At 42.3% G+C, this 144,179-nt stretch overlaps 1 protein-coding gene across 1 annotated transcript; it reads left to right on the top strand.

Moving 5' to 3' along the window:
- The first annotated feature begins 39,462 nt into the window (after positions 1-39,462).
- LOC141110675 (paired box protein Pax-6-like) lies at positions 39,463-119,658 on the top strand. Its single transcript, XM_073602163.1, has 8 exons — positions 39,463-39,567; positions 48,490-48,686; positions 72,986-73,144; positions 80,623-80,705; positions 91,198-91,348; positions 105,911-106,008; positions 108,177-108,324; positions 110,492-119,658. Exons 2-8 carry the CDS (start codon positions 48,572-48,574, stop codon positions 110,575-110,577), a joined length of 840 nt encoding a protein of 279 aa, XP_073458264.1. The 5' UTR covers positions 39,463-39,567; positions 48,490-48,571; the 3' UTR covers positions 110,578-119,658.
- Positions 119,659-144,179: the final 24,521 nt, after the last annotated feature.

The following is a 144,179-nucleotide window of genomic DNA, read 5'->3' as shown; positions in this document are numbered from 1 at the left end:
GGAGGGGTGGACCTCAACGACCAGTTGTTGGCGCCGTACCTAGTTGCCCGTAAGGCCAGACGCTGGTACAAAAAAGTGTTTGTATACTTATTTCAATTGGATTTGCTGAACGCTCATGTGCTGTACAGAGCTTCAGGACAGACCTTCCTTAAATTCCAGGAAGAGATCGTCAGAGCCCTTCTGTATCCAGACGTTCCAGTTTGAAGACTGCTAACCTCCAGAACATGGACTCCTGCACAGGCTCTCATACCACTCCGCACTCGCGGGCCTCCTGTCTGCTCTACCAGGGGCCGCGAGTCGGATACGTAAGGGAGCCTACCCTCTGCCCAAGTGGACTCTCCGGTCTGGTAAGTGAGAGACCTGACAGTATCAGGCAGCCATGACCGAGTCCGGGCAGGGGGCCTCCCCCATGGATGAACTTTGTAGGCACCTTGCGGGCCGTACCCAAGCAGTCAAGAGCCTACAAGAAGGCTACACCAGATTAGAGGGTCAAGTCCAAGCCCTCTCAGCTGCTCCCCCCCCCAAGGGGCACCATCTGCTGGACTCTCCTCAGCACCCTCCGTAGTAATGCTCCCTCCGGAACCCAGGGTACCCACACCTGAGAAATTTACTGGAGATCGTCGCAAATACCGGGCCTTCCGTAACGCCTGCGAGCTTTACTTTGCGCTACAGCCTCGCACGTTCTCTCTGGACACCACTAAGGTGGGATTTGTTATTGCACTGCTGTCCGGCGAGCCCCAGACTTGGGCTCATCATTTACTGGAGCAGAAGTCCAGATCCTTAGATACCCTGGACGCTTTCTTCCTGGCAATGTCCCAATTGTACGAGGATGTATAAAAACGTGCAGCGCTACATATAATGGGAAAATACAATCGTAATATTGCATGCAGTATAACATTAAAGACACATAGAACAAGATATACACTGAAGCGGCCAAGGCAGCAAAGTGTAGCAAAAGAAGTGGGACTTTAATTGAAGTGAGTGGTTACTGAGACCGCAGACAGATATAGTGTGTCCCCCACATGGAAGCAGTGCAGGCTTACCGGATAAGTTGGACTCATGCAAACATACGCTTGATGAGTCAATAAGGCTTATATTGCCAACCGGCAATGGAATAGGTGGTTCAGCCAGATAATGATGTAATCCGGATAGCATCAAAGATTTTCACTAGGGACTCCCCAACTTTTAGATTTTAGACAATCCAGAATGTATAGTCCCTGAAGTTGCTGCTGGATAGTCTGTCCTCATAGGATTGGTAACTAAATACCTTTGAATATTAATCTTGCAAATATATTTATGGATATCTATAAAAGCATGAAACTTATTCAATTTATTTGGTGGAGCATATTTAAGTCCCTTATCCAACACTGATATTTCACTTTGAGTGAGTGTTTGGGTACTCAAATTAAATATGCCCTGTCCTATTGAACTCTTTTTCACTTTCCTCCTCTGTAATCTCCTCCCCCCTCGACACCCTCTCTTGGATCGGGGCCTCGTTTTTTGGCATGACGGTCCTCGCGAAAATCCTGATTTTCATAGACTTTGGAATTATATGTATATGGAGGTTCACCATAGCTATCTCTCCTATTTCTAGAGTTGTGTGTATCTCTGAGTGGTGAATATCTATTATGAGTAGGTAATAGAGAGGAGGGATAGCTATAATAAGGATCCTCCCCATAGTAGGGGTCACGAGGCATCTCATGTCTCGTTGGGGAGCAGTATTGGGGCGGATTCTCATAATCTCTATGGGACTGATTTTCATAATCACGATGCCTGTGTGTGTTGGAATATTGATTATTCCCTCTGAAGTTACCCCTATTACCACGTTTCCCCCTAAAATTACCTCTGCCCCTTGAGGGGCGTCTAGGGGTCTGTGGACTAAAGTGTCGAATTCTAGATTGTGAGGAATGTCGTGCCTCACTGTGTTTCTCTCTATTCCTTGGTGTCCGACCCCCATTAGGTTGAGAGGTCCGGGTTGTCGGAACTATCTGTACATTAGATGGTAAATTTACCTCCATATCGCTTGTTGAAGCTTCCATGGGGGGAATGACATTAAATAGTTTTTGCCAACCAAAAACTGTACTAGTTCTGTAGTCCCCCACATCTCTAGAATATTTTTTCTGTTTTTTGTATTTTTGTTCTTTATCCTCTTTCTCCAAATGATTAAGGAGATTAGAGGACAGAGAACTGTATTCTTGGGAGTTTTTATGCATCAATAGTTTATCTTTCAACTCTTTAATCTCCCTATCCAGAGAGAGGAGCCTATTAAGGAGTTCAATAGGACAGGGCATATTTAATTTGAGTACCCAAACACTCACTCAAAGTGAAATATCAGTGTTGGATAAGGGACTTAAATATGCTCCACCAAATAAATTGAATAAGTTTCATGCTTTTATAGATATCCATAAATATATTCGCAGGATTAATATTCAAAGGTATTTAGTTACCAATCCTATGAGGACAGACTATCCAGCAGCAACTTCAGGGACTATACATTCTGGATTGTCTAACCCCTCTCTATTTACCCCCCCTGTTCCCACAGCACCAGCAGTAAAAATTTTTAGGGATCTTGTATTAGAGGACCTTGCCAAGTTACCAGAAAAACGTACCCGGGGAGACTCCACTGCCTACCACAATTTTATTACAAGCGCTTTTTTATCTTGGAAAATGTAAGTGTTCTACTTTTTAATAAATTGGTTACACCAAACGTTATTATACTATATGGTCCCCTTCTCTTTTTTACGGGTCACTTTCATCGAGACAAAGTTAAAAGTTGGGGAGTCCCTAGTGAAAATCTTTGATGCTATCCGGATTACATCATTATCTGGCTGAACCACCTATTCCATTGCCGGTTGGCAATATAAGCCTTATTGACTCATCAAGCGTATGTTTGCATGAGTCCAACTTATCCGGTAAGCCTGCACTGCTTCCATGTGGGGGACACACTATATCTGTCTGCGGTCTCAGTAACCACTCACACGGGAAACGGAATTATTCTATTTACAACAAGTGACTTTTTTCTTTGCAACTTGTTTACACCCAACAGATATTTGCTGCAGCATTTTATACTACGGGTCACATGATATCTGCTGGAGCTTTTTATATTACGGTCACATGAAGTGTGTGGCATTTATATCTATGTGTCTTTAATGTTATACTGCATGCAATGTTATGATTGTATTTTCCCATTATATGTAGCGCTGCACGTTTTTATACATCCTTTCTTTACAAATTTTCTGTTTTGTTGTGTGAGCTGCTATCCTAATAGAGTAAGCGCAGAGTTTTTGGTTTTTGTAAGCACTGTTGTTACCAATTGTACGAGGACCCTCAACTTACTACTACTGCTAAGGCAGCCCTGCATTCCCTGCAGCAAGGCCGCAGAGCGGCCGAAGACTACGCAGTTGAGTTTCGTCGTTGGAGCTCTGATACAGAGTGGAACGACGCTGCCTTCCGTCATCAATTTCGGATGGGGTTATCTGATCCCCTTAAGGATGAACTGGCACGTGTTGGGATACCCCAGACTCTGGATGAACTTATTAACCTATCTATTCAAATTGACCGACGTCTGAGAGAAAGACGCTCTGAGAGGTCCTCCGGTCACCCTCGTCCTATTTGGATGCTCCCTAGAGTTCCCAGTTCCCCCAACTAATTGCCTCTCTCCTCTACTTCAGCCACGGAAGCACCCGAACCCATGCAGCTTGGTCTGCTCCGGCCATCCCTTACCCCGGAAGAGAAGATGCGCAGACGTACGCACAACCTATGCCTGTATTGCGGGGAGCAAGGACATTTTGTGAGGACCTGCCCTAACAAGATACGTAAGTGTCTGATGTCTTCTTCCGCTTGTGCATCTGTTTTGCCCAAACCTGGTAACCATTTGACTATCTCTGTTGTATTACAGCTTCCCGGAAAGAACATCCCGGTGTCGGTCATTATTGACTCTGGAGCATGCAGTGGCTTCATCGATCAAACCTTTGTCAATAATCATGGCATTCCTCTTCAACCTAAGACCCAGGGTCTTGCAGTATTCCTAGCTGATGGCTCTACCCTTAGTTCAGGTCCAGTCACCTGTGAGACTGTTCTGCTACTGGCCACCATAGGCCCGGAACATCAGGAACTCTTACGTTTGGATGTCATCTCCTCCCCTCTCTTCCCAATCATTCTCGGAATGCCCTGGCTACAGGCACATAACCCCAGCATTGACTGGTCCACAGGAAGAATCCAATTCTCATCTGACTACTGCAGGCAACATTGCTTACGTGGGACCCCCGTCTCACCGACTCAATGTCTTTATTTGGATTCGGATACCAAACTTTGCCTATCTCTTCCCGAGGCCTATCGGGACTTCCAGGATGTCTTCAGTAAGAAGGGGGCAGAGACTCTTCCAGTTCACAGGCCTTACGACTGCCCAATAGAACTTTTACCTGGAACCGAAGTTCCCTTTGGAAGGATTTTTCCACTAACTGAGCAGGAGCTGGGCACCTTAAAAAACTACATTGACGAGAACTTAAAGAAAGGGTTTATCCGCCCTTCCACGTCTCCGGCCGGTGCAGGCATTTTCTTCGTGGAGAAGAAGGACCACACCCTACGTCCCTGTATCGACTACCGGGAATTAAACAAAATTACTGTAAAGAACAGATACCCGTTACCCTTAGTACCCGAGTTATTCCAGAGACTGGGAACCGCAAGAGTTTTCACCAAGCTGGATCTCCGCGGGGCATACAACTTAATTCGCATAAGAGAAGGGGATGAGTGGAAAACAGCTTTTCGTACTCGATTCGGGCACTATGAGTACCTTGTCATGCCCTTTGGCCTGTGCAACGCACCAGCCACCTTCCAGCACTTTGTCAACGACGTATTCCGTGACTTCCTAGACCTCTATGTCATAGTCTATCTGGACGATATTTTGATTTTCTCCGCCTCTTTGACCGACCACCGCAGGCATGTGCGAAATGTTCTCACCCGACTTAGGCAACATGGGCTCTATGCAAAACTTGAGAAATGTGAGTTTGAGCTTCAATGCATTCAGTTTCTGGGCCTGATCATCTCCCCTGAGGGCATCAAGATGGATCCCCAAAAGGTATCTGCTATCCTGGACTGGCCTGCACCTATTGATAAGAAAGGGGTACAACGTTTTATTGGCTTTGCCAACTTCTATAGAAAATTCATAAAAGGGTTCTCTTTGATAATCGCTCCTATTACTGAACTTACCAAACAAGGAAGTCGGTTTTGCTGGACTCCTAAGGCGCAGTCGGCCTTCGAGGAACTCAAGGCTCTATTTACCTCAGCCACTATTTTAAAACACCCCAACCCAGCTCTACCATTTGTGTTGGAAGTTGACGCTTCCGAAATTGCAGTAGGGGCCGTACTCTCACAACGACAAGGCACCAAAGCTCCTCTGTACCCTGTGGGGTTTTTCTCACGAAAACTCTCACCTTCCGAGAGAAACTACGATGTGGGTGACCGTGAACTCCTAGCTATTAAGGCGGCCTTGGAGGAATGGCGTTACCTTCTGGAGGGTGCTGCTTATCCCATACTGGTCTACACGGACCATAAAAACCTGGAATACCTGAGAACGGCTAAGAGGTTAAGACCCCGGCAGGCCAGATGGGCACTTTTTTTTTCTCGATTCCAGTTCCATGTCACCTTCAGACCCGGATCCAAAAATATTAAATCTGATGCGCTCTCACGAATGTTCCATGATTCGGAAGAAACCGCACCTCCAGATACCATCCTTCCCCCTGGGAATTTCTTGCTTCTTCAGGAAGATCTAATCTCTCGAATCAGACGGGCTTCTATGGGGGCGACGCCGCCCGCTGGGGCCTGTACCAAGGATGGCCTATTTTGGCATGAAAACAAGATTGTGGTCCCCGAAGAACTAAGGGTACAGGTATTGGAACTGTGTCACGATCACAAATTAGCTGGACATTTCGGCTCACGAAAAACGAGTGATCTAGTATTACGTACCTTCTGGTGGCCTCATCTCATCAGGGATTGTAGAAGGTTCATTGATTCCTGCAATACTTGCGCTAGAAGCAAACCAGCCGGGCCAGAGCTTGGGGACTGTTAAAACCTCTTCCAGTCCCAGAGAGACCATGGAGCATGATCTCAATGGATTTTGTCTTTGAACTCCCCCCATCAGAAGGCTTCTCCTCCATCTTTGTCGTCGTAGACAGATTGTCTAAAATGGCTCATTTTCTCCCAATAAAGGGTACCCCATCGGCCACGGAGACGGCTGATATGTTTATTAAAGAAATTGTCAGGCTGCATGGAGTTCCGAAGAATATAGTTTGACCGTGGTGTCCAATTCACCTCCAGATTCTGGAAGGCCCTCTGTGGCTCCTTGGAAATTGAGTTGGCATACTCCTCGGCCTACCATCCCCAGTCCAATGGGCAAACTGAGAGGACGAATCAGACGCTGGAGCAGTATCTCCGCTGCTTCTCCACATTCTCCCAGGACGATTGGGCCCCCCTACTCCCTATTGCGGAGTTCTCTTATAATAATTCCTTGCATTCAGCCACCAACCAGACTCTATTCTATGCCAACTATGACCTTTTTACCTGGATCAATACCTGAATGTTCTGTTCCTGCAGTATCTGAGACCCTGAATTTCTTCTCGGTGAACAATAAGCTGTTACAAGATACCATGGCCAAGGCCCAAGAAGGTTATAAGAAGGTGTTTGACAAGAAGAGGCGTGGAGAACTCGTGTTGGAACCTGGTAACCCAGTATGGTTATCTACCGCCAATCTGAAACTGGCATGTCCATCCAAAAAACTAGGCCCTAAGTTCCTGGGTCCCTTCCTGGTAAGGAGGAAAATTAATGATGTTGCCTACGAGCTTGATCTTCCGAATTCCCTGAAGGTGCACCCGGTTTTCCATGTATCTCTCTTAAAGCCGGTTATCCCCAATTCTTTTGTTGGCCGTACTGTCGGTCCACCCAAACCCATCCTTGTAGACAACGAGGAGGAATTTGAAGTAGAGGCAATATTAGACTGCAGAAAAAGACGAAATCAAACCCAGTACCTCATAAAGTGGAAGGGATATGGCCCTGAAGACAATTCATGGGAACCAGAAGATAATTTGCATGCCGGGGAACTCCTGCAAGCTTTCAAGGACTCACATGCCTCCAAGTTGGCCCAATTGGGCATCCGGTGTCTTCCCTTGAGGAGGGGGCACTGTCAGAGGGCGTCGTCGCGCGCCAGGGCGCGTTGGTGCACGCTTTCCTGCGGGTGCTCGGGCACCTGCCTCTATGGGCACTGGTGTTGGCATGCCGGCTGGCCGTGGTGGACGCGGTGGTGCACGGGCGCGTATGCCTATGGGCGCTGCTATGCATTCGCCTGGTGGCGCTGGTGTGCATGCCGCTGTCCAGGGGCGCGCTCGGGCGCGTTCGGGTGCGCGGGCGCCTGTGCGTAACGATGCATGCACGAACGCGGCGTTTGGCGCCAATCAGCCTATTTAGGCTTGCTTCTCCCTCTGATCAGTGGTGCCTGATCAACAGCTCCGTGCCTAGTTCCTGTTTCCTGTTTCCTGTTCCTAGTTCCTGTGATTCCTGTGTTCCTGATCTGTTGACGACCCAGCTTGCCTTTTGGACTCTCCTGACCTCCACCTGCATTTGACCCCGGCCTGTTTTGACTTCGCTTCTGCCTGCTCCTTCTGTACCTCTGCTGCCCGCCTGTTGCCAAACCCAGCTTGTGCACTAACCTGTCTCCAGCTCCTGCTCAGCATCTGTTGTCTGACTATCATCTGCTGTTTGAAGACTGCTAACCTCCAGAACACGGACTCCTGCACAGGCTCTCATACCACTCCACACTCGTGGGCCTCCTGTCTGCTCTACCAGGGGCCGCGAGTCGGATACGTAAGGGAGCCTACCCTCTGCCCAAGTGGACTCTCCGGTCTGGTAAGTGAGAGACCTGACAAAACCCCTCTGTATCCACGAATATAACCAAAATATGGGAGGGGTGGACCTCAACGACCAGTTGTTGGCGCCGTACCTAGTTGCCCGTAAGGCCAGACGCTGGTACAAAAAAGTGTCTGTATACTTATTTCAATTGGATTTGCTGAACGCTCATGTGCTGTACAGAGCTTCAGGACAGACCTTCCTTAAATTCCAGGAAGAGATCGTCAGAGCCCTTCTGTATCCAGACGGTGCTCCACCTCACCTTCCCCAGATGCAGTAAGCCGGCTGCATGGGAGGCATTTTCCTTATGTCCTCCCGAGTACCCCTACCCAACGAGCCCCCCAAAGAAAATGTTGTGTCTGCAGAAAGCGCAGATATAGGCGAGACACCCGGTATTATTGTCCCTCCTGTCCTGGCAATCCTGGTCTTTGCATTGGTGAATGTTTTGAGCGCTACCATACACTAGTTGAGTATTAGCGTAGGGTACAGCATTGCACAGACTAGGACACACTTTCACAGGGTCTCCCAAGATGCCATTGCATTTTGAGAGACCCAAACCTGGAACTGTTATGCCCCGTACACACGGTCGGACATTGATCGGACATTCCGACAACAAAACCCTAGGATTTTTTCCGACGGATGTTGGCTCAAACTTGTCTTGCATACACATGGTCACACAAAGTTGTCGGAAAATCCGATCATTCTGAACGCGGTGACGTAAAACACGTACATCGGGACTATAAACGGGGCAGTAGCCAATAGCTTTCATCGCTTTATTTATTCTGAGCATGCGTGGCACTTTGTGCGTCGGATTTGTGTACACACGATCGGAAATTCCGACAACGGATTTTGTTGTCGTAAAATTTTATAGCCTGCTCTCAAACTTTGTGTGTCGGAAAATCCGATGGAAAATGTGTGATGGAGCCTACACACGGTCGGAATTTCCGACAACAAGGTCCTATCACACATTTTCCGTCGGAAAATCCGACCGTGTGTACGGGGCATTACAGGTATAAAAAAAAATGTAAAAAAAAAAAAAAAAAAAATACACAAAAAAAATATAAAATAAAAAAACAAAAATAGTTGTTGTTTTATTGTTCTCTCTCTCTCTCTCTCTTCTCTCTCTATTGTTCTGCTCTTTTTTATTGTATTCTATTCTGCAATGTTTTATTGTAAGTTATGTTTTATCATGTTTGCTTTTCAGGTATGTAATTTTTTTATAGTTTACTCTGTTTTAACCATTTTTTTGTTTTCAGGTATGCCATTCAGCTGCAGCGCGGATTTATTTATCTTGACAGCAACAGCGTTTGCTCCCACGATACATAAAGCCGTGACTCCAGCGCTGTCGGAGGTGATCTCACCACCACAGTTACATACTTCAGCATATATGCCGAAGCGTGGGGGCAGCAGTGGGTGGAGGAGCGATTTGCTCCTGCCTTTTGCGGGAGGATGCCCCCATGCTTCGGCATATATATATTTTAGGCACAAGTTGCGTTAAATGTTTTATTTTTTACTATGTTTTTCTTGTATTTGCTTTGCAGGTATGGTAAGTCTAATGCCCCGTACACACGGTCGGACTTTGTTCGGACATTCCGACAACAAAATCCTAGGATTTTTTCCGACGGATGTTGGCTCAAACTTGTCTTGCATACACACGGTCACACAAAGTTGTCGGAAAATCCGATCGTTCTAAACGCGATGACGTAAAACACGTACGTCGGGACTATAAACGGGGCAGTGGCCAATAGCTTTCATCTCTTTATTTATTCTGAGCATGCGTGGCACTTTGTCCGTCGGATTTGTGTACACACGATCGGAATTTCCGACAACGGATTTTGTTGTCAGAAAATTTTATATCCTGCTCTCAAACTTTGTGTGTCGGAAAATCCGATGGAAAATGTGTGATGGAGCCCACACACGGTTGGAATTTCCGACAACAAGGTCCTATCACACATTTTCCGTCGGAAAATCCGACCGTGTGTACGGGGCATTATACTGTAATGTTATTTTGTTTTATTGTTAACCATCATTTGCTTAGCAGGTACGCCATTCAGTTGCAGCGCGGATTTATTTATCTTGACAGCAACAGCGTTTGCTCCCACGATACATAAAGCCGTGACTCCAGCGCTGTCGGAGGTGATTTCACCACCACAGTTACATACTTCAGCATATATGCCGAAGCGTGGGGGCAGCAGAGGGTGGAGGAGTGCTTTGCTCCTACCTTTTGCGGGAGGATGCCCCCGATGTTCGGCATATATAAACGGTGCATATATGCCCATCATTAGAAGTGGGTGGATGAAGGGAGGTATTCTAATGGTGGGCATACCCACCGATCAATCTCTTTTTTTTGTTCAGCCCACAGGCTGCATGAAAAAAAAAAAGTTTACAATCTATGCCCAACAAGGACCAGCAAGGTACTGGTATGTTGCTGGAATTTAAGTGGTTATACAAGAATGGTGCCTGCAGGTTTAGGTATCATCTCGGTATCATTCTTTTAAGCCAGCGGTCGGCTTTCATGTAAAAGCAAACCCAGCTAATTAGCCTCTAGACTGCTTTTACAAGCAGTAGGAGGGAATGCCCCCCCCCCCACCATCTTCCATGTTTTTCTCTGGCTCTCCTGTCCCAATGGGGAACCTGAGAATGCAGCCGTTGATTCGGCCAGCTGACCATAGAGCTGATCAGAGACCAGAATGGATCCAATCATCTCTATGGCCTAAGAAACCTGAAGCTATGAGCATTTTATGACTTAGATTTCGCCGGATGTAAACAGCGCCATTAGGAAATTGGGAAAGCATTTTATCACACCGATCTTGGTGTGGTCAGATGCTTTGAGGGCAGAGGAGAGATCTAGGGTCTAATAGACTCCAATTTTTTCAAAAAAGAGTACCTGTCACTGCCTATTGCTACCATAGAGGATATTTACATTCCCTGAGATAACAATAAAAATGCTAAAAAAAAAAAAGCACCCCTGTCCCCCCCCCGCTCTCGCGCAAAGGCGAACACGAGCGTCGGTCTGGCGTCAAATGTAAACAGCAATTGCACCATGCATGTGAGGTATCACCACGAAGGTCAGATCGAGGGCAGTAATTTTAGCAGTAGACCTCCTCTGTAAATCTAAAGTGGTAACCTGTAAAGGCTTTTAAAGGCTTTTAAAAATGTATTTAGTTTGTCGTCACTGCACGTTTGTGTGCAATTTTAAAGCATGTCGTGTTTGGTATCCATGTACTCGACCTAAGATCATCTTTTTTATATCATCAAACATTTGGGAAATATAGTGTGTTTTAGTGCATTAAAATTTAAAAAAGTGTGTTTGAAAAATCGCTGCACAAATACTGTGTGAAAAAAAAAATGAAACACCCACCATTTTAATCTGTAGGGCCTTTGCTTTAAAAAAATATATAATGTTTGGGGGTTCAAAGTAATTTTCTTGCAAAAAAAAAATATTTTTTCATGTAAACAAAAAGTGTCAGAAAGGGCTTTGTCTTCAAGTGGTTAGATGTGTGACATAAGCTTCTAAATGTTGTGCATAAAATGCCAGTACAGTTCAAACACCCCCCCAAATGACCCCATTTTGGAAAGTAGACACCCCAAGCTATTTGCTGAGAGGCATGTCGAGTCCATGGAATATTTATTATGTGACACAAGTTGCGGGAAAAAGACAAAATGTATTTTTTTTTTTTTTTTTTTTGCACAAAGTTGTCACTAAATGATATATTGCCCAAACATGCCATGGGAATATGTGAAATTACACCCCAAAATACATTCTGTTGTTTCTCCTGAGTTTGGGGATACCACATGTGTGAGACTTTTTGGGAGCCTAGCTGCGTACGGGACCCCAAAAAACAAGCACCGCCTTCAGGCTTTCTAAGGGTGTAAATTTTTTATTTCACTCTTCACTGCCTATCACCGTTTCGGAGGCCATGGAATGCCCAGGTGGCACAAAACCCCCCCAAATGATCCCATTTTGGAAAGTAGACACCCCAAGCTATTTGCTGAGAGGTATGGCGAGTATTTTGCAGACCTCACTTTTTGTCACAAAGTTTTGAAAATTGAAAAAAGAAAAAAAAAAAAAAAATTTTCTTGTCTTTCTTCATTTTCGAAAATAAATGAGAGCTGCAAAATACTCACCATGCCTCTCAGCAAATAGCTTGGGGTATCTACTTTCCAAAATGGGGTCATTTGGGGGGGTTTGTGCTATCTTGGCATTTTATGGCCTACGAAACTGTGATAGGTAGTGAGGAGTGAATTCAAAAATTTACGCCCTTAAAAATCCTGAAGGCAGTGACTGGTCTTTGGGGCCCCGTATGCAGCTAGGCCCCCAAAAAGTCCCACACATGTGGTTTCCCCATACTCAGGAGAAGCAGCAGAATGTATTTTGGGGTGTAATTCCACATATGCCCATGGCATGTTTGAGAAATATATCATTTAGTGACAACTTTGTGCAAAAAAAAAGTTTGTCACTTTCCCGCGACTTGTGGCAAAATATAAAATATTTCCATGGACTCAACATGCCTCTCAGCAAATAGCTTGGGGTGTCTACTTTCCAAAATGGGGTAATTTAGGGGGGTTTTGTGCCATCTTGGCATTTTATGGCCTTCAAAACTGTGATAGGTTACGAGGAGTGAAATTAAAAATTTTCGCCCTTAGAAATCCTGAAGGCGGTGCTTGATTTTCGAAGCCCCGTACGCGGCTAGGCTCCCAAAAAGTCCCACACATGTGGTATCCCCGTACTCAGAAGAAGCAGCAGAATGTATTTTGGGGTGTAATTCTACATATGCTCATGGCATGTTTGAGCAATATATCATTTAGTGACAATTTTGTGCAAGAAAAGAAAAAAAAAAAAAGTTTGTAATTTTCCCGCAACTCTTGTCAAAATGTAAAATATTCCATGGACTCAACATGCCTCTCAGCAAATAGCTTGGGGTGTCTACTTTCCAAAATGGGGTCATTTGGGGGGGGTTTGTGCCATATTGGCATTTTATGGCCTTCAAAACTGTGATAGGTAGTGATGAGTGAAATCAAAAATTTACGCCCTTAGAAATCCTGAAGGCGGTGCTTGATTTTCGGGGGCCCCGTACATGGCTAGGCTCCCAAAAAGTCCCAGGAGAAGCAGCAGAATGTATTTTGGGGTGTAATTCCACATATACCCATGGCATGTTTGAGCAATATATCATTTAGTGACAACTTTTTGTAAAAAAAAATTTATTTTTATTTTTTTATCATTATTCAATCACCTGTGACAAAAAATTTTATATTCAATGGGCTTAACATGCCTCTCAGCAATTTCCTTGGGGTGTCTACTTTCCAAAATGGGGTCATTTGGGGGGGGGTTGTACTGCCCTGCCATTTTAGCACCTCAAGAAATGAGATAGGCAGTCATAAACTAAAAGCTGTGTAAATTCCAGAAAATGTACCCTAGTTTGTAAACGCTATAACTTTTGTGCAAACCAATAAATATACGCGTATTGACATTTTTTTTACCAAGGACATGTGGCTGAATACATTTTGGCCTAAATGTATGACTAAAATTGAGTTTATTGGATTTTTTTTATAATAAAAAGTTGAAAATATCATTTTTTCAAAATTTTCTATCTTTTTCCGTTTATAGCGCAAAAAAATAAAAACCGCAGAGGTGATCAAATACCATAAAAAGAAAGCTCTATTTGTGGGAAGAAAAGGACGCAAATTTTGTTCGGGTACAGCATTGCATGACTGCGCAATTAGCAGTTAAATCGACGCAGTGCCAAATTGTAAAAAGTGCTCTGGTCAGGAAGGGGGTAAATCCTCCTGGGGCTGAAGTGGTTAATAAAAATTTGGCTGCTGTGGCCATATAAAAGCCATGTCACGCAGTCCAAGTCTTTATTTTAATTGTAAGGACCAAGGTTGACGAATTGTTTAGTCATGTTACAGCAATGACCTTTTTTCTTTGGAAGAACAGATGTGGAATGTCAAGGAATGTAATTTTCTACTTGGTAAATCTTGGCTAAAACTTGGGTGAATTTCAACTAACTTGGCTTGATACATTCTTTGAATGTAAATCTTCCTTTTTGTCTGAATATTGGGCAAAATGGTCCAAATGTCATGCAGTTGGGGGTTTACAGTATGTCTACTTTAAGGTTTAATGTTCAATGTTGACTTGAGTGACCTTTAAAGACTATGAATTCTTCTTAAATAAATGTTGAATGTGTGTTTATATTCCAAAAGAATACAGCATTTTTACATTCATTTTTACATTCATTTAAATAAAACTTTGATATATACAGCAGAACTGGTTTTCAGCATCTCTTGAAATTAATGTTTACCTGTTGGTGACATCCCATTCTCCTTGACTTGTGCTAAAGTTCCACACGGCTCAGTGATCGAGCTTGTTAGCGCCTTCAGGTGACTAAATAAAATGGGATTTTCTCCCAGCCTCCAGATCGGGATAAAGCACTCACTGGTCTCATAGGTACACGACCGTTAATATTTTACATCCTGCATGTCAGATCCCTGTCCCAAAAGCTGTGTTTCAATTCATTTCAATTGGGGCATCCCGGGTGACTGGCGGGAAGCAAAGCTCTTCTACAGAGCTATGAGTAGGGGAACAGATTTGTGCTGACACAGATTGTGACCACCCAGCTGTAACTTGATTGCTCTATGCATTATGAATCAAGAACTACTCAAACAGCGAGCCAATGTACTTATTTATTAACAGAGCACGGTGCTACATCTGTAATATCAATCTGATACCACAAAGACAATGGACTAGAAAGAATACACCACTTTGAGGGTAACAGAGAGCCTCTGTCGGTGTTATCTCTTATAAACATATCTATTTTTAAAGGTCAAATCTATCTAAAAAGCAGGCCAGAGCTGGTGGTATGAAAATACCACGTCTGCTATTGTATCTAGTCTTGTATATATACTGTAAAATATGAATTGGTGTATGAGATAGAGATTCAGTGCACATGGTCTCTCTCTTGTGACTAAGAGGAATCAGAAGTCTTATTATTTTTTATATATATAAATTATTTTATTGTTTTCTGATAAGTGTAAAATAAAACAGATTTAAAGCCCAATTGCAGGAAATGTGAAAAACCTCTCTTGCAGTGGGGCTGCGCCCGCTCTGTGATCCTTAAGAGAGAAGCATGGAAATTTTTTTTTGATTCTCACTTACCTAGGTGGATACAACATCGCTCTGATGCTGCATCTGTCCCCCGCCGGCTCTAAGGCTGAGAACGGAGTGATCAAACACCTTTGTTCGCTCAGTTCTTAGAGCTCCCTGAGCAGAGAGCTGGTGACTGTCAGACTGTCAGTCACAGGCTGTCTGCTTTGCTCCCTCTGCACTCATTGGAGCACTGGGCTGTGGAGGGGGTGGGAGCGGCCGGATCAGGCTCTCAGCGACTCACTAAGAGGCTGAGCCGCGGGCTTGTCCAGGCATGTGGTTTGACCTGCTCTGTGACGTCAGCCGACAACTGGCGTGATTCTCTGGTATGTCCCAGTCTGAGTGTCCACCACCACAGACTTCCTGGTTCTGGCTACGTCACTTCCGGTGATGTCTACTTCCAGTGAACGTGGATCCAACCGCTTCCTTGCCGTGGCCGGCAAGAATGTTCCAAAACAGATCCTATGGTCCTCAATGATAATCTGGTTCCCCAGCATATCCTGCATGCTTGTGGTGTTCATCTAATTTGTTTTTTAACCATGTGTAGGAATAAACCAAGACTGTTTTAATGGATAAACTGTCCTCTGTGCTTTTGGGCTTTTGGTATCACTGCCAGTCAGCCCTTTGAGGTCTTGTCATATCATGCATTTATGACACCCACATGTCATTTCAGGAGCACCATGTCAGTGTTATGTTCTCGTGTTTCTCGCCACTATCCCAGTGGTCACTTTGAGGCAGCCCTTCTAAATGACTATTGATATCTGGATCAGTCATGGCGGTGGACTTTTCATCAGGGTGGAGTCAGTCTAGTGCCTTACAAGGCTGTTGTTTAGATCTTCTTTTCTATGCCCCCTAGGCCTAAGCAAGCAATTAACCCTTGTAGTGCAGGGGCAACCCCACCGAAAATGAAAATGTTTAAGGTTCCCAGGGTTGGGCTTGAAACATTTGTTACAGAAATAGGAAAGCAAATCTGACAATAATTACACTGAAATTAGTTAGCAGTGATTTTCTGTGAAGATATAACAAAGATTCAATCATAAACACACGTTCAGATTATTCAATAAAGCAGTTGCAACACTTTTTTGATGGAATGGCTGCATTACAAAGTCCTGAGTTTAATCCTTGCAACTGTTTTATTGCTGTGTCTGCTGCTAACAGGTTCTTCAGTGCAACTCAAATAGAATATTTACATTGCACATATTCCTGGAGATGGCTTGTAGCTAGTGGGTGCTGTATGAGCTCCCAACTGGGAACAGGTATCAACAAAGTCAAAGCATACTGTATATCACCAGTAGGGATGGGCAGAACACCCCCCCGGTTCGGTTCGCACCAGAACATGCGAACAGGCAAAAAATTCATTCGAACACGCGAACACCATTAAAGTCTATGGGACATGAACATGAAAAATCAAAACTGCTAATTTTAAAGGCTTAAATGCATGGTATTGTATTAAAAAGTGTTTGGGGACCCGGGTCCTGCCCCAGGGGACATGTATCAATGCAAAAAAAAAGTTTTAAAAAAGGCCGTTTTTTCGGGAGCAGTGATTTTAATAATGCTTAAAGTGAAACAATAAAACTGTAATATTCCTTTAAATTTCGTACCTGGGGGGGTGTCTATAATATGCCTGTAAAGGCGCATGTTTCCGTGTTTACAACAGTCCGAGAGCAAAATGACATTTATAAAGGAAAAAAAGTCATTTAAAAGTACTCACGGCTATAATGAATTGTCGGTCCCGACTCCCGGCAATACACATAAAAGTTCATTGATAAAAACAGCATGGGATTCCCCCACAGGGGAACCCTGAATCAAAATTTAAAAAAAAATGCGTGAGGGTCCCCCCAAATTCCATACCAGGCCCTTCAGGTCTGGTATGGATATTAAGGGGAACCCCGTGCCAAAATTAAAAGAAAAATGGCATGGGGGTCCCCCTCAAAATCCATACCAGACCCTTATCCGAGCACGCAACCTGACAGGCCGCAGGAAAAGAGGGGGGACGAGAGAGCGCCCCCCTCCTGAACCGTACCAGGCCAGATGCCCTCAACATTGGGAGGGTGCTTTGGGGTGGCCCCCCAAAGCACCTTGTCCCCATGTTGATGGGGAGAAGGGCCTCATCCCCACAACCCTTGCCCCGTGGTTGTGGGTCTCTATCAGAATCTGGAAGCCCCCTTTAACAAAGGGATCCCCAGATCCCGACTCCCCCCTGTGTGAAATGGTAACGGGGTACAAATGTACCCCTACCATTTCACAAAAATGTGTGAAAATGGTAAAAAAAACACAATACACGCCTTGGGACAAATCCTTTATTAAAAAATAAAACTGTCCCACGGAATCTTCTTTTTTCTTCTTCTCGTGCTCTGACGGACCAAAAAAAAACAAAAAAAGCCGCACGTCGCCTACAATCTGCCTCCATGGGAGGCACCCGCTGTAATGACCGGCCGCTCTCAGGTGACAGCTCTTTTATAACTGAGGACGGGGCCACACGATGACGTTGCCGGGTGGCCCTGCCCCCCTCTGGCGCTACAGGGAAGCCATAGGGATGTCCCCATGCATCAGAGGGGGCGGACTGGGTGGCCCCTCTACTGAGATACCGATGCTATGCTGCATCATTCTTCTCCAGTCAGCAGGGGGAGAGCTAACACCAAGCAAGCCCATAGACTTCTATGCAGAGCGCTTAGAATCCTGGGCGTAGTAGTTTGAGATGGCAGCCATATAATGGGATGAATAGACTCCTTACACTACAGATCCCAATATGCACTCTGCAGTAGGAGGAATGGAGAGATGATTTTTATTAAACGCTATTACTTTCTGTTGGCACCGAGGGAGTTAGAGGGAGAGCACCTCTATCTGCATATTCATCTGCCAGCAGGAGACCATACCAGCAGAGATCCAAACCTGAGAATGGAAGTGAGGGCACCTAAGGGCAGTGCAGCACCGTCCACATCACAGCACCTGAACCACTGCCTCAGGGAGAGTGGAGCATCCAATCACTCCTTGCTTCCCACTGCTGATCACTGGAGGCTTCAGGGAGGGACAGAGGAGGCCTCACGCTTATACAACGATAGGTCACCGCAGCATCCCAGGGACTGTTGATAGGGAAATTCGCCCATTGCTGACCCATACTGCACTATATACTGCATTTATTCCATACCTGGACCATACCTTTACCAACCCTATACCGCATTATAGTGAAACCTTTACTGCATCTGAACCACTTCTACCTTGCTCCTGTGCTGAGACTATTCCATACCTATTCTGCATGCAGGTTAACTCGGGACTGTCATTAAATGCACCAACGCTCTTAACCACTTCAGCCCCAGAAGAATTTACTCCCTTCTTGGCCAGAGCACTTTTTGCGATTTGGCACTGCGCCGCTTTACCTGCCAATTGCGCAGTCGTGTGACGTTGTAACCAAACAAAATTGACGTCCTTTTTTTCCCACAAATAGAGCTTTCTTTTGGTGGTACTGTATTTGATCGCCTCTGCGGTTTTTATTTTTTGCGCTATAAACAAAAAAAGAGCGACAATTTTGAAAAAAAGCAATATTTTTTACTTTTTGCTAAAATAAATATCCCCCAAAAATATATAAAAATTGTTTTTTTCCTCAGTTTAGGCCGATATGTATTCTTCTACATATTTTTGGTTAAAAAAAATTGCAATAAGCGTATATTGATTGGTTTGCACAAAATTTATACCGTCTACAAAATAGGGGATAGCTTTATGGCATTTTTGTTATTAATTTTATTTTTATTATTAATGGCGGTGATCTGTGATTTTTATCGGGACTGCGACATTATGGCGGACACATCGGACATTTTTGACACTATTTTGGGACCATTGACATTTATACAGCAATCAGTGCTGCATTGATTACTGTGTAAATGACACTGGCAGTGAAGGGGTTAAGTGTGTCCTAGGGAGTGATTCTAACTGTGAGGGGGCTGGACTTCAACATACAGGACAGTGATCACAGCTCTCAATGACAGAGAGCTGTGATCACTGTCCTTTCACTAGGCAGAACGGGAAAATGCTTTGTTTAAAAAAGCATCTCCCCGTTCTTCCTCTCGATGACACGATTGCGGGCACCCGGCGGACGTTGAGTCCGTGGGACCCGCGGTCACGATCATGGAGATCGTGGTGGGCACGCGTCTCCGGCGGCACGCACGCGCTCGCGACACCACTTCTTAAAGGGGACCTACCTGTACGCCCCTTTGCCTGCCAGTGCCATTCTGCCGACGTACATCGGCGTGCACTGGTCAACAAGGGGTTAAAGGGCCCCAACAATAGCCAGCAGAAGAACATCTGAAATAGGTTCCCAATAATTCTGCAAGCCCTCTTTGTTTCCCTGCCCCCTCCACGACCATCCTCCTTTTCTTTTGGACAGCGCATACCCAGTCGGTCTAGGACTAGCATCGCCACCAGAAATGTGCTCTGGCAGTATCATTCCAGCACTCAGTAGATTAAACTTTACTACTGCTCACTGTTGCACTTGAGGTGGACTTGCTACTATTTATGCAGATCTGTAGGAGATGTATTCTAAATTGTGTTATTACCTTTGTTAATCCATTTTATGCTTGCCTAGTTATCAACCTTACTGGGTGACAATGTCATAGGTTTGCCTTTACTACCTGGTTTGATGACTGTTTTCTTTAATATAGAGCTACTACTGGGTACTAAGGATTACTTTCAGTGAATTCCTGTGATATTCTATGTTTCTACACTCAGCCTGGTGTGTCAGGAGCTGAGGTTCTTTAGAAGGACGAGGCAAAGAACAGAGGATCCATCCTATCTAGCGGCTCCTATATGGGTAGTGCTAAAAATAGTTTTGACAAATGTAAAGGAGATTTGTGTAGAGATCATACAATCAGTTTGTAATGTGTATAGCCAGCTCTTTGCACCCAAGAGGCTGTAGCACAGACAGACTTTTCACAACTTATCTGTTACAACTATTCCTCATCATAAAGGGCACTGCATTTTCAGGTGTATGGGACAAAAAAATTCTCTACAGATCATAAATGACATACAGAAAAGCATTAGCTGATCCTCTGACAACCTCTACATCTACCATCCTGTAAGGCTCTGCTCACACTCTGCAGGTGTGACTGACCATGCTCCACACATTGGGTAGCCTATTCATTTCAATTGGCTGCCCTACACGTGCTAAACAAGGAAACAAAATCCTTGACCTTTTTGGTAAATTGTGCTGCAATGAATCGCATGGTACTGCGACACCAAGCATTTTGCATGCATGTTAGCAGATGCATGAGTGTGCCATTAACAATTAATCGCACCGCTGTGCATCTAACAAAGGGCAGTGCACAAAGTGTGAACCCAGCCTAGGTGTCATTCACTAATACAACTAGGTCCTTTGCACAGTGTCATTAACACACAAATTGGCTGGCCCAGGGAACTAGACCTACTCTAGTTTCAAGTAGCTTCAGTCACTTAAATCCAAACTTTGGACAACATTTTTTTAAAATTAACAAGGCAAGCAAGAAGATGGACTTGTAGGGTGCCAACACAGACATACAGATAAAATTTACATATTTTATTGTATTCAAATACATAAAAACATTAATTCATATAAAACAAGGCCAATAAAATGGACCTTCTTCAGAGACCTCCTAATTTAATAAAGCAGCTCACACAGCAATACTCACCTTAAATCTGGAGCTATCCAAGACAGTACTTCTTTTTCACCACAAGATGTCCTCAGTCTGCCCAGACTGAGGACATACTATGGATTCAAGGTATCTTGAAAACACAATGCAAAAAAAAACAGATAAATATGTTGTGAGGTCCTCCTCAAAATGTAAACCAGACCCATATCTTAGAAGAAGACTAGCATGGATTTTGAGGGGGATCCCAGTCCCACACAAAAAAGAAACATGCCGTGGATTCCCCCCAAAATCCATACAGCCTGGCTGACCAGGAAAAGGGGTGTGCACCCCTCCACCCTGAACCATACTAGCCCACATGTCGTCAACATTAGGAAGGTACCTTGTCAGTTGGGGTCCCCTCTGGCAAGGCACTTTATCCCCATGTTGATGGGAACAAGAGTCCTATTCCCAAATCCCTGGTCTGGTGGATATGGGGGTCTGCAGGGGGGAATCTGGAAGCCCCTCTTATAATAAGGGGCCCTTAGTCACACCCCCCTCCCCCATGTAAATTAGTATGGAGTACATAGTAAAAAAAATGTCCTACGCTGTAAATCCAATGTCAATCACATCGTCCAGCGATGAACAATGCACCAAACTCATGGTTGACCCCAATTTGAAGCTAATCCCTAGTGTGTAAAATATATATAAACCTCTGTTTTTTTCTAAAGGCTCAGGAGAATTAAGCAAACAAATGTACATATTTATTGCAAAGTCCATATCCATATTCTGTGGTGTCTGATTGTCCCAGATGAAATTCCCTATTATGCTGCCTTTCTGCTAAATTTATTAAGCTGAGCATGATTTGCACACCTTGTCTGCTATACTTCCAATGGGCAGAGTGCAAAAGCCTGGTTATAACTTGCAGCTCATACATCCCTTTACTGGGACATGGCTTCATGCATCTCCTGGGAGAGTCCAAAGTGAGATAATGTTGCTCAAGGGCTCCTCTAATTATATATTTCTATTACAACCCCCAATGGAGCTTCCAAGGCAACATCTGTATTATATACCCAAATGACCACAACTGGCATCTCCAATGTTGTACACATCTTTGTCTAGGTTAATCCTCAAAGCCAGGGCATGAAAATATTCAACTTTGTAAGCAGTTTTTTTTTTTACCCATTGTAAAGAACAAATACCAGTAGGGAGACACAGGAGGTGTTGGTTGTGTACAGGGACAAGCTTTACCTGTATATAGCTTCAGTTGCTTATATCTCTCAATCTGTTGATCATTTTCAGTTTTCAATCCACCTTTCTGACAAAGTCCCATGTTTTCTACTTACACCCACATGGTCAGAATTCACTGCCTTGACTGATCAATTTGCCCCCCCATCACTTACCTGTATCACTGGATTTTCTCCCTGCAAGATCCTGTCATTTTTTTAATTTGAAGAGATCTGTGAATGAAGAGGCTCCAATCTGCCACCATCCCATATGCCACCAAGGGACTTCATTCTTAATGGAGATGAGACGCCGGGATCCCGTGCTAACCACCCAGTGTGCATGAGGACTTAGAGTTCAATGCATACCTCGCCCCCTACCCTAACCTTCTTTTATATACTCCTCCCAATCGTAATAAAAAATGTAATAAACAAGTCTAGAATATTAAAATATAACTAAAGGCAAAACTTTTTTTCTTGGTTTGGATAGAGTTGAGAGGGATTAAAACACCTGGCAGTTTATATAGCTGTCTGTGCCCCTGTTAAGGAGATCCACTCTCTCTAGTTTTCCTGTTTACCATCATTGAAAGTGAAAGTAAAAAAAAATCTAAATTTTAATTTGTCCCCAGAAAAGGAATAAAGGGCAAATCCTCCAATGGGGACACTAGTTTTGGAGACCTGGGGGTCCCCAAGGAATTCCCTTAATTTGCAGGGGTTTTCTCTCGCTTCCTATTTGGCTATGGGACCAGAAGTGAAGGAAGATTTTCCCAATGGGGCACAGATGGGAAAAAAAATCTGACAGGATAGACCTTTAACTATTGAATTTGAAAAAAAAAATTGTTGTCTAAAGTTCTTCTTTAATTTCTACGGTGGAATCCTTGCAATTCTTCACTGCCACAAAAAGAAGCAATGAGGTATTAGCAGAGCCAATCACTGGACAGGTGAAGGATTGTAAACGTTTCAGAAGATATAAGTATTTCAAATAGGGGCAGGATACATACAAATGATAGTTAGGAATAGGATAAATGTATAGTCCTACTTGACATTAAATTATAGACTCTGAGAAAAAAATCATGTGAAATTAAAGCCCCCCCCCCAACCCCCTAAAATCTTACACGTCACAGCAATCGTGAAAATTATGCTACTTTCTCATTCATGTAAGTAGCGGATCACTCACATGGTTAATAAGGGTCAGCTGTTATGCTGGGTCATGGCAGCAGATGGTGAAATTCACAAGATTCTCCTATTATTTTAATGCTTATTCAAGGGTAAGTAAGATTTTGAGGTAATTAAAAAAAACTGGGTCAGGGGTGAGAATCCTCTTCAGACATAATGAAGTACAACAGGAAATGTTTAAGGTAAACCTCAAGTCATGATAGAAACAAGGAAGCTTCCATTATTGTACTCTTCTTCTGAAAATGTAAGTTGTCTGGCTGTCATGCTTGTTTTTGCTCCGTAAGAACTCTAGGCAATTATAAAAATCCACCTTTTAATCTACTTATATAGTTATTAAAATAATTAGAGGTACCTGATATATTAACACTACTTACAAGGAACATCACTTTGCCAATTCAAGTAAAGTAACAGTAACAGTAAAGTGACAGGTTCTCTTACAACACATTCCTATATTCGCTTAGACTCACCTGCTAGTGCTCTCTTTGTGTTCTGTTCGTCTATTAGAGGTCTTAGAAATATCCAGTCATTCAGGATATAAGGAAGCATGTGACCATTCCCAATTATTCAGGATGCAGTGCTCTGCGCCTGAGTGACCAATTGCTAGGATCAAACATTTTGAGGAAGGGGTGAAGGTTATTAAAGTCCAATTGTGGGCTAAATTAATTTTCTTTCTTAAACGTGTCTTCCTACATGTGTAGAAAAGCAGCTAAGGCTACAATACTCACTTTCAATCTGGAGCTGTTCTTCACAGTTTTACCACTAGATGCTCTCATTTATATTGGTTAAATTACCCCAAGGGTGGTAAAAAGTGCAGGGAAGGTATTCTTGGATAAAGAGGCCACTTATCATAACCTAAAAAAAAGACATATAAAGGAGGCTCTGGGACTTGCACACTTGTTCAATTGAGGAAAACCTTTAACTAGCTACGACTTAATACAGCAAGGCTTCCCTCAATGGGAGCCTGACAGTAGCTCAAACCATCGGAATACAGAAAGGAGCATCAAACTAAAAGGATAAATCCAAAATCATTTTAATCGTTCATAAATTGTTCATATAAAGACAGCCAATGCCTTTCGGCAGACAAACCACCCCCTTCTTCGCCAGAAAATACTTTAATGGGCTCAGAACAATCAGTGGTCGCACAGATCTGTATTAGGCCTGAAATTAAGATCTCCTCTTGGAGTAATAGTATACTGGTTACTGAGTGGCAATTGGCCCTCAGCAACTGGTGCCCTTACTCCAATGAAATGTGTTAGCATTTTTTTATATGACTAATTTAAGCAAAATTAAAATGATCTTGGTCCTTTTCATCTTTTTGGTCTGGCACTCCTTTCTGTACCCCAATGGTTTATTAAGAGAACCTGCCGCTTGACCCTGAATGGGCAAAGCCACTTGCTGGAATTTGTGGTGTGGCAGGATTGTGTTTATCACTAAACTGGCTGAATTCTATTAACCAAATGTCCTTAACACTGTACTTATAGCAACCTCCAATCTAACGGAATGTTTCATACATTTGTCTTAGTTTACTTAAAGCCCATTTGGACCTATCCCCCCTATTGGGCACAGGACTTGGGAGAGATTGCTGAGCAATGTAAATTTATCTTACAAACCATTCCTACTATTTCTTTATCTAACTCAGAGATGAACCTAACTTTACATTCTTCATAGGACATATCGTACGCCCATTTGGCTACACAAATATTGCCATAGAAACTTTTTGCTATGTCCAATATGTCTTAGAGATGAGGGGGTACTACACATGCTTTGGCATTGCCCTATGGTATTTGAGTACTGGCATGGTATAATAGACATAGTCAATTTGGTGTTCGATTCCCAGATCTCCTTTACTCCCCTCAATGCCTTGGATGGCTAGAGCTTCTGGAAGAGAACATCCTGAAGACTGTTGCCATTAACCGTGTTATTTATAGACAGGAAATTAATAGCCATGAAGTGGATGTTACACTCTCCCCAAACAGTGGACTCTCGGATTAAAGAGTTTAATTCCTCTCTTCATTTAGAAAAACAGACTTATCAGCAAAGTAAAATCAACTGCTCAAGCCCTAAAGAAGAAGGAGGCCTTTCCCCTAAAATGTGATGGCTGTATTTCATGCTCTTAACCAATATATTTTTCAAAAAGACATTTAAGTCACATGAGCTTTTGTAATGGGCGCTCCTCAGTGCCTACTGCAGAGTTTATTGCCTGAAGAATGCTCCTTGTGATGTGATCAAAGTGGTAGCAGTCTAGGATCATAAAAAGATCTACATGCATTGTACCTTCATCACGGATCAGCTTGTAGGCAGGGGCAAAAAGAATGTTGGATAACATTTCATTCCTGGGTACCACTAACAGGCCTCTTGCCTTATTCTCTGTGTTAGAGTTCCCCACTCCCGGAGGAAGCATATTACACGATCAGTTCAACACCACATATACGTTACCATGTCACAAATACTTCAACCCGCATTTGCCAGGTACCAGATCAGAATAGGCCAAACTCAAGGAAGAGCCCAGTTCAGTAGGTTTTCCAGCAACTGTTGAAAGTCCCTTCCCTAGGGTGGGCATAATATGTCCTGCCCGTATCACTACTCCCAACTAGGGTAACAGGACCTTTCCAGATATTGCCCAGTCAGGGAGCTGCTCACGCTTCCAGGGCTACATAATAATGAATAGGGACCCAACCAGTCCCATGGAGCTCTAACTGACTCTATGTTTACTCTGCACTGAATTAATAAGAGTGCGCCACCTAGTGGCCAAACTGAGAATTGTGCTAACACCCTCTTACAAGCTTCTTTGAGAGGAAGATGTACTTTATTGTACATTTGTCAGAACCTAGTCTCACTTCTATCAGTCCATCGCTATCATATACACACATACATTTTTTTTGAGAACCTTAAATGTCATCATAAAAATGTTCCAGCTTGCACCACACACTGTTATTTAACACTGAACAGGGTACTGTGAATTACTAGAACAATATCTCCATGCTGAAGAGCAGAAGATCCCGGGAGCCGCACGTTAGAACAAGACCTGCTGTGTGTAGACAAGTGTCAGTCTCAGCCTGGACCCCGACCATGCCACGTACCCAACGCATTTCACTCCGCCAAGGTAAAGCTGAAATCTGATTGGTTAGTATGAACCACATGCTTTCCACCAGTTATTGTATAGTAATGTTATTGAACTAACACAATGAGACAATGTCTTAAAAGTGAATAAAAATTAAGCAATTATTTTTGGTATTTGTTCATTAAATGCACCATTCCTACCAACAGAACCGTTCCCACTTGATTAATTAGTTGATATAGTTTTGAAATCAAATGCCATTTCTTAATCAGAGTTGACTTTATCAGTGCTATGGCTTTCATCATCTTCGCAGTTTCTCTTCTGAACTAACCACATATTTTATTGCAAAGTGATACTTTCCTAACTAAAACAATCAACCATTTTTCTCAAAAAAAAAATACAAAAAAAACCCTCAAACCTTCAATTCTAAATTCCAGACAGACATATAGGTTCATTCAGTCCTGATGCGCTAGCATGAGTTGATCAGTACATGCCAGCATATACAGCTGTGCTTATAAGTTTACATACCCTGACAGAATTTAATTTCTCTGCCATTTTTCAGAGAATATGAATGATAAAACAAAAACATTTCTTTCACTTATGGTTAGTCTTTGGCTGAAGCCATTTTTTATCAATCAACTGTGTTTACTCTTTTTAAATCATAATGTAAACAGAAACTACCCAAATGACCTTTATCGAAAGTTTACATACCCTGGTGATTTTGGCCTGATAACATGCACACAAGTTGACACAAAGGGGTTTGAATGGCCATTAAAGGTAACCATCCTCCTCTGTGAACTGTTTGCTTGTAATTAGAGTGTGTGTATAAAAGGTCAATGAGTTTCTGGACTCCTGACAGACCCTTGCATCTTTCATCCAGTGCTGCACTGACATTTATGGATTCTGATTCACGGGGAAAGCAAAATAATTGTCAAAGGATCTGTATAAAACAGGAAATGGATATAAAAAGATATCCAAGGAATTGAGAATGCCAATCAGCAGTGTTCAAACTCTAATCAAGAAGTGGAAAATGAGGGGTTCTGTTGAAACCAAACCACGGTCAGGTAGACCAACTGGGATTTCAGCCACAACTGCCAGGAAAATTGTTTGGGATGCAAAGAAAAACCCACAAATAACTTCAGGTAAAATACAGGACTCTCTAAAAACATGTGGTGTGGCTATTTCAAGATGCACAATAGGGAGGCACTTGAAGAAAGATGGGCTGCATGGTCGAGTTGCCAGAAGAAAGCCATTACTACACAAATGCCGCAAAGTATCCCGCTTACAATACGCCAAACAGCACAGAGACAAGCCTCAAACCTTCTGGGACAAAGTCATTTGGAGTGAAGAAACCAAAATGTAGCTTTTTGGCCACAACCATAAACGTTACATTTGGAGAGGAGTCAACAAAGCCTATGATGAAAGGTACGGAGGTGAATCATTGATGTTTTGGGGATGTGTGAGCTACAAAGGCACAGGAAATTTGGTCAAAATTGTTGGCAAGATGAATGCAGTATGTTATCAAAAAATACTGAGGGAACATTTGCATTCATCAGCCAGGAAGCTGCGCATGGGACGGACTTGGACATTCCAACATGACAATGATCCAAAACACAAGGCCAAGTCGACCTGTCATTGGCTACAGCAGAATAAAGTGAAGGTTCTGGAGTGGCCATCTCAATCTCCTGACCTCAATATCATTGAGCCACTCTGGGGAGATCTCAAACGTGCAGTTCATGCAAGACAGTCCAAGAATTTACAGGAACTGGAGACATTTTGCCAAGAGGAATGGGCAGCTTTACCATCTGAGAAGATAGAGCCTCATCCACAAATACCACAAAAGACTTCAAGCTGTAATTGATGTTAAAGGGGGCAATACATGGTATTAGGAACTGGGGTATGTAAACTTTTGATCAGGGTCATTTGGGTAGTTTTCTGTTGTCATTATGATTTAAAAAGCATAAACACAGTTGATTGATAATAAATGACTTCAGTCAAACACTAACCAGTGTGAAAGAAAAGTTTTTGTGTTATCATTCATATTCTCTGAAAAATGGCCAAGAAATCATAAATTCTGCCAGGGTATGTAAACTTATGAGCACAACAGTATATATATTGTAAAAGCAATATATTTCAATAGGAGCAGTTCATACCAGTACACCGTGTTGATGTGCGCTGCAAAAAAGTAGAATATGCTATACTTTTCTCAGCGCAAGGCATAGAAATGCATGTAAGTGCACCACAATGCACATGAATGCAAAAACAGTCAGTTGACATATTCTTTTTACAAATAAAGCTTAGTGAAGTATAAAAAAATAATTCTAAAAAGCATTGCAATGTGTTTTAAAACACAACGCAACACAGCATGCAAATGCATATTAACCACTTGCCGACCGATGCACAACGATATACGTCTGCACAATGGCAGCAGTGGGCAAATGGGCGTACCTGTACATCCCCTTTAAGAGGTGGGGATAGCAGGCGTGCGTGCACCCGCCGCATACAGCGTGACCATGCCCGCGGGACCGGCGGACTTGATGTCCGCCGGTCTCCCGGTGATCGTGTCACGGAGCTGCAGAACGGGGAAGTGCCTATGTAAATGAGGCATTTCCCCGTTCTGCCTTGTGTCATGACAGAGATAGATCACTGCTCTCTGTCATCAAGAGCAGTGATCGTTGTCATGTGAGCTGAAGCCCATCGCCCCCCACAGTTAGAATCAATCCCTAGGACACACTTAACCCCTTCATCGCCCCCTAGTGGTTAACCCCTTCCCTGCATTTTTATAGCAATGATCGCTGTATAAATGACAATGGTCCCAAAATAATGTTAAAAGTGTCCGATGTGTCCACCATAATGTCACAGTCCTGATAAAAATCGCAGATCGCCGCCATTACTAATAAAAATAAAATAATAATAAAAATGCCATAAAACTATCCCGTATTTTGTAGACACTATAACTTTTGCGCAAACCAATCAATATACGCTTATTGCAATATTTTTTTTACCAAAAATATGTAGAAGAATACATGTGGGCCTAAACTGAGGAAAAAAATAGTTTTTTTATATATTTTTGGGGGATATTTATTATAGCAAAAAGTAAAAAATATTGTGTTTTTTTTCAAAATTGTCGCTCTTATTTTGTTTATAGCACAAAAAAAAAAAAAAAAAAACACAGAGGTGATCAAATACCACCAAAAGAAAGCTGGGATTTTTTGTGGGAAAATAAGGACGTCAATTTTGTTTGGGTGCAACGTCGCACGACCGTGCAATTGTCAGTTAAAGCGACACAGTGAGTACAAAAGGGAGAGTGGGACTTTAAGATGAAGCACTTGAGTAGTGGAGGTAAAATAGACTATGTTTGAATATCATCATGAAATGTTTATTGGTTATAATAAATAACAGACAATAAAAAAGTGTATTAATTTCATATGCGTTAAAGAATGTTCATTTCATATACACATAGAGGCGTGCACATGGCATAAGCATAGTAAAGTATTACACGTATAACAACACATAATTTGATGGTAAAGAACTTAGATAGTAAAGCATAATATTGCTAGCAACAACATGCCTGATACCGACAGCTGTACCCACATGGTAAATGTGCATTTACTGAGTAGGAAAAAATGATGTAATTGAGTAAAACAGATAGTACAAATAAATATGATTCCGTATGAGATGTCACTGGGGCATCAAAACAAAGCTTGACGCATTTCGTGGTTATTTCTCCACTCATCAGGAGCTGATGCGACCAAAATTCCTATGGAATGTATATAAAAATTTAATGAACCATGTTGTTCATATAAAAGAGTAAAAATTAATAAATGAACATTTGGGGTGTATAGATGGTTAACCACTTAAGGACCAGCCTCGTTTTGGATTTTAGGTGTTTACATGTTTAAAACAGGTTTTTTTTGCTAGAAAATTACTTAGAACCTTATTGTTTTTTTTCTAACACCCTAGAGAATAAAATGGCAGTCAATGCAATACTTTTTTTTGCACCGTATTTGCGCAGCGGTCTTATAAGCGCACTTTTTTTGGAAAAAATTCACTTTTTTGAATAAAAAAAAAGACAACAGTAAAGTTAGCCCAATTTTTTTTATATTGTGAAATATAATGTTATGCCAAGTAAATTGATACCCAACATGTCATGCTTCAAAATTGTGCCCGCTCGTGAAATGGCGTCAAACTTTTACCCTCAAAAATCTCCATAGGCGACATTTAAAAATTCTACAGGTTGCATGTTTTGCATTACAGAGGAGGTCTAGGGCTAGAATTATTGCTCTCGCTCTACCGGTCGTGGCGATACCTCACATGTGTGGTTTGACCACCGTTTTCATATGCGGGCTCTACTCATGTATGCGTTCGCTTCTGCACGCGAGCTCGTCGGGATGGGGGTTTTTTAAAATGTTGTTTTTTTTTGTTTTTATTATTTATTTTACATAATTTTATTTATTTTTACACTGTTTAAAAAAAAAAAAATTGTGTCACTTTTATTCCTATTACAAGGAATGTAAACATCCCTTGTAATAGAAAAAAGCATGACAGGACTTCTTAAATATGAGATCTGGGGTCAAAAAGACCTCAGATCTCATATTTACACTAAAATGCAATTAAAAAAAAAAAAAAAAGTCATTTAAAAAAATGACATAGAAAAAAATGTGCCTTTAAGAGGCATGGACGGAAGTGACGTTTTGACGTCGCTTCCGCCCAGCAGTGTCATGGAGACGAGTGGGCGCCATCTTAGCCTCACTCATCTCCAGGCACAGAAGGGAGACGGACGTGATCACCTCCGCCGCTATCAACGGCTGATCTCGCGGCGAATCCGCCGCAGGGACCACTTTTATCTGAAAGCCGACCGCCGCACAAAAACGGGGATACTGGGGTTATGGCAGCTAGCTGCTGCCATAACAACGATATCCGCCGCCAAAGTTTGGACTTACATCGGCATGCGACGGTCGGCAAGTGGTTAACCAAACACACTCACCAACTCAGGCAGCAAATGTGGTGTGCGGTGGGCGGTGGTGAGTGCAGGGTGGGCCAAAAGCACAACCTCTCCACGGGAGCTGAGGTGGCATATGTAGGGATGCAACACCAGGCAGAATGGGAAGTACAAAGTCGTACGGAGTGTCCCCACAATCAGGGGTATTGTGTGGTTGAAGCAAACGTATCTGGGAACAAAATATTAAATGTGTATATAGTTTATAACAGTAGTAGTTTATAAATAATAATAATAATTAAATAGTCAATTGTAAACCCAGTATGCTCCAAGACAAGTGATGACATGAGTCAAGAAATATATATTGGGGAATCTATACCCAAAAGTGAATGGCATTTGAAAGAGTATAAGGGTTGCAAAGGTTATGAAATAAAAGTCTCACTGCAAATTGTGCATAAGGAGTGACAAATGAAAAAGAAAAAGGGAAAGTGAAAAAATAGTAGAAAATAAATGTGTGTTGAAAAAACAGGGTCACCAAATACGCAGAGACTTGAACCAAGAAAAAGCAGGAAACAAGAGAGAAGAGAAAAGAGACAGAAACTCACCTAAACGTTGCACCTAAGCACCGCCAGCAAAACGTGCAACGTAAGGCTGGTGTGCAGTGACCCCCAAAAGAGACTGGCCGTGGTCACAGCTAGCTCCAAGTGGGGGATATATAAGTATGCCGCCAACGCCACGTTGACAGATATAACAGCCCCCTTATATGTATTTCATTTCTGTATCTAGCTGTTTGGCTGGAGTTCAGCTTTAAAGTGAATCTGCCAGGACAGACATACTGGAGCTACCGTCATTGTTTGGGTGATGTCAACAGGCTGAAACAACTAGACTGCTTATTCTCCTTAGTGAATTCAGCAGCAATTCTGCATCTAAATACCCATCTCCACCCATTTGCTTCAGTGATTACAAGGAGATATCCTTAGGCAACAATAATAATGCATGGCGGAAGCGACAGAGCCCAGAACTCCAGTGGAGATATATCTGAATAATGACACCCCAAAGAGATATCAGAGGATTAACCAGCTCACTATCATATAAACCACTAACAAAAATATCAATCTAGGGTAGACTGATCCTTTAAGAATGAATCAGGTCATTGCAAATAGTATCATGTTCAGTAACCACAACACCCTCTCTAAACTTCTGAAAGCCAGCTTATGATTGGTTACTACAACTTATATGATACACCCTTTATGTTTTGTGATTTGCAGTTAATTCAATCAGTTATTTATTTAGCTTCATTTATCAAAGTGTCAGAAGCAACAAATATTATTTTTGCGCATGTCTACCAAGTAGATTCCTGACTTGGGAATTTTTATTTCTACCAATTTTATAAATAGGACCAATATTCCTTTCTATTAAAAAAAAAAATCCTTTATAAAAAATCATTGCCAGCTTGAATTTCATCCTCACAGTTTGCTAAAGTGGCCCATAGACATAGTCTTCCCATCTGGCCATTTTCGGCTGGAATGATTGTTGATCTGTGTTTGGAGGAAGAAAAATGCTGACTATGACCCTAATGCCCTGTACACACGATAGGATTTTCCGATGGAAAATGTGTGATAGGACCTTGTTGTCGGAAATTCCGACCGTGTCTAGGCTCCATCACACATTTTCCATAGGAATTTCCGACACACAAAGTTTGAGAGCTTGCTATAAAATTTTCCGACAACAAAATCCGTTGTCGGAAAGTCCGATCGTGTGTACACAAATCTGACACACAAAGTGCCACGCATGCTCAGAATAAATTAAGAGACGAAAGCTATTGGCTACTGCCCCGTTTATAGACCCAACGTACGTGTTTTACGTCACCGCGTTCAGAACGATCGGATTTTCCGACAACTTTGTGTGACCGTGTGCATGCAAAACAAGTTTGAGCCAACATCCGTCGGAAAAAATCCATGGATTTTGTTGTCGGAATGTCGGATCAATGTCCGACCGTGTGTACAGGGCATTAGAACACCATCCCTACAGTCAAGCACAGAGGTGAAAACATTATGCTTTGGGGCTATTTCTCTGCTAAAGGTACAGACCGACTTTGCTGCATTAAAGGGCCAATGAAAAGGGCCATGTATTGTAAAATCTTGGATGAAAACCTTCTTCCCTCAGCCAGAACACTGAAGGTGGGTTGTGGATGGGTCTTTCAGCATGACAATGACTCAAAACATACTACCAAGGCAACAAAGCAGTGGCTCAAGAATAAGCACATTAAGGATATGGAGTGGCCTAGCCAGTCTCAAGACCCTAATCCTATAGAAAATTTATGGAGGGAGCTGAAACTTCGAGTTGCCAAGCGGCAGCCAAGAAACCTTAAGGATTTAGAGAAGATCTGTAAAGAAGAGTGGACCAAAATCCCTCCTGAGATGTATGAAAACCTGCTCACTAACTACAAGAAATGTCTTACCTCTGTGCTTTCCAACAAGGGTTTATCCACCAAGTACTAAATCATGATTTGCTGGGGGATCAAATACTTATTTTACTCACTGAACTGCAACTCAATTTTTAACATTTGTATCATGAGTTTTTTCTGAATTTTTGGTTGATGTGCTGTCTCTATCATTTAAAATACACCTATGATTAAAATGATAGACCCTTCATTTTTTTGTAAGCGAGCAAACTTACAAAATCTGCAGGGGATCAAATAATAATTTTCCCCTCTGTAACACATGACAGCCCTGAACAAGCATTCTTGGGGTAACAAAGACATCTGAGAAGTTACCTGATGTATATAATAGTGTTGGACTGATGTGAAGTGAAAATTGATTCTGAAGGATATGCTCTAAAGTGCTCTTTCCTTCACAGAAACACATCTGTGATTAGAATATAGTGTGGGTTGGTCCTGTTCTGGTCCTAGGCTGCTACCTCTCTGTTAGAGACAAAGTAAGTCCTCACTAGATGATAAAATAGTTTCAGCTGACGTGGCACAGCCACTCCAGGCTCTGGCAGGATCTCGACAATATTTTTGGGATCCTCCTGGCTGCCTGGCTGACAGCTGGCTCCACTTCTTTGCGCATATCTGAGAGCCAGAGTCAGCTGCACCCACCCTGTCTTGCCTGATGCTTCAGTGAGACCCAGACTGATAGTCACTGCAGATTGGTATGCACGGGAGTGACAGGACCACGGCCCAGCTATTCAAGTGGCTGAAGTTACGGAACCCATAATGAAGACTAGTACATTATGACTTGAACCTACAGTGAGGCACAATTTTTAATATCATCAGCAAGACTTTGCTACCACATTAACATCAACTGCTCAATCCCCAAAGAAGGAGGAGTCTTGTTTTCTCCAAAGCACTTTGGCTATATTTGATACTCTTAACCATAAAATGTTTTACAAAATTCCTTTAAGTAGAGATGGGCGAGCAGTTCGAACCAAGCATAAGTTTGGCCTGAACTTCCACTGTTCGCCCGTTTGGTGAGCATCCGAATTTGCGGGTAGCTCGTGGGGTGTTTGCCCGCTGAGCACCCCACAGTGCACTGCTTACTATACAGTGCATTCTAGGCCCTTAATTGGATGAAGCCTTGCACCTGACCGCTGGTCCGATTATTACTTTCTCCAATCCCGGCTCAGTGCTCATAGTCCCAGCCCACACTATAAAAGGTAACTTCCCAATGCCAGCTCTTAGATAGAGCAGGGCTCGTTTTGCTACTAGCAGTTAGTGTGTTCACTTATTGTGACTCTTGAGTGTAGAGTGTTAGTTTAGTGTTAGTATAGTGTGTCAGTATAGTGTGTTAGTGTAATAACATTTATTGCTGTATATAGTGCTGTATATCCACCTTTTTTTTTTTGGTTTTTTGGTTGCTGCATTTTTTTTCTTGGGAGGTTCTTTTTTTGTTACCTGCCTGCCTTCTTTTTTTTTAAATTTTTAGCTGCTGTTTTTCTGACTGTGACGTAGTGTTCCCCCTTTTTTTATTTACTTATTTATTTTTTTAATAGTTTTTACATTTCTGTCAGCGTCAGTCCTCAATTTAAAGTGCACCAAACACCACTTTTTATTGAATAAAGTGCAACCAATTACACATTTCCCAGTACCTAAAATTTGGGTAATAAGCCCCACCATCATGTCTGGGAGGCCAACACGGAGAGGCAGAAGTTCCCATGCCACTTTGAGGGGGACAGCAGTGTCTGTGTCCACAGGCAAAGGTGCTAGTGCTACTAGTGTGAAGTTCACTGCAGCTGCCAGAGCAGCTTTTTCTGCCTTCCTGTCCACAGCTACTCCTGCCATAGCCCCAGCATCATGCATGGAGGAGTCATCTGAATTATTTGAACATGGCGTCAGCCACTTGCTTCTTGAGGATGCACAGACATTACTTGATTCTGATGTAGAGGAAGGGACTAACATGAGCCTACAAAGAGGGGGGGAGAACACTGATAAACAGCAAATTGGCAGTCATGTTTCCCAGCTGCAGCGTATTGCCAAGTTGGCTCCAGCGATGATGAAGATGGAGGGGATGCTGATGATGAGGTCACTGATGTGACTTGGGTGCCGGATAGAGCAGAGGAAGAAAGTGAGGGGGAGAAACAACCCCAACAAGGTAGGCATCATGGAAGAGTAAAGAGCAGCCACCCTATGCCATCAAATTGTAGAGCTGTTATCTTCTGGCCCACTTCCCACAGCTCAGCTGTGTAGGCCTGTTTTAGCATATGTGCAACCGATCAAACTGTTGCAATTTGCTATCTCTGCCGCAAGCAGATCAAGCCTGGCAAAAACACCATCCATTTGTGTACCACATGCTTAACAAGGCATTAACCTTCCACCACTCCAATTGGCAAGAGCACCTGAAAGCACAACACAAGAGACACAATTCTTCTCCTACTCACTCCTCACTTCTCATATCTAACCCTCATGACCTCGCAGCAGCCTCCACTGAAAGGGATGATGGTATAGTAAAAGGTGTCCCAGGTCCTCGCAACACGTCTACCAACAGCACACCCCCAGCTGTAGAGTATAGCAGGCAAATTTCTCTGCCCCAGTTGCTGCCACTCACATGCCCAGCGTCTAAATTCTAACTTGTCAAAATTGCTGGCTTTAGAACTCCTGCCTTTTTCGTCTTGTGGATTCTGCCAGTCTTGTGAATTTGCAGAATGTGCTGTACCATGATGTAGGTTCCCAGTCGCTATTTCTTTGCATGTAAGGCTATTCCAGCTCTGTAACATCATGTGGGAGGCAATGCTTTGGCATCATTGGACAAGGCAGTCAGCCGCAAGGTCCACATTACTGCTGATTCATGGTCCAGCAACCATGGTAAGGGATGATATCAGGGACGATATATTTAGTACACAGCACACTGGGTAACTCTGCTTGCAACTAGGAAGGATGCAGGACAGGGCTCAGTGCTGGAGCTTGTTTTGCCGCCATGTCTCCATACAGCTGGTAGTGATGATGCGAGATCTGTCAACTCCACCCCCTCCTTCTCCTCCTCTTCCTCCATGCCCTCCTCTGCTGGATTGTCCTCTGAACCACCAGTACCCCCTAAGCATTCAAGGGGCCATTCAATAAGTCAGGCTAAAAGATGCCAAGCAGTGCTTCAGCTGATATGTCTAGGGGACAAGAGCCACACTGGAGCAGAGATTCTTTCAGCTCCGCTGCAGCAGGCCTAGAGGTGGTTCATGTCACGGAAGCTTGAGCCAGGAATGCTGATGTGCAATAATGGCACTAACCTTCTGTCCGCCCTTCAACGGGAAAAATTGACACATGTGCCATGTCTGGCACATGTCCTCAATTTGGTGGTGCAGCATTTCTTAAACAGGTACCCAGGTTTGCAAGATCTTCTAAAGCAGGCCATAAGAGTCTGTAGCCACTTCAGGCGGTTATACACAGCTAGTTTGGTTGACTGAAATTCAGCGGGATCTCCACTTGCCCGTAAACCGCCTGATTTGTGACACGCTCACCAGGTGCAACTTGGGTTTGGCAATGCTGCACATGCAGCAGAGGGCCATCAACGAGTACCTGTGTGAGTATGGCACAAGGACAGGCTCAGCGTCTTTCCAGACTCTGGTAGATTACAGTCTCATGCAAAAGCTACTTTTGAGGCTTCTGTTGGTCAAAGGAGAAGCAGTGGAGAAGGAGGCCGCCTCAGTGATGCATTTTAAAAGAATTTTTAGTCCTCGGCACCCAGGGCTGTCAGCTTCAACATCCCATCAGCAGTATCTGCATCAAATGGTGGAAGATTATTGGAGACGAAAACAGACATGGAGAACTTTCCAGCAGATGATCCACTAGGTTACTGGGTCATGAGAATAGACCACTGGCCAGAACTTGCCCAGTATGCGTGCTTTCCAAATGGGCATTTAGTGCTGCCGGAGGATTTGTGACAGATAAAAGAGCGCAAAAGAGCGCACCTGTCCACAGACCGGCTGACATTTGTAAAAATTAATCAGTCCTGGATTAGTAGCAGCTATCAATCAAATTGATGCCGATATCGCTGATTAAGTGTTATTGTGATCTCAAATATCTGCAAGACTGTTTAGCCTGCCTAGCTTTGTGGGTGTTGATTGTATCTTGAAGTAATTTTTTGGTATAGATTTCATGGGCACAATTAACACCCAGGGACCAATTTTTACACGCCTGTATGATAGGTGCATCAAATTTAAATTTTTTACAGCCAGGCCAAATCTTGCTTTCATCAAGACTACCATTAGAAGGTTACGGGGTGAAGGCACCAACAACACCCAAAGACCAATTTATCCGCACCTGTTTGACAGGGGTGTCAAATTTCTATTTTTTACAGCAAGGCCAATTCTTGCTTTGATCAAGACTACCTCCAGAAGGTTACGGTGTGAAGGCACCACCAACACTCAAAGCCCAACTTTTCTGCACCTGTTACTTCTATACAAAGTCTGCAAAAGAGACAGCAGACTTTATCTAAAAAAAAATTGTTAATCTTGACGTGAGTGTATTATAATTTGGCTTCTTCACATAAGGCTTGCTCACTGTGGTACAAAACTTTTTTATTTCCATCCAAAGTCTGCCAAAGAGACACCAGAATTTATCCAAAAAATCTCTAATCTTTTTCTGAATGCACTACATTGTGGCCTCATCATACAGACTGGCTCCCCAAGTCGTTGTTTACTAAATAAATAAAGCTTGCATGGAAAATCAAATTAAATATCATTTGTTTACTTTATAAATGTCAGTTTTGCTGTAGCAGGTTCTATACACGGTGCAGATGTGCCACATAACAGGCAGACTATAACTGAGTTTTTCAGGTTAAAGTGGTGTTGCAGCCGAAATTATACTTTTTGAATAAAAATACCCCTATAATACACAAGCTTAATGTATTCTAGTAAAGTTAGTCTGTAAACTAAGGTCTGTTTTGTTAGTATATAGCAGTAGTTTGTTATTTTATAAACTTACAGCAGGCCGTGGCCATCTTAAGTCTGGGCATCTGAAGCCAGACTGTATTTCTTCCTGGATCTCATCCTTGCAGATTTCGCACATGCTCAGTGCAGCACAAGCAGTGTAATAGGTTTTAGGTCAGGTTTCCATAGCAACGGCAGTGTCAGAGGAAGTTGCCGCCCCTTCCCAGAAGGCATTGCAAACAGGAAATGATGCGATGGGCCGCGGCCAGGGAGGAGGAAGTGAAAAATTAATACAGCAGATATGCAATAAGTGCTGAGAAAAAAAAAATATATATATATATCCAATTTGTTTACAGTTCACAGTTTAGTGAGGGATGCTGAAGAGTTGTAAAAGTGGGTGGAACTCCACTTTAACAACTCTATGAACCTTGTGATTCTGGCAGGAATATCTCACCACAATAGTACTGCGACTATTCTCGACAGCTTTTCCAGCGAGCACACAAACATTCACAATAAAATGTTTTGTACAAAGTGTTAAGTAATAAAAAAAATAGAATTGAGTGTAAAAGGTAGTGCAGATGAGACGTAGATTGTCCAGCGCAGTAAACTGCTGTCACAGAGCAGGTATGTCTCAATTCTGCGTCCCTAACACCATTGGCTGGCAGTGGCATTTTGCCCAATACTGCTGTGTGTCAAACGCAGAGCCTCATTTAGTGATTATGTACTCGCAGCCTGCTTCGGACCTTGACAAGAGCTGACAGGCCCTGCCAGAAACCTTTGTGGCTCCCTCTTCAGCCAACAGACCATGGCTGATACTCGGGGACTGCTGCTTTCCTTCCTCTACTCATCTTACATCGTTTACTACCCTACTTCTCTCCCCTCCCCATATCCATTCCTCTACTCCCTCCCGTCCTCTATTTCTCTCCCTCTGCTATGTCCCCTCTCCCACCCATCCCCCAACCATTCTGTAGAATTAAGTTCAAACATGACATTAATGGTTAGTACAAGTGTCACCCAGATGAACCATCCTGTTGGTTTTTCATAGCTCCCAGAACTTATTTATTCATTACTGCAGCAGAGTGGCACAGTCATTTGGAGCGACTGCCAGCTGTGGGTGAGGAAGACCCATATGTGTGGAGATACAGCCAGGTCCAAGTCAGAATTCCAGCCTCTGAAAGGTGATAGAACCCTTCCGATTGTACCTAATTCTTGCAGTGAGCTAACAGTAGACTGATAGGACTAGAGAAAAGTTGTTAGCACTAATGTACCTATTGCTCAAGAAACCTCTAGGGCCTTGAGAAGTGTTCTAGAAGTATTGTGCTATTTACTTGTTTTCCTGGAGGGCTGTAGACGCCTCAATACTACACCTATCATACATCACACCCTCAGGGACAGTTTTTCTATGGACGAATTTGCAGCCAGGAGAGGTCAAACATCCATTCAATGGATACAGGGCAAACTGCAGATCATGTATTTTTTATATGATATTTAATAGTTATTCATTTTTTTGTTTTACCATATGGAACTATTATTTTTTTTGTATGTACATTTATATAATATATATATTTATTAGATTTAGATGCATGAAGAACACACTGTATATACTTAACACGTACATATTATATATAAACATATCTATACACACTTATGCAATGCACATTATTAAAAATAGCTATGCTTATGATATCTATCTATCTATAATCTATATAAGCATAAAATAATATATTTCATATTAATCTCATAACAAAATGTCACATTTTACACATATATGTCAAAACCTATTAAAATAACTGATTTGTAAAGTTTTCTGATTTTTTTAGAAATGTCTAAAAACAATAATTACATTTTACTGAGGCCTTTTATAATGTATTAGAAATTATCAGAAAGGTATAACTGATATTATATTATTATGATTATTATTATTAACATTACATTTCCAGTGATGATTTTCTCATACTGTTTGATTCTAATGTGTTTTGTTGCTGTTAGGAAATTGTCCACATTGTGTCCCATTTCTATATTGGATTAACTGTTTTATGCTTCTGGTGACCCTACACAAAAAACCTTTTGACCTTCAGAAAAATAACAACAAGACAAGTTGTTATGGATCTTGAGGAAGATTAAGTCTTTTCATTCTCTACAGATACAGTAATTGGCGGTTTGGGGGTTTGAGGTCTCCGCTCTAAATTGCAGGGCTCTGTGGAGATGGATCAAAATAATACAAGTCATTATCGTTAGCTGCCCAGCGGCCATGTCGCTTTTGTTTGATGAGCCTAGTTGGAGTCTGATTGACCGGAGGCAAGTTTAAAACCCCCTGTGCCATAACAATCAGCAGAGTTTTTGAGATGAGACCAAGAGGATAACTGCAAAGTTCTCCAAGCGCTTTTGCAATAATATACAAATCCAAAAAGAAGTTATATATGGCTTGGCTTTTTTTGTTTGTTCATAGCAGTTTATTTACAAAATCAATCTAGTAGCCATGTACTCAACCCTTAAAATAAAAAATATAGTATTTAACATATAAAATTTTTATTGTTATTATTATTTAAATAATAATATATCCAAAAAGTAGTACAGCCAGCTACCCCTTAGTAGAATAAAGTAATATGTTTTAAGCATCAACCAAAAAGGAATGTATCAGGCATATTTTATATGTTTACCTTATATGCATAAAAGTTACTGAAAATCTGTCTTATTGTTGTATTTCAAGGTATTTCAAGTAATGGTAATGTCCTAATAACTGAAGCCTATAGTAACCAATCAAGTTTTACCTTGTATAAATTTGGAATAGTTAAAACCATCAAAGATGCTGCTGGATACTCTTGACTAATGCACTTTGTGTATTGCTTTTGCCTTATTCATTATAAAAATAAGAAACGGTGATGAGCTCCATTCATTTGCTAGATTTATTAAATCATAATTTACTATTTCATATAACTTATTTATTTTATATATAATATAAATAATATATAATTTCATATTTTTGTCTTATAGAATATCACCATTTCAGTTCATAAATAAATTATTACAGCTCAAAAATGTAAAAATTGGCCAGAACATTAAATCTCCTGAAAAGTTAAAATTCTGAACAAAATATGTTTTGTTATAAGCTTCACACACCACTTAAATATTATTTTTAGCTCTTAAAAACCACAACATATATTCTGAGCTATGATAAGGTTGTATCTCTATCTTTATATATTTAATGTATTTATTAAATGTATTATTTATATATTTAGTTTAATTAATGTATTTATTTTAAATCACCTGCCAAATGTAAAATAATTTGGAATATATGTACAAAATGTATCTTACTGTCTTCATTCATGCTGAATAATCAGTAATTGAAAAGGTAGATATTTTGGTGCGCTTTTAATTTAATTTCAAGCCCAGGACTAGACGGCCACTTGAAGTCAGAATTTTCCTTTGCTCAATTCACTAAGCTTTAACACAAAACCAAGATTCTCTAAGCCATGTGACTGTCATTTGCAAATCTTAATGGAATCCATAGAAAAAAACTTTCACTTTTTTTTAAAGATCCTGGTGTGTGTGAAGATCCTTGTATGTTAGGTTTGTTAATTGAGCCTTTTGTTGTAGGGTAAGTTTTATATTAAAAAAGGCTATATTACTTTCAAACCAAAAATTATGTCCAGGAATAAATACAAAATTAATAATAGCCAAAATGTATTTTGTTATATGTTGCCCTTTCTTGCTCCAAACTTGTGGAGGACGCAGTCATAGTGCAATTATCTTTATTATATGTCCTTTTGCAATTATTTGTATGTATATTTTAGTAATAGGCATTATCTTTAGCTACAATATGCATATTATTTTTTTTTATGCCTTCTTCATCTTTCTTCTTTTAATATGCCTGACAAAGAAGCTAGTGGTCCGAAATGCTTGAAATCAAAAGGGTTTTTTTTTTTTCAGTTAAAGTTGTTTTTACTATACTTTTTGCCTTTTTTTTACATGCCCTAAAAGACTTTTTGATAACATTTTCCTTTAACTAGTGAACCATTGTAGCCCAAGAGTTTATATCTTAAGGACTGTATAGGCATGACTGAGCTTCCTTATTGAAAGTTGCCTTTGTCATTCTTACTGAGAATACTGTACTGTCATTTTCAATATTTACTGGGTGAATCTTCTGTCATGTGTCAAGAGAGTAAGAGCATCTGCAGGGCCAGAAATTGAAAATAAGCTTAGCCTGTCATGCTCTCAATAGTGTGTGGTATAGTTCAAAAATATGAATTGCACATATGGTATGAAAATATATTGTTGGAGAGGTTATCATAGTGCAAAAAATTACATTTTAAAAAATAATTTTAAATTCCATTACTTTGGCTAGTTGGGGCACTCTAGCTGTTGCTAAACTACAAGTCCCAGCATACCATAACAGCCCTCCTCTATGTGACAAGTTGACAGTGATACATAGCAGCGAGAATGAGCAGATACTGAATCTTTTGTAGCTGGCCACAGGGCATGAAACATGGCTTGGTAATAACAAGAGATGTGATTTAGTTAGTGTTGCATACAACAGTCAGACGATTTACCAGGCCATGTGCTCAGTCAGAAGATGTTCTGAGCATTGCTTGTTACAGTCGGATAATTATTGGACACTGGAGGGCAGTAATGAGCGCTTCTGCATGAAAGAGCTCATTACCGCATGCAGAGTTTTTAAAAAAAAATTCTGCGTGGCTGAATACTAATAATACCCTTCTCTGTAGAGAAAAGCTAGGTTTTATAGTACTTGCAGCAGTATGCTTAGGTTGTTTCTTAGGACTTTCACGGCAAAGTCTGCTTTAAGCAGTGTCCAGGTCAAACATGACATGTTGGGACCCCTGCTTGGGCCACAAATGGACCCTAGTCCCTTCGTTTAGATACTCCCTCTGCATTTTAGAAATAAGTAGACAATGCAGAAGACACTTGGAGGTCCCTACTATACAGACTCGTAGCCTGATTTCTCAAGATGCCATAGGTTTGCTTTACAAGGTACAGTAGTCTTTCCTATCCCAACTGCTTGCAAAATTTTGTAAATCAAGATTACATATTTGGTTCTGGTTGTCGGATGTGCCATATGGGGTTGTGAGCCTTAGTGTGTTTGTGAGCTGCTATGAGAACATCCAACACCTACATAATAATCCCTTGGGCCCTTCAGTGGTAATGGGATGGCTATGGTACTACATTTTTCTGCTCCGAACCGCTATGGGATGCGTGTTTTATATGCCAGGGTTAATTTTACACCTAATCTTGTCACCCATCCGTCTATTTGAGACACTCTCAACAGTTGTGGCTACTTTCATTTATCTACAAACTTTGATCTGCTTGAGAATAAAAAAATGTTTAATGTGATTGACATTGCTATTGTGCAATAACAACTGAGTTATCAGTATCAGGTGGATATACTCGTGAATATATAAAAAATATTGGATGGAAAATTCAGATTGTAGTGTGTTTTAAGTGGCAAATGACCAAAAACAGGTATTTCAATAATTAATCGGGAAACAGTGGAATAATCACCGAATGTGTTCTTATACCTTTAGTGGACTTATTCTGTGAGATCTCTGTAGTTCCCACGTCAGCCCACTTATGATGTCTGATAAAATGGGTCTTAAAGTGACTCTTTGCTCAGCCCATTTAAGGAAAAACAATAGGTTTGCTTTAATTAAGCCTTCCCCAGCAGCATACACTTCCCTCTTCTAATTCTCTCTATTCACTTCTTTAAGCACTGGAAGCTGAAGGGTATACCCATTATGTGAGATACAAGGGAGCATGTGACTCATTTCAAATGACAATGCTAGGCCGGTCAGTGCTGTCACATAGGGAGTCCTCTGTAATGACTTTAGTGATTTAGTGACTTGTAGCAGGGGGAAGGGGCAGTGAAAAGGAGGAAAGTATATGTTGTGGGCAGTGGGATTGAAAGTAAACCTGTTTTTGCCTTGTGTGAGCAAAGAACAAATTCACTTTAAGCCCCCTTTTGGATTTTTCCCTGTTTGCCTTTATGGAGAGTTTTGAGGAATACCCAAGAAATATAAGATGTTACTGGGGTTCTGACTGGCCAGCATTCGCCCATTACCAAATTTTTGTGTTTTGGATGGACTGTCCCTTTATATTGAAGTCTGTCTGCATTTGGCTTGATCATATGATGAGCAAGGAAAAAGAGTCCACAAGAAATTTTTGAACAGAGTTCTGAAGAAAGATGGAGGATCAAAGAAGAAAATCATGTGAAAGAATATATGGGATTTGGAAGGTGAAGATTGAAAGAAATGGTTCCAGTAGAATAAGCTAAACTGAAAGCAGATCACAGTCAATTAAGGGCTGAAGTGCTACAGAGAATGTGAAAATTGTATTTCATCTGGTCAAGAACAATGCTACCCTATGGTATCGTTGTGCCTTTAACAGTCATGCAGGCAAGGATTTAAATTTTTGATCTTGTGTTTGGCCCCTCCTCCTCCTCAGCATCTCAAAAGCTGAACAGACCTGAACCAGGAAAAAACTCAGCTTAGGCAATGGCCACAAATATTTGAGAGTGTCAGGCAGGACCAGATTTCTTTTAATGGAGCCAGCACTTCATTTAGGCATAAGTCAATTGTGCACATTAGTAAACCTAGCCCTGGTGTTATGGACTGCATATTAACTTCAATTGTTACACAAAAATTTAGAAATAATTGGTTATACGTAGTTAGTGATTTAACTCATATAATAAAACTTTGTTCAGCAGAACAACAGTCCTCAGCTGAATGGTAGTTTAATATGGATAAAATGTTGCATCTAGGGAGCTCAATATGTAGTTAGTGATTTTTTCACCCAGGGTGGATCAATTTTTAACACCACCTCTTCTATATGACAGTTATGTTCTGTAATAAGCATGACATGAAATTAATAATAACAATGCCAAGTTAGAAATGCACAGTGTACAAATTTTAGAGTCCCTTCATTGGTGATCAGTGGAGAAATACCCCTTTGGTGGCCAGCATAGCTCCTACTTACATTTATGCTTAGTAGTGGAAAAGTACTCCCTAACATTTGTTGTCTGTGGAGAAGGGAACATTGGTGATGAGTGGAAAAATACCTCTTTGGTGGCCAGTGTAGTTCCTCAGCGGAGAAGGGTAAATTGGTGAGCAGTGGAGAAGGGCCCATTACTTGGATCATGGTCAGTGGATGAAGGTCCATTACCCCAGTGACCAGTGGAGAAGGAACTCATGACATTATTGATTAGTAGAGAAGAGCTCCCTTACATTGGTGGTCAGTTGGAGAGGGAACCCTGTAGAACAGTGGTAAGTGGGAAAAGTTTCCCTTACACTGGTGGTCAGTCGAAAGATTTCCCTATTACATTGGTGGTCAGTTATAGGCAGGCTACCATTGCAGACACCTAAAATGATCTTAGTTGTCAGTGGTTATTCATATGAAAGATAATGGGGAAGGCTACATTAGTCCAATGCCAAAAGCTCTGCTGAGTGACTTTCGTACCAGAATTATATAAGTACTCTCAGGAGAGCAATCAACAAGTCACTGTTTATTGCACTAGCAACCCCTTGAGAAACCCTAGAGTTCCACAGAATGTTAGTTCAGAAAGACTGTTTTACAAGTTAAACACCCTTCTAGGTGCCTGGGTTTATGTTCTGATGTCTTTTTATTATCTCTTAATATCATTAAAGCAATTAGCTATGGATATCTTTTAGACATTAAATATTCCCAGAAAGGGTAAATAGAAGGTATTGGTGTAAGATTTTTTTAGCAGAGTAGATCTGAAGAGTTCTCCAGCTCTCAGTTTTGTATATTTTATATCATAAGAGTGTTGACTTATGAATTATGAAACAGTCATTTTACATAATACATCACAAGAACACTTATTATAAACTGCTTCTTTACACTAACAAGTATTTTCGTGTTCTTCCGGCTTTTTCTATGAAAACTCGCACATACGATTCAGTTTTAAGAATCTGATCTCAGGTCGTATTTTTTGGATCTCTTTCATTTTTTTTGTGGGTTGAATAAAAAATAAAACAATTATGCCCCGTACACACGGTCGGATTTTCCGACGGAAAATGTGTGATAGGACCTTGTTGTCGGAAATTCCGACCCTGTGTAGGCTCCATCACACATTTTCCTTTGGATTTTCCGACACACAAAGTTTGAGAGCAGGCTATAAAATTTTCCGACAACATAATCCGTTGTCGGAATTTCCGATAGTGTGTACACAAATCTGATGCACAAAGTGCCACGCATGCTCAGAATAAATAAAGAGATGAAAGCTATTGGCTACTGCCCCGTTTAGAGTCCCAACATACGTGTTTCACGTCACCGCGTTCAGAACGATCGGATTTTCCGACAACTTTGTGTGACCGTGTGTATGCAAGACAAGTTTGAGCCAACATCCGTCGGAAAAAATCCTAGGATTTTGTTGTCGGAATGTCCGATCAATGTCCGACCGTGTGTACGGGGCATTAGTGTGGAAAATTTCTGATTTAATGGTTCTGTAGCAAGGCTACTATGAACACTGATTTCTTTGATCAAAATTAATAAATTTAATTTTTGGGGGCAAAATAACCCCTTGACTAGGCACTGACCCCTAGTCTGCTCCATCCTTACCTCATCTTGGATGGGGAGTTTCCATATCAAAAGCAGGCAGTCCCATAGTGTAGGCATACGAAGTTAAGATCCTGGTGCAAGTGGAAAGTGTTCCTTCTGTAGGAGAATGCACAACTTGTATGGATGGATGGAAATATAAGCTCTGCCATTGCTCACAAGCTTTCAAGCTGAATTCCAGGCAAAGGGTTAAAACCGGGACGAAATACATATAAGGGAGTTTTCTTCTATTATGGACTCACAGTGTACTATACAGCCAGTGCACTAACTCTGCTCATCAACTTCCATATAGCAGTAGAGCTTGGGTGAGTCTTTTCCTTGTACATAAAAGGGAGTTTCTTTAACTGCTAAAGATTTGTTTTTTCTGCCCCCAAAACATGAGATTTACACAACTCTGTTATACAGCACAGGCCTGTCTGCTGTTTCGCTGCTGCAGTTAATGAATGAACATTGTCAAAAACTATGACCTTCCATTAAAACAATATGTGCATCTGCACTACAGTTTTCTCTTGGTTCCTCTGAAAAATCCTTACCAGTGAGCTCTACTTCACACTACCATCTTCCTGTGATAGTGTGGCTACCATGCTGCACTTCTTCTGACAAAGCTTGAAGAGTTATCAACATTATATAGGCTGTGCCTGCTTGGACTACAGTGGGATGAGAAGATGTTACAGGAAATGTGGCTGCCAGGATTGTCAAAAACCTGCAGCTTGTCAATCAGCACTTGGCCACTGCTTTCTGGATTGACAGCACTGCCACTATTGCTGAAACCCTCCCACTGTAAGGGGTATGGAAGGGGTAATGAAGGGGTATTTAACTCAGTCATGAAAGTTTTTGATTTACTTTATGGGGTGTGTGCATCACATAGTAAGTGAATTTGGGATTGATTTAAACCAGCGTTTTTTAACTAATGTTATTGTTTAAATTTCGCCCAGGGGGGCCGTGGGCACAGGACCCACCTCAAACTGGAGGGTCTGGAGGACCTCTGACATGATGTGGGGCCTCTCATGTAATGGAGGGGGTTCTGAAGTAATGGGGGCCTCAGACATGAAAGGGGGCCTCTGATGTGAAGAGGGGACTCTGACACGAAAGGGGGTTATGATGTAATGGGGGGACATTTGATGTGAAGGGAGGACTTCTGGTGTAAGGGGTGGCTTCTGATGTGATGTTCATTTCATCAAGGTGGCTGTGGGTTTACCACTAAGGAGTAACATTTAAATTTGTTTACAGTTTAGACTGGGGTTCCTCAAGATTTTGCATACTTTTAAAGGGTGCCATGACCTTTAAAATAATATTGGGTAGACTTGCCCTTTAGATAGACTTCTTAGAATGCACATGTGATCTGACACTTTGGAAAATCAGAATACTGGTAAATACTGGTATACTAACATTTTGGTTATTAGACAAGAACAAACACTAGCACCAAGACTATAACAAACTAGAGAGAACGTGATTCTTGGAAAATGATGTATTTGCAAAGACTAAACACAATCTTTCATTTTGTTCTGTCCCAGGATAATCTGGAAGTTCTAAAGTAGGATGTCCTCCTGACCTACTGCACATGCCCCACCTCTTACAAGATTAGGTAGTTGTTCCATGGGGGCTGATGGCACTGACCAGAAGATCAAAATGCTGAACATACAGAACGCAGCTTGGGGCAGCCGACAGGATTGGTACCAAGACAGTCTAGTGACTGGACAGCCCAGTACAGGTACTTCTATGTAAACAGATGGATGCTTGCTAAGATATTTTAAATAATTGAGACATTCTTGCATATTATTTTAATGTTTTTTTTCAAAGAAGGTGTAACTATTACATGTTCTTATAACTAAATGTAATGTGCCGTATAGTCATTTCAATGTTTTTTTTTAAATAACCATTAGCGCGATCAGTTTGATGTCTGTTATTGTTTTATACATCTTGATTCTCTGCATAGTGTGCAATTATATACATACAGAACATTGGGGAAGCCGTGTTTTTTCATTGCATATGCCGGCAGTAAGGATCCTTTGTTGTTGGTGATAACAGCTCCAATTTTTGTTGCTCCAGCTAAAAAAAAATCTGATATGAGCTGTTAATTCTGAAGGGATGAACAAAGCATGCCAAGGTAACATAAATAATAGCAGGAATGGGTCCGATGTTAGGGTAGGAGAAGAGTCTTCTGTATGATCATTACAACTACAAGTACAAATTCGTATTATAGACCTTTGACTGCCAGGGAAGGGGCATTATACTGTATATAAATGATTCTCAGAGCAAGTGGAGTAAATATGCGGGATGACAATGCTCCATCTTGGCCAGCAATGGCTCCAGCAGCTGAGCTTCGGCTTCAGAACCAGAGAAAACACTTAGCTGCAGCTTCAGGTGTCTCCACAAACCCCGGCTCAAGCTGCCCATACACAGTAGAATTTTGTCTGAACATTTCTATGAAAATTCAAAACAAGTTTGTCATGTAGCACTAACCCCGTAGGAGCCGCTGGTATTTTCTTGGATCTTTCCTTATTTCAGCCCCGCAGCCAGGCACACAGTATTTCCCACAGCCAGGTGCACAACTTTCACTCGTTGCTCCAATGACAAGTCTAGGTGTTGTAGCGGGTTCTTTTGTCGTTTTTTTTTTTTGTTGTTCTATTTTAGTTTAGGAACTTGGATAGGAGAAGGGGGTATAGTGGGATACTCCATTTAAACTATTCACAATTAAGGACAGCTTTCTTGATAGAACTGTGTAGCAGACTGTACAGAATGGAGCAAAGTCCCTTTCTTACTAGAGGGAGTTGAATTGACCCTACTTTTCAAGGCACAAGCTGCTATGTTTTACCTATCAATCTCCTGTTAAGCAGGAGACCACACTATATTAACCAAACACATTTTTTTCCAAAGAAATTCTAGTGGTAAAGGGCCAACTTTAGCTGCACAGCTGCTCCAAGACCTGCGGTTCTGACTCCAGACCTGCTCCACTAACTTCTGTTTCAGAGGATATGTGGAGCAGATCTGCTGAGCTACATCTGCCAAATAATTGCAAACCCGTTGGACTATACTTTATGTTTACTTGAAATGCTAATTAAGAAACGACATTTATAATGTCAAATTGCCTTCTAAAAATGTCCCCATTGGAAAGACTTCGTGTGATTTCCCGTGTCTGTGAAATCAGAAAAAAACAAAAGGGAGGCTTAGTTTTTACCAGAGCAGGCAGAAACATTTTGGCTGGAGTTGAACTTTCATGAATTCAAGTGTGGTGACACTTTTATGTGACATAAGTAATTTTTTTGTTATATCTGTGCGTTAATGAACACATGGTAACATGTATTGTGGCATGTGTTGACATGCAGTTATGCGTGGGATTTCAATGCACCACAATGGATGAAAAAATGTATGAACCTTTTTTTTTTAAATGCAGCATACTACAAGGCATGGTACAGTATATGCCAAGGGTCCCCAAATTATCTAAACAAAGGGCCAGTTTACTGTCCTTCAGACTTTAGGGTTGGCTGTCAGTGGTAGAAATTATGCCCCATTGTTGGTGTCAGTGGTAGGAATAGTGCCCCAAGGGCCAGATAAAGGCAAGCAAAGGGCTGCATCCGACCCCTGAGCGGCAGTTTGGAGACCACTGGTATATATGTTGTGATGCACTTCCATGCAAGTGCTTTGGGCACTACTGTACAGTGTGTTGGGGTTCCATTTACAGGTGCATTGACATTTCTTGCCACAAGTGTGGATGGACCCTCAGTCATTGTATACATGGAGATAGTAGGATGATAAAGAGTTTAAATATAACTGTAGCACCCTTTTCCTAAACAGGGCTGCTAGTAAATTTAGTTGTGCTAGGTGGTAACTAGCCTGGCTAATTTGTAGTCTTTGATCAACAGCAGGAGTTTTCTTTGGCTGCTGAGCATGCAGGGATAGTCTATTTATTTGGAAGGAGTCAGGTGATCGGGGTTCTTTCCACCCGGGCTGCGGTCTGGGTGGGTGTGTGTGGAGCAGCAGCAGAGGTGTAGGCCTGAACCATGAGGCCTAGCCACGTGTAAAGGGACTCAGCCCGAGGGGAACCTAATCATTGCCAGGAGGCATAGGAGAAGAAGTTGCCAGAGGGTCAACCACTCTTGTTGCCAGAGGCAGGTGGTAAAGGGATGGAGTTCTGAAGGAGTACCAGAGCAGACGCTTTACTAGCCGGGGACGGTGAAGTCAGTGGGAAAGCTTCAGTAGAGTCTCATCCAGGAATATAGTGGGTAGCTGTAAGTAGAGCTTGAAGATAAGTACAGCGGGTAGCTGTGAGTCAAGCCTGAGGCATCCAGCGGGTAGCTGAGAGTCCGAGGAACCCAGCGGATAGCTGTGAGTGAAGCTTGAAAAGTCCAGCAGGTAGCTGGGAGCTAAGCTTGAGAATCTACCGTAGGATACTGTGAGTTGAGCTTGAAGATCTACAGTGGGATACTGTGAGTGAAGTTGCCATAGGAGACAGCAGTTGCTACAAGATACAGATCGCTGCAGTCAGCTTAAGGGCCCTTTTCTGTATTGCTGTCTGCCTAGTTCTATTTTTGTCTGCAGATTCTGACAATTTGCTATTGCACTTGCCTAAGGATGTCCTGTGCCCTACCCCCTCTCTCTTTGTTCATTTTAAAAGTGACTGGCGCCCATCTTTCCTTCTTGCACTACACCCACCATGCCTAGTAACCTGCAGGAATGTCAGCTCTCCCTGACTCACAAGAAATGTGCACTAGGATACATATTATAAAATAGATCTAAAGTTGTAATTAAGTTGTCATTTATTAGTTCCCCCCACCCCAGTGCAGGCCATCTGGGATAATACTTACCTCCCTTACCGATCTAGTGATCTATCCTTTGACATGGTCCTGGCTGTCTTCTCCCTATACTGTGTACAGTACATACTGTGGCCCAAGTCATTTCTTTGGGTAGCCTCTAAGGATCCATTGGAGTACAACTTACCTATGGTAATGAATGGGGCCCTGGGGCACATGCATAGCATGAAAGGAACTTGGCCAGAACCACATAGAAGAAAAGATTGCTAAATCGGGGAGGAAAGTAAATATTATCTCACGTAGGCTTCACTCAGAAGGAATATTTTGTTCACTATTCCCACCTTTCCTTCTTCATTCAGACTTGTGAACGAGGGAGGATACGCTATTGCATTCAGACATGGCTGAATGCCACCACTGGACAAAGCAGCACTCTGTGCTATGGCCACATATAAACTGTGCAATTAGCTGTTTGTGACCAGAAATGATGTCCCTGGATGCAAACTGTCTGCATTCAGGGCCTGTCAGAGTTCCTAATCACCGTGATGCAGGCTGTTAGTTTGTACAGGGTACAAATTTGACACCACTGCTAGTCACAGTGGTCTGCAAACACTATGCATAGATAGCTAATTCCTCTGCCAGAAAGAATCACTGTTTCACGCTGGTGGCCACCTGTAGTGGATGAAGTCTTTGATGCAGCAAGGAGGACTTTTTCCAATGTAACACACACATAATGCTGCTAAAATGTGCAGAGGTGAACAAAGCCTGACTGCCAGTATTGTGTTCTATGCACTAATGACTCCACTATACCCTGGCTACAAGAGAATTTATATTTCTTACCACTTATTACCAGGCAATGAACCTGGAAATTCTATTACTACCTGGAAATGGGTGCTAAATACCCCTGACTATCTAAAGACCATATATTCTCCTTATATACTCATTTTTATTGGACAGCCACTTTATACGCCATACCAGGGGTCTCCAAACTTTCTAAACAAAGAACTATTTTACTGTTCTTCAGACTTTGCGTGGGCTGGACTATGGCCAGTGTGAGTATATAATGCCCTGGCATCAATTAGAGTAAACAACGCCCCATCATTGGTATCAGTGGGATGAACAGTGCCCCATTGTTGCTATCAGGGGAAAGAATAGTTCCACATCATTGTTATCATCGGGAGGAATAGTGCCCCATCATTGGTGTCAGTGGGAGGAAAAGTGTCTCATTGTTGGTGTTAGTAAGGGGAATAGTGCCCCATCATTGGTGTATGTGGGAGGAATAGTGTCTCATTATTAGTGTCAGTAGGAAGCTTGTGCCCAATGTTGGTGTCAGTGGGAGGAATAGAGTCTTGTATCAGTGGGAGGAATAGTGCCCCAAGGGCTTTATAAAGGCCAGTAAAGGGCCACAGTTTGGAGACCACTGCTACTATTAACAAATTGGCACAATAGCCAAACAGGTTATAAAGATAATAAGGATAACTTGTCCTATGTGTTCACCTAATGGCCACATCCAAAGAATGGTCACGTTAATTTTTGCAAATGGAGAACTTTCAAGTCTAATAAAGACCACTGTATCAATTATACCAAAGGATAAATTTCAATCTTGTGACCAATAATCCTGTGTATTTCTATCTGTGCTGAGTCAGTCGAGGTTTTCAGTCTTTGGCCATACTCTGTTATTGAGATCTGTGTCTCGGTTCATACCACTGCTACGCTGATCTGTGGTTGGGACAGGAAGCAGCCTGTGTGCTCAGCTGTCTGCAGACCTGCACATGTTGTGCTTTTGCACATTGCCTGAACCCTTCTTTCTATCTAAGAACTATCTATGCAATGACATTTTTTTTTTTTTGCTTTAATTTTTTTTTTCACCTTCAAATATAGAGTTTCAGCTAGGCAAAACACTTGCACATTTGTTTATGCGATCTGCAAAAACAGGTCAGACGAAACTTGTGGTATCACATTACACATTTCAGAAAATAGTCACAGCTTTTTTTATTTTTCTATTTTTTTATTTTCTATTGTGACATGTAATACAGTACTGTAAATGTTGGTTTCTGTCACTAGGGATACCTGTAGCACTTGCAGTCTTAGGCCTCATGTACATGGCCTTTTTAATGTGCCCCCTAGAGCACTCATCTGGAAACCGGATGCTGAGCTTTGAGCCATAAGTAGCTACTTTTAGCTTTCGCTTTGCTTTTCATTGCAAGAAGTCAAAATTAAGTTGGCATGCAGTGTTCAAACTATGCTTTATGCTGCATACTAATTGACTAAAAATATTTCGTCTGACGTGCCATCTACTGGGATACCTGGGCTGCTGGAATTCAGAATGAAAGTCTGATGGATGCATTACTGCAGGCATCTCAAACTGCACACAGTACAAGGGGGCACTTTATGAACAAAGGCTCACACATATCTAATTTCTGACAGGATCAACAGGTATTTTTAAGTACTTAAAGAAAATTTGCCCTAAAAAGGAAGCCACTGCAGCCACCACCTCTAAGGGCATGTAACGTACAGTATGTTACATTCTTGTTCTTGGGTTTAGATCAGCTACTGTCAATCAAGGTTTCCTGGAACCCTTGGGTTCCTCAAGAGGTTTCTAGGTGTAGCACCCTGTAGTTTAGGCAGGGAGCTCCTCACATATGTACTTGCCAGGAGTAGTTATCCTGGTTGATCAATAGAGATCTATTGATTTCTCCCTAAGTTTGGCCTTATTGCACTTTTCTCTTCTACCACTAAGTGGCTGGGTACTTGGTGGTGTTAGATATGAGAATGGCAACCCAAGTTCAGGTTATGGGTATGTGTATGGGTATGTGGGATATCTCAGCCAATGGGCAGGGGTTTTCTTGAATCCCTTGGCCTGCTGGGAGAACCTATATATTCGGGTGGAATCAGGTGATCTAGGTTCTGTACCACTTGGACGGCTGTCTGAGTGGACATGTGTCGTATTGCCCGGGCTGCTAGGTTGGAGATTGGGCTTATCCTGGGCACATGTGGCTGCTAGGCTGCCTGAGGGCCTATCTAGAAGCAAGAGAGCAGCGCAGGGTTGGGATTGCGGCTTGCAGTCCAACCAAAAGTGACGGTGCAGCATTCTCACCAGACGGGTACGGTGAAGAATCGAGAAACTTCAGTGGGAATCAAGCCAGGGACCCAGCCAGTGGAGGTGACACATGCAGAGCAGCCTTGTGTGTCAAGCTAGGGACTGAACGGGCCAGCGTGAGTGCAGCTTGAAAGGTATCTAGAGTGCCAAACAGAAGCACAGAAGCGGGGGTGACGCTTGAGGAAGATACCACTGTGAAGATTGGAGGAACTCAAGGGATTCAGTGGCAGTGAATCAGATGGTCTAGTGAGAGACCAGGAGCTCAGTGTATGGAAGAACTACAAGGAGAAGTTGTAGTGAAGCTGAAAGAAGTTACGCTTTAAAGACTCTTGCCATAAGAGACAGTATTCCTGCACATGCAGATGTGGCTTCTTTCTGGAGGCCTTTCCCTGCATGGCTGTCCTCCTATTGAAGTCTTGAGGTCTGCTAATTGAGTTTGCAACTATCTAAGGGTGTCCTAGCCCTAACCCTCTCTTCCCCCCAAAAATACAAAAAGTACTGTTAAGAGAAATAAAACCTCTTTTACATCCAAGAAATGTCTGGCGCCCAATGACTTTCACCATCTTTGCACCCACTATGCCTCACAACCCACTACATACAGAAGGATGTCAGCTATCCCTGGCCCTAGAGGTTCTCATCAGACCAAAGGAGGCCTGGGACCTTGCTACATAGGGATTCCTTGAGCTGTGGCTGACTGATCCTACGTTTTATGGTGCCTGCATAATTCTGGAGCCAAAGCCATTTGGCAGAGCTAGATATATGACACTAATGATCTTTTTAACCTTCTGTCATGGTTTAGCCCGCAGTTTTCTGTCTGAAATTCTTACCCCCTTGCTGCAGTGGCTCTGCTAGATCTGTGATTCTATTTACATGTGCTCTTTGGCTCCTGTGTTCACCTTTGGGCATTGCCTCGTATACTATGGCTTTATATTCCTTGCACTTCTATCACTTCCTGACCTGCCTCCCAGTTTGCTTCACTATATAAGAAATGCTCAGGGCAGCCTGTGTTGCTTCCTAGTTCTCTGAGCTCCTGTTTGCCTACTATTACTTATATTCAGTGTCTTTCTTCCTGTGTACCGACCTCAGCTTTATTTACTGTTTTTGATAGGCCTTCTGGACATCAACTCATTTGGCCAAACACTGAATTCGTTCATGTAGAGGCTGCAGTGTCTCAGAGGAGCTCATGGCCTGAGCAAACTGTCAGGTTTCTGTGGTAGGGAGCCCTTGTAGAATGCCAACTCAAGTCTAAGCCCCTGCCTGCTTCTTCACCAGGGCCCCTGATTTTGGGGATGGACTTACAGCAAGCTGGAACCAGGTAGGGACCCCCAGGTACACTCAGTTGATGATACGGAGACCACTCATATATGCAGAGTACAGATGGCAGGAGTCAAAAGAGGAAGCAGGAAACGAGCCGAGGTCAGGGAAGGCAGCAGGCAAGCAAAAATGGTATACAAAGCCGTGTTCGATACATGGGAAGTCAGACGGTGAAAACAAGTACTACTAGGCAAAAAGGAGCTCATAGAACTAGGAAGTTGCTGGAATAGGTTTATTTTATAGCAGTAAGAGACACAAGCTTAGGGGCATATTTATAAACATGTGCACACGTAACGGGAGCAATTGCAACCCCCGGCTCCATGCTCTATGCGGCCCCCCTGTACACCTGAATTAGAGGAGCCTCCTACAGCTGCTGAAAGCCCGCTATTCCTCCCCTCCCTGGCTCCTCTGTACGTTCTCCTGCCCCCCCCTCTCCCATAGTGCTGCAGGCTTCTCCCCTCTCCTGCTGGCTGCTGCGGGGGATGTGTGAGGATGAAGAGTGGGGAAGGGGCCGGTAATTATGTAATTTACTGGCCCCTTCCTTTTGGGAATGGTACCAATCACTGACTGTCCATTCATAAATGAAGCATAGTAAACTGTGTTTACTATGCTTCAGTTTGTGTATGAACTCGAATCTCTGTGCAAAGCTATTCCTGTCCATACATTCTGTGCAGCTGAGGCTGTGTTCTCAATCTCCTTTCTTTGTCTCAAAGGGGAATGATCAGAGGTCTGTTTAGACCCCTGATATTTCACCATAGCCCCCTAACAGGGCTCCTAATTTTTTTTTTTTTTTAAATAATAAAAAAAAATTTTAAAAGATAAAATAAAATGGTAAAATAAATAAATAAATAAATAAAATATCAAAAATAAAAAACTACTGACACCAATGGCGGAACTACCAGGGTCCCAAAGGTCGTGCTTGCAACCGGGTCCTGGCGTTCCGGTACCGTGGGTGGGGCTCCAAGACGGCAGGAAGGGGTCTGCTGCAGAACATGTGAAAGGGTCCTGCTGTGGGACTGTAATAAAGGTTCCTGCGACAGGAGAAAAGTGCCCTGGGATCAGTAGGAATGGCCCTCTATGGTTTTTTGCATCGGGGCCTTGAAGGTTCTGGTTATGCTTCTCTTAACAAAACAGTGAAAGTGACTTTCACAAAACATCCACTTGTGGTGAATCAAGCCCCGGAAGGATTTACACCCTTACTGACCAAGCCATTTTTTGCGATACGTCACTGCATTGCTTTAACTGACAATTGCGCGATTGTGCAAAGTTGTACCCAAAGAAAACTGATGTACTTTTTTTTCCCCAAAAATAGAGCTTTCTTTTGGTGGTATTCGAGCACCTCTACGGTTTTTATTTTTTACGGTATAAACAAAAAAAGACTGACAATTTTGAAAAAAAAATAATATTTTTTTACTTTCTGCTATAATACATCCAAAATAAAAATATATAGATGTAGCACCCTGATGTTTAGGTAGGGTTGCTAGTAAATTTATTTGCCAAGTGATAGTTGCCTTGCCTTTCACCCTAATTCTGGAATTGCTGCACTTCTCTCTTCTGTCACTAGATGGCCGGGTATCTGGTGGCATTAGATAAGACAAGGGCATTGCAAAGACAGATTAGGAATGAATGGGGTGTCTCAGCTAATGGACAGGGATTTTCGTAGGTCCCTTGGCATGCTGGGAGAGCCTATTTATTTCAGGTGATCAGGGTTCTGTGCCACCTGGACAGTTGTCTGGGTGGACATGTGTTGTGCTACCCCGGGCTGCTAGGCCAGAGCCTGAGGCCTATCCCGAGGACATCTGGCTGCTAGGCTTTCTGAGGGCCTATCCAGAAGCAAGAGAGCAGCGTAGGGTTGGGATTGCGGCCTGCAGTCCAGCCAGAATTGACGGTTCTCCCAGCCAAAGAACCTATCATGGTTGAAGGTAGAGGGGAAGCTGTCGCTACTAAGGGACCATCCACCTTACTACCAGGGGCCACTGTCAGTAGCTGAAGCAAGAGCAGTATTCTCACCAAACGGGGATGTTGAAGAATTGGGAAACATCAGCAGATGTCAAGCCAGGGACCCAGCCAGTGGAGGTGACACTTGCAGAGCAATATTGTGTGCCAAGCCAGGGACCCAGCAGGCTAGTGGGGAAACGCTTGAGGAGTATCGGTGAGTGCCAAGCTAGGGACCCAGCAGGGACGCGGGGGTGACGCTTGAGGAAGATACTGAATGAGAAGACTGTAAGCGCTCAGGGGATCCTGTGGCAGTGGATCAGCGATTCTAGTGAAAGACTGGGAGCTCAGTTGAGTGAAAATCTACAATAGGAGATTGTAGAAGAAGTGAAGAAGTTCATTACAACCTTTGTTAGAAACTGTTTCAAGATTGTTGCCGTAGGAGACAGTTGTCCTACTTATGCAGATGTGGTGTCTTGCTGGATGCCTTTTCCTGCATGGCTGTCTACCTATAGAAGTCTCGGAGTCTGCTAAATTAACATTGCAACTACTAAAGGGTGTCCTGGCCCTAAACCTCTCTCCCACAGTTCTGTTTGAGACAATAAATCTCTTTGCATTCAAGAAGTGTCTGGCGCCCATTAATCTATCTTACATTACACCCACCATGCCTAATAACCCACTCAACACAGAAGTAGGTCAGCTGTCCCTAACTCTGGAGGTCTCCCGGGACTTGGCTACATAAAAAAAGAAATGTATTCATCAGTTTAGGCCAATATGTATTCTGCTAAATATTTTTGGTAAAAAAAATGCAATAACCATATATATTGATTGTAAATATTATTTGATCTCATATATCTGTTTTACCCATACGATCCTTCTACCAGATATAAAAGAAAAATTAAGAGGCGCTCACACCCCCCAAGTAGTGTAGATTAGGTGAACTACAATTACGCTGAATAATAGTGCATGTATTGCATTTCTAGTCCTCAATTGGGCGTTAAGTAAAAGGGATGACATTCCAGCTGTGCAGAAACGATTTTTGGGACATGTATTGGATTTTTGCATGTCCCATAATTATTTTTGGTGTAATGGTGATTTTTACACCCAGCTGGTTGGCATGGCGATGGGAGCGAAATATGCTCCCAGCCTCGCCAACCTGTTTATGGCTGAGTGGGAGGACAGGAAGGTGTTTAATCATAGGAGGCCTCAACTTTTATTTTACCGGAGATTTATTGATGACTTCCTATTTATTTGGGAGGGTACAGAAGAATCTGTGGTTGATTTCTTACAGGAATTAAATAATAACCCCAATAATATTAGACTAGAATACCAGATTAGCAACAATACGGTCAATGTTTTAGATGTAACAATAGAGAGATGCTTGGATACATTAAAAACAAAAGATTTCTTCAAACCGACAGATCGTAATAGCTATTTGTCAATAAGAAGTGGTCACCATCCTGCATGGATAAAAAATATCCCGAAAGGGCAGATGTTGCGAGTACGTCGGAATTGCTCACAGAGGATTTCTATGAACAGGCAGGGATCTTAAAAAATAAATTTGTACAAAAGGGATATGATACTGAAGTACTGAATAAGGTCATCCAGGAAGTGGCACAAATTCCGAGGGAAAAATGATTGGAGAAGACAAATGCTCCCCAAACAGTTGATAACCAACATCAGTTGGGTTTCATCTCAGGTTATCACTGCCAATATAGGGATATTGAGGGGATATTTAAGAAGCATTGGCATATACTGCGCAAGGATAGACACTTGGGAGAAATATTGCCGAACCAACCGAAATTTATTTACAGGAGGGCTCCGAGTTTTGGTGACCACGTGGTGAAGAAAATTCTTGACCCGCCAGGGCAGAATGATCTGAGACTTGATTTTAGGGGTTTTTATTGCTGCAGGACCGTAAAAGTGAGTCACAGAGGGGTGACAAGTGTAACCAATAGAGAAGGAGAATCCTTTGAAATTAAGGAATTCAGCACTTGTAACTCCTCCCACGTTGTATATCTGATGTGGTGCCCATGTGGCCTACTTTATGTGGGGAGGACCAAAAGGTTGTTGAGGATCAGAATCTCGGAGCATCTAACCAATATCAAGAATGGTTATAAATACCATAGTGTCTCCCTGCATTTTAAAGAAAAGCATCAGAAGGACCCATCTTTGTTACAGTTCTGCGGAATTGACGTGGTCCACCCGTCATGGAGAGGGTCCAATAGAGTTAGAGATCTATCACAGAGGGAAACTCGTTGGATCTTTTTATTGAAGAGTTTAGCTCCTAGGGGGTTAAATATAGAGCTGGACTTGAACTGTTTTATAAATAACTTTTAATCTAAAGAAATGGGGTTGAATAGCAGTTTCTCGTTTGATCAAAGGATTATGAGGGTAAGGAATATATATGCACCTACAATATTTGAGATGTTCCTGGATTATAAAAGTCCTTGGATGATAGGTGAAGGTATCTCCAGGCATTGCACATCGTTGGTAATGGTGGGTGAAATATGACTATACCTGAGAGTATAATTAGCCCTAAATAGTGGGGGAGAGAATGGATCCATTCTTGAAGTGATACCATAAATGAGTAGGTAAATAGAAGGGGAGGTGAAAAGGATGCTGTCACTCTCCCTGAACAGTTCAGTAAGGAAGCTCCCCCATATGGATAGGTTCCCATTTAAGAATTTTTCTATATTAGATTGACATACATATGGTATGAAGTTCAAATAAAGTTTTAACTAATAAGATAGATTCTCACCATGTTAAAAGTCATCCAGTAATCTACTGAGATGGAAGGGATTTTTTAATGATTTTTATGATTACATAAAGTTTTAAATCAATTATGCGACTTACTATAGGAGTCCACGGTGTGAGATGTGATTCTGGACTTGTCTGCGATCCAGCATTGCATATCCATTTGTGGATGAGTGCAGTAATCAGATTGTAAGCTATAGATTAAGGGTGTCACTGTTTATTGCACATTGTAATAAGAAAGTGGTCTGTGCACTACATGAATGAGATTGCATCTCAGGTGCAGGCATGACTGCTCCGTTTGTGAACCATCCGCACTGTTGTGTAGGCATAATTAGCCATTCATAGGATATATATGCTGCAAATCAGTCCGAAGTGTGTTCTAGGCAACCCTCATCTCTGAATAGCGGCGCTCTGCAGTCTCTGAGTAATCATTAGAGTGGGGACACGAGATGTGCACATGCGGACTAGCTAGCCTATGGGACGCTAGTGAGGAGGAGATTTAAGGGATGAGTGGCAGCCTACCCAGCCAATCCCATGAATAAGTCAAATCTATGACGAAACATGTCGGGGGCGTGTCTGTGAGATGTGACGAGCAACGCTGATAGCCGCATCGGAGGAAGGGTGGTTTCGATTTTACGGCGCACTACTGAGGAAGGGAAAGAGACTGTGAGTCTAAGCATTAGCACACCTCAGGTCCGCCGTGACCATTTGTGTTTTGAGTTCATCCACTGAGTGTTGAAGTTGCTGTGAGCTACACTGCATTTGCTGCTGTTTTAAATCTTTTAAAATGTGAGTGTTTTTCTAGAAGATTGTAGTGGTTTTAATAAACTTGACGCTATGTGAGCACTTTGATTATTTTTCATGTGGACCGTTATATCAAGCACTGTGGGATATTCGTATATCTGATTACCCTGAAGGGTGGTAAAAAAAGCGTTGTTTGCCGTGCATGAGAGTGCTGGCAATAAAAATCAGTGAGTGAGTTTCTTTTGGGAGTGGATTCACGTTTTACGGTGGTGAGGTGAAGGACACGTGGAATCATACACTTATCAAGATCACAGCATCCATTGAAGAATTTTTTACTTAAGATTTTTTTTGTCACAATTATATCACGATTTTTTTGTCACATGATTCTGGACTGATTTTTATAGTTTATGTTTTTCATATATATTTTTATAGGTATGGACTTTATTTATACCACATGATATGGAGGTTTATACTATATGAATAATATAGTACTCCACTGGCACAGATTTTTCCACCTTTTACACATGGTGAATTAATTTATGCATAGTTATAAATTGAGTGTGCAAGCACTGTGTATATGAATAGGTTCACATGTTAATACATGCACTATTATTCAGCGTAATTGTAGTTCACCTAATCTACACTACTTGGGGGGGTGTGAGCGCCTCTTATTTTTTCTTTTATATCTGGTAGAAGGATCGTATGGGTAAAACAGATATATGAGATCAAATAATATTTACTGTTTAGTCATTTTAAAGGGGCAGCTCTTTTTTGTATATTTTCATATTATTTAGATGGTTATTCACCTAATCACATTTTTTGATCTATCTACACAAATTTTTTGATCTAGGTACACTCCATTCAGTGGCGCAGTGGAGGTATTTTTGAATAAAGGGCGGTTTATTATTCAGAATACCTATAGCTATACATATATATTGATTAGTTTGCACAAAAGTTATAGCGTCTACAAACTATGGGATAGATTTATGGACTTTTATTTTTTTTTATTGTTTTTACTTGTAATGGCGGCGATCAGCAATTTTTAGCGGGACTGCGACATTGCGGAGGAGAAATCTGACCCCAAGTGACACTTTTTGGGGACCAGTGACATTATTACAGTGATCAGTGCCAAAAAAAATGCACTGATCAATGTATAAATGACACTGGCAGGGCAGGGGTTAACACTAGGGGGCGATCAAGGGGTTAATTGTGTTCCCTCAATGTGTGTTCTAGCTGTGTGGGGGATGGGCTTACTGGGGCAACTCAGAGATCGCTGTTCCTGATCACTAGGAACAGCAGATCTCAGTATTGTCCCCTGACAGAACAGGGATCGGCCTTGTTTACATAGGCAGATCCCTGTTCTGCCTCTCTGCACCACGATCGCGGTTGGCCGGCAGACATTGAGCCCGCCATACCTGTGGGCGCGCCCACTGTCTCATGTACAGAGCGACGTACCAAGCCGGAACATATGTGCGGAAGGCGGTTGGCAAGTGGTTAAAACATGCATTGGGAAGATTCTCTAGCAGGAAATGTTTGGTGGCTGTCAGAGTAATTGCATCTTAGTCCCCAAATGTATCCCTTAAAGCAGTTGTATCCCCATTCTGAGGAGAAACACAAAGAGAAAAGGCGCCTCTGGGTGTAGACATAAAAGCAGTTTATTTACAAACACATGTAAGAACAACTCACAATTTAGAAGTCTTCAGACAGCATGTAATTGAGACATCCATCGGGGGGGGGGTGACCCCCCCAGATCAGATCAGTCAAAAACCTCTGCCTGCCTGCTGCATGCTCAGCCGCGTATGGGGGGTACTGCTAGATGGTAAGCCGGCCGCGGTGGAAACGAACACCAAAACGAGGCCTGGAGCGCAGATGAACAGCGGGCGAGGGGAGATGACGTCACTGGCAAGCTCGCGTACGAGCTGTGGTGACGCCACAGCCACGCTCCTTCATCAAGAGCTTGATGAAGGAGCGCGGCTGTCACGTGGAGAGCACACTGAATTTCTGGCAGAACAAAAGACATTTTTCTGTACCTGCAGAAAAATATTGGGAAATGTGCATGTTTCTGAAGTATTATTTTTTACATTTTGCCTTGGCATACAATTGTCCTCCCTTTGCAACACTTAACCCCTAGAACAGTTAGCCTCTGAGGGTAACACTAATGTAACCCCCCCAGACATATCGTTAGGTGTTGAGGCCAAATGATTCAATTTTAGTCTCATCTGACCATAACACCTTCATTCATGTGGCCTCAGAATCTTCAAGGTGCATTTTAAGGTGGTCAGATGAGACTAAAATTGAATTATTTGGCCCCAACACCAAGCGATATGTCTGCCGGAAATCCCATACAGCTCACCATCCAAATAACACCATCCCTACATTAAAGCATGGAGGTAGTAATATCCCGTTATGGTTTGTTTTTCTGTAGCAGGGAAAAAAGCTGCTGCCCTCTGCCAGAAAGTTGTCAATGGGAAGAAGGTCTACCTTCCAACATAAAACATTGACCCAAAGCACACAGCAAAAATGATCACACAGTGGTTGAAGGAGAAAAAGGTGAATGTCATTGCATTGCTTAGACAATGCCCAAACTTAAACCCCATTGAAAATCTGTGGAATGACTTGAAGACTCACAAACAGTCACCATTAAATTCAACTGAACTTGAGCAGTTCTGCAAAGAAGAGTGGGCAAATATGTCAAAATCTAGATGTGCAAAGTTAGTAGAGACATATCCCAACCACTGTAATGAAAGCAAAATGTGGTCCAACAAAATACTAACATGGGGGGGGGGGGGGGGTGATCCTTTTTCCAATTCAGTGATTCTGTTTTTCTATTTTTTTTTCTGACACGTTGGTGTTATATATTTCACTTGGATATTATAAGTTGCACTGAGTAAATACAGCTGGATAAAACAAAAATTTCAGCCTGAAATTTAGACAGACACAAAGAAAAAAATCGTGATTTTTTTTAAAGGGGGTGAATATTTTCTATACCCACTGTAATTCGGGCAAGCATTTGTGCATGTTTTGGTAACATTACCATCACTGTGACAAATTCAGGTAGCTCTTACTGCCGCCACTTTAAGAACCTGTTCCTATGGTTGCGGCAGATTCTTAAAGAATTACCCCAGTTCATAGATTAGGACACTGGCGGTAAGTAAAACTAGCTCTGTACAGTGTACAGAATGGGGCATGTTCGAGCTTCTAAGCATTAATGATTGAGATAGCTCCCCATAAAGAGTTGTATCCTCTGCCCCATTCAGTTGTCGACCATCAGATTCACTGGCCGAAAGCTAAATGTAAACAGAGGGGCCATGGATACTGGCGATGTCATTACCCAAACATTGCAGTGCCAATATTTTAGTTATGACAAGCTCACAGGGAGGCGGACCCAGTGGGGAACCTGTCCTCACAGTTGTGCACCTGATGGGGAATTGGGAGACTAGCTCTCCATTGTGTCCACCTTGCTTTTGGCTGACAATGGACAGCAGTGGGAGGATTCAAGTTGGAACTAAATAACAGCTATGGATCCACCCACTGTCATGTGCTGTCAATCAAAAGGAAGGCGACCCTGATAGGGATCCAGTCTCTCAGTTCCTTATCAGGATCTGCCCACCCATTTACAAAACTCCTTGGCCTGTCTGTGTGTTGGGCGCAGTGACCAGGAAGAGATGCATTGAGGAAGGAGTCCAATATGGACAATCCAAGCTCAGTACCTGCCAGTTTCTGACAGGTACATGAATCTGGTGGAAGTACCGACAACTTTAATGCAGAGAATACAGCAACTTAGATGTTTTGTGGAAGTGTTTTTACATAAAAGAATAATTAAAGATGATTTTATCGGATGTGCGGCCAATCAGATTTTCCTTTGTTCTATGAAGGCTGTTGCATACAGGGCCAGCACCTACTAGTGCAGTGGTTCTCAACCTGGGGGTCAGATGATGATTTGTCAGGGGTCACCGAATCCTGGGCTGTTCCTGAAGCCCGCACCGCTCTCCCAGACTTTTTGCGGCCGCCCAGCAGGGCTGTCCCTGGAGCTTGTGGCCGCTCAGCAGGGTTGTTCCTGGAGCCTGCGGCCGCCCACTCAGCCTCTTCGCAGTCGCCCATTCAGTTCACGGCATGGCTGAGGGACAGAGACTAGAGGTCAGCTGACTGGTGAGGAATGTGAAGTGGGAGGGGCTGGAGGAGACCCTATCTCCTAATTTCGGCATAGGTGTCACTGTTACGAGACACCACAAAGTCGGAGACACAGTGAGTAACACTACCTGTGATTATAGTTGCCATTAAAAGTCCCCACTTCAGTTCTCAGATCAGCAGATGACCTTGATCAAAAGCACCTAAGTTGGCTGATCAGAACTCCCCCCAGCATTGCCATGCATCCCAACTCCCCGCCAGCACTGCCACTTATCCCAGAAGAGAAGGAATAAAAATAGAGAATACATGCAAGGGAGAGGAAAAGAGGGGGAGGAACACAGAAAAAGGGAGAGAAAGAACAAGAAAGATGGCTAGAGAGAGGGATGGGGAGAAAACAAGAAATTAGCATAGAGAAAGTAAGGAGAACAAAGAGTGGTACATCCTAAAATGTACCATAAGGGGTTTCAATACTGTACGAGTGGAAGGGATTCAGGGAGTGCTAAATGTCCATTAGGGGTGCAAATTACTTGTCTTGGGTGATGACAACCCACGCTATGAAAATAATTTTACTGTTAGGGGTCCCCACAACTTGGGAAATGTTATCAAGGGGTCACGGCACTACCAAGGTTGAGAACCACTGTGCTTGTGTGTGAGTGGTGGTAGAAGAGGGGACTGGCCTGGAGCCGTGTTTTGCTTTTCTTGTTTTTTAATGCAGGGACTCGACGGAATTCCCACCCAATGTGTCTTAGGCTCTCTGCTGCCCATAGTAACCAGCTAGTTCCTTTCATTCCCTTTCCTACACTAATAGAGAAAAGAGGATTTGATTGGTTACTTTCGATAAACGAGGCCCATTGTATGAAATGTTATATTGACTTTGTCAGTGGAGCAGCTCCACCCATGCATGAATAGTTAAAATCTCATCCAGGTCAGTAAGGGGGTCATGCAGTGCTGTATGGTCAGCAGGGATGACTGTTTGATTGACTGGTTTCAACACCAGACATGACTGCAGCTTGTAGCGTTCCATGTTGGCGAGTGACTTACGCCCAAAGAACTTTGCATCCATCATGGACACAAGCGTTGGAGGCACTGTATGCCCTGCAGTCTCTTATAACTATAGCAACATGTACAGCTTCCAGCAGCTATCACTGCCACTGGGTTTGTGTTATAGAATAATACGTCTGCTCCCAGCACGCTTTAGCCATAAGGGCTCGTCGCTTGGGGTTATGACAACCTGTTCTGTGCAAGTAGCACAGCTTGTAGCATCCTGTTGGTGTCTGTTGCTGAAACCAAGGGCTTGAAGCATGCACTTCATCCCACAGAGAGGTGATTATGAATTCAGATACCATGGTTATCGGCTAAACTCAATCCTTTTGTTCTTTAGAAAATGCCTGTTTTACAAAACATTCACATTATATGACCTTTTGATGGTCTCTGAAGACAGCTGTAAAGATTTAAAGGTACCCGTGGAATAATTATAGTCACATGGTGCATGCAATTGACAAGATTTTTTTAGTAAAGGACACTTGACCCAGGTCTGCAATTTGTGTGAACTTCTGGACATTTCAGTTAAAAAATTGGGTGATACCACTATAATTATTGTTATTATACAGGATTTATATAGTGCCAACAGTTTCCGTAGCTCTTTACAATATAAAGGGAGACAATACACTAACAATACAATTTAATACAAGAGGGTTAGAAAGGCCCTCTTCTAACCCTCCTCAGCTCTCTGCCTAGCAGTAAATGGCTATATAGAGAAACAAGGGTTACATTACTACTCGGTTCTCCAGCTTCCTGTGACACTGGTCCATCTCCAGCCTGCTTACTGGACATTCTCCCTGTTTTGTCCTCCTTCATCCAGTCTATAATACCAGAGATGTTTCATCCCTGTCCAAATCATGCCGTCTCAACCTCCACAACATCTCCAGAATATGCCCCTTTTTAACTGATGACACCGCAAAGCTTCTAATTCACTCCCTGGTCATCTCTCTCCTCAACTACTGCAACTCCTTCCTCATTAGATTGCCTTTACATAGGCTATTCCCACTTCAGTCCATCATGAATGCTGCTACCAGAATAATCCACCTTACCAACCACTCAGTATCTGCCACCCCTCTCTGCCAATCCCTTCACTGGCTTCTGCTCACCCAATGAATACAATTAAAAGTACTAACAACAACTTACAAAGCCATCCACAACTCTGCCCCCAGCTACATCACTAACCCAGTCTCAATATATCAACCAAACTGCTCTCTTTGGTCCTCCTGAGACCTCCTGCTCTCTAGCTCCCTTGTCACTTCCTCCCGTGTTCGCCTCCAGGACTTCTCCTGAGCTTCTCCCAACCTTTGGAACTCCCTACCCCAATATGTCTGTCTATCCTCCAATCTATCCATCTTTAGACGATCTGTGAAAACCCTTCTCTTTAAAGAAGCCTGCTCTGCTTCTAACTAATGCACTGTGTTTTTACATTCTCCATCAGCTTATCTACCACAGTTATAACCTTTGGATCACTTGACCCTCCCTCTTTTGTATCACTTGTTGTCTCTTAGATTGTAAGCTGTAATGAGCAGAGCCCTCCGATTCCTCTTGTACCAAATTGTATTGTACCTGTAATGTCTGCCTTCATTTTGTAAAGCGCTGCTCAAACTGTTGGTGCTATATAAATCCTGTATAATAATAATTATGCTGGAAGCATAGCCAGACGTATCTAGTGCCTAGACACTGCAGACAGTGTTCCAATAGACATATTGTAGTACCAAGTGAAGAAAATTCATTTTTTTTCAAGCGGCTCCTTTCTTCATTTTTCATCAGGAAATGTTGTGTTCTGTTGAGGAGACTGTTCACACTAGCGAGCTAGTAGTCGCCTATCCAGCCAACAAGTGGAGCTTTAGGTTCCTCTCATGTGGATTTCACTTTGTTATCACCTCCTGTAAAAAAAAAAAAAAAAAAAACAACTATTGTTTACATTTTAAACAGGGGGCCAGTTCACGGTCCCCCAGACTGTTGGGGAGCCGGACTATAGTCTGAAAAAAAATATGAACCAATTCCTATGCACACATCTTATTTGTCGTGCAAAAAACAGGAAAAAAGCAATACAATACTTACCATAAAGAACAATTTTAATCAACATAAACTTATTAGTATTTCACAGAATGCCCTCATCACAGATCCCCCTTCCCATCACAGACTCCTCTCCATCACAGAGCCCCCATCACACATTCCCCCTTTACAGACTCCCCCAACACAGAGCCCTCCATAACAGATCCCCCCATCACTGAGCCCCCATAACAGATCCCCCCATCACTGAGCCCCCAACACAGAGCCCTCCATAACAGATCCCCCATAACAGATCCCCCCATCACAGACTCCCCCATAACAGATTCCCATTATTACAGACTGCCCCATAACAGATCCCCCCAACACAGATCCCCCCACCACAGACTCCTCCCCCAACACAGAGCCCTCCATCACAGATCCCCCCCATCACAGACTTCCCCAACACAGAGCCCTCCATCACAGATCCCCCCCATCACAGAGCCCTCCATAACAGATCCCCCCATATCATTGATCCCCTCATCACAGACTGCCCAATAACAGATCCCCCCCAACACAGAGCCCTCCAGTGGTATTATATTGCCCCTTCTATAACATTACAGCACTCCCCATCTCCTCTGCTACCTTAATCACACAAGATGCGAAGCATAGCAGGTACGTACAAAGGGCGGGACTTTGCAAGTGAAAGGCGGGTGATTGATTGCTGGGACTGCCATGCTGCCTAGTAACCAATTACCCGCTTCTTAACTCAAAAGGTCCCGCCCTTTTTCCAGACCTGTCATCTTTCTCGTCTTGTATGATTAAGATAGAGGAGAGGGGGAGTGCTGCAATGTTAAAGGGGAAGTCCGCGGGCTGAGTAAATCACCCTGGCGGGCCGTAGTTTGAGGACCCCTGGTACAGAGACCAGCAGCTTAAGCTGACATTTACACTCTATGGAATTACTTGTAATTTCATATCCCTTATTAGGAAGCTTTTTCCAAAGTTTCAATTAGACATGCTCTTTCTTTAGATAACCCACAGTGCTCTTGAAATCCTTTGTTATGTATGCATTAATGTTCATTTGTAAAATATAAATTTCATGCACATACTTAATAAAGTGTAAAAAAGTATAAAAATGTATAAATATAAAAAAAAATAATAAAAAAATTGGCCCAAACCATTACAGTTTATTAGTAGCAGATGTCTGGCCACAGACATAAGGATCTTACCATCTGTTAAGGTAAATGTTTTTCACAAAATACACATGCAGTAGTGCCAGGTTACATTGAAATGATGCTTCCAAACACAGAAAAGGACGTGCATTTTGTGCACAGTTAATTCATTATCTTTAGGAGGAAAACTGGACATGTAAAAAGATTGTAAGTCTGACATAAGCCAAATGTAAGTTTTTTTAAAGGCAAACAAACAATTGCAGCTCTATAGATCGATCCTCCTGGCAATATCTATGAAAGATCAGATTTTCAGATTATTTGTCTCTGCACCGATTTTTATAATGGTAGTTCAGACGGTCATCTATTTTCTATGTGTAACCACAAGGAATATCATTGGTATGCGTGGAGGAAAAGGGCCTATACACATATATTGTTCCCTGATCAGAAAGCCAGATTAGATGATATTACGTCTCTAGTTAACTGCAATTGTTTTGTACGATAAACAGTTGTTTATAACAATAGCCAACAATGATGTTGTAATTGTTCCTTGGTTTGTCAAATTTTTGTTGAATGTTCTAAAAGTCTGCACTGTTGGTCAGTATCTGCAGTTCACTGTAGAGCTACTTGCAGTTAGCTGACACTGGGTGATCTGTTAATGAACAAGTCTATTACCACCAGATCTGTAACACATGATATAAAAGAGAAACATAAAGCTGCCAGTAGACACTAGAGGGCAGTTGGACTTGCAGGTACGATCCAAATACTTTCAGGCATCAGTGTCTCTAAAAATTTGACTTTGGGTTGGCCATGGCCAAACTTCCTTGTTTAGCCTGTGCTCAGGAAACAGGTGAGGCTCTCACAGATACATCCTTTTATAGAGAAACACATCAGACAAACATGTTAGCCTCAAAATGCTGAGAATTTGTTTACGTTTGCAAAGCATGTTTACTGTTGCCTGGAAATCCATCTTCAATCCACTTTGAGATGCTTGCTGAACCCCAAAGAAGATGGTCCACACATATGTAGGATTTTTTTTTTTTTTGGAGAAACATCGGCGCTTCAGAATAATCTAAGGGCCCTGACATCCAATTTACACCTACGAGCCCTGAAAAAGGGAGATCCAATCCCCTAAAATGTGTTGGCTGTATCTATTTACCAATTGAAAACAGAGTGGACTGGAAGCAAAATATTTTATGTGTGCTGCTTGCCACTCAAGATCCTCCTCATCACACACAGTGCCTTTAGAAATTGGGCAGCCCTAGACACATATGGGCCTAATTAACTTCAACTGGAGAGCAACAAAGTGAAAGCTCTGATACTCTACCAAAACAAAATATTTTCATTATATTCAATGGTGCCTTTCACACCTGAGCTTTATATCCCCTGAAACTTGTTGCTCAAAGTTCAAAAAGTTCATGAGCTTCTTTGAGGCAGAATTGCTTGTTTTTGGCTCTTATAGACATTGATGGGAGCACCTGAAAACTCACGTAAAGTGTGTTTTTATGCAATTTCATACTTCTCTTAAAGAGTAACAATTATCCCTGAGTAGGATTCAAGTCAGAAACTGGCTTTATGGGGCATTTTCCTACAGGTCCTTATGAGTTTACAGGCTCTAATACCCTATTTGATAAAATACGTGTAGTGCAGACCTTCTTTTGTGGTCCCGCTGTTAACCCAGGTTCTGAGCAAGCAGCCAAGCATGGGGTATTTTCAGCCAGGTGCATTAAATCTCACTCAGACCTCAGACAGTTAACAGATGGATGGTGTCTTTTTTGTTTTTGTTTTGAAGATCTGGGATGGGGATTGTGAAAAGCTTTGTGATGCCCAGAACTAAGCAACTTGAATGAGGACACTATCTTGAAACCGTTAACTGAAGTAAGCAGAGTTTTCTGCACAGAAAGTAGCAGTTCTGCACAGGGTGGCCTCCAGGGAACATTCCCTCTAGCAAAAAGGGGTGTACAGGCAACAGTCTCTCTTCTGAGAATTCTCTAAGGCCTACTTACTGTGCCCCAGGCAATCTGAGAGCCTCCTTCCAGCTTCAGTTGTCACTGGCACAAAATATCCCAGAAAGATCCTCTTAGGATGTTGCCTAGGTGTTCCTGCAACTTTGGGGTGATCCTTCAGCTCCTTGGTGAGCTAGAATCATCCAGGACTTCTTAAAGCTGAGCGTTAGAAGGTTTAACAGCACTTCCATGCTGGGTGGTACATACGTAATATGGTGAAAAGTCAATGAACATTTGAGTACTGTTGTCATAGTTTGTAAATTTAGTAAAATAACAGCATCATTTGTGTAGCAGTTATCTATGTCACATTAATTTTCATTTACCTAAAGTTCTGTAGTGTATGTGTGAGGCAGCACTAGACCTTATCAGTGGTGGGTAGGTTCTTGACTCATCGCTGCCAATCCAGCTGCTGACAAGGCCTGTGCTTGTAATCACGCTGGAGGAAATACTATTAAAGGTTCGGTTCATTTCTAGTCCATTCAAATTGTTTTCAATCAATGCCTGATAAAGGGGCATTTTTGGATCCCTGAAATGTGTTGGCTACTCTTTGGTTTTCCCCTTGACTTTTTTTTTAAAATAAAGTCATATCTGGACCTTATCAGTAGGTGTTGCTTGAATTTCCATTCTTGTTACATTTACCTGTGGAGGATCCTCAGAGTAGACCCCTTTAGGAGTGCGGAGGTAGCTGAAGGATACTGTGTGTTAATAAAAAGTCTTGGAAACTCACAGGCGGTTAGAGGACAATGATCTCATCATTCATATATGACATAAAACATAGCCAATGCATTTTGGCGTATTGGTGTTCCACCTTTCTTAAGGGCTTGGGCAGCTTTAAATCTTTTGGTCATGGGCACTGCAGTCCATGTCCTAATATGATCACACTTTTTCAGAGTGTCTGTTACAGTGGCAAAACAGATACTCTGGAACACCGCTCCCAAGACTTACATTTTACGCATGGCTCCCCTCGCCTACCTCCACATTTTTTTAATGAGTAAGTAAGGTGTTCCTTTAGATCAAAAGTGAAATGCTACTTTTAAACATGAAGTATTTTAATACTGATTGTATTCTTTTTTTAGATAGCTGTCAGCAGCTGGACAGCAGTCTAGACTCAGAACATCAGACTGGGGCAGTGAACGATGACCTGGATGACTCACAGATTCGACTACAGTTGAAGCGTAAACTCCAACGCAACCGCACATCCTTCACTCAGGAGCAGATTGAGGCACTAGAAAAAGGTCAGTAAATGGATCACTGCAGGTCTCCATAAACTGTTTCTGAGCTTACTGTCCTAATTTAAATATAGGGTGACATATGCATAGTTAACTATGTCGAGGTAAAATATACATTTAACAGTGTATTATTTCTTTTACGCTTGACTGGGTTCATTTAAAAAAATAGCAAAACAGAAAGTTAGTTTTGAGTCATAAAGGAAAAAATGCTTCCTGACCTTCAAAGCAGATTAGCTCCCTGAATCAAAATATGGCCATATTACAGTAAACAATTTTGGGGCAAATTTTAGGCATTTTGCTAAGGCACTCCTGAAGAAACCTGAAGGCACCCTGGTTAAAAAAGGCTGATAAACAGTAGATATTAATCATTCTAATCAAGGTAGCATAGGTACCCTTTGGCATACCTCCCATCTTTTTGAGATAGGAATGAGGGGCACCTATTAGCAAAAGTATGTAGGCATGGGGCACACCCCCTGCCTCACCCCCTTAAAGGAAACAAAAAAAGATTCGTTAAACCCACAAGTGCTATGTTTTTTTTTTACCACTACTATTCCTTTATGCTGACTTTTGGAATTTATAAATGCAGCAATTTAGAAATTGCATGAAAGGTTTAGCACTGGGAAACACTTTTTGAAAGATAAATAGTGCATTTTTATATACAACTATATAGATCAGACTAAAATGAGGGACAAATGAGGAGGAAAGAGGGACAGAGGGACTTTGTTCCAAATCAGGGACAGTCCCTCGAAATCAGGGACAGTTGGGAGCTATGCCTCGGTCAAATTCTGTGATTAATACATCCAACTTCCAGAAAGAAGATTTTGCAAAGATAAAAGTGTCTTTCTAGTGTCTGTCTTTGTATGGCTTCCGTACACATGTTGGCACAGGAAGGAATCAGTGATGCATTGAGCGACTGAGACCACATTGTACACATGGGAGACCTACAAGTGTGAAACCAGCTTTGCTTCCGCCGAGCAGAGAGGAGCTGTGCTATTACTCAGCAACCTCCCAGCAGCACAACGTGGGACAAGAGCAGCTGCAGAATACTCATTCCTGAAAGGTCAAACTTTGTACTGGCCATGGGATTATGCAGAATATACCTAGGTGATGGCATGGATTTTTAATTTATGTCCAGAGCCCCTGGAGGCCCTAAACCCTGCTCTATGAAGCAAACTGCAAACTAACTTTTGCATGGTTAGGCTGTTACCTGCCTTGCTAACTTTACTTCGGCTGTTAAAATCATTAAGGCCAATAGTAAAGGTTTTTCAGCCTTACAAGAGCTATTGCTATAATGTGCAAGTATGCACAACATATTTGCAAGTTATGGCACACTTCTAGATCTCTATCATCACTCCAAGTCCATTTTTTTTATCTCTGTCTTCTTCTGCCTCTAGAGTCTGGATGTAGTCTGGATTGGCTGGAATGACTTAACTTTTCTGCTGCCGAGATTGTACACTAAGCCACACATGCATGTGAAAAAACTGCTAGCTAGTAGGAGGAGGAATGTACAAATATACCAAGGAAAAATTCAGGAAATTTGAAGGTACACAAAATTCAATTTCATTAAATCAGTAATTTAATATTTTATTTGGCTAAAAGTCATAATACATTAATGATTTTATGAAATTTCATTTTATATACCTTCAAATTCCAAATATTTATTTTGCTTGGCATATACTGTATGTTCAGACAGCGGGATGAAAAGGATCAAGTCATGGAGGTCATACATTAAAATTGATTGTTAACCACATGTATAGTGGGCAATTGTTTTATTTTTTTTGCACACATTTTTAAATCTGAATTGAGAAATTACTGTACCCCCCCCAAGTGTATATTTTCTGGAAGCAGAGGCATTAGAGAATAAAACGGTGGCAGTTTTGCTGCACAATATTTGCACAGTTATTTATCAAACACATATTTTCAGGAAAAAATGCACCAAAATGAACTAGTGCAAAAAATGAACTAGTGCAAGTAAACACAATGTTATACACAATTTTTTGGTAAAATAGAAAAGATGTGGTTGCTTTGCGTAAACAGATACTTTACTTTATTGCCCCCACAAGAGTGCTAACAAACCTATGTGATAGCACGGGCAGGTGACAGGTCCTCTTTCAGCTTTATGATGAAAGCTATTCCATTTTTAAAAACATGTTAATTGCCATTGCCAAAAATGTTTATCTTGAAAGCTACCCCTTTTCATAGAAACACATGATCTCGCTCCCAGTTGAGAGGTTTTATCCTGATAAACGGACCTTGAATCCAAACACAGCATGATCTCGACAAAGGAATGAAGGATGCCATCTTACAAAATGCAAAACACTAAAGTGAACCTGTCATAAGAGAAATATGGGGCCTGCCATTGCTGACAAGCTTTTGAAAATGCTGTGTTAATTTAGTCATAAGTCATTGAATAGAAACAAGCATACCAAGTTGGAAAAAAAGTCAAAAACCTTTTTTCTGATTGCTGATAAAGTATCAGCAAATGAGCATGTCAGCCAAGCAACATGCATTTTTAAAAAGGGGGGGGGGGGCTTAGCAATGTATCTCTCCTGACTGATTCTCTTGAAGCAGAACTACTAAATCCATTTAACTGTTTCCCAAAACAGTTACTAAGTATCAAGGCTTGCCATGAATAACTGTCACAGCTGCTTGAGCTCTCAACCGAACTGTCAAGCAATGAAATGGCTAGTGTCATAACTAATCACATGTACAGCACCATGGCAACTGCAGATCAAACAGAAGCTATGATGGCAGCTTCCTTGGCTGTAAAGGATAGATAAGTTTAGTTTCACTTTAGGGATGTGGAGCAATAATCCTCTGGAAAAAAAGTAGTTAGCATCCCTAAAACAAAACTAACATAAGGTTTGGAACTCCACTTGTGCATGTAATTGAAGATATACTAGAAAAATAGAGCTGCAGGTATGCTGGGTATTATTCCCCCAGAATAGTGAACGACCAAACCCTCAAAGAAAGAGGAAGAACTGGCTTGAAAAAGAGGAAGTGTGACTAGGACACCTGTTACATTATCTTATATCTCTTTAAATAACCTTTCGTCCCAATAAAGTTATTTCTAACCTTTAAAAAAAAAAGTTATTTCTAACAACTAGATTTAGCACAGGTACCCAAGAACAATCAGAGTCCGAAAGATGATAACCTGTCTATATACAGTGCCTTGAAAAAGTATTTACACCCCTTGAAATTTTCCATATTTTGTCATGTTATAACCAAAAATGTACTGTAAATGTATTTTATTGGTATTTTATGTGATAGACCAACACAAACTGGCACATAAGGCACATAATTGTGAAGTGGAAGGAAAGTGATAAATGGTTTTAAAAATGTTTTACAAATAAATAAATGAAAATTGTGACGTGCTCTTGTATTCAGCCCCCTTTACTCTGATACCCCTAACTAAAATCTAGTGGAACCAATTGCCTTTAGAAGTCACCTATTAGTAAATAGAGTCCACCTGTGTGTAATTTAATTTCAGTATAAATACAGCTGTTCTGCGAAGCCCTCAGAGGTTTGTTAGAGAACCTTAGTGAACAAACAGCATCATGAAGGCCAAGGAACACACCAGACAGGTCAGGGATAAAGTTGTGGAGAAGTTTAATGCAGGATTATGTTATAAAAAAATATCCCAAGCTTTGAACTTTTCATGGAGCACTGTTCAATCCATCATCCGAAAACGGAAAGAGCACAACTGCAAACCTACCAAGACATTGCCGTCCACCTAAACTGATAGGCCAGGCAAGGGGATGATTCACCAGAGAAGCAGCCAAGAGGCCCATGGTAACTGGGGGAGCTGCAGAGATCCACAGCTCAGGTGGGAGAATCTGTCCAATGGACAACTATTAGTCATGCACTCCACAAATTTGGCCTTCATGGAAGAGTTGCAAGAAGAAAGCCACTGTTGAAAGAAAGCCAAAAGAAGTCCTGTTTGCAGTTTGCAAATAGCCATGTGGGGGGACACAGCAAACATGTGGAAGAAGGTGCTTTGGTCAGATGAGACTAAAATTGAACTTTTTGGCCTAAAAGCAAAATTCTATGTGTGGTGGAAAACGACAGGGCAATCTTAGAAGAAAACCTGTTAGAGTCTGCAAAAGACTTGAGACTGGGGCAGAGGTTCACCTTCCAGCAGGACAACGACCCTAAACATATAGTTAGAGCTACAATTAGATCAAAGCCTATTCATGTGTTGTGCCCTGTACACACGGTCAGACATTGATCGGACATTCCGACAACAAAATCCATGGATTTTTTCCAATAGATGTTGGCTTGTCTTGGATACACACGGTCACACAAAGTTGTTGGAAAATCCGATCGTCCTGAACGTGGTGACGTACGTGTTTTACGTCACGTACGTCGGGACTATAAACGGGGCAGTAGCCAATAGCTTTCGTCTCTTAATTTATTCTGAGCATGTGTGGCACTTTGTGTGTCGGATTTGTGTACACACGATCGGAATTTCCGACAACGGATTTTGTTGTCTGAAAATTTTATAGCAAGCTCTCAAACTTTGTGTGTCGGAAATTCCTATGGAAAATGTGCGATGGAGCCTACACACGGTCGGAATTTCTGACAACAAGGTCCTATCACATATTTTCCATTGGAAAATCCTATCATGTGTACAGGGCATTAGGATGGCCCAGTCAAAGTCCACACCTAAATCCAATTGAGAATCTGTGGCAATTTTTGGTTGTAACATGACAAAATGTAGAAAATTTCAAGTGGTATGACTACTTTTTCAAGGCACGCTTTATCCTCAGCAACCAGATTGCATGGTAGATTTGTAAATTATATAAATAGTTTGAATAGTTAATAATAATATGGTTGCAAACAGCTACATATTTTGGTTCTAAGACTATGGCAAGTATACTAAAGCAACCTCAAGCTTGGAAACACTACACCATCATGTTTCCAATAGAAAGGCATGCCTGAGGGCATTGCTTCAACTTTCTGCCTGCAAACTATTTGCTTCCAGAGTGCCCTTATCTCAGGGTCTCTGGAGTGGTTTGCAGAGGTGTGCATAAATAACATTCATAACTGGGCTTATGCAAGAGTCTGAATATGTAGTCCCTAACTATCATACCTAATATAGGCAGACTTAAACTGGCCATAGATGGGTCAAAATATGGCTGATTTAGCAGGTACCAGCCGAATTTTGATCAATGTATGACTATACCCATTTGACAGAAGATGATCATTAGAATCAATCAGAAATCACACTGGTGTGATCCAGGCCTAAGTCTATAAGCTACTATTCCGTATACTAGGGTTCATTTCCCATCACCCTCTGCCCTAGACTCTTTCCGACTTAAAGCGGAGTTCCGCCGAAAAAAAAAAAAAAAATTAAAGTCAGCAGCTACAAATACAGCAATATTATATAGGACACTTACCTGTGCAGGGCGCCCGTGATGTCCTCCCCCGAAGCCGATCTGTCCCTTGGCTCCCAGGTGGAGGTGCCGGCATCTTCGGTAAGGCAATCAGGAAGCGAAGCCTTGCGGCTTCACAGCCTGGTTCCCTACTGCACATGCGCAATCTCACTGGTCCCTGCTGTCCTGTCTTCTGGGACCTGTGTGTCTCCCAGAAGACAGCGGGGGGGGGGGGGGGACAGAGGAGGGGCCGGACGGACATTGCATAGATAGTGGATACTGCAGCAATCTATGCCCGGGAGTGGGAGCAAATAGCTGGATTAAACAGGTATCTACTCCATCCCTGAAAGGTGCCAAACGTGACACCGGGGGGGGGGATCCGAAAAGCGGAAGTTCCATTTTTGGGTAGAACTCCGCTTTAGAATTATAAAGGACAGACTAGCCCCATCCACTAGGTCTACCTAGGGGAGGGCTATTAAAAGGGCTGCACAGTGGCTAAGTGGTTAGCACTTCTGCCTGGCAGCACTTGGGTCAGTAGTTCAAATCCCAACCACAGCACTACTTGCCTGGAGTTTGCATTTTCCCACTGTGCCTGCGTGGGTTTCCTCCAGGTACTTCGGTTTCCACCCACACTCCAAAGACATTCTGGTTAATTGGCTCTGCTCTAAATTGGCCCTAGTGTTTGTATGTATGAATGTGAGTTAGGGACCTTAGATTGTAAGCTCCTTGAGGGCAGGGACTGATGTGAATGAACAATATATATGTAAAGCACTGCATAAATTGGTGGTCCTATATAAGTACCTGTAATACATAAAAAATAAAAGGGGATACTAACCCCTTTTTACAAGCAGCTGCAGCCAATCAGCAATAACCATTGATCAGTATTTTCTGACAGCAGAGGAGTCCCTATAGCATGATAGAGTGTATTCTTGTAAGTGGAATCCTTGGCTTTTTCAAGATTCCATTGTTAGGCACAGTGATGTCAGGAAGCAGCCAGAGGCCAAGGAGGAAGATAAGTATAATTTTTATCTTGTTCCTTGAGTATTCTTTTGAACTTTATGAAACTAGTAAACCATCATGGGTTTAAATAGTTACTTGGGTGCTGGAAGGAGCTGGTTATCAGCATGAATTTAAAGCGGAGTTCCACCCAAAAATGGAACTTCCACTTTAAGGGAAGGTAACCCCCTGACATGCCACATTTGGCATGTCATTTTTTGGGAGGGGGGGGGCGGATACCCTCTTTTTAGAGAGTCACAGCTCCCACTTCCTCCCGGTGCACCACGGCACTGGAAGGGAGATCACCTCTCCCCCCTCCCTCTCGGCAATCATCTGGGGCACGTCACAGGTCCCAGATGATTGCCCGGCAAGTCACAGTGCGCCGCACAGCTCGCGCATGTGCGGTGCATGCCCGGCTGTGAAGCCACAGCCGGGCGCCCGCAGTAACAATGCTGGCGCAGCAGAGAGGAGAGGGAGACGAGCGGGGTTTCGTTCCCCCGCATCGCTGGACCCTGGGACAGGTAAGTGTCTGATTATTAAAAGTCAGCAGCTGCAGTATTTCTAGCTGCTGACTTTTATTTTTTTTTTTTTAAGTGGAACTCCGCTTTAAGCAGTTGACAGTGGAGAAATTGAAACATTAGAGGCCTCTCACCAATGACTGTTAAGTTGATCACCCACTATAGGGTTGATTTACTAAAGGCAAATAGACTGTGCACTTTACAAGGGCATTTGATCCACAGCTTAGAAAATGAGGTAAAGCTTCACTTTGCAAAGTATACCCAATCATATGCAAGGGGGAAAAAAAACAGCATTTTTGCTTGACAGGCAATACACTGGTCCTACAGCGCTGCAAAGATGCGGCTTGCAGGACTTTTTTGACCATCCTGCAAGCGCACCGCTCCAGTGTGAAAGCCCTCGGGCTTTCACACTGGAGACACAGGAGAGGTTCTTTACAGGCGCTACACAGGTGCTATTTTTAGCGCTGTAGCGCCTGTAAAGTGACTCAGTGTGAAAATAGCCTATTAGGGAATTTTGAGAACTATGCAGTCAGATGAGAACAAAGTTGCTATGGAATGGAAAATATACCTAAGCTATTTATCTTTTGTTTTTAAGAATTTGAACGGACGCACTACCCCGATGTCTTTGCCAGGGAAAGATTAGCAGCAAAGATCGATCTGCCTGAAGCTCGCATCCAGGTGAGGCTAATATTAATTCTTGTGAGTTGAAACACAAGCAAAATATAACATATACTCAGGGTTACATGAGCGTGTCACAATCTTTGCTACCGCTTGTTCGCTGTATCCCCATCAATGCTCTGCTAATGAGATGATGGACAAGAAATATTTAAATTTCATAGAAGCAAAGAGACGCTATTGCCAGTATAGCCTAGGCTTTTTGTTGAGTTCCAGACATAGTACAACGTTTTGAAGATGGGCTATTTATGTATGTAAAATGTGGGCTGCGATGGAGTATCTTTGTCAACTTTGAAAAGTCACATTTTCTTTATACTAGAGTTTGTAAGGACTGTATACTGTTCTGTGTATATTGTCTTTTCATGTTGAGAATTAAAAAAATACATATCTATATTTCATATTTCAATTTCCAGCCAACAGGTAGAGCTCTTGGCTCCTTTTCATGTGTATAACAGGCTAGTCTTCCTGTAGATTAGAAGGTCAGGCTATTTAACATTCACCTTTTAAATGTTGCTGCCCTCACTGCTCTCCATCAAACTGTATTCAACTATGAACAAAGTACCTTTTTGCCTAATTTTCCTATAGGATCACATGACCACAATGCCGTAACATCTCCGTCTGATGTGCAGGGTTGACAACAAGACGGAATTAGAGCAGTGACATCACCCACTGGCTTCCATTTCTGTAGGCGTTGTTGAAGTGGGAGAGAGTCTTCCCCTACCAGCTGCAAATTGCTCAAAGGGGTCAGGAATTTGCGGTTACATGATCGCATAGAAAAACCCATTGAAAAAAAGTATTTACATAGTGTTTTGTACTTAATTGCAAGCATGGGGAGCCATCATGTAACGGTAGATGTTATAAAGCCTAAACTTCTACAGTAGAACTATGGCCTCTCTTTTAAAGCAGAATTCCACCAAAAGTGGTACTTCTGCTTTAAGGGCTCCTCCCCGACTCCTGTTTGTGAAACTGAGCTTTTTTGGAGAAGGATTGGAGCAGGTATCCAATTTTGACAGGTGCTTCCACTCCGGTTTTGGTCACCTTAGGCGATCAGAAGCGGAAGTTCTCATTCCCGAAGTCTTCTGGAACACATGACAGGTCCTAGAAGACTTCGATACCAGTCACAGAGCGCACCGTTGCTCGCACATGCACAGTGGGCACCCTGCTGTGAAGGCGCAAGCTGTCACAGCTGGGTGCCCATAGTAGAGATGCCAGCTCCGCCGAAGGAGGACTCCGGCAGAACACGGCTGCGGTGAGTGCACCGCAGGATCGTGGGACAGGTGAGTGTGTTTACTAAAAGTCAGCAGCTACAGTTTTTGTAGCTGATGACTTTTAATAAACAAACAAATGACTGGAACTCCGCTTTAATAAGTGCTGCAATGCTTATTTATAAGTGCATCTGCATCTGATCTCTTAGTCCTTCTGAAAACTCTAACAAATACCTGTCGATCCTGCCAGTGGCGTCTACCTAAAGCACATTGTGTGGCAACAATGCATCACTGCTCCTGAGTTCAGAGCAGAGTTACCACCCTCGTGTAGGCTGTGCCTTTCTGCTCTACAGTGGGATCAAAAAATGTTGCTGAGGTTGTCAGTATCAGCATTGTCACTGCTGATTCACAGGCCTGTAGCTTGTCAATCAGCACCACCTAGTCCTGCCAACTGCTTTCTGCAGAGGACGGGAGTGGGGGGAAAACACTGGAACTAGCATCTATTATAGAACCTATTCCAAAGCAGTAAGGAACCGGAAGTGCAGCTCCCACTGTACAATCCTGCAGATCTCAAGGGAGCTTCCAGAGAGCTTCTGAAGTAAGAAAAAAATTGCTTTAATGTGGCTTAAAAAAATATTAAAGGTTAATGAAACAGTAAAAATAACTGTCTGGAGCTGGGCTTTTATTGATAAAAAAACTGTTGTTTACAGAGCTCAATACCTTAAGCTGAGATTTATATGTTACAATGTGGATGGCAGGGTGTTCAGTCCCTCTTTCATGTAGACTGCAAATTCCCTCTTGTATCATTAGACTGACAGTAGGAGTTAGCCAATCAGATGAAAGAATAACAGAGCAAACGCAGATACTAGTGGGAATGTAATAGTTTTCATCTGTGGTTAGAGATTGGATTACTTTAAAGTTGCTCATGGGCCAGCTTAATTAAATATTTCTCCATGTGATGTACAGTATGTGGATTTTATGTTCTAAAGGGACCATAGTTTGCAGAGATACAAAGTTTAGTGGTGGAGAGTGGCAGCTGCAGGTCTAAAGCGCAACACAAACATTATAATTTAAACATACAACCTCTTTTAGATCTACCAACAACTATGTATTGCAAGGATCTACCTGATTGGATACAAATTGATTAGCTAGATAACATAGTTCCTCATATTACATAGTTTTGGTGAATCTAAAGTTAATTCTACAAAGATTGGACGGGCAGATTGTAGGACGTATGGTGAGCTTGACATCCAGGCCCCGGAGGTTGGGACCTAGTGATGCTACTGACTGAAAAGATAATACGATCTGATGTAAAGATTAAATCGTTTTAACTTTGTAATGTTGTTGTTCACTTTATATGTATGCAAGGGCTTAAAAAACTTGAAGCCCGAGAAAGACAACAAAGATTAGGACACCTAAACAAAGGCTTGCATTTACATCCGATTCCTGTCCCTTGGGGGTTCACACTTCTTTTTAGCAATTCATAGTCAGGCCAAAGCAACATCCCAAACAAAGCTTGCTACATCTACTATGTTTAATGTTTTCAAGTCACAACAGCATGTAAAAGTTCCTGTTTTGGCTGCAGTTTTCGCCAACCCAATACCCTGACTAGGTGGGCCTAAGAGTGCAGATAGGCCTTCTTCACTTAGCTGTGCTTACAGTCTCCTTTAGACTTACCAAAAATATATAATGCAAAAGCCTAACTCAACAATCCTTTTAATTTGTTTCTGGTCAGTCACGGAAGATTTTGTAGGAAAAGGGCCTGTAAAATACCATGACATTGCATGAAACAGTCATGTGATCAATCATATGTCTGGGAAGGTTCTCGTTTACTCAGGTCATGGTTATTGTAGTTAGTCACATTCAGCTGGACTTGTTCTGTGATGTTGTAGATGTTTTATGGTTTGTCCAAGCCACTTCTTGGGGTGTAATGAAAAATACTCCACAATATTGTACACAATAGCCGCTAGTAATAATCCCATGTGAAATCCAACAGGCTGGTTGTACCCAAGTTGATTGATTGATCAACTTAGATACAATCAGCCTGCCCATACATGGTTCGAATCTCAGCTGGCCGAAATGCAAACCGTCTATGGCTAGCTTAAGGCCTGGTTCACATCTATGCCTTTTTCAGTGCGTTTTCAGTTTTGCAGCAGTGCACTACAGTCCATTTAACATGGTTTCCTATGGGTCACATTCACATCTGTGCGTTTTCCACCTGTGCATTTTTTGTAAAGGGTCAGAGATTTTTTTCCCACTGCAGGTTGCGTTTTCGGTTCCATAGACTTAAATGGAACTTCTTGTTGGTTTCTCCTGCAAGAAAACAATCAACTTACGAAAACGCAAAACAAGTCAAAAACACATAAAAAATGTATCAAAAACAATGCAAAGCACACACAGAAAATGCATCAACCGCAAACTGCATAGGTGTGAACTAGGCCTAAGAACAGGATGGGAGGTGTGAAAAATGTGGAACCATTCTGACCTAGTTACAGTACATAATCCCATCCATGGTGTCAAGAAGGCTTCATAAATGTTAATCCTTCGATTTACATGGTCGAAGGTGTGAATTGTTAAAATGGCATTACAGTATCTGGAAGACATATGGTATCGAAGGTCTCCACTCCTATTAAATTATGGTTGTTCCAGCTTGACATAGTTGGCCTCTTACTACAATCCTCTTGCAAACAAATTGTCCTCTCTGTCCAAAATGTATTTTTCTAACATTCATTGGAACTTAAAAGAGATGTATGGAGTTTTTTATTTTTTAAGATTTATACTTACCTAGGTGGTGCTGCATCTGTCCCCAGGCACCTCTAACACTTAGATCTGAGCAATCGAACACCGCCGATCACTCAGTTCTCACAGCTCTGTGAGCAGAAAGCTGCTGACTGTCAGTCACCGCTCTCTGCTCTGCCCACCTCCCCTTGTGCTCACTGGGAGCACTAGGCTGTGGAGGGGGCGGGAGGAACACCCGGCTTTGGCTCTCAGTGGCTTGCTGAGAGGCTGAGCCGGGTACTGGTCCAGGCATGTGGGCAGATCCTGACTCCATTGTCGCGATCTTTCCCTTGCCTGGACCAGCACCGTGACATCAGCCGACAGCAGGCTTCAGCTCGCTGTCTGCTGAAAGCGGGTCACAGGAGTGCAGAACGAACTGCACTTCTGCGATCCACAGGAGAAGTACAGCCAAATAAGCTTTGGCTGTACTTCTCCTTTAAGAAATGTCATGGACAAGATATCAAATGTTTTCAACATTATAGAGAAAGTCCAGTTGAATGTGAGTAACTAGCACTAGATAAAAGACGTCGTAGCTCTCAATAGCATCTTGTGCATAGCTCCCAACTGTTCCTGGTGGGACATTTCCTTTTACAAAGCAAAGTTTCCTGTCCTGCTTTCCATTGCTGATCTTGCTATGGAAATGCTAGTTGCCTGGCTGTCATGATGAATCTGTGATATCCGTCACTGACCTGGAACATGAATGCATCCATTGGCAGACTGATCAGAAACATATATGCAGCCAATATAGTCAGAACCTCTGATCTGGATACTTGTTTTAAGTCAGTGACTCAGAAAATTATGATATCAAAGGATCATTATAACAGGCAGGCAATTAGCAATACCAGAAAAAAAGGCAGCAGTGGCAGCCAATGTACAGTATTTCTCTTAGGACAGGTTTCTTTTAGATCATTTCACTGCGCAGTGTCCACAATTATTTTACAATGAAAAGTTATATATTTTTCTTTTGAAATTTAAAAACTTTAGAGTCCATTCTGTTGGCTTTTTGCAGCTTTCTAATGGCAGCATGAATTAAAAAGCACAGAGGGTATTTTATGATGCTATGATCTGGATATGATCGATCTATATTTTAGACTGTATGCTCTTATGGGGCTCCTAACCATCTTGTCCTGAATTGTATTGTAGCTGTACTGTCCTTCTTTATAGTGTAAAGAGATGCACACTGTTGGCACTATATAAATCCTGTTTAAAAATAATGTGATCTATATATACTTTTCATTTATCAAAAGAACAATCAATGGGTGGGTTACCTTCTTTTCTTTTGTTCTGTTGTCAAAGCACAGTCAAGGTGGACTCCCAATCCTCCACCGATATTTAAATAGAAGAAAAAAACGGGACCCATGCTTCAATGCAATTCTTCTTTACTGCAATTCTTCTTTACTTCAATTTACTTCACATAGCCAGATAAGCCTCATGAAGAGCAGTGATGCTCGCAACTGTACAGTGGCCTGCACTTTTTGTACATGTTTTTGAATGAAATTGAAGTAAAGAAGAATTGCATTGAAGCACAGGTCCCGTTTTTTTCTTCTACTTTTCATTTATCAATAAAAATAAAAAAGAGGAAGGATGTGTGTTACAACAGGAACCACTAGTTCCTTTTTAAAGCAGTTCTCAAGTTAAGGCCCAAAAGTCTGCATTGAAATTAGGTAATTAATTCTGGCTAAGTAACCATGGTGCTCAGTAAGCAATCATATTTCATTATTTTATAGCGGTCAATACATTGAAAGATGAATATCTGATATGGGTTACATCAATTTTTAAATTCCTCCCTGCTGTACTGAAGGGAAACAATTACATTTATTGTGAACCCCGTGGGCACAGCTTAAACTAGCGGCGCTTTACCAGCATTTTTTGTGCGCTAGTGGGGCGCTTTTAACCCCCGCTAGTGGCCGAATAAAGGGTTAAAAGCGCCCACAGGTGCTTTGCAGGAGCTTCCCATTGATTTCAATGGGAAGGGGCGCTTTAGGAGCGGTGTATTCACCACTCCTAAAGCGCAGCAAAGAAGCTGCTTGCAGGACTTTTTTTGACACCCTGCCAGCGCAGTGTGAAAGCACTCAGGCTTTCACATTGGGATTGCAGATGAGGCTTCTTTCGGGTGCTTTACAGGCGCTTTTTTTAAAGCTAAAGCACCTGAAAAACGCCCAAGTGTGAAAGGGGTCTCAGTGTGAAAGCTCTCCGGCTTTCAAATTGGGATTGCAGATGAGGCTTCTTTCAGGCGCTTTACAGGTGCTTTTTTAAATGCTAAAGCGCCTGAAAAACACCCCAGTGTGAAAGGGGTCTAATACTTACCTGAGTCCCATCTAGATCTGGCGATGTTGTAGGAGTGTCTCGACTGCCCGGGACTCCCCTCCTCATTGCCTTAAAAACACTCCAGTGTGAAAGGGGTCTTAGGGGGGCTGAGGGGAGCTGCTTCACACAGAAAGCTTTTTATCTTATTGCATAGAATGAATTAAGATAAAAAAAACCTTCTGTCTTTAAAATCACTTTAAGTTATGTGTAATAAAATGGAATCACAGGGAAAAAGTATTAAACACATGAAGAAAGGGAGGTGCAAAATAGACATGGAAAGCCAAGACACCAGTTGAAATCCATCAGTTAACAGAAAGCAATCCTGCCCCTTGTTAGTGCAAATTAATATCAGCTGGTTTAGCCTCAACTGTTGGCCTATAAAAAGGTGTCACACGAGAAACATCTCATGATGGGTAAAAGCAAAGAGCTCTTTCAAGACCTTCGCAACCTAATGCCGCGTACACACGATCGGACATTCCGACAACAAAACTGTGGATTTATTACCGACGGATGTTGGCTCAAACATCAAGAACGCGGTGACATACAACACGTACGACGAGCCGAGAAAAATAAAGTTCAATAGCCAGTGCGGCTCTTCTGCTTGATTCCGAGCATGCGTGGAATTTTGTGCGTCGGAATTGTGTATGCATGATGGGGAAATTTGAGATCCAGCTCTTAAATTTTTGTTGTTGGAAATTCCGACAGCAGATGCCCGATGGAGCCTACACACGGTCAGAATTTCCGACAATGAGCTCACATGGAACATTTGTTGTCGGAAATTCCGACCGTGTGTATGCGGCATTATTGTTGCAAAACAGACTGATCGCATTGTGTCACGTACCTGATGGCGGAGCCCAGAGTGCAGGGAGTGGCCTTTCGTGTGCCTCTGGCTCAAGAACCCCTGATAGAGGAAACAGGGACTCGAGAGCACAGGGGGCCACAAGTGCCTGGCAGGTGGCAGGTGTTCTGTAGTTCAACTGGAGCACTGGAACAGCAGACTGTAAGAAGATGCACCGGAACTCTGGCAGGAACACTGGAACCACTGGCTGTGAGGAGGAGCACTGTAGTAGGCAGGAACTCAGGAACAGCAGGCAGCAGGGAGGTGTTCTGTAGTTCAGCTGGAGCACTGGAACAGCAGACTGTAAGAAGATGCACTGGAACTCTGGCAGGAACACTGGAACCGCTGGCTGTGAGGAGGAGCACTGTAGTAGGCAGGAACCCCGGAACAGCAGGCAGCAGGGAGGTGTTCTGTAGTTCAGCTGGAGCACAAGCAGGGTCAGACAGGCCGGGTCAACACTGGCGGGCAAGCAGGCACCAAATGGAAGCAGAAGAGTAGTCAGGATACAGACCGGGTCGGCAACAGACAGGTAGCGGATGACCGTAGGAGGAGGCAGGAGAATAGTCAAACAAGCCAGGGTCGGGGACTGGTAGCAAACAGGAGTAGTCAGGAGCAGGCCGGGTAAACAGGAAGCAGGTAGGCAGGTATACAGGTAGCTTAGGGTCACAGGGAACGCTGTAGACCGGACAGCAAGAAAGCATGCTGACAGGCTCCTTTAAATAGGCCTAATGGCGCCAAATGCTGTCACAGCGCAACCGCGCGCACTCGTGCACGTCCGTGTACCGATCGTACGTGCCCGTTCGTACCATTGTGCACCCGCGTACACCCGTTCGTACTAGCGCGCACCCGCATGCGTCCGTTCACGCCAACGCGCCTCCGCACGCGTCCTCTGGCTCTATCAACAGTGGTTCTGTTAACCGATCTTCCGCCAACGGCTCTGCTAACAGGACGCCTTTCATGACACATTGGTTACAGAAGGATTTCTAAACTTCTGAATGTTCCAGTGAGCATTGTTGGGGCCATAATCCAGAAGTGGAAAGAACATAATTTCACCATAAACCGGCCAAGACCGGGTGCTCCTCGCAAGATTTCTGACAGAGGAGTGAAAAGAATTATCAGAAGAGTTGTCTAAGAGCCAAGGACCACTTGTGGAGAGCTTCAGAAAGACCTGGAATTAGCAGGTACAATTGTTTCAAAGAAAACAATAAGCAATTCACTTAACCGCCACGGCCCATATCCACGCTCACCACGCAAGACTCCATTGCTGAAGAAAAAGCATGTTGATGGTTGTTTAATGTTTGCTGCACAACATTTAGACAAGCCTGTGAAATACTGGTAGAGTATAGTCTGGTCAAATGAGACCAAAATCAAACTCTGTGGATGCCATAATACACACCGTGTTTGGAGGTCAAATGGCACTGCACATCACCCCAAAAGCACCATACTAACAGTGTTTGGCAATGGGAACAGCATGGTGTGGGGCTGTTTTTCAGCATACAGTACTGGCAAACGTCATGTCATTGAAGGAAAAATAAATGGAAAAATGTACCAAGACATTCTTGATAAAAATCTGCTGCCATCTACCAGGATGATGGAGATGAAACTAGGGTGAACATTTATGAAAGACAATGATCCCAAAGATAGAAGGAAGAAACACAAAGCTAAGGAAACTCTCAATTGGTTTCAAAGAAAGAAAATAAAGCTACTAGTAATGCCCAGACAATCACCTGACTTGAATCTATTAGAAAATCTATGGAAAGAACTAAAGATCATAGTTCATAGACGATGCCCACGGAACCTTCAAGATTTAAAGACTGTTTGTGTGGAGGAATGGGCCAAATGCATGCAGCTAGTTTCTCCATACAGGAGGCATCTTGAAGCTGTCATTACCAACAGAGGATTTTGTACGAAGTATTAAATAAGTTTCAGTTAGCGTGTTCAATACTTTTTCCTGGCGTCATTTCATTTTCTTACACATAACTTAATTTCTGAACTTATTTGTTTTGGTTTCTTTGTATGTATGGATTGCGTGGGTTGTTACTGACATGTGGTGCAAATTTCATGTCAATAGCACCTTTAGAAATATATTTACCTAGAAAAATTGTGACATGTTCAATACTTATTTTACCTGCTGTATATGTATGTTGCAAGGAAGATAAATTGCAGTAAAGTAATGTTTTACTTACACCCTTGGTTTTAATAAAACAAATTGCATAGTTTTAAAGTGTTAATTGGGGCATTATTTTACTAAAACAGTTGTTTTCTATGCTGAAATCTCTGCATGGGTAGTTTTTAGAGTTAAGGGTTAGGCCTCATGCACACGGACATTTTTACAGCCGCTTTTTTGAGCGTTTTTTGCAGCTTAAAAACACCTGTCTATGTTAGACTATGGCTTCATTCCCACCTAGGCATTTTTGAGCTGCAAATGGCATAGGCGTTTTTAGGCTGTAAAAAAACCCCAAAACTAGTGGGTTCTGAGAAACGTTTTTCAGCTGTAAAAACGCTCTAATGCTGATAAATGCCGATAAACGTTGATAAACGCTCAGAAACCAATGTTTTTTAACGTTTTTGATCCATTGAAAAAAAAAAAAAAATTTGAAAAAAAACAAAAGACAACAAAATCCACATTTTTTTTCCAAGGGATGTTGGCTCAAACTTGTCTTACATACACACGGTCACACAAATCTTGTCGGAAATTCCAAACCTCAAGAACGCAGTGACATACAACACATACAACGAGCTGAGAACAATGAAGTTCAATAGCCAGTGCGGCTCTTCTGCTTGATTCCGAGCATGCGTGGAACTTTGTGCATCGGAATTGTGTACACGCGATCGGAATTTCTGACAACGAATTTTGTTGTCGGAAAATTTGAGATCCAGATCTCAAATTTTGTTTGTCGGAAATTCCGATGGAAAATGTCCGATGGTGCCTATACACAGTCGGAATTTCTGACAACAAGCACCTATCGAACATTTCCCGTTGGAAAATCTGATTGTGTGTACGCGGCATTAGTGTTCCAAACAGCCCCAGTCCACCCTGTCGAAAGCCTTTTCGGCGTCAATCAACAGGAATGTGACTGGGGTCTTCCCCCCTCTGCTTCATGAATCAAACACAGTGACTTCAATTTCAAATGAGTCTGTCATATCTAACACATCCTCAGCCTGGATGGCTAATGTTGCCATTGGCAAGTAAACAGTATGGAGAGCTCAAAGACATTAAATATGACACTTCAAAGGTACACTGAAAATATTAATCAACAGAAGAACCAATTACATTGCCTACTTCTCTTACCCTAGTTCTTCATAGCATTATTTCTGTAATTTCAGTACAGTGTTTACGCCGTGTCACAGGACCTTTTTCTTTTAGGTTTGGTTCTCAAACCGGCGAGCAAAATGGAGACGGGAAGAAAAACTACGTAACCAGAGGCGCCAGGCAGGCAGCGCGTCCAGCCATCTTTCTATCAACAGCTCTTTCTCCAACAGTGTTTACCAGTCTATACCGCCACCCAGCAGCTCAGGTAAGCACCGAGAGAAGGAGACAACATTGCAAACAACAGCCACTAATTATAAGATCTGAAAAGAACCTGTACTGTAAGCACTCTGGGGTCTTTTATAAAACATACCGGCAGGTTGTCTCAGATTTTATTAATGGCAGAAACCAATCAAATTCTCACATCCTTTCTGCTGCTGCAGTATAATTGGTTGCTGTAGGTACAGCCTAGCTGAGATGACTCCAACATTGTAACTTGAGTGACTAGTTTTGTGTAAAATGTGTATCTTTATGCAGTAGATAATTCTGGGTTCACTAGATATTTATATGTATTTTATAAAATAATGTACAATCTTTATTGTATGGACAATTTATTTTAGTTTTCCAGAGTTGGGCTTTAGCCTGTTAGAGGTCCACCTTTGGGTACATGTATTTGTGGTTAACATTCTGTGCCATTTTTTTTTATTACAGAACACGTATGTTGACTTTGTGTTTCTAGGATATAGCACAAACTTTTTCCCTATTTTCTTTTTATTATGCTTATTGAATAAATAAAAAGTTATAGAGTTTACTTTTACAATGTTGCAATGCTTATGTAGCAAAAATACAGAGTAACAATAAGAACTGGTATAAAAGTATTGTATGGTTAAGGGAAAAGATTAAAGGGTAGGTTAACCTTTTCACAAAAAAATTTTAAAAAAGGTAAAAAATGCCACATAACCTGGCCACCCCTCTGGACCCCGCTGCCCATAGCGGCTGACCATGCACTGCAATACACAGCCCTGAGTATCCATCGTAATGCTTGCAAATGGTAAGCTCTCATTGGTCAGCGTGACCACACTGACCGATGAGAAGCATTTCTTTCTTCTAGAAAAGCTTACTAGAAGACAAGTTTCTCATTAGTCAGCATATTTAAGTCGCTGCATTGGCCAATGAGCACTTGCCAGTGCAGGTATCATTCTGGATAGTCACTCCAGGGCTATGTATAGCAGTGTGTGTTGTACAGAACGCTACTCCGGCAGCAAAGGGCACCAGAGGGCATCACAACTGCTTTGTGCATTGGGGTAGAGAGTGGTGACCAGGCTTTTTGGAGTTAGTTTACCTTTTCATTTTTTTGACTGGGGTATTAAATTTTCTCAAGCTCATGTGAAATACTCACCATTTTTTCATGAATCAGAAAGTTGGCTTTCAGTTAACGTTAAAATAATTTTTGGTGATTTCCAAGTTCTAGCTATTGATATTTTTGCCTGCTAAGAAGATTTAGAATATCAGAAGTTGAGAGTGTTTTGGTATTCTTATTAGTGGTTCATTGAGAAGGGCTCCATGTAAATTTTTGGCAATATTAGGATTGGTGACAGAGTAAATAGGAGTATATATCCTTTTCCAGAAGCATCTAATAATGAGAAACTGCCCTCAAATATGTTACATTGTTCCTCAGTAGCCATATTGTTCAAAACATTTTGAAGTATTTTAATCTACAGCAGTTTTGCTACTTTAGAAAAAATTAAGTACCACCTAGAGATGGTTTTAAAGTTTTCTTTTATGAGACATATTAATTATTTCCTTTATGGCTTTGTATAGAACATTTTTGCCTGTCTTTCATTTCTATAGTTTGTTCAATGTCTGGTACCCACTTTTCCAAGTAGGGTAGTTTGGATGTAGTAGTAGTAAATTGAGTGTATAGGAAGAAAATATGTCCTTTATGTCCCAGTGAGGTAAAGCACCAACTTTTAAAAGATGTCATAGGGCTCTTTGTTTCATGAATGCTGTGTATACACTGTTCAATTTAATTTTTTAAGTTTTAAATAGAGTAGGTAATGGTTAAAACCCCATAATTTTTTTGTCATTTTTATTCCATTGTGGACATTTCCCTTCACTTCCTATCCTGTAGACACAGCAGAGAATAAAAAAAATCCTTTCTTGAACAGTTGTCATAGTGTCTGCATCGAAAGATTTCCCCTCTATTTCTGTTCTAGTTTTCTCACTTTCAGTCTCAGTAACAATGGCCACTTAGACAAACAGAGATGATGATTCTCCCTAGAAGGCATATAGAAGACCATAAACTTTGCCAAGAATTCTAAACCTTATTCTGCTCTAAATTGAAAAAAACTGGTTTATATACACTTAAAGCCCAAGGGTTTAACTACAGCAAGCTGCTAGTTTTGGATCCTTTATTTTATGGAAAAAATAGCATTGTGTAGCACTAGAGGATTTACTTTTGAGATGATGGTTAGACACGGGAGACATTTTAATAGGAATCCCATCACATATAGTAGGATAGTATGCACTGATCAGCCATAGCATTATGACAACCCACCATAACATTATGTCCTCCCATCTGGGTTCCTTCTTCCATTGCTCTGTGGTCCAGTTCTGATGCTCACATGCCCACTGTAATTGCTTTTGGCTGTGGACAAGGGTCAGCATGGGCACCCTGACCAGTCTGCAGCTATGCAGCCCCATATGCAACAAGCTGTGATGCACTCTGTGTTCTGATACCTTTCTATCGGAACCAGCATTAACTTTTAAAAGGAATTTGAGCTACAGTAGCTCTTCTTTTGGATTGTACTACATGGGCCAGCCTTTGCTCCTTATGTGTATCGACAAGCCTTGGCTGCCTGTTACCCTGTCACCGGTTTGACGGCTTTCCTACTTTGGACCACTTTTGGTAGATCCTGACCACTGCAGACTGGGAACATCTCACTAGAGCTTCAATTTTGGAGTTTCTCTGATCCAGTTGTCTAGCCTATACAATTTTCTCCTTTGCCAAAGCCACTCAGATCCTTACATTTGCCTATTTTTTCTGCTTTCAACATATCAACATCAGAGACAACATATTCACTTGCTGCCTAATATGTCTAACTCACTTTCAAGTGCCATTGTAACAAAATAATCACTTTACCTGTCAGTGGTAATATAATGTTATGGCTGATCAGTGTATAATTAGTGATGCGTAAAGCTGGACACTAGGGATGAGTTTTCTGTTCGGGTCGAACATGAGTTCGACTCAAACATTGGCTGTTCACTCGTTCGTCGAAAAAAAGAACATTATGGGCCGTTCGCGGCAAATTCAAGCGGCGCATAACGGCCCATAATGCACTGTGGGAGTGCAGTGCATTGCTGTATGATGATTGTCTAAAGCATGCACCATGACCTGCATGCTTTGGCCAATCCCAGCGCCCTCAGCTAAGAGAGCCATAATTGGCCAAAGGCAGGGTGCCTTTTGTGAATCATGGCTCAGGGGGACTAAGTCCATGCCAAAAAACTATATAAGGCTGCCTGCACGTCGGCCCCATGTAGTGTTGTTGTTGGCGTGAATGGAGAGAGAGTGTCATGTAGATTGAGTAGGCAGGCAGGCAGGTTATTCAGTTAGCTGCAGTGTGTTTAATATATATATACAGACAGTCTTGTGTGTGTGTGTGTGTGTGTGTATATATATATATATATATATATATATATATATATATATATATACACAATATATCCAGTTTAGCTATATCTGACTGCAGGCCGTTCCTGGTGTACTTTTTCTAATATACTTCAGGCAGGCAGGTTATTCAGTTAGCTGCAGTGTATTTAATATGTATATGTATGTATATGTATATATATATATATACGCAGACAGTCTTGTCTTGTGTATGTTTTTCTAATATACTTCAGGCAGTGTACACAGTACTGTGCACCCATAGTGCAATGGCTACTACTTTTCTGGTGGTGTACACAGTACACCCATAGTTGTTATTACACTTCTGTTGGTGTACACAGTACCGTGCACTTATAGTGCAGTTTCTACTACTTTTCTGGTGGTGTACACAATACAGTACACCCATAGTTGTTATTACACTTCTGTTGGTGTACACAGTACCGTGCACCCTTAGTGCAGTTTCTACTACTTTCCTGGTGGTGTACACAATACATACAGTGCACCCATAGTTGTTATTGCACTTCTGTTGCTGCACGGTACACAGTTGCTACTACTTTTCTGGTGGTGTACACAGTACACAATACATACAGTGCACCCATAGTTGCTATTAGACTTCTGGTGGTGTACACAATACCGTTCACCCCTAGTGCAGTTGCTACTTTTCTGGTGGTGTACACAATACATACAGTGCACCCATAGTTGCTATTAGACTTCTGGTGGAGTACACAATACCGTTCACCCCTAGTGCAGTTACTACTACTTTTCTGGTGGTATACACAATACAGTACACCCATAGTTGTTATTACACTTCTGTTAGTGTACACTGTACCGTGCACCCCTAGTGCAGTTGCTACTACTTTTCTTGTGGTGTACACAATACAGTACACCCATAATTGTTGTTACACTTCTGTTGGTGTACACAGTACGGTGCACCCGTATTGCAGTTTCAAGTGCTACTACTTTTCTGGCGGTGTACACAAAACATACAGTGCACCAATAGTTGTTATTAAACTTCTGTTGGTGTACACAGTACCGTGCACCCCTAGTGCAGTTGCTACTACTTTTCTGGTGGTGTACACAGTACACAATACATACAGTGCACCCATAGTTGCTATTAGACTTCTGGTGGTGTACACAATATCGTTCACCCCTAGTACAATTGCTACTACTTTTCTGGTGGTGTACACAATACAGTACACCCATAGTTGTTATTACACTTCTGTTGGTGTACACAGTACCGTGCAACCCTAGTGCAGTTGATACTACTTTTCTGGTGGTGTACACAGTACACAATACAGTGTAGTGTGGTTTTGCTAAACAAAATTTACAGCATGTCTGGAAGGCCACCAAGGAGAGGCAGACACTCACAGGCCACTAAAAGAGGGCAAGCAGGCTCTGTGTCTACAGTCAACAGTGCTGGTCGTGGACACGGTGCATCCTCAGCACATGGCCGTGGGGCACGCTTGTTCTTTTTTTCTGCAGCTGGCCATGTTATTGAGCCACAACATGCAGGAGAGTTGGTGGAATGGATAACAAAGCCCTCCACATCCTCCTCATCCTCTGTCACTCAGGTTTAGAGTAGAGTAATGCAGCTGCCAAAGCGCCTATTTCATCAGCTCCATGTCAACAGTCACTCCTTCCCTAGCCCCACCATCATGCATGGAGGAGTCCCCTGAACTATTCGACCACAGTGTTGGGTACATGCTGCAGGAGGATACGCAGCAATTTGAAGGCTCCGATGATGGTACCCAGGTTGAGGAAGGGAGTAACGTGAGCCTAGAGAGAGGGGGTGCCCAAGAAGGTCAAGAAACTGGCAGTCATGTTCCCCGAGCTGCAGCATACTGCCAAGTTTGCTCCAGTGATGAGGAGGGAGGGGATGATGAGGTCACTGACTCTACTTGGGTGCCTGATAGAAGAGAGGAGGAGGAGGCACATCTCCAATGAGGCAGGATGCCCTCCAAGGGGCAGCCACCGTATTGCATCACACCGCAGAGCTAAGCAGGTGCAGGGCGCCCTGCTGACTCCCCACATGTTTTGAAAAGTTCTTTGGTGTGGGCCTTTTTTGACACATGTGCAGCAGATCACACTGTTGCTGTTTGCAACATATGTCTGAAGCGTATCAAGCGTGGCCAAAACAGCAGCCACTTGGGCACCACATGCTTGAACAGACATATGACGACCTCCCATGCAGTCCGTTGGCAACAGCACTTAAAAGACCCACATCAAAGAACAAGGCGGACCTCTCCTTGCTTCTCATCAGCTGGGATCTCCAACCTCACTATACCTCCAGTCCTCTCAGAAACCTGCACTGAGAGGAATGAAGGTATAGAAATAGGTGCCCCAAGTACTTGTGGCCAATCTGCTAGCGGTACACCAACATCGGATTTTAGCAGGCAAATTTCCCTACCCCAGTTGCTAAACCATCGAAAGACATTCCGTCCCAGCCATCCACATGCTCAGTGTGAATGCTAGCTTGGCCAAATTGCTAGCACTGCAACTGCTGCCTTATCATCTGGTAGACTCTGCCCCCTTTTGTGAATTTGTGTAATGTGCGGTACCTCAGAGGCAGGTTCCCAAACGCCATTTCTTTTCAAGGAAGGCCGTTCCGGCTCTCTACCAGCATGTGGAAGACAATTTCTTGGCCTCGTTGGACAGGGCGGTCAGCAGTAAGGTGCACATTACTGCTAACTCCTGGTTCAGCAGGCATGGAGAGGGACGTTACCTTTCTTTCACAGCACACTGGGTAACTCTGCTGGCAGCTGGGAAGGATGCAGGACAGGGTTCAGTATTGTTGGAGCTTGTTCCGCCACCACGCTTCCAAAATGCTAGTGGTGATTCTACCACAGCTCTCTCCTCCACCCCCTCCACTTCTTCTTTCTCTATGGCCTCTTCCTCTGCAGATTTCTCCTCTGAACCAGCGGTGCTCCGTAGGTGTTCAAGGGGCTATGCAAGCACTCAGGCAAAAAGATGCCATGCGGTGCTTGAGTTGGTCTGCATAGGGGACAGGAGCCACACTGGGGCAGAGATTCTGTTAGCTCTGCAGGGGCAGGCTGAGGGGTGGTTGACGACACGCCAGCTTCAGCCAGGAATGGTTGTATGCGACAATGGCACCAACCTCCTCTCCTCCCTCCGACAGGGACACTTGACCCATGTTCCCTGTTTGGCTCAGGTCCTGAATTTGGTGGTGCAGTGGTTCTTGAACACGTACCCTGGCTTACAGGATCTCCTGAGGCAGGCCAGGAAAGTCTGTGGTTGTGTCCGCCGGTCATATGCCAGTGCTCGGCTGGCTGGCATTCAAAAAGAATGCAACCTGCTCAAGAACCGCCTCATTTGTGACATGCCCACCAGATGGAACTCAATGTTGGCAATGCTGCAGCGGCTGCACACGCAGCAGAGGGCCATCAATGAGTACCTGTGTGAGTATGACACAAGGACAGGGTCAGGGGAGCTTGGCTTTTTTTCCCCACGCCAGTGGCTACTGATCAAGGATGCATGCACTGTCCTGTCACCAATTGAGGAGGCCACGAGGATGGTGAGCAGTGACAGTGCATGCTTCAGTGATACTGTCCCTCTTGTCTTCCTGTTGGAGCACACGCTTTGTGGAATAATGGACAGGGCACTTGAGGCAGAACAGCGGGAGGAAGAGGAGGACTTCCTTACCTCTCAAGACCCCCTTTATCAATATACTAGTATTCCTGCACGCCCACCGATCACACAGGAAGAAGAAGAGGAGGAGGAGGATTGTGTCAGCATGGAGGGGGAGGATAACACTCAGCATCAGCAGCAGTCTTCAAGAGATCGTTAATAATGGAAAATTACAAGCGCGCCACCAATGAATACATATCGTGATACAATGTATACAACAGCTTTATCCACGTGATTTACCACTATTTTTGTGAAAAAATAAATGAAAAAATAAATAAAAAATTGTGATACATTGTTGTACCTAGTGTTTATATATCACAAATAAAGAGCAACTAAGTTACTCTATATACTAGTAACCTAATACCAACATATTTAAATAAAATCCTTTTCAGAATTGTGAAATAATTATGTGCCTTTTAGAACTAGTGTTATTGTGAAAAAATAAATTATGGTGATCTATGTGCTCAACAATCTAATTGTTCCCACTTCACACACCAATTAAATTAATAATTGTTCCTCTGCCAAAATTTTTTTTCTTATAAATATACAACCTCGTGATATATCATAAACAATAAAGTCAATGTGAGGATATCTTGTATTGTGGATCAACCATGAATCTTCCGCTTTGACACACACAGATGATCTTCCCACTTTAGGTAAAGTAAAAATGCTCTCTTACCGAATCTGTTGGATCTCAGATTATAGAGATCTAAAAGGCTTGTTGCATTTGCCTGCCGGCTTCTGTGACCTCCACCTGGGTAACACTCCAGAAAGCTGTCCTCTCTTCCTTCAGTGGAACAGCAAACAGACACTTGTTTAAGGTTCAGGTGTTGATTTCCACAACTGCGGAGGGGAGATCAATTATCTTCCCTGGATCCTCCACATATCCAGACCCCTCAATGAAGACAAAACGGGGGAGACTCCATAGTGTAGATGTATAAAATTTATTATAAAAAGTCACTTTTCACTCCACAGCAATTGCGCACAGCATTAAAAACACAGCATTCCAAGAACTGCAAGCCAAATAGTCAAATCAAATTGCACAGCAAAATACACCGCAAATTGTGCACAGTAAAGGGAGCCGGATAAAAAATAGCAATAGCTTACAGGCAGCAGAGGGTTGAGCCTTCTTACTGCATGGGGAAAAAATGAATAAAACATGATGGCATTACAGCCACTTGCTCCATCCGACGCACGTTTCCCCTCAACAGGCTTCTACTGGGAACGGAGACATATTCTGCCTGTAAGCTATTGCTATTTTTTATCCGGTTCCCTTTGGTGTGCACAATTTGCGGTGTATTTTGCTGTGCAATTTGATTTGACTTTTTGGCTTGCAGTTCTTGGAATGCTGTGTTTTTAATGCTGTGCGCAATTGCTGTGGAGTGATGAGTGACTTTTTATAATAAATTTTATACATCTACACTATGGAGTCTCCCCCGTTTTGTCTTCATTGAGGGGTCTGGATATGTGGAGGATCCAGGGAAGATAATTGATCTTCCCTCCCGCAGTTGTGGAAATCAACACCTGAACCTTAAACAAGTATCTGTTTGCTGTTCCACTGAACGAAGAGAGGACAGCTTTCTGGAGTGTTACCCAGGTGGAGATCACAGAAGCCGGCAGGCAAATGCAACAAGCCTTTTAGATCTCTATAATCTGAGATCCAACAGATTCGGTAAGAGAATATTTTTACTTTACCTAAAGTGGGAAGATCATCTGTGTGTGTCAAAGCGGAAGATTCATGGTTGATCCACAATACAAGATATCCTCACATGGACTTTATTGTTTATGATATATCACGAGGGTGTATATTTATAAGAAAATTTTTTTTTGCAGAGGAACAATTATTAATTTAATTGGTGTGTGGGAAGATCATCTGTGTGTGTCAAAGCGGAAGATTCATGGTTGATCCACAATACAAGATATCCTCACATGGACTTTATTGTTTATGATATATCACGAGGGTGTATATTTATAAGAAAATTTTTTTTTGCAGAGGAACAATTATTAATTTAATTGGTGTGTGAAGTGGGAGCAATTAGATTGCTGAGCACATAGATCACCAAATTTATTTTTTCACAATAACACTAGTTCTAAAAGGCACAAAATTATTTCACAATTCTGAAAAGGATTTTATTTAAATATGTTGGTATTAGGTTACTAGTATATAGAGTAACTTAGTTGCTCTTTATTTGTGATATATAAACACTAGGTACAACAATGTATCACAATTTTTTATTTATTTTTTCATTTATTTTTTCACAAAAATAGTGGTAAATCACGTGGATAAAGCTGTTGTATACTTTGTATCACGATATATATTCATTGGTGGCGCGCTTGTAATTTTCCATTATTCTTTTGTTTTTTTTTGTATTTTTGACTTACACGAGCAGCTGCACCTGTTTGGATTTTTATATGGTTAGTGCAAAATATATTCTTTTGACACGTTCAAGGGATCGTTTGCAGTCCCTCGAAACCCAAGGAGTTGTACGTGGCTGGAAGGAGGTGGTTGAGGATCATATGATCTTTAGTGACCCAGAGGACTCCGGATTGAATGCCTCTGCAAACTTATGCTGCATGGCCTCCCTGATCCTGAAAAGCCTGCGAAAGGACCCTAGGATTCGTGGTATCAAGGAGAGGGATAATTACTGGCTGGCAACCCTTCTTGATCCACGTTACAAGGGTAAGGTTACAGAACTTATCCAGCCTTCGCAGAGGGAGCAGAGGATGAAACATCTTCGGGAGGCCTTGCAGAAATGTTTGTGCAATGTGTTTCCAGAACCTGGGAGGTTACAATTTCCTGGTGTTGGACAACGTGTTGTTGAGGCCTTGTTCAGTCACACAAAGAGCGGTGGAGAAGGTGGCCGGCTGACCGATGCCTTTAGACAATTCTTCAGTCCTCGGCGCCCAGGTCTGATCTGTTCCAGCAACCATCACCAGCGTTTGAATTACATGGTGCAGGAATATCTACGGGCAAGATCAGACTTGGAGACCTTTCCACAAGAACATCCACTGGGTTACTGGGTCTTGAGGATGGACCACTGGCCAGAGCTTGCTCAATATGCAATTGAGCTTCTGGCCTGTCCTGCATCCAGCGTGCTTTCTGAATGCACATTCAGTGCTGCTGGAGGCTTTGTAACCAATCACAGAGTGCGCCTGTCCACAGACTCTGCTGAGCAGCTCACATTCATAAAAATGAATCAGTCTTGGATCACCAGCTACCAAGCACCTGATGCTGATGTAACCGATTGATTTTTCTATGGATGTGTGATCCCTTGAAGACTGCATATGCTGAGTGACTATCCTATTATGTTGAGTGACTATCCTATTCCTCCTCAATCTTTATGATGATAGCTTCTAGGAATATTTTCGGTTCAGGGCACCACCACCACTGCCTAAGGCCCAATTTTTCTGCCCCTGTTTAACAGGGGCGTGTAATTACAATTTTTGATCCAATGTTTCACAGCAGGGCTTGTTCCTGTCTTTAACAAAAGTATCTGTGAGGCTTTACAGCGTTGTGCCACCACCACCACCACCTAAGGTCCAATTTTTATGCCCCTGTTTAACAGGGGCACGTAATTACAATTCTTGATATAATATTTCACAGCAGGGCCCGTTCCAGCTCCCACCAAGAGTAACTGTGAGGGCTTACAGTGTTCTGGTACCACCTCAATGGGGGGGGCAACATTACATTACAGCCGCAAGCAGTTTTAAATCACGTTTATTCCTTTAGAAATGTCATTTTGTGCAGGGACTGTTCTAAACACGGGAAAAATGTGCCACTTTACAGGCATACTATAGTCTCCCCCCCCCCCCCCCCCCAGGCATGATATGTAAAGGAATATTTAACTTTTATTGTTTCACTTTAAGCATTATTAAAAACACTCTCCAAAAAACGGCCATTTTTAAAACTTTTTTTTGCATTGATGCATGTCCCCTGGGGCAGGACCCGGGTCCCCAAACACTTTTTATGACAATAACTTGCATATTAGCCTTTAAAATTAGCAATTACGATTTTTCACGTTCAAGTCCCATTGACTTTAGCGATGTTCGCACAAATTTTTTGCCTGTTCGCATGTTCTGCCACTAACCGAACCGGGGGGTGTTCGGCTCATCCCTACTGGACACTGGAAAAATATCTGCCCCATGGAACAGTAAAAGGGTCCTTTGAACTCTTGCTACTTCACATGCGTGCTTTTTACAAGAATCTTGGGCTAGTTTGTTGCAGAGGGCTCAGGGGGTTCAATTTCCACCTGCAATATCTTATAGCAATTAAGAAAGTATTATACATTCATATAAGGGCACCACCTAATAATTAATATAGTGATTTTCCATTGCACAATCTCTGCAACTAAAAATAGAAAAAGAATCCCCTGCAGATTTTGCATGCTCATAGACCTGGGCACCCAGGGTGAACAGGTAAGGGAAGTAAGGGGACCAATGGCAAAGTAAATCTTGCCACCTGATAGAAATGGAGAATATGACACAGATTCCTAGATATCTCTACTCTTGACCATAGGCAACATCCCAGTAAGGGGATCAGTTTTCCCTGACTACTACATTTTCTGGTGCTACTTACAGGAAGCCTGCACTCCATACTGGAGCACTGGCTCTCCACTACTAATCCCTGGCCTCTATTCAGGAGATGGGCAGGATACAGTGGATATCACAATATTTATTGATTGACACATGTAGTGCTCACCCCCTGAAAGGGCCACTGGATATTTTGGGTACCTTCTGAATTGCACTAGTGATGACTCACCCTTACCAGTACCCGAATGACACCACGGCACAGCTGATGAAAGTTTCAATGTGCTTTATTGGACTGCAAGCCCTGTAAGAAAAAAAGTTAGAGAACAAGTGCAATAGATTGGTTAACATAGTGTAATTGACATTTCCAAGGTAACAAATGATCCTACATCCCTGAAAATCATCTGAGCTAACTAGTTTTTTGATCCACGCCAATCATTGGCCAGTGAATTTGGTGACAGTGTCTTGCCAGTGATGTGGCCCATGTGTTGTAGCATTTGAGCAATCAGCAGAAGCAAGTGGCTAATGATCTCACCCAGGGTTCACCTCTCAAGCTTGTGCCCACTGTGTGTGTATTCTCCGCTTGCTAACCCCCACCCCCACCACTGAGTTGTCGGGTGAGAGGAGCATTGGGCTGCGTGTCTTCCAATTGGCCTCTCTCTTCTCACTTCCCTGCTGTACTGCTGGAGTGGCTGTGTGCTGAATCCCCCACTCGCTATCCCCCCCCCCCCCCCACTGCTGACTGTGTGCATGTGGCTTTCCACCCCACTTGAAAGTGCCTTCTGCAATGGATTAGGAAAAATGTAATTCAGAGGGGCTGCTGTACAATAGAAAGTAATGGAGCTACAGACTCAAATGCCCAGAGAAGGTCCTGGTGTGTATGGACCGGAGCTGGGCATGCTTGCTGCGTCATTAGAACCAGAGGACAGGGTCTATGAGGACCAAAGCGAGAGACTGAGCCACAGAGAGTTGCTGTGTCTTGGGGAGCAGGGCTGGGGAGACCCGTTGGCGTGTGTGCCTACCTCAGTGAGGACCTGATACTGTAGGTGAGAACTTGATTGGGAGGACCTGATTGCGAGGACTGATACTTCAGGGACAGCAGACCTCCAAGTGATCTGGACCGGATTTCTGTGTTCCAGGATGGGTCAGCTGAACCATCTGTGCTTATCACAACACTGACATAGTTAATGCAATAGAGACTACTCCTTGTTTAGCAGCTCATCAGCCATCTGTTGCATATTCTTGAAGATGGCTCCATATACACCACCGTACAAAAGGGCCCCTACGATAGCCAGCTAACATTGACAATTAGGGGCCAGGTACCTGTAGACACCCCCAGGGTTACCCCTTTGTCAGGAATGTATACACCCACCTACTATTTGGGCTATATGCATATTGCACTCACAAAGACCTTTATTTCTGGGTTAGTTGATGCTGATAATTCTAACCTGTTTGCACCAGTTATAATTTGGGTTAGCATCACTACAGTTCAAATTATTGCCAGCTTATGGGTCAGTACCCAAGGGCAAATCTATGCTTTTATGAGTTTTCTGGGGCAGCACTTTGTGGACAGGGAATTTACAGCTCACACACATCCCACAAGTACCACGGTGTCCACATAGACTCAGCAACCATTCTCTGTAGCCCTGGTTCTCCTGGTAACAACACATGGCTCAGCAGCTCCCACCTGTAGCACGAGGTCCAATGCATGGCTCGATACTCACAACTCCATGCTGCATGTGGTCCATTAGTACTTATCCTCGAAGACTAGCTGATATTTCTGTGTCTAATTGCACACAGACTTCCAGGTCTGGCCACCACTGCAGAATTCTCCCTCTGAGTCTCTGTAATCATACTCTCAGCATTGCTTGTAGTCAGTCTTTTTTCCAGCAGCAGCAGGTGCCCTTGGTTCTTCAGCACACAGAAAAGACTTAGCAGGGCTTCTCAACAGAAAAGAATCAGGGGGGAGATTATAGAACACTATACAAGTGATTCTTGCAGCCCCCAGGGACCCCAGCCTGCCATGTGGGTCACTGGAGCTCCATTCTGGGGCTACCTGCTCCCATGTGGAGCACAGGGAACCCTCCTCCCCTAGTGGGTGGGGCTTACCCTTCTGGCTGTCCAACCATTCAGAATCATCCTGGCCTGGGTGGGTCCTGTCCCTTGGTTGCACTGGTAGCCAATTACAGGCACAGGCTTAGTCCAGCCTCTTCTCCCTGCTTTAGTGGCATCTGCAAGGAGGAAGAGAAAAAATTATCAGAGCTGCTGGGCTAGATTTGAAGATCCCAGCACTACACAGGGGAAAACCTACACTGAATTACTTCTCTTGGCCAAAGATCTGGAAGTGTCCAGGAAAATTTGGGATGTCTGTATTTATATAACATATCCTTTAAAATAGATCTAAAAGCAAAATAGTTTCCTTATATTTGGAAACTCAATCAGTTTTTTTTTTCTTGCCTTACCAGTGTCCCATTGGGAAGATTTCACTTTACTTCTTGTCCCCAAAACAGGAAGTAAAATGAAAGCCCTCGAAAAGGAGGGGATTTCTTGTTGTCCTCAGGGTCACCATAACTAGTGCCCCACATTGGAAGATTTCTTTCTTTTCCTGTTCTGGTGATTACCCACAATGTAGGATTTTCTTTTAGTGTTGGTGATAATGGTAAATAGGAAAAATAGAGAGGGTAAATCTTTGTAATAAGGGACACAGACAGCAAAAAAAAAAAAGAACTTGCAGGTGAAAATCCTTAATCCCTCTGCACTTTATTTGATATTAAAACGGATGCCTTTAGTTATACTTTAAGTAATGGTCTTTCATAATATATAACTGTTATACTTTATTACAGCTTTTGTCACTGGTTCTCTTTAACCTTTTAATTCCTTGTCTGCATGCAGGAGCCAAATGTCTTCACTTCTCAAAAAATGTCCCAGTTTCTCCTCTGTTTAAACTTTGAAGCATTAAAGTCTGATGAAAAATCTCCCAATTTTGTGTCATAGGATCGATGCTAAGCCGAAGTGAAGCAGCTATAACCAACAGCTATGGTTCTTTGCCACCTCTGCCAAGTTTTACCATGCCAAACAACCTACCCATACAAGTGAGTGTAAAGCCTTAATCTTCCAATGGGGCATTTAAACACACTATCAAGGGCTAATGAAATGTTTAGGACTTAGAGGGGAAACCTTTAAAATGCTCAGGGTTGAAGACTAGTGTAAAGTACCAAACTACAACTGTAATTTAGAACAGTGGCTCTCAACCACTGGGCTATGCCCTGGTACCGGGCCACACCTTTCCTCCTACTTGGCCCTGGTTTCCTAGACTTTAGCTGTTGAAGTAGATGTGGACCACGGTTTGACACTCTTGCACACTTTTGTAGTGGGGGTAGATAAGAAGTGTGGGTCCTTTCGGCCAGCTCTGGCTGCCAGGGGCATCTTACAGCACCAGCAAAGTGATGCACACCAGCCTCCAACATCCCTACTAATACAGAGCAGCAGTCTGAGCTGGCTAGAGGAGTACAGAACATGTTGTCATAGAGGATCTTGGCATATATGCTGCTGATGCCTGCCTGGGATGGGACACAACAGTGGAGCCCCATTTATAGGCAGGAGTTCCGTCTGGGGCTGGAGGGGGAGGAGGGGGTTGTTGATCAGCTTCACTGAAAATACACAGAAGCCTCCTGCGGCCACCATGTTTACTTGAACTACAGTACACATAGTTGGGTGGCAAGAAATTGTGCAATCTACTTCCGGGATGTTGTGTATGTATAAGCGCATTGCCCTTGGACCTGCACACTGTCTTCATCTTGAAAATGTATCTGTTGTCTGCCATGGTCAGTGATGCCCTAGTGATCGCTCTTCTTTCATTGATACCCAGTTTGAAATTTCTTTTTCAATGTTTGTATCCATTCTGATTGATGTGCGCATTCATGTGATAAGTAACTGTGCAAAAATGTCTGCTCTAGCGACTAATCATTACAGTAAAAATGAGAACTGAAAATGCATAGAGAAGTTGAATTGTAACTAGGAATCATTCAAATTTCACCATTTATTTTTGGTAAAACATTAAACAAAAATTATGGTTGCTATGGGATACGACTGCAATCATGATATTTTTCTTTCTAAATTTTGTTTAAATGGATCAGCCCTATTAGCTTCTTATTCTATGGTATGGATTTAAAGTGTATCTATAGCCCATTTTGTTTGTTATGGATAGAATAGGGAAAATTTAGAATGAAGGTCAGCAACAGATTGATTGGGATCTACCTGTCGATCATGGTCATGTTAAAGGATGGAAGGTTTTGGTAAAATTTGGAAGGCTCGGGTCTCCCTAAGGTTGAGAAATACTGATTCAGAAGCTTAGAGCTTTATATTCACCATTTGGGCATGGACAATGAGGATTTCAAACTTGTAATCCATATTTGTCAGCATTTGGCCTCTGTATCCACCACCATGGAGGATTATAAATTCTCAGAATGTGCAGGAAAATGCCAGCAAACATTTAGGCAAAAATTGTAACTTGTCCAGCCACTCAGATGTTAGTTTTAGATTTCTGATCAGTGCAATTAATTTATTAAATCCACACTTAGGATATTTAAAAACAACTGTCAGATGGGAATGAGATAGTAAAGGTAAAAACATTATAAAAACTCATTGCCATTGTTGATGTACTGTGAAAGAATATATGCACGATACCACCATTGATCTGGATGACGAGGGATTAACATCGACAGGTCAGCTCCAAGTGTCAGTCCTGGGATGGGTAACCCGATCTTCGGAGGAAATTGCCAGGATGGGAAGGCCACACAATGATATGATCGGTGGCTTGTAACGGGTGTCTGACCCGCTGTACTGCGGGAGGTGTATCGTAGTGCACACCGCTGAAGGTTAAACTCGAACAGGCCAATCAGGTTAGCTGAGACCAGGCGCCCTGGATGACGTGGACCAATGGTGGTATTGTGCATATTTTCTTTTACAGTACATCAACAATAGCAATGAGTTTTTATAAAGTTTTTACCTTTACTATCTCATTCCCAACTGACAGTTGTTTTTAAGTATCCTAAGTGTGCATTTAATAAATGAACTTTACTTGGCATATCATTTGCAAAGTTTTTTTCATCATGATCATCTGCAAAGTTTTTTTCAAGCTGATAACATAGAGTGCTGCATTGGTTTTATATGTATAGCATTTCTACACTGTTGTATGCTTTGTTTTACTGTGCCTACCTAAATGCTATTCACACTACTTTTTATTTCTATATTATCCCAGCCAATGGCAAGCCAGACCTCCTCCTATTCCTGCATGATACCACCAAGCCCCTCAGTGAGCGTCCGCAGTTATGATGCCTATACATCTCCTCAGCTTCAGACACACATGAATAACCAGAACCTGGGATCCAGCACGGGAGGTTCTACAGGTAAAATTCTTGGAAATAACCCTTATGCCCTGTACACACGATAGGATTTTCCTATGGAAAATGTGTGATAGGACCTTGTTGTCGGAAATTCCGACCGTGTGTAGGCTCCATCACACATTTTCCATAGGAATTTCTGACACACAAAGTTTAAGAGCTTGGTATAAAATTTTCCGACAACAAAATCCGTTGTCGGAAATTCCGATCATGTGTACACAAATCCGGAGCACAAAGTGCCATGCATGCTCAGAATAAATAAAGAGATGAAAGCTATTGGCTACTGCTCCGTTTATAGTCCCGACGTACGTGTTTTACGTCACCGCGTTCAGAACGATCGGATTTTCCGACAACTTTGTGTGACCGTGTGTATGCAAGACAAGTTTGAGCCAACATCTGTCAGAAAAAATCCATGGATTTTGTTGTCGGAATGTCCGATCAATGTCCAACCGTGTGTACAAGGCATTAGTGATCGCCAGAAACAAGTGACATTCAAATTTTTAGAACTCTTTCTTGTCAAATACCTCACTTTATAGCATTGAATTTCTTACTAACAAAAGGTTGGTATGCTATAGATAGGTTACAATGCTGTAGGTAGCTTGTGAAATTGGAGGAACAACCCAATTTTTGAAACTGTAGGGGCGTGTGGTTTACTGAGAAATGAATGGATGTGGTTAGGCAGGCCTGGAGATGGTGCACTTTTGGATGGGTCTTGAAGAGACCCTGTCACCAACTTAAAAAAATTGCAGTTAAAAGCACAGAATTAGCAAGGCTTTTAAAAGCTTATGTGCAGTGTTCTTTATTTCCATAAATTGTTTTGTATTTGCTTGTAATGTGCTACTGAGCTTACTAGAAAGTATGACTACTCCAGGAGAGTCAATTCCATTGCACAGACCCTCCCACCCTGCAGGACATAGCCCTCTCCTCTCCTGGGAGTGTCTATTTACTCTCTGTGCTGACCTGGCATCTCCATTCCTCCCCTCCACTCACCTCTATATATAATCCTTCATGTAACTGCTGGAGAAAGAGGATAGGAGAATAGTATACTTTAGAGTGTCACTAGAGTGACAGCTCTGAATCTGTTAGGGCTGATAACGTCACATCCAAGATGGTGGCACCCAGCAACAGCATCAGGGCTTTTGAATGTCTACACAAGTGAGGCCTTTACAGGCAAATAACATGCAAAAAATAAGGTTAAATGCATATTATGTTAGGAGAAGATTTTTGTTAAATTTAATGGCCTGTAACAGAGTCTCTTTAAAGCTATAGTGAGTTTACACCTTAAAAAAAATGCTGTCACCTTGTCAATAAAGGCAATGTACAAAAGGGCTGTCCAAACTATTGATATTCACTTTGCCAAAATGCCCCCACAGCTCCTTCCTCTGCCATAGCTGGTTCTAAAATCCCCAGTGGTGAACGCTAGAGGGAGTGATGACATGGAACTTGGATGTTTAACAGTGCTTTACATAGAAATGGCTGCTGGACACTGTCACATTAAAAGGGGTCACATGCTCCACCTGGAAGAAATGGGTATTTTGGCTAGCAGGGGATGCTGAAAAAGCATTGGGAAAGTGATGGCAAGGTAAGTATAAATGGGTTGAGGAGGGCCTCTTTATACAGACACTGCCACTTTGCCCTGATTGGGCAAAAGATATGAGGCTATGAGTAAAGATATGAACTTATGACTTCACTATCTGAATACATATTCTGAGTGACTGATAAGCAGTGATAAGAAAGACAGGCAAATAACATTCACAGAAGGGCATTAGCCCTTCCAAAGTAAGTCGCTGACAACCAACCTACTGAAATGACATCTCAGCTATATAAAATGCATTGTTTTTAGACAGTCAAATTTGACTGCTAGGCTTGCACTGAAAATAATAGTAGAGCACAGCTATGCAGCACTACTGGTGTCTTCTGCCCTGACTGGTCAGTAAATGTGAGAATGGTTGCTATTGTTATTAATAGAAAATTGGTCATTAAGTTAGTAGCCCCTTTGCAAAGCCACTGTCAGTTAGCCCTGATTGATTGTCCCTTTAAGCCACTGATTAAAACAGGATCTGTAAATTATAGGGTTAGGTGGGTACCTGCATTAGATAAAAACATAACTGTTATTTACATTGTGCATGTGACAACATACACTATGTTCAGATATTCCTCTTTCTTTCTTCAGGTCTGATCTCTCCTGGAGTTTCTGTTCCTGTACAAGTACCGGGAGGAGACCCGGATCTCAGCCAGTACTGGCCCAGACTCCAGTGAAGAACATGGGACTTATGTTGATGAGACTGAAGAAAGCCACCATATTGCCATGTACACTGGAAATATCATTGATTTGGCCCAATGGATCTTGGTGATTGATCAGCAGCAGAATCCAGCCATCTCTCAATCAACAAACATATACATCAAACCTAAAACTTCTCAGTTCAATACCAAGAGAAAATACTAACAATACAACCTCAGGTCACCAGACCTCAGCAAGGACTTTCTTAATATAAAAGGGAACAGACTTTCCAAGTGTATTAGTCAGTTTCTTTAAAGTTACTTAAGTTCATCAAGCTTGAAAATCAACTGTACGTCATTAAAACTATTATTAATACTGTTGCTTATCAACAAGTCAAAAAAAAAAGAACTTCACTCAATTTTTCCAGCTGTGAATAAATTTGGGAACAAGGTCGAATTCAAAACAATGTTTACAGTGACATTGGTGGGGAGATCACCTTTCCAGACATGACAGCAGCCACTCAACTTTTCATCTGAGCTTCCCATTGTACCATCTCAAGTGATTGCTACATATATTGCTATTGGGAATTCTTCTCAATGAGGGTAACATGGAAATGCTCAAAAATACATTTCACATTTCCAAATTATCTGTCTCCTTGTAGATTGTCCATAAGAATGTATGGATAATCACTTCTGCAAAGTTTTCATCATTTCCAGAAGAATTGAGAGAACACTCATGCAACAGGAATAGATAGGGGTGCACATCACTTGACACCTGCTATAGCAACTTGTGTGCTGCCTGGTGGGACATTCTCAAGACATGGGAGGTGTGGAGTGTGGGAGAATCTACAGTATTGTAGGACTGTGTTGCAGAATCAAGAACATTGGGCAATTATGCTTCTACACCTTCCCCATCTCTCACCCAAAGCAGGATCATTGATCCTAAATTTACACATTAGCATTAATATACAATGACAGGCTTGAGTTGTATAATTAAACAGTAATAGAAAGACTTAAATGCTTATTTTTCCTGAGAAAAATGCTGCTCCAGGTTTCCACCAGTGCTGGCCACATGCCCGAAGCCCTAGGCACTTGGATCTCTGTTGAAGGAAAGGATCATCCATTCCAAACTCTGATCCCAACTTTCAGTAATGATCATATAGCCAAGTTCCTAGGCTTTCAGACACTGAAGGACACATGGGGCAGCATTTTCCCCAGGAAAGGAAAGTATTTTAAACCTTCTACCTTCTATTACTTTTCATTAAAGTATATCTAAAGCTTTGTCGAGTGATTTTTGCTGTCTATGTCCTATCGGAAAGATATTACATCATTCTTGTCTGGAAGACACTACAGGAGGTTCGAGGAAATCTTTCTTAGACAATGGTCATTGGAACTATTGTTCTTGTTCTGGTGACCAAATTTGGGATATTCCCTCACATATAAGTCCAGTGAAAATGGCTTTAGATACACTTTAAGTGACCGCAGTGAGATATTACATTGTGCTTCTTTTGAACATTTTTACATTTAAAACTCGTAAAAAGGTAAAATAATATATACAATTTTGCTCGGAATTTTTAGGAATCTATTTATGTATATTTAAAACTGTATTTACCACTGAAGCCCCACAATTCCAGTATGTTAAAGTTTCTGTGGTAACCTCTTCCCCGTGCTTATTTTGCTATTACCATCTCTGGAGGTGTTTTATCATTTATTTCTCATTAAGTCTGTCAGCAACTGTGGGCAGGAGAAATAGTTTTGCAATATGCTCATGTTCTTTCAGTTCCTCCTTCTTTCTCCTTTTTAAACAATTTAGAAACTGTGCTATATAGTATTATAGAATTGCTGTGTCAGGATATATTTTACAGAACACCTCAGTACTCAAAGGCCAGATGTGGTTAAAGAAGATATCTGGTGTAAAGTTAACCATTTTCTATGGTTTCTAGTGACAGAGCTTTTTAGATCTCTAAATATATTTTATTACATTTTTATCTTAGTCTCTGAAGATAGCTGCTACTATGTAAATCACCTGATCTCCTAAACTTGACACCTAGATTTGCTGTCACCCTGTTTCAAGATCAATGGTAATCAGTGAGAGCCATGTTTTGTCTGTGCCTGCCCCTATTGCATTATTATGATTGGCATGTAAAGTATTGGAAGGTTTCGGTAGGTTAGTGACAGCACAGTTTTCATTTCTGAAGAGGAATGGCCAAACACAATTCTTTCCTTTAGAATGATTCCATACATAAATGTATGTTTTAGCCATGAGGAATCCCCTACAAGAGCGACCAAAAGGGTTGTGGGTCTTAAAATACATTGTAGTTGCTTACTGTGGCCAGTTTAGATGCAAAATAGTACCATAGTTTTTCTTTGGAACATAATTGCTACATTTGAGAATCACCACATATTAACAGTGTGTTTTGACAAGCCAAAATTATTTTAGTTTGCAGACTATAGAATAAAATAATTCATGGTGGTGGCAGTAGTGAGTACCCAACTTCAGTGCATTGCTAGTTAAAGCGGAAGTAAACCTATCCATTTGGTTTAAAAAAAACAGTTAACATTCCCGGCATGCCAGAAATGCTAGCTATCAAACAAACTGTCAAACCATCCTATGGCTGGTGTCATAATGGATCACAGGTGCAGGAGCATCATGGCAGTTGCAGATTGAACAGTGGCTGAAAATGATAGGAGGGTTTACTTCCACGTTAATGAAAAACAGTTTAGCAGTTTGTTCTTGCTGCTATTAGATGTCTTACAACAAACATGTGCAGGCCAGTTAGCAGCCCCAGATCTGCTGTATGATATATCAGGACCCCCAAGTTTTGTACTTGGTACAGGAAATAACCATTGGGTTTCTTGGTTGGTGCCACTCTCCCTGTCTCCGAAGAGTAATTCCTGATATTTTTTTTGGAGCTTAGACAGTGTGAGGAAAGGTCCCTGTCAGGTTTTAATTTCTGTCTTTGTTCCCACTGGAAAGGATTTCTGTTCACTTCCTGTTCCAGTGATGGTGGTCAACGTGGCAGGAAGCAAGAGGAAATCTCTTTAACACAGAAACAGACAGCAATTTAAGAAATCATTTTTGTGAACTAGGAAAGAGTTAGAACCTCTTCCAGGTGACTTGTAGTCTATTGAAGATGATCCTTGTACATCTTGCCCCAGTGACAGTGGTCATAATGACAGAACTAAAAAAACAGGACAATGAGTGAATAAGAGTGTTATACCAACAGTTCTAGAGTCTTAAAGCATTTAATCAGAGATTTAAATTTAATCAGAGATCCACAATACCAATCCACAACCAACCAATTCATTTTGGAGCCTAAAACCATACCCCTCATCAGGGATTATAATACCATATGAGGTGGAGGAACGAAGACTCATTTGGAAATAAACATTCTAAACTGATAGAGGTTCTAACTTTGTTTTACTATAGCAAAATCTAAAAAGGATTCTATTGCTGTCTGTGTCCTTTTTAGGCAAATTTCCTATCACTCCTACAACTTTTTATGTTTTGGACTGCTACACAGAAAGTGTAATTCCCTCTCTCACACCAAAGACAGGGGTAGACAACACCTGGTTGGCATTTGGAAATGTAAAGCACATCTGGACACTCAGAATTTAGGGAAGCCTGCAGAATGCTCATTTTGACCTTATGAAAGTCAGGGCATCTCCCACCGCATGCAGTGCAGGGACCTTAGTGACCTACTAAGAGGCACCTTTCTTTGTAACAGTCCACAGCACTCTCATATAAGTTGACATTTGCAAACACCCGGATCTGGAGAACCCAACTTTTCCTGCAAAAGTTACGCTTGGTTTCCTTCAAAAATCCCTTTTGGTCACCCATCACAGTAAATAATCAAAATTGTGACTCCTAAAATAACAGGATGGGTCAAAGCTCAACTTTTCATAAAAAAGGAAAAATTTGCATCTTTTTGATCATCAATTTTCACTGGAGGTAAGTTCTTCTGATGCCTTTTTTTATTATAGGCCAAGTTTAAATAGACCAGGTTTGGTACTGGTTTACTATAAGTAGAAATGATAAGGAATGCATAGCAGATATTTTCCAGGCAGATGATGTTGCTAAGGAACACTTAGACACTGTCACAGTTATTTGTGGGATTACAATCTCGAAGAATTGACAGTTATGAGTGTTTGTTATGTAGACCTTTTTGCTACTTACACTCTAGCAATTTAGAATACATTGGCAATAGCAATATTCTTTAACCTAGTTATAGTTGTGTTAAGACAAACTATGTTATTGCTTGTCAACCTTTGCCACACTATTTAGAAACTGTAATCATGCCATTTATAGTAGATTCATGGTCAGAAAGCAGGCAATTTGGTGGAGTTCTCGTTGCAAAATCTTTATTGGCTACTGAACAACATGTACAGTGTCTTGCTAACGTGTTTTGTCCACAATGGCCTTCCTCATAGCATTGATGCAAGATTTTGCAATGAGAAGTCCACCTAGTTGCTGGCTTTTTGACTATGAATCAGCTATATTGGGGAATGGATCTTCCCAGCCTGAGATCTGGACCCCAGCCTTTGAAATTTGATTAAACAGTTGAGCTTCGGTATAGCATTTTCTTTCCATAATCGTGCCATTTATGATTTGGAGCAGAATTTCCACATGCTTCCTTTACCTCTAAGTCAAAGTGTGGCAGCTATATGTTCTATATGTGTTGCCACTTGAATTGCTGCCAGTGCCTCATGCCCTGGAAATACACAAGCTTACAGCTGTGAATTTAGCGGAGTACCTGGAGTTCAGCTTTATTGACTGCAAAGTGCAGCTTTGTTAATCTACAGAGAGCTGTTGTTTTGAAATGGTCAATCCTAACCCATAGAATCATACTGAGTCTTGAATTTTGAGAAAGAGCAGTAAAGCACAACCATTGGTCAGCACTACTATGCAGGTAGCAGAATCTGCAAATTAAGTGGACAAATGTAGTTAAGCTCTGCCAGGTACTACCTGAAGAGAGCTTGTATGCATCCAATGCTGCATGTTCTGCACTTTGGGTAGTACTGGGTTAAACTACAACACTTTTACTAAATGCCCGCCATCTGTCTGGAGGTTATACTGTATTTGTGAGGTATATGTATATATAAACGTACAATTTTTAATGCTGCTTTGTACACAGATTTCATTGCTCGGTCATACTGGTTTTATAGAAACCTATGTTTGGAACACACACAAAAAAAGGCAACCTGTCAATTTGCCATCTTCAGCAGTATGTTCCAGCATAATAGTTATTTAGTTCATGTTTTTAAACATTGCACTGCTGATAATCTTGGTTTCATTCTTTAAGTTGTCGGCAAATACCCCTTTGGGACTAAAAGCATTTCTATAATTAAACAATTCTGGAAATACTGAGGATACAAGTGTTACAAAAACAAAGTTATTGGAATCCAGTCTTGGTCAAACTGTAGATAAGGACTACTGTACAGTCACCAGCTCACCTCTACAAAACCATGTGAAGACTGCTTCTTGACACTTTCAAAGATGTAGAACTGTGGAAATGTTAGTTGTTCACCCTACAAGCATCACATCCAGGCACTGTCCAAAAGCAAACACTGAACTTGTCAATGGATGACATGATTTTCTAAGGACATCTCAAACATCTGCACTTTATGGATATTTTCACATCAAATAATTTATATCCTGGATTTACATCACAAATATGTAAATAATTTTCTTTTTTCAACCAGTTTATTGAATGCATGCTGTAAACAAAAATGTTGACAAAGAGGCACATGATGGAACAATAACTGAGCAACATTTTTCATCCATATATTAATGAAATGTAAACAGAAACACGACACACAATATACTGTATATCTCAATTTTGAGTTCACTAGGGGCAAATTATCATCGTCCTGTCATTTTTTTTATGTTGGTCTGGAACGCTGAGGGGAGATCTCCCCAAGACTTGCTAGATGTTGTATATTATTTGTTTTTTTCAGCTGAGCTACCACTCTACACTATCACCAACAGAAGCTTGTTCTCCATACACTCTATGGAGAATCCACTAGAGCAGCAATTCTAAACTTTTTAGCACAAAAGAACCACTGAAATTACTTTCTGGTCTCAGAGAACCCCTGCCAATAAGTCATATATCTACAACTTATGGTACATTAGCATAACGGTCACTGGGAAGAATGTTCCTTATATTTTGGTCATTGGGAAGAATATCTCCCTCACAAACAGCTAAAAAGATCGTCGTTTTCAGATGTTACTTACCCGATGTTATATTTTGCTTATTGCTCAAAGAGCCCCTGGAAACCTCTGAAGGAACCCTGGCTAAGCAAGCCTCCACTAGAGGTTGAAAGACACAGAAATATCGCATCAACTACTCCAAAGAGCACATGGCTATCAAATTTTTGGCAGCATGAAGCACTTTTTGATTCATCAGAGTTTGAGACACTGGGGTTGATAAACTAAAACTGGAGAGTGCAAAATCTGGTACAGCTGTGCATGGTAGCCAATCAGCTTCCAGTTTTTTTTTTGTCAAAGCTTAATTGAACAAGCTGAAGTGAGAACTCTCCAGTTTTAGTAAATCAACCCCATTGGATTTCAGGTATATGTGTTCTGGCTAGGGGCGCTGTTTCTCATTAGTGCAGACAACTGTCTTTCACTATGAAAGCAGTGTCCTATTGGAGGAGATAGTGAGAGGTGATGAAAATAGGGATGAGGAAGTAAGAGGTGGCTAAGTGGGAGGGAACCTGACAAATAAATTATTCGGGCTATGAGTTTATTTATGTCCATATACCTGTACCCTCATGTGCATGTACATGAGTATATAGTCATTCTATTTTTTTTTGTTTTAGGCCTCTGTACTGATCTTTGCTCTGCAGTGTGCAAAGGTCATAGACAACAATGCATCTTGTTAGAGTGAAAAAAAGCAGGGCATTTTTTACGCCTTAGACTACATTTGAGATTTGTCTCTTCCTTTCTCCATTGTTTATAACAGCAAAATAAATACATCTTTTACCTTCTCATTGCACAGGGGGAATAAAGGCAAAGATCTGACTGGTTACTAAGGGGGAGATTTACTAAAACTGGTGAACTCAGAGTCTGGTGCAGCTGTGCACAGTAACCAATGGGCTTCTAACTACAGCTTGTTCAGATTTTACACCATGCAGTTTTAGTAAATAACCCCCTAAAGCTGGATACACACTATACTTTTTTTTTTGTTTGATTTCCTTTAGATTTACCTTCAACTATGTAGTGCAAGGGATTGCCTGATTGCATACAAATAAAAGTGTTTAGGTTTGACCTTATATTTTATGGTTTTGGTAAATCTAAAGGGAAAAAAATCTAAAGAAAATTGTATAGTGTGTATCCAGCTTTAGAGTCATTGCAGACAGAAATTCTTCTCCCAAATGCACCAATAAATAGGGTCAGCTATAGAGAAACCTTTTGGGACTAATTAGATCTATGTGTGTGCGTAGAGGTGCATTTTTTGGACCAGAATGCAGGTATATTATCATGTGTTAAAGCATGTTACCTTTGTGTGTTGACACGTGATATTGACGGGAATTGATGCATGTTTGCAATACAATGAATTTAGGATTTGGAGTGGATAGAATTAACAACCATTGACCAAGGCTTGTGAATACCTGTTGTCAATGCATCAAAATGCATGCAATGCATTTTTTGCCATGGACTTTTACGATATGGGCCTTACAACACACTAAAATGCTGAAAAAAATGAACATCACAGTTTTCAAAGCATGCTGCACAACAGTGCAGAGATGGGACAGTTACTATTTTCATTATGGGGAACTTTAGTGCAATATAATGCATGTGTTAAAATGCAACAGTGTAAATGGGCCCTCAAAGAGCAAAGCGGGGAAGCCAGTCAATGGACTGCTAATATTTTACAGGAGCTTGAAGTGCGACAAATTTAGAGATTCTGTCTTTAGAAGTGAAAAAAATCTTCATGTTTTTTTTAAGTCTTTTGTAGACAGATTTTAGGAAGTTGTTACATGTGCTTCTGGGCAGATCTGCTGCTTCAGATGACCTGATTCCACACTGCGTAATGTTCTCTGTAGCTCTGTGGGGGACATTTACTAAAACTGGTGTATACAGAATCTGGTGGAGCTGTGCATAGTAACCAATAAGCTTCTAACTTCAGCTAAATTGTGTTGTTAATGTTCAATTAAGCTTTGACAGTAAAATCTAGAAGCTGATTGGTTACTATGCACAACTGCACCAGATTCTGTGTGCACCTGCTTTAGTAAATCCCCCCCCGTTTGAAGTATGGCAAATATTCTGACGAAGATGGAAATGGGTGTACTTCACCCACTTAATAACACAGCTGGGCAATTGGTGGCCTTAGAACAATGGATTACCAGCAGCAAGGCAATTTTTAGCAGGGGATTATCCTAATACATTACAGCTATGCTAGAATGAGAAACCATGGCTCCATGTGCATTTTAATGTTACATTTTTGGGGTTCTTTTTAAGTTTGATTTTTCAAAATGATCTTGTAATATCAGAAAACAGATACAAGAGTGAACAACAGTGATGAACAATCTCAAATTGAAACCCTTGAAGGCCAAATTTGTATTTTTCCATTGTGCATATAGTGATAATTTAGTCCTGCACTCAGGAGATATATCTAAAAAATTATAAAAAAGTAACCAAAAATAAAACAAAAAATAGATAGCAGCAATAAATCCGATCACAGTTGTTGCTATAGGCTACAATTCTACCTTCTTCACTTCCCCGATTGTTATAGAGTACAATTGAAAGTGGCAGCATTGCTAGGTATTGATTCCATTGTAGTGTTGCATTCTGTTGCATTCCATTGTATCTGCTCTTATAATTGTATATACGTCTGTATATTATTGTGTTATAGGAAGTCTTGTGCTCAGTTATGTATTGGGGAGTGGGGACCAAGCTTGGTAATTAAAGACCTGTGTGGAAACCAAAATCTTATGAACACTTTTCTGTGGATTCATCTGATATATTCTGAACTTGCTGCTTTGTTTTATATTATGTTTTTGCCTGTTGCTGCACACACCCTGTTTTTTGTCTTGGTTGGCATGTTCCTCTTTGCTGTGCATTACTGTATAGCATGACCTGCCCGCTCTGTACTGTGCTGAGATTCTTATTAAACTTTTTTCTCTCTATCTGTAATGTTTATTTCCTGTAGCTTAACCACATTTTATAGGGTGCTGAACATAGTTTAATATGCAGACCCAAACTTTTTGCATGAAATGTGTTTTTGCCTTCAAGGAAGCATAGCAAATTTTTAGTACTTTTGAGTGTAAAGTCATTTTTGCTATTACAATTTTTTATATGCTTGCTCCTCCATATTTTTCTAATATTAAATATTAACATTTGTAGATTAGCCAATAGAGGGAGCTCTCAAGTACTCGGTGCAATTGTCTCTCCCTTAATTTCACCCTAAAGTCTCATAGCATTTTTTTCATTTTTGTCAATGTCTCAGTTCTGCACATACCTTTTAGCAATTGTATTCCACCATATTGTATTATATATTGTTTTTTTTCAGGACAGACAAGGCTTTAATTTGGTAGCAATAAATATAAAAAAAAGTCCTCAAAATTTTCCCACAGCAACCTTTACGTAATTTACATATCCCCATAGATTTACCACAAAATATGATAAATATAATCAAAACGGCTTCTGAATAAAATTATATCACATTAGTGCATTTTTTTTTGTAATGTAACATCTCCTTTCAATTAAAAATATAAAGGTTTGTGTAAATAGATTGCAAGGTAAGATTAGGCCACCTTTTTCATGGGAATTCCGGATCTGATCAGTGGTGATGATATGCACACCCCACCATGAAGCTGTGTAGCAGCAGAACACTTCCAATAGTGATTTACTGCTAGCTGAATTCACCCAGCAAAAGATCACAATACCAGTGATCTTTTGCTGCAGTGAGAGGGTGGACAACCCTGTCCTGGCCTCTGTACTCAGAGGAAGTACTATGATGTCACTTGGGACTCAAATTGTAAAAGTGTATCTAAAATCTGCAACAGGTAAACAGACAGCAATAAAAGTTGACAGGCGTTCTACCCAACTTAACCACTTCCTTCCCAAGGTACGTACCTGTACGTCCTTGGGTTTCAGTTTCAATGCCTGCACCTACAGGCATTATCCCGGTATTATTCTTTTCAGCCGGCGATTCTCTTTCAGGCAAGAAGTGATCTGAGTGGCTAATTAGCCACTCACACTTCTGCAGGTGGTGGAAGGGGGTCCCACCCCCCTCATACCGCCTCTCCCGGGCTCTCCGGTCCCATTGTGGAGGCCGGGAGCGAGAGAAGCAGCCGATCGGACTGATCTCTGTCTGGTCTGCTTCCTTCAATGGCCAGAGGACAGATTTGGGGTCTAATTGACCCCAAATCTCCCCCTAAAGAGTACCGTCACAGCCCATGCCGTCACAAGGGAAGTTGTTTATCCCTTGTGATAGCAATAAAGTTAGTACAAAAAAAAGTGTAAAAAACTAAAAAACTAAAAATGTGTGCATAAATATAAATAAATAAATAATAATTTAAAAAATGTAAAGCACCCCCGTCCCTCCGTGCTTACCCGCAAATGCGAATGCATATGTAAACAGTGATTGTATTGTTGTGGACGTCAGAGTGAGATCAATAATTCTAGCACCAGATCTCCTGTGTAACGCTAAACTGGTAACCTGTAAAGGCGTTTAAAGCGGCGCCTATGGAGAACTTTAAGCAACCTAGTTTGCCGCCATTCCACGGACAGATGCAATTTTAAAGCATGACATGTTAGGTATCTACTTGGCATAACATCATCTTTCACATTATACAAAAAAAATAGGCTAACTTTAATGTTTTGTTTTGTTTTAATTCGAGAAAGTGTTTTTTTTTATTGCATTTGAAAAACTGCTGCACAAATACCGTGTGACCTAAATTGCAACCATTTTATTCTATTGGGCCTCTTCTAAAAAATAGATATAATGTTTGGGGGTTCTAAGTAATTTTCTAGCAAAAAAAGTAGATTTTTACATGTAGGAGCGAAGTGTCAGAAATTGCCCGGGTACAAAGTGGTAAAAAAAAACAAAAAAAAACATTTTACCTATGTCTGTGTTGCTGTTGCAGAGTCTCTGAGGATGGCCATACATAGCTCGAATTTTTGCTAAACCTTGCTGAACTGGGAACAATTCGAACCATGAGTAGTTATGTTAGCAAAATTAATGAAACATGTTAGTGAAACTGTGACTGCATTTTGTCAGGTGCAGTCACTATTCAGGTATTAGGATAGCCACAGGTGCTGACAATGTTACAATAACAGTTTGTCAGTCTATATCAAACCCTTTACATGCTGCCTGACACATTGGGGCCCAGATCTGACATTGGAGCGCTCAAGATAAGTTCCTCATAGCCCAGGTTTAGGTGTCCCAAGTGCACAAGACTTTAATGGGGTGCAGTAGGGTTTGGCCAGTGGCCTCCCACCAACTCCAGGATGACAGCTTGTCTCCCTCTGTTCTCTGCCAATTCAGGCTGGTTTCACACTGGTATGACATACGCTCCGACTTTAGAAGCTCATGTTGCATGACATGTGTAAATCAATGATTCCCTATGAGAGCCATCTTAACTTGTCCGACTCAAGTAGGTCTGACTTGGAAAATGCTCCCTGCACTACTTTGGTCCGACTTTGATCCTACTTCAGCCCATTGAATATCACTGAAGTCGGATCAAAGTCGGATCGCCGTCTTAACTGATCCGACTTTGGCACGCGACTTGTACTCTGAGAATCTTGATGGGGAACTCCATGCCAAATTAAATAAAAAATGGCATGGGTTCCCCCTCAAGAAGCATACCAGACCCTTCAGTCTGGTATGGATTTTAAGGGGATCCCCCATGCCAAAAAAAACGGCGTGGGGGTCCCCCCCAAATCCTTACCAGACCCTTATCCGAGCACACAGCCCGGCAGGTCAGTAAATCCCCCTGAACTGTACCAGGCCGCATGCTCTCAACATGAGGGGGGTGGGTGCTTTGGGGCAGGGGGGGCCCTGCGCCCCCCACCCCAAAGCACCTTGTCCCCATGTTGATAAGGACAAGGACCTTTTTCCGACAACCCTGGCCGTTGGTTGTTGGGGTCTGTGGACAGGGGGCTTATCGGAATCTGGAAGCCCCCTTTAACAAGGGGGCCCCCAGATCCCGGCCCTCCACCCTATGTGAATGAGTATGAGGTACATTGTACCCATTACCCATTCACTTAAAAAAGTGTCAAAAATAAAATGCAGTACACGGGTTTTTAAAGTAATTTATTAAGGCAGCTCTGGTGTGTCTTCCGACTTCTTCTCCCCTCTCCGGCTCTTCTGCCTCCTCCGTTGATGTCTTCTGCCTCTGCCGGTTCTTCTCCCCTCTCAGGGTCCTCCGCTCTCTGCTGATGTCTTCTAGCCCTCTCTGGTCCTTCTCCCTCTGTCCGCTGTCTTCTGCCTCTGCCGGGTCTTGTCCGCTGTCTTCTTGCTCTTTTGCCCGGTCTTCTCCGCTGTCTTCTCCCTCTGTTCTTCTTCCGATGTTGACTCAACACTCTCTGCTGCTCTAATGCCTGGTGCACGGTGTGCCACTACTTATATTGGCATGGGGGGGTCACCAGGTTACATCATCCGGAGGCCCGCCCCTTATGACATCATCACCCAGTGCATGATGGGCGGTGATGTCATAAGGGATGGGCCTCCGGTGACCCCGCCCAATGGCAATATAAATAGTGGCACAACGCGCACCCAGCATTAGAGCGGGAGAGAGCGTCGAGTCAACATCGGAAGAAGAACAGAGGAAGAAGACAGCGGAGAAGACCCAGCAAAAGAGCGAGAAGACAGCGGAGAGGACCCAGCAGAGGCAGAAGACAGCGGACAGAGGGAGAAGAACCAGAGAGGGCTAGAAGACATCAGTGGAGAGCGGAGAAGAACTGGAGAGGGGAGAAGAACCGGCAGAGGCAGAAGACATCAGCAGAAGAGGCAGAAGACGTCGCCAGAAGAGGGAGAAGAGCCGGAGAGGGGAGAAGAAGTTTGCGCAGGGCTCTCCTGCCCAAAAGCACCCACCCCCCCCATGTTGAGGGCATGCGGCCTGGTACAGTGTACGAGGGGGGGGCTCTCTCGTCCCCACCCCCTTTCCTGACCTGCTGGGCTGTGTGCTTGGATAAGGGTCTGGTATGGATTTTAGGGAGACCCCATGCTGTTTTTCGGGGGGGTTCCCCTTAAAATCCATACCAGACCGAAGGGCCTGGTATGCTCTTGGAGAGGGAACCCATGGGACAGCCATCATCATCATCATCTTTTGTTCCAGTGTGGTGAGCGGGCAATAGCCCAACCCTATAGATACGGTATATAGACATCATTGCCTCCTGCACCATCTATCATCCTTAGTGCCAAGGACCTAGGCCAAACATCATAGACAATGAGGCAATCTGGTTGATCTTCAGCTAGCCCTTGAAAACAATTGTATGCAAAGAATTTCTGAATGGCAGAGCAAAGCAACCTGAATCAATTGGTTGTGAATAAACAAAGAAGCAAATCTTCCTGTGTTGAACAAACTGCAACTGGAATTACAGTTATCACTGACATAAAGATGCTGCCCTCTGTAGAATTACAAGTATGAGCAGGGTGATAGAAGGTAAAGATGTCTGTATATAGATACAGACATCTCTACGAGGGCAGCGCTACACTGGTATGTGTAGTTCAATGCCAATCTAGTTTCATTGCCAATCTGTAATAAAGGCCCAGTCTGTCTGGGGGCTACATCTCCCACAAGTCATAGTTGCCCCCAGCAGGCTCTGTCCTTCCAACAATCCACAGCAGCTGAGTTTCCTCTTCCTCTCTGTGAGCTCTCTTTGTGGCTACATACAGTTCTGAAATAGCTAGTGTCTTTCTCTACCCTCTCCTCAGTGGCAGCCTAGGATAGGGAGAACTACTGCAGCACTGACAATGTGTAAACTGCTGCAGTGTGTGTGACATCCTAGCCCATACAGCTGTAGTCTGATTGGAGTTACATATAGGGGTCGACTGTCTAAAGGCAAATAGACTGTGCACTTTGCAAGGGTATTTACTGCAGAGCTTAGTAAATGAAGGGAAGCTCTGCTGAATTCCACCAACCATGTGCAAGCAAAAATGCAATGTTTGAAGCTTCACTTCATTTAGGTGGGGTACACGCTATGAGAAAATCAGACGAACGATCGTCTTATTTTCCATTAAGTTGTATATCATGATGTAACCAACAATGATATTACCTTTTTAGCTCTACCCCCGTAGGGGCCACTGGTAACTGACTCTTCTATTCCTGCACAGCCAGGCAACACGCATTTCTCCACTTGCAGCCAGACACAGGAAGTCAGTACCATAACTTGTTTTTGTTATTGTTATTAGGGGATAACAACTTGGATATGGTAAAGGATTTTATGGGATGCCCAGCAGATGAGGAACACAGCAAAACTTGGGGACAATCTTCCTTTCTCTCTGTACAAACAATCCTGAACTGTTTCCTTCTGTACAAACTCACAGTCCTGGATTGGTCAATAGCAATAGTCCATTACAGACTAAGGGTCCTGGAACCTTCTGGAAAGTAGCACAAACTCGAAGTGACTATTTGCAGGAGAGTTTCCCCTCCCCCCCCCCCCCCCCGTGGATCTGGTCCCAGGATTACTACTTAGCAGGTCCTTCTTGAGAATTCAGCACAGAATGTGGTAGAATTTAGTAGCAAAAGCCCTTTCAGACTAGGAACCCTCTGGCCTCTAATATGAATTTAGTACAGTCCTTTGCATGCTACATGTAGGAGTTCCTCCTCTCTCCCGAAGGACTGCTCCCTGCTCCTCAGCAAACTACATGCAGAATATTTCTCTTCTCCTCTGTAGAACTGCTCCCAGCTCCACAGCCTGCAGTCACCAGCAGCCCTTCTGGCTGCTCTGGAGATCTCCCAGGACAAGGATAAGGGGTTAAGCACAGCGCTGTCCTTTGAAAACTTGGTATGTGTGGCAGGCAGTCTTTCCCTTTGTGAATCTCTAGGTGTGACGGTGTATTTGTAGTGTTACCCTCATAGGAGCCGCTGGTGAATATGGGTAATCCCCCACCCTGCACAGCCAGGCAAATACATTTTCCACATACTCTGGAGACAGGAATCAGTCCTTGCAGCTTTGTTTTTTTGTATTTTATTAGGGGAATAAACTTGGATGGGGATAGGAATGTTATGGGTCACCCACTTGATCAACAAGGAATTCTTCAGGGACTCAACTATATAAGGCTGGGTTCACACTGCTGCAGTGCGAATTTACCGCGATTTAACCGCGAATTTACCGCGATTTTACCGCGAATTTACCGCGATTTTACTGCGAATTTCAGGAGTTGGATATAGCTGCGATTGATAGTCTAGCCAATGGAATCATAATGTAAAAAAAAAAAGGGTCTTAACTTCCTGTGTACTTCCTGGTTTTTGTGGAGAGTAGTGTGGTGGAATTCGCACATATGTGAACCAATCAATGCGATTCAAGAACGATTTACATTGATGTCTATGGAGACTAAATTCGCAACGCAACGCAGTAAACTCGCACAGGACCTTTTTTTCACGCAGGTTATATTCGCAACGCGTCGATGTGAACGGCACTAATGTTAATCTATGTAATTTAAATGACTTGCGAATTTGAGCGATCGCAACGGCTCAAATTCGCAATAGAATTCGCAGCAGTGTGAACCTAGCCTAAATCCATATATAGAAGTTTGATAGTGTAGCAGAAAAAGAGGTCTTAAGAGCTTAGCTGTCCTATTCGTGTGGCTACTGGTCCCAGTACCACCTCTTTATGCACTGCCAGCCTGCCTGCCTGCAGCTGCTCCTTTTGCTAGCCCTCCTGGCTACTTCTCCTCAGTCCTTTCAGACTGATTCTGCATCCATCCCAGACAGACTGCTTGCACCCAGTCCCTTCAGCATGCCTCTCAGTCCTCTGACTGCAACACTCACCAGCCTTCCTGGCTGTCTTCCTCCCTGGAGATTTGCCCAGCAGTGTCCTCCTGCTGTCCTCTCTTTGCTCCCATGCCTCCTGGTCAGGATCCCCCTGTGTGTAGTAAAGAGGGGTCCCTTCTGCACCCAATCGCAGGCCTGAGTTCAACCCCCCCCCCCCAAGGGGTTTCACAATACTCCAGGCAGCCCTCCTCTCCTCTCCACGCCCGTCGTTCTTGAATCTTCTGCTAGTTTCCAAAAGTAGGGGAGGTCTCAGAGACAGTGGTGTATTTAGGTTTTGTGCTGCCCTAGGCCTGACTGAGCTTGCGCACCCCCTAATTTAAATATGACCAGCGTGGGTACAGCGTGGCTCTCTGGTGGTGCGGGTACAGCGTGGCTCTTTGGTGGTGCGGGTACAGCGTGGCTCTCTGGTGGTGCGGGTACAGCGTGGCTCTCTGGTGGTGCGGGTACAGCGTGGCTCTCTGGTGGTGCGGGTACAGCGTGGCTCTTTGGTGGTGCGGGTACAGCGTGGCTCTCTGGTGGTGCGGGTACAGCGTGGCTCTCTGGTGGTGCGGGTACAGCGTGGCTCTTTGGTGGTGCGGGTACAGCGTGGCTCTTTGGTGGTGCGGGTACAGCGTGGCTCTTTGGTGGTGCGGGTACAGCGTGGCTCTCTGGTGGTGCGGGTACAGCGTGGCTCTCTGGTGGTGCGGGTACAGCGTGGCTCTCTGGTGGTGCGGGTACAGCGTGGCTCTCTGGTGGTGCAGGTACAGCGTGGCTCTCTGGTGGTGCGGGTACAGCGTGGTTCTCTGGTGGTGCGGGTACAGCGTGGCTCTCTGGTGGTGCGGGTACAGCGTGGCTCTCTGGTGGTGCGGGTACAGCGTGGCTCTCTGGTGGTGCGGGTACAGCGTGGCTCTCTGGTGGTGCAGGTACAGCGTGGCTCCCTCTTTGGCTTCCCCCAGCACAGTACTCTCTTTTTCTCCTCCAACACCCCCCCTCAGCAGAGTGCATGCATGCTGGGGGCTGTAGCATGTCTGTGGGGGCTACTTTTCCCATGATGCCCCCCAGAGTCTTCTGATTGGCCCTCTGCTGTGGCCAATCATGGGGAGGAAAACAGCGGTCAGGAAGCTGGGCGACGGCGCAGGGAAACCAATTAGAGCCGCTCTCTCTTCTCCCTTAGGCTGACAGAAAGGGGAGGGGGGGCGAGCGGGGGAGTTCTCTGGTAAATGGAGCAGCAGATCTGTGACAGGGAGAGGAGAGATGCGGGTTGTCAGGGGAGGGGGGGCGAGCGGGGGAGATACACAGACAACCCGCATCTCTCCTCTCCCTGTCACAGATCTGCTGCTCCATTTGCCAGAGAACTCCCCCGCTCGCCCCCCCTCCCCTTTCTGTCAGCCGAAGAGAGAAGAGAGAGAGAGCGGCTCTAATTGGTTTTACCGTGCCGTCGCCCAGCTTCCTGACCGCTGTTTCCCTCCCCATGATTGGCCACAGCAGAGGGCCAATCAGAGACAGAATCACAGCTTTACGGAGGGGCGGCTTGACGGCACCCGGGACGCCACTGTACTGCACTGCTAAGCTGTACTCCCTGCTGTGCGGGAGTCGGGAAGAGGGCGCCGCTGCCATTTTCGGGGGGGGGGGGGCGGCTTTCTGCCGCCCCCCCGCACAGTGCCGCCCTAGGCCTGGGCCTTGTTGGCCTAGGCCAAGACACAGCACTGGGTGCAGGAACTCACACCTGCCTCCCCGGACACATGCGGTTTTATCCAGCACGTGGGTGGGTGTGAGTTTCTGCAGTTATTCTCTGAAAAAAAAAATTACAGTAAACATCTAATTTGATGGTGAGCGTTATGATAGAAGCTGCCCACCTAAATGATCCAGAGAAAGGCGAAAAACCCTTCTAAAGCACGGTTTAATTTGCTATAAAAGGGAAAAAATTCCTTCCTTCATAAGGTGATTGTATAACTCACTGGATCTTGTCGGAGAATTGGTGCAGGAACTTAAGCCTTCCACACAATTTTTTTTGTGTAATATTAGATGATTGCAAACTTCTAACCTGATGGTGAGCGTTAAGATAGAAGTTGCCCACCTAAATGATCCAGAGGAAGGTGAAAAAACCTTCTAAAGCACGGTTTAATTTGCTATAAAAGGGAAAAAATTCCTTCCTGACCCCATAAGGCGATCGGATAACTCCCTAGATCATGTCTTTGAATTGGTGCAGGAACTCACACCTGCCTCCCCGGACACGCGTGGTTTGACCCAGCACGTGGGCAGGCATGAGTTTCTGCATCTATTCTCTGACAAAAAAGATGATGGTAAAATTCTAATCTGATAGTGTGTTTTAATTATTTTTTTTGTGTGTAATATTAGATGAATGCAAACTTCTGATCTGATGGTGAGTGTTTATGATAGAAGCTGCCTATCTAAATGATCCAGAGGAAGGCGAAAAATCCTTCTAAAGCATGGTTTAATTTGCTATAAAAGTGAAAAATTCCTTCCTGACCCCATAAGGCGATCGGATAACTCCCTAGATCATGTCTTTGAACTGGTGCAGGAACTCACACCTGCCCCCCGGACACGTGTGGTTTGACCCAGCACGTGGGCAGGCATGAGTTTCTGCACCTATTGCCTGGTGTTCGCTGTCCACTTCCTGTGATCTCAAGTCGTCTCTGTGGTGATGTCACTCCAGTGTTGGCGCTGACTCCATCGTCTTCATTTACTCACCGTTGTAAGTAAACTTACGGAAGAGCTGCTGGTGCTTCGGATGTATCGCTGGCATGCAGGATTCAACATACATCAATTTATCCATATCTATTCTTTCCAATGGTGGTGAGCTGGAAACCTGGAAAGAAAAAAAGACATTTATCAATGTTTCCTATATTAGAGAAAATTTGTACAATGCTTCAGTGAATTGCAACCCCTTAATATGTAGAGGATATCACCCAAGAGGAATCCCCAGAACCTTCACTGGTCAGAAGAAGCATTTTACTGGATTGACATACCCTTAAATCTAAACTGATGAATAAAAATGGAATATATTTCAGCTTAGTAGTCTTGTGGTGTGGTGGCTGCATTCATTTTCTTTTTTTAGACTAACTACTCTATATACTCGAGTATAAGTCGACCCCAATATAAGCCAAGGCACCTAATTTTACCACACAAAAATGGGAAAACTTATTGACTCGAGTATAAGCCGAGGGTGAGAAATGCAGCAGCTACTGTAAGTGGAAAAGAGGGTCAACAATGCCCATTTGCATGCCTCCTCACTGTGCCCATCTGCCTGCCGCCTCACTGTGCCCATCTGCCTGCCGCCTCACTGTACCCATTTGCCTGCCTCCTGTAACAAAGCCCCACCTCCGCCGCCTCCTCGCCTGTGATAGGTGGGACTCTGACTCACTGCTTGGAAGAACTGAATCAGTGTTCCGTCACGGATGAGGGACAAGGAGGGAGCGTTACACTGGCCGCCGACTAGACTGACTTGCATGTCACCGCGCCGGGAGATCAGGCGCATGAGGCTGCAGATGGACACAGACTCGAGTTTAAGCCGAGGGCGGCATTTTCAGCACAAAAAAATGTGCTGAAAAACTTGGCTTATACTCCAGTATATACGGTATTTTTTTTTTTTGCAAGTACAGAAAATAGCTGTTGAGCTTGGCAAACTAAGCGTATTAAAAACAAGGGCATGCAGTGCATTTTACACTGTACTCATGTAAATGTTTGTGCCAACGTTCACATGTGTACATGTACTCTTTTGCAACCGCCTGCATCCTAGTATTGAAGGACGCAAGGCGTCAGTAGCTGCTTGCGTCCTAGCAACCAACAAAAATAGGGTACTTTTGCACTGTATGCATGTAAACTTTAGCACTGACATTACATGCATACAGTGTACAGATAAGAGTTTATGTAGAATCTTGCTGCCAGCCAGATCCCAGTTAAAATCAATATGCGCTATGTGAATGGGGCCAAAAAGTCTAACTGCTTTTATTTCCCTCCCCCTCTAATGTGCTTAGATTATTATTTTAATACTTACTGATGATGAAACAAGGTCCTGCTGTGACATCCTTTCCTCTAACGTCTTCCAGCAGATCGTGTTGAAATAGGGATGTAGTCTTATATTTTTGACCATCTTGCGTCGGTCCTGTTGACGAATCTGAAGGAGCTATAATAACAAGAGAAACATAAAATTATACAGTGATCGCACAATAACAATAGGTGGACAATATGATAGCTGCAAGTGTCAGCCTACCTAGTTTTTTTTTTTTTTAGTGTGCTACTATGTCCTTATAGGATCATATCCTAGTGTGTTACATTATTTGTGTATTATTAGACCATCAACGGTTGTTAAAGGATATGTTTACCTTTTAAAAAAAAAATAAAAGCACATTTTTATGGGTAAAAAAAAAATTGACATTTATTTTTTGTATTAGGAGCCTGCAAAGCATTGCACCAGCAATCGGCAGATAGCGGGTGCAATCTCTGACTTCTGCAGACTGTCAGTGTAGCTGTCTCCATTGAACCTTGTACAGGCAGGCAACAACTGAATGACAGGAACAATCAATACCCTGGTAGTCCATTGAGAACTACAATTTTTAAATTGTAACAGCGGATGCGGGGATCCTTTAAGTGTATATATTGCTAATATAAAAAGTGCCAAACCTAAAATCTAATGCCCTGTACACACGGTCGGATTTTCCGTTGGAAAATGTGTGATAGGACCTTGTTGTCGGAAATTCCGACCGTGTGTAGGCTCCATCACACATTTTCCATTGGAATTTCCGACACACAAAGTTTGAGATCTTGCTATAAAATTTTCCGACAACAAAATCCGTTGTCGGAATTTCCGATCGTGTGTACACAAATCCGACGCACAAAGTGCCACGCATGCTCAGAATAAATTAAGAGATGAAAGCTATTGGCTACTGCCCCGTTTATAGTCCCTATGTACGTGTTTTACGTCACCGCGTTCAGAATAATCGGATTTTCCAACAACTTTGTGTGACCGTGTGTATGCAAGACAAGTTTGAGCCAACATCCGTCGGAAAAGATCCATGGATTTTGTTGTCAGAATGTCTGATCAATGTCCAACCATGTGTACGGGGCATTAGAGTCCAGATTCTTTGAATATTGGTGTAATTTCATAGCAAGGAAACCGAAAACAACCAATGCGTTTCCGGGCTTAGGGATCCCCCCTTTCTTCAGTGGACTCAAATTATATGTAATTAGGAGGATTCAGAAATGGCACAGTCACCAGGGTTAATTATTTGCAGGATAAACAATGGAGTATATATACCCAGGTTTGATCTAACAGCAAAACGCTAATAATTAACCCTGGTTATTAACAGTTAACCACAATTATTTATATGCATCCTCTGAAATAAGAGTCTTGTTTTTGTTGAGATACTTTTTATGACATGTCTACTGCTAAAGGGACATGGGGACTGTTGCTTTCCTTATGACAACATTAAGGCTGATTAGGTGGCTTTAATAAATGCAGATCCTCCTGCTTTGGAGTTAGTTTGCTTTACTGCATTGATGTATGTAGGTAGGAACCTGCAAAATATTTTCTAATGCCGCGTACACATGGTCGGACTTTTCGTCTACAAAAGTCCGACAGCCTGTCCGACAGACTTTCGACGGACTTTTGTCGGACTTTTGGCGTACTTTTGGCGGACTTGCGGCAGACTTTCTTACGAACGGACTTGCCTACATACGATCACACAAAAGTCAGACGGATTCGTACGTGATGACGTACACCGGACTAAAATAAGGAAGTTGATAGCCAGTAGCCAATAGCTGCCCTAGCGTGGGTTTTTGCCCGTCGGACTAGCACACAGACGAGCGGATTTCTGGGTCCGGCGTAGTTACGACGTAAAGATTTGAAGCATGTTTCAAATCTAAAGTCCGTCAGATTTGCAGCTGGAAAAGTCCGCTGAAAGTCCGGGGAAGCCCACACACGATCGGATTGTCAGCCAGCTTTAGTCCGTCGGTGTCCGTCAGACTTTTGTGGACGAAAAGTCCAACCGTGTGTACACGGCATAACAATGCATAATTGCTTCCTTGGATAGAATTTTGTTCCTCAAGAAAATCCAAAGTTCTAAATATACTTACCCTTTTCAAGATATCACAGAGGTCGGGATCCATTTGGCAAGGATAATCAGGTTTGTTGTTCATCACCTTACATCTTATGACCTGTATGTGATCCTCAGAGCCGTTAAGGAATGGGGGTTTGCCGAGCGCCATTTCATAAATTATTTCTCCCAGTGAGAAAAAATCCGCTGTTGTGTCGTATTTCTCGTAGGAAAGGACCTGTTATTGGGGAGAGAATAAAGATTAGAACATTCAGGATAGGCAGTTTCACCGTAACTCTTTTCTATAATGAAGATTTGTATAATACAACAGTAAACACATTACTTACTTCTGGAGCCATATATTGTAGAGTGCCTGCTAGGCCACAAATCTTAAAGATTGGTGAGAAACCCTTTACTGCTAAGCCAAAGTCCGCAATCCTTGCATGGCCAGCCTGGTCCAGAAGAATATTTTCTGGCTTCAGATCTCTGTAGAAATAAAGGAATGGAGAGTAAGCACCATTTGTCATATAATTAAAGAAAAGAGATGTTCAAATACAATATATATTCAGTTATGGGTTTGGTTCAGCTTCTTCTATCTTTTCCTGTAGTGAGATTTGTTTACCCGAGTTCCTAGCTCTGCTATAATCTTTATAAAAGCTCTCGCTTCCCTGCTGGAATTAGTTTTCCAGTTTGTTTTCTTTAGAAGAGTAGAAAAGCCTACTCTGCTGCAGCGAAAGACACATTTTTTTTTTTTTTGAAGCAGTGGCCTCTTTACACAGGTCCTGATGTGTCAACAAGACCATATGGAAGGGGAAACAACTGAGGTTGTTCTGGATTCACAAAGAAATAACCGAAGCCGGCGCTGATTCCACCCATTATTTACCCATACCTACAAATAACAATTTTGGTGAAGTGACCCAAAGTCTTTACCTGTGTACGATCTTCTTGGAATGCAGATACTGTATGCCGCAAAGCATTTCCGCAGAGAGTAATCTGTAGGGAAAGAAACATATATAGATTAGCATCTGGCATCTTTAAGGACTAACGGAAGCTAAAGATAAAATGGGAAACTACTTGTTATAGTAGGTATTTGTATGACACTTACCTTAATTTGTCCCCTTTGATTTGTCCTTCTTTTTTCATCAGAGTACGTAGGTCTCCTCCATTCATGAGCTCCATCACGTAAAAAAGGTAATCCTGTGTGAAAAGAAGGGATACAGGTTAGACTATAGATATCATTTGGTGGGGGGATTTATAGAGACACACCCCAGGAGACTGTGCACTGTGGGTTCATATCTATAAAGTTGGGACAATTTACAATTGGCTTCCAGTGTTCTCAGAATTAGCTCTGCACCATCTAAAAAGGAAAACCAGACCAAGAAAATATATAAGCTGCCATCGCTAGACTGTCCTTATGTTAATGCTAGTTTTCTGGCTGTTAGGCTGATCCAGCATTTTCATTGTTTTCTGGTTAATTGTCCTTAAAGAGGAATGCAAATCAACAGTCCTGAGTCCCTCCCTCCCACAATTCAACAATCTGTACCTGAATGAGTAATATTCAGGAGGTGGGGGGGGGGGGGGGGGGGGGGGGGGGCGATTTTTACACTTGTGAAATTAAAGCCAGCCATGTACAGCTGTGGTTGCAGGAAAGCAATTTGTATGATTCCCCCCATCAACACAAACAGTGCTGACAGGGGAAACCCTCCTGCCGAGACATTGCCGCCATCCCCTCCGGGAGTAGACAGTGGTTAATACTAGCAGCTATTGCAGCTGCTAGCGATAAATGCAAAAAAAATCTAGCAGGCTGCTTGTACACAAGATGATCGATCGATTAACTTGGTATATTAAACCTGCCCATACAAGGTTTGAATCTTGGACGGTTGCTGCTGAACCGGCCAAGATTTGAACCATCTATGGCCTGCTTTAGACTTGTAAAAAAGTCACCATTTGCATAAACAACTATTTTAGGAGGTCTGCATCAGTAATGGAGAGCAATAATGGTAGGTGATGAAAAAAGTGAAAGACAAGACTTACTTTTGTTTGGAAGGAGCAGTAGAGATGGGTTACGAAGGGACTCTTCTTGACTTTCTTTAGCACTTGAAGCTCTGTGTGAATATCTTCATGGTCCTCCTTAATCAATTTTCTCTTCCTGACCATCTTTACTGCCACTAGTTGACCAGTGGCTTTATGAGACGCCAGAAGAACCTAAAGTAGATAAACAGGACATTGTTATTAGATCTCATGGTTGCTCTTGCTCTAGAAATGTGCATATCAGGAGAGTTTATTCCTTAGAACTTGTTCACCCTTACAAAGAAGTTTAATAAGGTGAATAATAAGCACTTCAATGCATTGTATGCATTATGGTCAGATTAACATGTGCTATGAACAAGCCTTTGGATAAATTGATGTTTTTGCTTACATTTCCATAGGCCCCTTTTCCAAGTATCTTGTGGAATGTGAAGTCATCGATGGACAGCGCATTTGACTTGTCCTTTATGGTCCTGATGAATTGGTCAAGTGGTGTTGACGATGGTGTGACAAGTTTGCCTCTGCAGTCGTTGGTAGAAGAACCTGCTGGAGATGGTTCACTCTCCCCACCAATGATGGCTGCCAATGGTGCTTGCTTGCTCTCTGGGGAGCTGATAATTGGCTCACTCTCATCACTTTTTAGAGCAACTGGAGCTTGCTCTCTGATGTTGTTGGCATCTTCGCATTGAATTGGCTCCCTTTTCAGGTCGCTGTTTGAAGCACTGCTGGCTGGGGCCAGTGGAATAAGCTCTTCGGTGCTTGGAAACTGTTGGCTTAGCTTGCGTGCGCTGGTGACTTGATCCTGTGGTTGTCCTTGACTTTCACTGCTGGCTGGGGCCAGTAGAATAAGCTCTTCGGTGCTTGGACACTGTTGGCTTAGCTTGCGTGCACTGGTGACTTGATCCTGTGGTTGTCCTTGACTTTCACTGCTGGCTGGGGCCAGTAGAATAAGCTCTTCGGTGCTTGGAAACTGTTGGCTTAGCTTGCGTGCACTGGTGACTTGATCCTGTGGTTGTCCTTGACTTTCACTGCTGGCTGATGCCAGTGGAGTTGGCTTAGACACATTAATCAATGGAGCTGGCTTGCTCTCATCATTAATTGGAATTGGCAGAGCCAGCAATTTGACGTTGGAGGAATCAGCATTTGCCACTAGAAAGAGAGAAAAAATATTTTATTCCTTTTATTTACACATTATTAATTTATGTTACATTGAGTCTGCTGACATTAAAACTGATTTTTTTATTTAGACATATGAGTGTGATTTGTGTTATGTAAAAATATTAGCCCTTTGTGTGTTACTGTCTTCAACATGCTTCTCTTTCTAATGAACAATTCTATACATACATGGACAACATGATAGTCATCAACCCCTGAAGTTAGTTAGCTCTCAGTGCAGTCCCTTAATAACCATATATCAGGTGCCTGAAAAATAGCAGTCTCATCTGATATCTCAGAGCAATGGGATTTTAAGGTACAAAACCACTGATATGCTAATAGAGAGCAGCCATATTGGTTCATCGCATATGCAGGTTGTGCTTCCTGCTTAGTAGTGTTTCTCCAGTTAAGTTCTATGAGGTCCATGAGACAGGCAACACAATGTCCAGCTGAAGGCTGCCCATGGCAGGTTGACAACGCTACTGCTAGGAAGTGCTATTCCTGGTGGGATCTTCATGTCGATCACATTATGCATATGTATGGCTTTAAGGATGGTGAACCCAATAGCAATACCCACACGTTTAACATATGCAAAAATGGCATCTAAGGTTTTTAGGCCAAGAGCGTTTTCACTGTTGCTCCCAGCACAGCTCTGGGTTCTGGTTATGGGGTCTAAAGTGCTACTGATCATTAATGTTGTGGGATTGTTTAAAGTGGTTTTAAAGGCTGAAGGTTTTTTACACATGAAGGTAAAAAACCTTCAGCATGCAGCTCCCCCCATCCAATTCTTACTCATCTTACTCTCAATCCAGCGATGTGCATGAGAGCAGTAGCTCTCACGGGTCCCTCACTCCTCATTGGCTGAGATGCATGCAGCAGCAGCATGCACCTGAAAAATAGCAGTCTTATCTGATATCTCAGAGCACTGGAATCTTGGGGTCAAAAAACCACTGATCTGCTAAAAGAAAGCAATGACTCCTGCTGCCAGTGGCTCCTGCTGCTGTCAGCCACAGCCAGTGATCAGGGGGCGGAGCTGAGCCATGCTCTCTGTCTTATGGATCCAGAGAGCTGTGCTCTGGAGCGAGCATGCATGAGTGCCCCCATAGCAAGTGGCTTTCTATGGGGGGCACTCAGCAGGGGGGGGGGGCAGAGTGCTTCCGGGGGACCCCAGAAGAGGATCAGGGCTGCTCTGTGCAAAACCATTGCACAGAGCAGGTATGACATGTTTGTTATTTTAGGAAAAATTCCTTTACAAACACTAAAACCACTCCTGGAGCCGGAGAAGGAATCCTCCAGTGCCGGAAGTTAGCCATAGAGAATACTGAGGGCCAGATGGTCCCTGGCAGTCTCTATGACTCTCGGAGGCACAGGCGCGACGTTATGAGGTCACATCCGGCCTGGCAGTTGTAAACATTGTCGTGTACTCAGCTGGAAAGGCCGAGATTATTTACAATTTTTTTTCTTCTTGCATGACAGGTCCTCTCCGTAAGAGGACCTGTCATGCCCTATTCCTATTACAAGGGATGTTTACAGTCCTTGTAATAGGAATAGAAGTGATCCAAAAAAAAAATTTAGTGGGGAAGTGTAACAATATATATTTTTTAAATAAGGCAATAATAATAAAAAATTAAAGCACCCCCGTGCTCGCACGCAGAAGTAGGTTGCTTCCGCATATGTAAACGATGTTCAAACTACACTTGTGAGGTATCGCTGTGAACGTTAGAGCTAGAGCAATAATTCTAGCCCAAGACCTCCTCTGTAACTCCAAACCTGTAAAGAATTTTAAAGCATCGCCTATGGAGATTTTTAAGTACCGAAGTTTGGCGCCGTTTCACTGGTGTGCGCAGTTTTAAAGCGTGACATGTTGGGTATCCATTTACTTGGTGTAACATCTGTCACATTACTTTACTGTTTTTTTTTCATTCATGAAAGTGTTTTTTTCCCCAAAAAATCGAGTTTAAAAAATTGCTGCCCAAATACCGTGTGACATAAAAAGTTGCAATTACCACCTCTTTATTCCCCAGGGTCTCTACTAAAAAAAAATATATAATGTTTGGGGGTTCTGGGTAATTTTCTAGCAAGAAAATTATGATTTTTACATGTAGGAGAAGAATGCTGGAATTTACGTAGCATGGAAGCGATTAAAGTGGTTGTAAATCTCTGATTGTCACTTGTATCTATAGGTAAGCCTATTATATGGCTTACCTATATGTACTATATATATCTCATAAACGTGCGCCATTTACCTTGCAGTACGCCGATGATGTCATCGGCGATGCGCTGTGAAGAAACTGTGAAGGCCCTGCGTGCTATTTCTGCACAAGCAGGTGCAGCAACTGATGGCTCCCACGTGCATGCGCGGGAGTGACGTCACGCGACTCCGGACAACCATAGAGCCAGAGTCTGGGGTCCCGGAATAAAGAGGGGCGAAGATGGATGCGGCCACCAGCGGGGACAGTGCGGGCTTCGTTTGTGCCACATAATGGGCTAGTATACTTTTACTTTGCAGGGGGAAAATGAGGAAGTAAAACCCATCAGAGTTTACTTCCTCTTTAAAGTGTTTAAGTGTTTTGGATTTGTCTATGAAATCTAGTCATTGCACACAATGCAGTGTCAGTGCCATGCAATTTCATCCTCCATGGATTTTTTTACCCCTAATAACGGAAGACACATTTGCCTTTAGTCGGTGACCTTTTTTAGGCTAATAGCACCTTAACCACTTCAATACCACCTTTTTTTTTTTTTTCCAAAAAAATGTGTCAAAAAACAAGATCACCTTGGGGTGGTCACTTTCCAAAAAAGGGGTCATTTTTTGAGTGTTTTCAGAATGCCCTGTTTTATATGTTTTATAATAGAATGTAAGGGAAAGGGCTTTTTTTTAGTCCCCCCCCCCCCCCCCCCCCCCCTGTTTGTTAAAATTAATAATAAAAAAGCTTATTAAATACTTATTAAATACCACCAAAAGAAAGTGCTATGGGGGAGATTTACTAAAACAGGTGTACCTGTGTATAGTAGCCAATCAGTTTCTAACTTTAGTTTGTTCAATTAAATGGTGACAATTAAACCCTACATGTCCATCGGAGTGTTGGAGATGTGGAATCTCCCCAGGAGATTTCTCTCATATTTTCTGGCATTGCCCAAAAATTCAGCAATATTGGAGTGAGGTACTTGACACGGTAAATAGAGTCGCATCAACTACACTACCACATGCCATGGAAGTCTGTCTATTGGGGTTAATTGAAACACTTGTACCAACAATGGCAAAACGCACATTGGTAGGGCTATTGCTATTCTATGCCCGGAAAAACATTGCCATGCAATGGAAGAAGCCCACCCCCCCTTCATTGACACAATGGAAAAGTCTGGTCAATAATAACCTTCCTTTATATAGAGACACATACTTTAATAGAGGGTGCCCGATGAAGTACGATAGAGTCTGGCGTACATGGTTAAAGGATGTGGAAACAGCTGGTTGAGTCTTCAATAATATGATGGGGGTTGCGGGGGGGAGTAGTGAGAATTTATTGGCTACGATTGGAGAGAGGACTTGACGTCTCAAGTGACCTCTAAATAGATACAAGTAAGAAGCGAGCCATAGGTAACTCATCATGCGATAAATATCACAAATTATAATATCTTGCCATGTGATGTGTGGGATACTTTATATAGGCACCACAGTTTTGTTTTGTTTTTTTTTCTTTTCTTTTAGTTTTTAAGTTGTATATGTATTGTTTGTCTTGAAAATGCATTAAAAAAATTTATAAAAAAAAAAAAAAATGGCGACAATTAGCCCTGGTTCACATTGATGCGAGTTGGTATGCAATTTGACATGTCAAATCGCATACCAAATCAGCAGCAATGGCAGCGTCCAAATCGGTGTATGACGCAGCATTTGCGGCGCCGCACCGATTCCCAAAATAGTTTCTGTACTACTTTTGGTGATTTTGGGGTGCAATTTCCATTGACATCTGTGCAGAAACCCGCACAGATGTCTCTGAAATCGCCCCCAAAGTCGAGACTGACATGCGAGAATGAAATCGTGTTCAGCTGAACTCGCACAATTTCATTCCCGCAGTCAGTGTGAACCTAGGCTAAAACCTGGAAGCTGATTGGTTACTATATACAGCTGCACCAGATTCTGGGTGCACCAGTTTTAGTAAATCCCCTCCTATATGTCTCCAAAAATGGCATATTTTGGGTTCAGGCTGCATCCACTCCTGAGCAAAGCAATTTTCAGGCATTTGTGCCTACATATACCAGTGATCTATAAACGGATTTCAAGCATTTTACATGTATGTACATGTATATTCAAGATTTCAGGTGTTTTTGTTTTAGCCATGGGAAAGCTCTAGGGGGGGAGGAGACAAGTTGTTTTTCCAAAAATGTAAAAAATGATTTAGGCATTACCATTAAAATGCTATGCGGCCAAACACTCAAATCTGCCTCAAAAGTAATTCACTTGGCTATTGAAGCTTCAGGCTTAGAGCTACAGAGGTCTGAGCGCTTATGTGTGAGCAGCCGCCATTGTAATACATTGGGATTTTTGGATATTGATGTTGGAGGTTGGAGTTACAACATGTCCAGGTGTTCTGATTCCAACTGTCACAGCCACAGATGTCTAACTGCCAACTGTCACCACACTGAAGACTGAAAAATGTCCTTGTAATAAAGGGAACATACTGTGTGTGTGTGTGTGTGTGTGTGTATGTATGTGTGTATGTATATATATTTATATTTATACCTCATACATTATATTGTATATCCTGTTCCCTATTTCAATACTTACCTATATCATCTATTCCTCTCTGTTTTTTATGAAAACAGGGTAAGACTCTGCTTAAAAATGTCTTAGCCCTCTGTATAATTGCACTACACCCTCTTCTTTTTGGGGCAGTAGCATTATCCTGTTGAAATTCCTCTTTGATGCTGTTCAGATAAACCTTCTGAACCTGATAAACCCTATTTCTTCTCATGTGTAGCCTTGCCATTATTAAATAATGAGCAAATCTTCAGAGCACAAGAAAAACGCTTCCTCTCTTCAACTGATCAAATGATCTGATGCCTACAGTACTGGCTGAGGCTATATGCCTGTAACAGTGGGTGGGCTTAGTGACATCATAGTGAGGACAGTTGTTATGGCAACAGTGACCGTTATTTTTCAGTGATCTGATGCCTACAGTACTGGCTGAGGCTATATGCCTGTAACAGTGGGTGGGCTTAGTGACATCATAGTGAGGACAGTTGTTATGACAACAGTGACCGTTATTTTTCAGCTGAGTGCAGAGATTTGAAAATGTTGTTTACAGAACTATAAATAAACATTCTCATCTGCCTGGAAAGCTAAAATTCAGCCATATAAGTGCAATTACTGTGATTGTAATGTCCATATCTCACCTCCCAACACCTATTAATTTTTTATTTATTTTTAATCTCTTAATTAACAGATTAGCAGAGGAATGAATAACTGACATACTGTACATTTCCAGACATAAAGAGTATACAGAAATATTGCCATCAGCAAAAAAATTTCAGTCATGTCTATAGAAAGTTGAATAGGTTGGTGACATACATTAATTAAAGTGATACTAAGAGAAGGGTTAATTACCATAACTCATTCATTTAACCACTTGAAGGCTAAGCCTTTTCTGGCACTTTTTGTTTACAAGCTTAAATCAGTATTTTATTCTAAAAAATTACTTATAACCCCAAACATTATATATATATATATATATATATATATATATATATAATTTTTTTTAGCAGAGACCCTAGGGAATAAAATGGTGATCATTGCAATTTTTTGTGTCACACGTGTATTTGTGTATTTTTGTGTATTTGCGCAGCAGTTTTTCAAGCGTAATTATTTTGGACAAAATACTCTTAAATTAATAATAATAAAAAAAACAAAACACAATATATACACAATATATATTTTTTGTGAAATATGAAAGATGATGTTACGCCGAGTAAATAGATGTATCTAACATGTCACGCTGAATTTGCACGTGGAATGGCAACAAACTACAGTACTTAAAAATCACCATAGGCAATGCTTTAAAAATGTTTCCAGGTTATTTTGAAAACCAAATAAACAAATTGCAAAAGAAAAATTGTTTCCAGGTTACCTGTTTAAAGTTAGAGGAGATCTAGCGCTAGAATTATTGATCTCTCTGTAACGTTTGCAGTGATACTTCACATGTGAGGTGCGAACAGCGTTTACTTATGCGTGCGCAACTTGCGCATATGTTCGTTTCTGCACGCAGGCACGGAGGGATATGGGGCACTTTCATTTTTTCTTCTTCTTTATTTTATTTTTACACTGTCCCTTAAAAAAAAATAATCACTTTTATTCCTATTAAACATCCCTTGTAATAGAAATAAGGATGACAGGTCCTCTGTATGGAGAGATCTGGGGTCATAAAGACCCCAAATCTCTTCTTTACCTTTTAAAAGCAAAAGATAAAAAAAAAAAACTATGGTTTACTTCCGCCCTAGATCGGAAGTGACATCATGACGTTGCTCCGGTCCTCCAAGGCCATAGAGACGTTCAGAGACAATCTGGAACTCTGTCACAGAACTCTGGTTGCCTCTGTGACCAGTCATATTAAACGGTAAGCTCGAGAAACACATCCCCTCTCGTCACTTCTGAAAGCGATCCAGCAGCTAATGAGCCATGCGGACCGCTTTCATGAGAAAGCCAGCCACTCGCTGAAAAAAAAAAATACTGGAGTTATGGCTGATAGCTTCAGCCATAACCCTGGTAAACCTCTTGCAAACCGCAACATATATATGCGTATTGCGGTTGGCAAGTAGATAAATCATATATATCATGACACTGTGTTTCTTGTTTTTCCTTATTCCTGCAGCCCTGTTATGTGGTCATGAGATCTCTCTCTGTTCTTTTGCTTCTTCAGGGAAAGATCCTTGGGAGGGGCTTCTGTTACTATAGTATGAGTAAGTCTGCACAGCCCTGATTGGTGCTCCGCCAGTCACATGACTAAAAAAGAAAAACTTTCAGAAGAGCAATTCAAATTAAATGATAAATATCAAAAATTTTGTTATAGCTCCCTATAAATCTTTATTGAACATCAGATTTGTATTTTTTGTGTAATAATATGGTGTGGGCAGAGTCAAAGATGATTGACATTTTGTTCAGAAGACGTCTGCATCCAAGGCTCTTTTTCTTGTATAGGTATTGGCAATTACATTTGATCCACTTTAGCTCCATGCCTCTTCTGGCACTTTTTGTTTACATCTAACAATCACAATTTTTTGCTAGAAAATTATTTGGAACTCCCAAACATTGTATATTTTTAAAACAGAGGCCCTAGAGAACAAATTGGTGGCCGTTGCAATTTTTTAATGCCGCACGATATTTGCGCAGCAATTTTTTCTAACACAATTTAAAAAAAAAAAATACATTTTTTTGAAATTTTTTTTTTCAAGCATATTTTCTATTGTTATTATATTGAACAATACAAAGAAAGTTAAACATTGTTGAGTTGAAAACAAAAAACATATAGTATAATATTAAAGGATAAGTTCACCTTCTGTAACATGTTACATGTTACGCCCATATTCGGGGTATGAACGGACCGGTCCCCGCACCTCCCCGATCCCCGCTGTGACAGCTAGCAGGGTTCTTCTCCCTCCCTGCTAGCATTTGCAATCTTTTAAAAAAATGTGGCCGAGCGGGGCTCCGCCTCCACCCGCCCGCATCACTGTTTGACAAGGCTATGTGCAGCCTTTGCAGCTGTCGGCTTGTAGTTGTCAATGAACTACCATGGCACTGTGGAGTACTGTATTAGTTCATTCATGCTTCTTGTCAGATTGTATCTGCTTGGCCGTACGGGATGTACAGGGAAGCAGATACACCGACAGATCTGGCGGAGACCTGCATGGCACCAGCGGTCTGCTGATCTCTGGTGCAATGCTTTAGAGGCTCCAAAAAATAATAAATGCTTATTTTTTTACCTGCAAAAAAAGTGCGCATTTATTCTTTATTTACAAAAAAGTTACTTATCCTCTAAGTAGCAGTATACCCGCCCGGCATGAATATAGGAACGGTTGAAAAGGAACAGCGATTCAGAGGTGGGAGGAGGACCTGGGACGAACTTTAGAAGACACGGACTGGTCTAATATATGGCTCACATCTAAGTCATCTTCACCCAACATCTTAGCACTGGAGACAAATTATAAAGTCCTAACTCGCTGGTACCTTGTACCCGCTAGAGTGGCAAAATATTCACCTAATACCTCAACTCTTTGTTTTCGAGGATGCCCAGAAATAGGCACATATTTACACATATGGTGGACGTGCCCAGTAATCCAAACCTTCTGGAAGGAAGTCTTCGTGATTGCATCTAAAATATTTAAAAAAATAATACAACCAGATCCATATTTAACTTTACTTAATCTAAAACCGGAATGGTTAACACTCTCTCAATTCAAACTTATGATCCAACTAATAACGGC

Source organism: Aquarana catesbeiana, linkage group LG10 (genome assembly GCF_042186555.1).
Source record: "Aquarana catesbeiana isolate 2022-GZ linkage group LG10, ASM4218655v1, whole genome shotgun sequence".
NCBI classification, from domain to species: domain Eukaryota; kingdom Metazoa; phylum Chordata; class Amphibia; order Anura; family Ranidae; genus Aquarana; species Aquarana catesbeiana.
This window is presented reverse-complemented; position numbering and strand designations above follow the sequence as displayed.

What these genes read in the sequence shown, in the direction of transcription:
- LOC141110675 (XM_073602163.1), top strand. Translation starts at nt 48,572, where the DNA reads ATGGGGGCTGATGGCACTGACCAGAAGATCAAAATGCTGAACATACAG. An exon ending in GACTGGACAGCCCAGTACAG is followed by an intron (nt 48,687 to 72,985) that starts GTACTTCTATGT and finishes TTCTTTTTTTAG; the next exon opens with ATAGCTGTCAGCAGCTGGAC. An exon ending in TGCCTGAAGCTCGCATCCAG is followed by an intron (nt 80,706 to 91,197) that starts GTGAGGCTAATA and finishes TTTTTCTTTTAG; the next exon opens with GTTTGGTTCTCAAACCGGCG.